General features: G+C 49.7%; 2 protein-coding genes across 4 annotated transcripts; one reads left to right on the top strand and one right to left on the bottom strand.

Moving 5' to 3' along the window:
• Positions 1–9,029: 9,029 nt before the first annotated feature.
• On the top strand, positions 9,030–17,820 carry FSCN1 (fascin actin-bundling protein 1). Its single transcript, XM_037057885.1, has 5 exons — positions 9,030–9,972; positions 15,264–15,420; positions 15,513–15,634; positions 15,891–16,058; positions 16,443–17,820. Exons 1-5 carry the CDS (start codon positions 9,141–9,143, stop codon positions 16,643–16,645), a joined length of 1,482 nt encoding a protein of 493 aa, XP_036913780.1. The 5' UTR covers positions 9,030–9,140; the 3' UTR covers positions 16,646–17,820.
• Positions 17,821–21,889: 4,069 nt separating this feature from the next.
• Positions 21,890–140,333, bottom strand: RNF216 (ring finger protein 216). 3 transcript variants are annotated; one of them, XM_037057882.1, is made up of 17 exons: positions 140,198–140,333; positions 132,042–132,177; positions 125,214–125,347; positions 118,640–119,506; positions 117,608–117,684; positions 114,769–114,871; positions 113,302–113,466; positions 108,095–108,209; positions 103,257–103,396; positions 101,535–101,585; positions 100,344–100,481; positions 98,720–98,868; positions 98,127–98,205; positions 51,511–51,608; positions 39,179–39,401; positions 24,915–24,984; positions 21,890–24,235 (listed from the first exon to the last, which is right to left on the bottom strand). In XM_037057882.1, the coding sequence occupies exons 2-17, from the start codon at positions 132,106–132,108 to the stop codon at positions 23,916–23,918; spliced, it is 2,796 nt and encodes a 931-aa protein (XP_036913777.1). In that variant the 5' UTR covers positions 132,109–132,177; positions 140,198–140,333; the 3' UTR covers positions 21,890–23,915. The 3 variants fall into 3 exon arrangements, with proteins under 3 accessions (XP_036913777.1, XP_036913779.1, XP_036913778.1); XM_037057884.1 differs by having other exon boundaries at positions 118,640–119,335; XM_037057883.1 differs by lacking the exon at positions 140,198–140,333 and adding an exon at positions 134,429–134,447.
• Between the last annotated feature and the right edge of the window lie 2,562 nt (positions 140,334–142,895).

The raw sequence follows: 142,895 nt of genomic DNA, 5'->3' as shown, positions 1-142,895 counted from the left end.
CTGGGCTCCTGGGGCTTGGGCAATGAAAGGGGAACCTGCAGGCCAGCATCAGAACGGGTGCTTTCAGAGCCTGGAGCGCGGATGGGGGCGGGGTGGGGGGAAGCAGCTTTAAGGGGCCCCTCTGTTACGATTTTGCTCTGTTGGGTTTACCAGAGAATCCCATAACTGGGCCACAGAGCAGGCTGGGACCCTGCCAACCACTGGCCCCTACGTGCCCCTGCCCTGCCCTGCTGGGGCTGGCCCAGTTGCTGGGGGGAAGTGGCCTCTGGGGACATTATGGGCTTTGCACCCCCATCCTCCCATCAGCTGCCTTCCTTTCATCACAACCTCGTGAGGTGGGTGTGAGGGGGAGTGGCAGTCAGGGTCAGTGGGAGGAAGAGGACAGTGGGGTCCAGCCCCGTGTGGCCTTGATATCCGCAGGTGGTGGTTCCCAAGGGCTATCTTGGCCCGGCTCCCGCTCTGGGCCCTCATATGGTGCCAAAGTTCTTCACCCCAGACAGAAACTGCTTTCCAGGCACATCCTCTGGGCCCCACTCTGCCCTTGTGACCTTCAGAATCTGGGGCTCCCCGCCACCATGCTGACTCACCCTCCTGCGCTTCACTGGTCTGCTCCTCCTCCATCTCAGCTCAGGCCGCCTCCTCTTCTTCTCGAACCATCAGGGGCTCCCCGTGCCCTCCGACCTGCAGGGTCTGGCCTCTCGGACACTCGCTGCCCTTCCCTGCACCCAGCTCAATGCCAGCTGGCCCAGATCCTCCTCCCCTGCTCGCTCCAGTGGACGCATCAGGGTTTTCAGAACATTTACCCACAGCCCCGTGAGGGAGGCTGTGTTGTACCCATTTCACAGATGACAAAATTGAGGTCAGGAAGAAAAGTTGGCGAGTGGGCTAGGGCCTGAGCCCCGAGCCATGCCCCACCTCACTGCCCTTCCAGGCGACTGTTTTCCCAACCCCATGTGGACCTGCGTTTCTCTGGCACCATTGTCCAAACTGACTGGACCTGTGAGTCCGAGTTCCCCGTCCCCAAGATCTGGCTGTGGGTCCTGTTCCGGGCTCGTGCTGTCTCCACCGCTGCGGTGGCGGTTCTGTGAGTCACCGAGTCCGGCCACACCAGTTCGCCCACCTTTCTACTTTCTCCATGAACACCACTCCCGCAGGGGCCGCATATAAATGGGACTGTGGTGCAGTCTTTGTCCTGGTGTGACTGGCTTATCTCACTCACAGAATGTCCTCAAAGGCCCTCCATGCCGCGGCCTGCGTGAGAGACCCTGTCTTGCTCCTAAAGGTGATACCACTCCACCATCAGCCTCCACCGCATTTTGCTTCTTTGTTCCTCCCTCCGAGAGCAACTGGGTTGCCTCCACCTTTGGGCACCAGCAGCCACGCTGCTGCACACCCAGGTGTGCACACACCTCCCCGAGACCCCGCTGTCAGCTTCTTTGGGTGGAAATCCAGCTGTGGAATACTGGGCCTTCTGGTCATGCTAGGGGGCGTGGTTTTGGCGGGGGGGGGGGCTGAGAAGGGAGGGAAGGTGGGCCGGGTGGCTTGAGGACCGACTCCTTTGATTTACAAAACCAGTCCTCCACCAGGAGCCAAGGGACTCCGGGAGTCTGGAGTCTGTGAACTTTAAGGAAGAAGCCCTCACGCCCTGTTACTTGCGGAAGTCAGCATTTCTCTCCTTCAGGAACGTGAGCGACAAACCCGAGCAGGGCCTGTGGCTTTGTCGCCAACAGACTGTCTTACATTATTGCAGCATTTAGATCAAATCACAGTGGCTCTTACACCCGCCACTGGAGGCTGTCATTCAATGTGTTCATCAGAAGCGCATCTATCAGCACGCGCCACAGTCAAACGGGATGTCGACAGTGTCAGTGGAACTGACTTCCTCTGCAGTCGAATGTGTTTTGTCTTACACCCTGAAAAACGTGATACAGAGAAGGGGTTCATGAGTTGTCAAAAGCCTAGGTTAGAAAATGTTGGGAGGATGTGATGTCCGGAGCCCTGGCAGCCACCTTGTGACTCGGAGGGGCTCAGCCTGAGGGCAAAGCCCCCTCCATAAGGACAATAAGGAGGGCAGAGTGAGCAGTGGGGGGAGTTCCAGGGTCCTTTCCCAGCTAATGTCGGGGTTATCCAGCCCGGGAAATTCCCCTCCTCAGGACTTCTTGTTTCTCGTCACAACGGACGGCCTTGTTGAAGCAGCTGGGTCATTGTTCTCTGTGTTTTGCATTGAGGCATCTTGACTGAGAGGGGGTTTCCTCAAAGGGTCCCTGAACAGCCTGGGGTGAGGATGGAATCCTGCCGGCCAACTCTGGGCGCATAAAAGGTGCCCTGGCTGGGGCTCTGTGACTTTTGCCAAAAATAAAAGCCTGTTTTCCTCCAGCCTGCCACAGTCCCAAACTAGGGTACAGGGTCTTAAGGGGCAGGACCAGGTTTGCCCCTGAGGAAGCTGCCTGGCTGCCACGGGGCTGGATTGGAGGCCATGAGGGTGCAGGTTGAGGCGATGCGTCGCCCGTGAGAGCTGCTGCTTGTTACGCCCGCCCCCCGAGCACCTGCAGGTGGTCAGAACAGCTCGGAACAACGCTGACCTGGGGACAGCAGGTGTTTGTCCTCACAGTGGACCCAGGGCCCCCGGACCCACGGCTCGTGCTGTAGAGAGGGATCTGTGCGGGCTCTCGGAGGAATGGGGGACCCCGCCATTCGACAGATGGAGCTGAGGCCAGAGACGGCCTATCCCGCTGGGGTCTTCCGGTCACTGGTGAAGGGGTGGGGGGACCCCGAGGGCAGCTGCAGGCGTCCAGAGCAGGAGTGGGGCGGCAGCCAGGTGCGAGTGGGGGCGGGTGCTGGGGCCTGGCACGAGCCAGTGGCCTCTCCTCGGCTGAAGGACCCGGCCTGCTCCTGGCAAGGACATCTTGGCAGGAGTGGAGCTCTGCCCAGGGCGCTAATGTCCTCTTCATTAGCCAGGCACTCACTTGCCAGGCACCTGCCCCCGCGGCTTCACTTCCCGAACCGCACTTGGGCCTCGGGGCGGGGCCGACCGGCATCTGCCGCTTTGGGGGTGAGGCGGACGGCCAGGTGGGGCCTCTTAGCTGCCCACGGAGGCCATTGCAGGCTTCCCCTCAGGACATCACCATCCAGCAGGGAGACGGGGAGACGATTTGGGGGGACACGTGTTCAATAGCAGACACAGGGCGGGCCAGGCCGACTCCACTCTGCTGACCTCTCTACTCACAGGGGCAGCGCAGCCTCCTGGAGCTCGGGGCCAACGCAAGGGCCCCCTGCCCTCAACAGCAGCTCATCCATCACATGGGCGACCCCCTGGGCACTCACCGGTTTGGTTCACATCTTTGAGGGGTCACAGTTTTGAGGGGCCACAAATATCTTTGCAAATCTGACTACAGCCATGAGCCCAGGGCCCCCCAAAACTGCGCATTGCTCTTTAAAGCTTGGCCAGAGCCTCTGTTCCATCCATGCCTCGGTTTCCCTATTTGTGATCTGACGGCACCGAGATTGGCAGGGGTGTTTGCGGAGATGGGGGTGATGGGATGTTGGCCTTGTCCTGCCTTCCTTGACTCTGAGCTGACAGTGCTGGGGCATGGCTGGTGGCCCTGGGTGGCACACAGGTCCCAGTGGTAAGCAGGGAGGCCAGGCCTGCTGGAAGTCTGGCCCTGGAATCGCTTCTTCCCACAGGGGAGGCACTGCAGGGGGCGCAGGCTGCACCGGGCTGCACTGAGGGGACTGCAGAGGCAGCAGGACCATGCACAGGCTTTGGACTGTGGCGGGCTCTTGGGCAAACCGGGGCCACAGTATCCTTTTGAGAAAAGGGAAACTGAGGCTAGGAGAGGACAAGGACCAGCTCCCCTTCATTACCCAGCTTTTTTTTTTTTAATATTTTATTTATTTATCTTTTAGAGGGGAAGGGAAGGAGAGAGGATGGAAACATCAATGTATGGTTGCTTCTGGTGCATCCCCTGCAGGGAACTGACCCCTGCCGGAAACTGGCCTGCAACCCAAGCATGTGCCCTGACTGGGAATCGAACCGCGATTGTCTGGTTCGCAGGCCCGCGCTCAATCCACTGAGCTACACCAGCCAGGGGCTCATTACCCAGCTTTAAGTGATGCTGCCAGGAAGCTCCCGGGAGCTGCTGACAGGGGTTGTGAGTCGCCCGTGGCCACCCAACCCTGGCGTCTGGATGACCCACCATGAAATTGGACAGAGATCGGGTGGGGCGAGGTGAGGTTTCCACCATCTCACTGGTGCTGACAGGCGGGGCTGGGGTGGGGGGAGGCGCAGGTGAGACGCACAGCAGGTGGGAGGGGGAGCCCCAGAAGGAGCAGGTGTGGGGCCGCTCCAGCAGGAAGACTCAGAACACACCGTCAGGGAGGGGGTGCGCGGCCAGAGGCGCCACCTCATGCTCACTGTGTCTGGCTGGGTTGGGAGCGCAGGGCTGACAGTGGGAGGCCTGGGTTCGAGTCCCACTTCTGTTGACTCCCTACTGTGCGATGTAGTTGTGTCCCTTTTGTTTGTCCATAAGATTGATGGAGTTTTTTACTGTGGTAAAATTCACACAACAGCCCTAGCTGGTGTGGCTCAGTTGGTCAGAGCGTCGTCCACACACCAAAAAGTTGGAAGTTCAGTCCCCGGTCAGGGATCACATGGAAGGTAATTGACCGGTGTTTCTCCCTCTCCCTCTCTAAAATCAATAAACGTATTTTAAGAAATTAAAAAATTCACACAACATAAATTTAACTATTTTTTTGAAAGATTTTATTTATTTAGAGAGAGGGGAAGGGAGGGAGAGAAACATCAAGGTGTGGTTGCCTCTCGAGTGAGTGCCCCCTACTGGGGACCTGGCCCCGCAACCCAGGCATGTGCCCTGACTGGGAATCGAACTGGCGACCTTCTGGTTTACAGGCCGGCACTCAGTCCACTGGAGTGTACGGTTCTGTAGCATTTGGGACATCCACAGTGTTGTGTGATCTCATCTACCCAGGTCTACAACATTTTCATCCCCCCCAAAGGAACCCATTCCATTAGGCAGTTGCACCAAGCCCCGCCCCCAGCCCCAGGGGTCAGCAATCCGCTCTCTGCTGGGTCCAGTTTCTTCAGCTCCCAGTCTCCTTATCTGTGTAAAGACGAGACAAAAGTTTGTTGGAAGTTTAAGCAGATACGGCCCTTGGCACAATGCCTGGAGACCTCACAGTCTTAGTGAAGTCAGAGCTGCCTCCCCCACAGCCAGACTCTGCCCCCTGAGGGTAGAGTCCAGTGGGAGGGGTCCCAGAGGCTGGTGGGACCCTGGGCTCAGTTCTTGGGACACTAAACTTCCCTGCAGCTGGGAGAGCGGGTCCTGAGGAGATTCCTGCAGGGAGGTGCCCACGGTGTCGGAGGCCCGGCACAGGCCTGCGCAGTCCTGGCCCAGGTGAGAGGGCCTGGCTCTGGGGCAGGTGGAGGCAAAGGCCCAGGGGTCCAGGCCGGCTCGCCCCGGGGTCCAGCTGGAAGCACAGCGGAAATCTGAGGACATCCACAGGCCCCGAGAAAGGGCTGGGAGTCGACGTGGAGTCAGGGAACTCGCTGGGACCAGTCACTGAGGCCTGGAAGCAAGGCACAGAGCAAAAAAAAACCCAAGCCAAAAACAAACAAAACCAAAACCCTCAGAAAGACAACTCTGCATCTCCACACCAAAATATCAACATTGCCCTGGTGGCCGTCTACCAATCAAAAAACACCTCATCCCTGCACCATGCTGGGTTCTCTTTTCTGGCCTTCCCCGAGTCTCTGTTACACTGGGCACCGCTGTGTCCAGTGAGGTCACATGGTCCTCTTTGCAGGCCCTGCCTTGGGTCCCTCTGGGGAAGGATGGGAACATGGACATGATGTCCCTGGGCCCCACGGGAACCCAGGCGCCATCTGAGCTGCCCCAGAACGAGGGCATGCCTGGGGCCAGGCCTGACCCACTCCCAGGCTGGCCACCGGGCTCCCTGCTGCCTGATCCGGGGACAGAAATGAGGCCATTGGGAAGGGCTGCTCAGCCGGTTCTGAATCCAGTTTCCTGAGCCTTGGGGACTGCGAGACTTTCTCCCCAGCCAAGCAGCCTTGGAGATTTTTCTCGCACTCACCATGGATGAGCAGGGGCCGTCTGAAATGAAATCTTGGGGTGCACCCGGCATAAAAGTCAAGGATCATACACCAGAGTCAGGTGGCCTTGACCTATACTTGCCATGGACAAAGAGTAGTGAGCTCCCCATCACCAAAGGCATTCAAGCCTTCCTTTTTCACGTGGTGCATGGGCTATTGCCAGGCAAAGAGAAGCAGAAAAAAAAGTGCAGGTCTGAACTTGAGGGCTTCACTGTCCGGACGGGCTTCTGGCCAAAGCAGGGCATCAATAGCAGCAACCCAGGGGTCTGACCCCATAGTACCAGTTAAATAAACCTGGTGTGGAGAGCCCACGGAATATTATGCAGCTGTTAAAAAGAAACAAGGATGCCACTGATGTGCTGAGGCAGAAACTGTGCTAAGATACATCAGGTAACAAAAGCAGGGCTGCAAATATTGTTTAAAAATGGAGGAAAGAAGCCCTGGCTGGTGTAGCTCAGTGGATCAAGCACGGGCCTGTGAACCAGAGGATCGCGGTTCGATTCCCAGTCAGGGCACATGCCTGGGTTGCAGGCCGGTTCCCTGCAGGCCAACTCCCAGCAGGGGACGCATGAAAGGCAACCATACATTGATGTTTCTCTCCTTCTCTCCTTCCCCTCTAAAGATAAGTAAATAAATAAAAGAAAAGAAAATGGAGAAAAGAGTAAGCAACCCACCCATGCTTTCCAGTCTGGGTAGAGAAAGGTGAACACAAGAAACTACTCTAACAGCGGGGATGGGGAGTGGAGGCCTTCCGACATTCTTGGATTTTTTAAAAATTTTACTTATTTATCTTTAGAGGGGAAGGGTTAGGGAGAGAAATATCAATGTATGGTTGCCCCTCATGCATCCCCTGCTGGGAACTGGCCTGCAACCCGGGCATGTGCCCTGACTGGGAATTGAACTGCGATTCTTTGGTTTGCAGGCCCGCACTCAATCCACTGAGCTACACCAGCCAGGGCCATTCTTGGATTTTTGAACTATGGGAAGGCATTGTCCATTTGGAAAAAAATCCGGCTCTCAGCATCCTCCAGCCACACCGCCAACACCCAGCCTGGCGCCCTACGGCCATCCCCCAAAGCCGGCTGTTACTCCACCCCCTTCACTTGGAGTCTAGGTGGTGGGCCAGAGGCTTGGGGGTCTTCCTAACTGGACACAGGCCTCCCTGGGCCCAGAGGGTATTCAGAAACAGCGTCTGGGAGTGCCCCCCAGGGACTCTTTGGCCATCCTGAGTGGGGGATTTGTATCTCTTCTACAAAAGGGGAAACTGAGGCTCAGAGACGTTAAGTAACTTGCCTAAGTCACAGAGCCAGGGAGACTCTTGAGTTCCAAGCCCAGAGATGACCTCAAATGGAGAGACTCGATCTCCTGACTCTGCAGCCGGTGTGCTTTGTGGGAGGAGACTCGACCCGCGTGCCAGCCCCGGGCTCGAGGTCCTGCTGACAAATCCCCAGGTGCCACAGAGATGAGAGGGTCACACCGTGTCCCCCTGGAAAACAAAACTCCCTGTAGGGGGTTTCCTGGGGGGCAGCGCGGGCTCTGACCCACCAGCTGGGGGCCAGCGCGGTGCCCGCCGCCTCTGCTCAGAGACCTCGTGGGCAGCCTGTGGTCTTGCTGGCATTCCAGGGGCCTGCCCGGCATGTGGGGAATGTCCCAGCCGAAGCCTTGGCCTTCGGAGAGGCTCAGAAAAGGGAAGTTTTCCTGGACGGGGTGAGGCGGTGCCTGTAGGAATGTCTCCCCCCACCTTATTTTTAATTTACTGATTCAGAGAGAGAGGGGAAGGGAGAGAGGCAGACAGAAACACGGATGGTGGCCCTGTGTGCTCATGCCTTCACTGGTCGAATCTTGTCTGGGCCCTGACTGGGGATCAGACCCACAACCTCGCACTTTTGGGAAGGTGCTCTAACCACCTGCACACCCAGCCAGAGTGGAAGTGTCCCCTTTGATGCAGGGTGAAGAGTTGGGGTTCCAAAGGATGAGGGTGTCCCTGGCGCCCCGCAGGCCCTGTGCTAGCGCAGCCTCCTGGGAAGTTGGGCTCTGGGGTGTAGGGTGGGAGGCACCCAGGCCTTAGAGGAGGGATTTGGGCTGGGACCCCAGGGCTGCACTGACCAGGGCTGTGGCACCTCTCTGAGCTACCCAGCAAAAACATGCCCCGCTCATCCCGGTGCCCCGTAGGCCACAATCCTGCGGCTTCTGCGTCCCCGCCACGGGAACCCTGGTCACTTGTTGAGGCCCATGCCAAGGAGATCTATTTGGCTCAGCCAGGCTGGGCGCCCGGGCCGCTGGGAGGGGTCCGGATGGTCTTCAGGGCCGCGACCTGGGAGCGAGGCCTCCGGGAACCACAGCGCCCCGCGGGAGGGGCTTACTGCAAGGCCTGGGTTGGGCGAGCTGGGCCTGCAGACCCCTCTCCAGCTCCTGTCCCGCCCGCCCCCCACCCGACCCCACCCCATGACCCACAGGCCCTCGCAGGGGCTCTTCTCGGCTCCTTCAAGGCTCTGCTCTAAGATCACCTCCTCCGAGCTGTCTCCGGACAACCTCCACCCCGTTACAATGTCTGGGTCACAACCTCAAACCCAGCTAGTCTCTCCTCGGTGCCAGGCTTGGGGTGGGGGGCCTCCTAGGAGTTTGCCCCGGGCTCCGGGTGCGTCGTCGGGCAGCGGCGCTGCGGGAATGGCGGCCGAGGTGGGAGGCTACAGAGGTCCGCCGGGCAGAAAGCGAGGACACTGGGAACCGAGCCGCCCCCCGCGCCCCTCCGGGCCCCAGCGCCGCGGAGAGCGCTCCCTCTAGCTCCGAGCCCCCTCCCACGCCGAGCCGCGCGGCGAGGCGGGGGCGGGGCCTAGCGGCGCTGACGTCACCCGGCGTATAAAGAGGCCGGGGCGCCCCAGCCGGCTTTGTGGATCGCTGCGGAGGGTGCGCGCCGGCCCGCGGTAGCGGAACAAAGAAATCGCGAGCTGCCGCGGGGACCCGCCACCTACCTCCCGGGCCGCGCCGGGGCCCGCCGCCCGCCTCCACCATGACTGCCAACGGCACGACCGAGGCGGTGCAGATCCAGTTTGGCCTCATCAACTGCGGCAACAAGTACCTGACGGCCGAGGCGTTCGGGTTCAAGGTGAACGCATCGGCCAGCAGCCTGAAGAAGAAGCAGATCTGGACGCTGGAGCAGCCGCCCGACGAAGCGGGCAGCGCGGCCGTGTGCCTGCGTAGCCACCTGGGCCGCTACCTGGCGGCAGACAAGGATGGCAACGTGACCTGCGAGCGCGAGGTGCCCGGCGCCGACTGCCGCTTCCTAATCGTGGCGCACGACGACGGCCGCTGGTCGCTGCAGTCCGAGGCGCACCGGCGCTACTTCGGCGGCACGGAGGACCGCCTGTCGTGCTTCGCGCAGACCGTGTCGCCAGCCGAGAAGTGGAGCGTGCACATCGCCATGCACCCGCAGGTCAACATCTACAGTCTGACCCGCAAGCGCTACGCACACCTGAGCGCCAGGCCGGCGGACGAGATCGCGGTGGACCGCGACGTGCCCTGGGGCGTCGACTCGCTCATCACGCTGGCCTTCCAGGACCAGCGCTACAGCGTGCAGACCTCCGACCACCGCTTCCTGCGCCACGACGGGCGCCTGGTGGCGCGCCCCGAGCCCGCCACTGGCTACACGCTCGAATTCCGCTCGGGCAAGGTGGCCTTCCGCGACTGCGAAGGCCGCTACCTGGCGCCGTCCGGGCCCAGCGGCACGCTCAAGGCGGGCAAGGCCACCAAGGTGGGCAAGGACGAGCTCTTCGCCCTGGAGCAGAGCTGCGCCCAGGTCGTGCTGCAGGCCGCCAACGAGAGGAACGTGTCCACGCGCCAGGGTAAGTGGGGACGTCGCCCCCGCCTCCCGGGTCCGTGCACAAAGCGCACCCCACCCCCAGCCTTCCAGCCTCCCGCCCTTTCTCGCCGCCGCTGCAGTTCCCCGCGGCGCCCCCGCCAGACACGAAGGCCGCCCCGTCCCGCCGCGGGACGTGCGCTCAGGCCTGGAGGAGGGGGCGAGGGGTGGGGCTTTGCTCACTTTCGAGCGCCGCTGCAGAATCCCCACCCCGTTGGTCTTGGGGATCCTAGGCCCCGCGTATGCGCCGCCCTAGGTGCCATTACGACCCCCCTGCCCACTCTGGTTTCTCCCCACGCTAGCTGGTCCCTCGAATCGGCTGTTTTCTCGAGCCCCTCCCCTGTCTGCAGGCCTTTTGCTCCAGGGCGGAGGCGAGGGTCGCAACAAGTCCCCGACGCGCCCCCAAACCCCAGGGGCCGCCTTTCGAGGGCGGGAGGGAAGGCTTTGATCTCTGCGGGGTGCGCTCCACCTCCCCGCTCCCCAGGCCTTTCTCTACCTCTTGCTGTCAGGAGTGGCTGGCCTCTGCTGGGGAGGGGGCCCTGAGTGTCTGCCCTTCCCCCCAGCCCCTCCTCCCTCCTCTGCCCTCGCTGGAGGCCGCGGCCTTTGTGAACAGGGGGGCGGGTTCCTCCACTGGGCCCTCCCTCGCCCCCTTTGTCCTGCTTGGTCTCTGCAGATGGGAAAACCAGATGCGGCGGGGCGGGTGGGGAGAGGAATCATATTTCTGCGGGTCCCCCCTGCTGAGGACCCCCATTCACGCCGTCCGGAACCTAGCGATTGGGTCCCGAGCCTCCCTCCTCGCGCCCCGGACCGGATGACCGCCTGCCAGGCACCCCGCCCTGCGCCGGCCCAGCGTCCCCGGGCGGGTGCGCACTGCCCCGCGGGCGTCCGAGGGCGGCCTCAGCGGGAGCCCGGATCCCTCGGGAAGCCCCCTGCCCTCGAGTGAACCCGCCCCAGGCTCGGGCCTAGAACAATTGGCTGCAGCTCGTCGTGTCCTCTTCCGGGCCTCCCGCTGGTCTAGCCATTTCCTAGCAGAAGTGAGCCCCCGTCTTTTCCTCCTCAGATTCTCCCCTGGCGGCTTCTCTTCCTTTTGGCGGCCCCGCCCCTCCTTTGGAGGCGAAGGCAGTTGGCAGCCAGAGGCCCTACTGCGGGGACCTGTTGGGGTCTTGCTCCCCAAGATGGGAAAGCGGACCCCCGCCCCTGGAGATGGGTGAATGGGAGCCCAGAGTGCCCCCCTCCTGATGGCCACTCTCTCGACGGGGCTCCGGTCGCAGGGGCCGTGATTTTGTGCTGGAGTGTGCTGATGGGCGTGGGCAGAGGGCTTCCTTCCCACAGATGGGTGGGTTCCACCCCGAGAGGTGAAGCCATGTGCCCGAGGTCACACAGCTGGGAAGCAGCATGCAGAATTGGGCCTTTTGAACTCTAGGGTGGGCTCTTATCTGGGCCCCCCGGTGCCTCCCCACCTCTGGGGCCCACACGGGCCTCCCCTTCTCACACAGTACTGGGGTAGGGCTCCCCACCTGTTCTGTGGACATTGAGGCCCTGTCACGTGAGACATGCTGAGGCCTGGGTGGTGAACAAGTAGGCCTGTCCCAGGCCCTTCCCTGGTGGGGCTGGGATTCTCCCTGGAACATGATGGATATCCTGGAGGGGTCCAGGTAGGACATCCAGGTTCCAGATGAGATGGAGGGAGGTCACTTCCTGAGGCAGACTCTTGGGCTGACCTGAAGGATGACTAGAAGGTAGCATGAATCAGTGTGTGGACCCGCTGCGGCTTGTGCAAAGGCCCCGAGGCGGGAAGGAGCAGGAGGCCCGGAGTAAGCTCAAGGGTGTTTTTGGCAGCCACTCCCGAGCCTGGACGCATGCCCGCTCCTCTCTAGTAAAGCTTGCTAGGGGGTTTCGTGATGTGATTCAGGCCGACGGGGCACGAATAGCAGAAATTGAGCCAAGAGAGGGGTGTTGGCTCCTCTGTGAGTTTAGGGGGGTGTGGAACTGGGGGAGGGGCTTTGGGAGCTGGTATTGGGGCTCGGTAGGCTTCAGCTATTGGGGTCTTCACCTCATTCTCATGGTAGCTGGCCTGGGCCTTCCTGGTGGGATGAAGAATGACCAGAGGATCCCAAGTTGGCACCAGGTGGGTGTGCATCTGCCGAGGCCATTTTGGACAGGCCTGCGTGGCAAAGGAGGCGGCTTCTGACACATGCAGGGGAGCCGCTGGGAAACTCCAGCCAGGAAGGAGGAGCATCCTGGTCTGGGGGGATGTGACTCATCCCCGCAGGCCTGCATCCTGCATCTACTGGCCCTGTGGGGGTGGCGCGTTCCCTGCCGAAGCTGCAGCCCGCTCTCCTGCCTCAGTTTCCCCATCTGTGCAGGGCTGGCGGCAGGGCGTGTTTCCAGCCAGGCTGTTGTCTCCAGGAGGAGGCCGTCAGAGCCGCCTCTCAGAGCCTGGGCTGGCCACCTGGGAGTGGGGAGTGGGGTCCCAGGGCCCACAAGCAGGCGTGAGAAGCATAGGGCATGTGTCTATCCCAGGTCCTGGGAAAGGGTGTGGCTGTGACCACACTGAGGACACGGCTTGGGCAGGGGTAGGGGGTGGCAGGGGCACTGAGGGGCAGCGCTTCCCCTTCCTCGGTTGGGACCCTCACCTGCCCCAGGCTCCATCCAGACCCCAGGCAGCCCTGCACCCCGTGTCCCAGTGGCCCTCACAGCCTCCTTGCACCTGGCCAGCTGTGCCTGGGGGGGTCCCAGCCGGGCAGAGGCCAGGCTGGCAGGATGAGGAAAGGCTGGTCCAACTGGGCTTTGCAGGATGTGGGAGAGTTCTTCCCACGAGGTGGGGCATTTGGGGCCTGGGGAAGGGCTTCTGTGAGGATGGAGGAGGGGCTTGAAGGGGTCAGGGAATGGGAAGGTGACTGGCCACAGGCTTCAGACCCCCCCTAAACTGAATGGGGGTGGGGGGAGTTCGGGAACTGCTGGGACTGAGGGGGACGGGCACTACTGGGGTGTTAGGCAAGCAGTGGGTGGATGGGGACTGAGCAAACCATGATGGGGGGGTAGGCAGGGGTCCCAGGTGCCTCTCTGGGGGCGGGGATGGGCCCGTGAGCTCCACTGAGCCCCAACACCTCCTGCCTCCCCGGGGCTCCTGTGGGCCCGTGACTCAGGCTTTCTGTGCTGCTGTTGAAAAGAAAAATCCCAAAGAAAACGCTGTTTCCATAGTAACCCGGCTCTAATTAGAGACTCCAAGGCCAAGAGGGGCCTTTCCTGTCTGGGCCTGGCCTTGGAACCAGGAGGGGCCTTGCTGGGGGGTAGGGGGCGACTCCCCTTGCCCCAGCGGCACCAGGTGCCCAAAACCCACGGCCTCTTGGCAGGGTGGAGAGACTGGGCCCTTTTGGTGGGCTGAGAGAGACACGGAGACCGAGCAACAGGAAGGGGCCGGCCCAAGGGTGCCGCCTGGCCTCCACTCTGGGGCCCTGCCTGGCCGGGGACCTTCTGCCACACCCGTCCCAGTTCTGGCCACAGCCAGGCTCATGGGGTTTGAGCAAGGGAGCTGATGGCGGCTGTTTTGCCCCCGGGCACTGCGGCGCCTCCCTTTGTTCCTCTGAGGAAGCAGCTGCTAGTGATGCCCCTTGGCTCCAGCCCAGTGTGCCCGCCCCCTGAGCTCCTTGTGGGCTGGTGAGGCTGTCCAGAGATTCCACCTGTTCCAGGTCTCTTCCCCGCCCCCTTTGTTCTCTTTCTGAGGAGTCCCCTCTGGCTTTTCTGCTGCTGGGGTGCACCCAGAGGGGCTTTCTCTCTTGTCTGCCTCTGTTGCCCTGGGCCAGACCACCACACGTGCGCAGGGCAGGCTGTGCCACTGGCCGGGCTGTGCACCACAGGGCGGGTTTGGGCGGAGCAGGGGTGTGGCCTCTCTGCAGCCGTGGGGGAGGGGCAGGTTGGCCAGTGTGCTGGGGGAGTTCTGAGTAGGGAGGGGACCCCAGCCCCCAGCTCTGCTCTCCGGTGTGGCTTCAGGAACGTCCTTTGGTGGTGGTGGCTTGGTGGTCACCGGACCCTGCCCCTGCTGACACTGTCCTGACTCAGTGCTGCCCTGGGCTGGGATGGTCCATCCAGCTCACTGCCCCTGACATTGGGGGTGGGCCCTGGTCCAGGGCCCTGGGAGACCCACAGAGGTCATGGCGTGGCCACTAGTCCAGAGAGAGGAGGGAGGGCTGGAGGGGGAGCCTGAGGGTGTCCACCGCCCTCTTGAGAACCACCAGTGCCCTTGCTTTCTCTTCGTGACCTTGGGGAAGGACAGTACCTTCCTGCCTCAGTCCCTTTGCCCAGTAGGGATAAAGGTCCCCACCCCTTGGTACTGAGGTGGGGACATGTCACTGGGTTAAGAAGGGGCTGGCACCTTTCAGGCCCTCAGAGCTGTGGCCAAGAAGTAGGAGGGGTCCTAGGGCGCGTGGGCTCCTCGTCTGAAGGGACATTGGACACCACCATCATGGTCTCAACTTCCTAAAGACATCAAGGCCCAAATAGTGACCCACGGGCAGGCCCCTGCCCATCAGCCAGCGCTCTGCGCAGCCGTCCTATGGCTGTGGGCTGAGAACCCAGAGTGCTGGAGGGTGTGAATTAATCGGTTCTGTTGGATCAAAGATGCCAAGTAGGTCCAGGTTTTTGCTGGAGGCTCCACCCTCTGCTACGCAAAACAGTGTAAGTCATATGCAAATCCAGACATGCAGTGAGGCTAAATGTCCGAAGAAGCAGCAGCCCCTAGGTCCCAGTGCTGGCCAGGGTGTGGCCGCTTGGGCAGATGTGTGGCTTCGTGTCTGTACATCTGCGAGCTCCCTAAATTCCCTGGGCGAACCTGTGCTCTCAGGTCTCGATCTGCAAGCCTGACACCCGTGCGGGAGCCACGCTCTGCCGGGGTCCCCATCCCTCCGTGTGGCCCTGGGCTTGGTTGAAGTTGAAGCAACTCCCCGACACCAGGGCATCTCCTCTGGAAGTGCTTCCGTCTGTATCTCCAAAGGCCATTTTCTTACACAACCACAACACGATTAACAACAGTTAATCGTTCATATCTCACCCGGGGCCACGGGACGATTTTCCCTACCGGCTGGCTCTGCGGTGTCTTCCTGCAGCTGGTGTGTTGGAAGGTGTCAGTTCTCACCAGAGAAAGTGCCTCGGACCCAGAGGGGCAGCTTTGCTCCTGGGGTGGCCCTGCCTGTCCCCGGCTCTGGCCTCTGCGCTGCAGGCCCGAGCTCGTTGGTTGAGGTGACAGGGTGCGATACCAGCTGCAGGCTCTCCCCCCAGGCATGGACCTGTCGGCCAATCAAGATGAAGAGACCGACCAGGAGACGTTCCAGCTGGAGATCGACCGCGACACCAAAAAGTGCGCCTTCCGCACCCACACGGGCAAGTACTGGACGCTGACGACCACCGGGGGCGTGCAGTCCACCGCCTCCACCAAGTAAGTGCCCCGTGCCCGCCGGTCACTCCCCTCCCCCTGGGGCTGGGGCTGGGGCCTGGGGCCTCCTGCTGACTCTGTCCCGCCACGCCCAGGAATGCCAGCTGCTACTTTGACATCGAGTGGCGTGATCGGCGGATCACACTGCGTGCGTCCAATGGCAAGTTTGTGACGGCCAAGAAGAACGGGCAGCTGGCCGCCTCGGTGGAGACAGCAGGTAGCCGCTTGTGGGCGCCCCCCTCAACAAGACCTGCTTTTCCATACCGGTCTGACTAGGCTGGGGCCACTCACCAAGGCCTCCTGCGGCCCGCCCTGAGCTGGGCAGCCCCACACTGTCCCCACCCAGTCTCAGTCCAGGGCTGGCACTCTGTGTGGCCCCAGGCCCCTGCTCTCCCTCTCTCCCTCCCTCTCTCTCTCTCTGAGCCAGTCTGGGTGTCCCAGCTCACAGCTGTCCCTTCCCCTTTCTGGGACAGGGGACACGGAGCTGTTCCTCATGAAGCTGATCAACCGCCCCATCATCGTGTTCCGTGGGGAGCATGGCTTCATCGGCTGCCGCAAGGTCACAGGCACCCTGGACGCCAACCGCTCCAGCTACGACGTATTCCAGCTGGAGTTCAATGACGGTGCCTACAACATCAAAGGCAGGTTCTCCTGCGCACGCGGTTGCTGGGAGGGCCCCCTGCCCTGCATGGCCCTGACTGTGGGGCTCAGCCTGGCCTGCCTTCTGACCTGGCTTCTGCCATTCCAAGCCCCAGGGGGGACAGATGTCCTGAGGCTGCCAGAGACTCTGGACTGGGAGCAGCCCCTTCTCCTCTTGTCTGTATAGGAGGGAGACCTCCCAGCCCACCCCAGACCCAGCCAGAGCAGATGGGGAGTTAGGGATCTGGAAGGGGGGACAGGAGAGGGCCCCCATCCTGGGTGGGTGGGCGGGAAGTTTGGGTGGGCCTGACTACCCTCGCCCCCATTCCGGAAGCCATGATTGCAGGGTGGGGAACAGGGCCTGACGGGATTGCCCTTCCCCCCAGACTCCACCGGCAAGTACTGGACGGTGGGCAGTGACTCCTTGGTCACCAGCAGCAGCGACACCCCCGTTGATTTCTTCTTTGAGTTCTGCGACTACAACAAGGTGGCCATCAAGGTGGGCGGGCGCTACCTGAAGGGGGACCACGCGGGGGTCCTGAAGGCCTGCGCTGAGACCGTCGACCCCGCCACGCTGTGGGAGTACTAGACCCCGCCACCCTGCCACGTCCCGGCCCCCAACCCGCCCTGACCCCTCCTGCTAATCCTCTTCCAGGTGGGCGCTGCCGAGGGTGGCGCGCCCCTTGCCTTTCAAACTGGAAACCCAGAGAAAATGGTGCCCCTACCTGTCGCCTGTGTGGCCTCTCCCCGGTGGGTCAGCGGCTGCGGCCTGGTCCTCAAGTGGACCTTGGCCCTCCGCCCTCTCCTCTGCGGTGGGTGAGGCTGGCACGTCTTTCTTCTGACCTCAGATGACTCTGAGCCTTATTTCCCCAAAGCGGCCAATGGGCAGTGGGGGCTGGGGGCCTGGGTGTGGAGGCTTTAACTGGAATCTCCTGCTCCCCCTCCCCGGCCAAGGTCCCCCCAGCTTCCCAGGAGCTGGGCCCCTGCCCCCAAGCCCTTCGGTGGCCCCCATCCCGGCGCACCAGCTCTGTATCCAGAGGAAAGCCGTACAGGCAGGGGGCTGGAACCAGAGCGCCCAGCACCTGTCCCCTCTGCCCGGAGCAGGCCTGCCTACTGCACGTGCCCTGTGGTCTGGGGCTCCCACTCCTGTCTCTTTCGTCCACCCTGGCCTGACTGGAAGCAGAAAATGACCAAATCAGTATTTTTTTTAAAGAAACGTTAGGAACGTTTTGTCGGAGGCAGCTGGAGCAAGCCTGAGTCTGGCTGTGCGTGGCCCTCAGGGGGTCTCGGGGGAGGGTGTTGGGACAGGCCTGGGTGCCCTCTGCTCACTAGTGGTGGGGCAGGCAGGGTGCCGCCCGGAATCTAGAATCTGCCCCCCCCAGGGGCTCCCCCAGGCCCCTCCTGCCCACCCCCCTTTCTGGCCTGCGTCCCTATCTGGTGGTGCTGAGCCCCTCACTGCCTCAGCCAGAGCCTCTGGCCCACGTGGTCGGTGCTCCTTGTCGGACTGGACTCTGGGTTCCGGGGTGGGATGAGGCTGGGGGCCACCTTCAGCTGGGAGCCTGCAAGGAGCCACCCTGCCCCTGACCCCTGGCTCCCAAGGCCCCCCTGCCAGCCCCTCCCCCCACCTTGGTTTGCCTCATCATGCATCTCACTCTGGGTGTCTTGGCCTTTTATTTTTTTGTAAGTGTCATTTGTATAACTCCAAATACCCATGATAGTAGCTTCAGACTGGAAAGAGCTAAATAAAATAACACAAATCCAGCACTGAGGCCAGCCCGTGTGTGTCTTTGGGGTGAAAGTGGCAGGGAGGGCCTGGCCCAGGGCTCTGAGGGCCAGTCTGAGCAGCCCAGGCGCCTCCAGGAACGGGGGTGGGGAGGACCTTGCAAAGGTGTGGGGTCCTAAGTGGTTGGGGCACTGCAGCTGGTGGGGGGAGGGGGCCAGCCTCCAATGTTCAGGCCTGAGCATGAGGCACTCGGGTGGGCGTGCGCCTGCGTGTTTACGGGGTTGAGCGAGATTGACCTGAGCGGACTAGGAGAACATGCCTTCCTGCTGCCCAGGCAGGAACAGTGCAGGGAGCCTGTTTGAAGGGGGCTCGGGGGACTCTGTCCCACTCCAGTTGGGTGTCCAGGGGGCACAGGGCCTGGGAGGAGTGGGCAGAGTGGCCAAGCTTGCAGTTCAGGGTGGGTCTTTACATCAAAGCAGGACCCCTAGTCCAGCTCTGGGTGGGAGGGTGGGAAGCATCCCCGCAGTTGCGCAGGGAACCTGGGTCCAGCAGCAGGGACTGCAGACAGGTTTGGGGGAGGGGTGCTCTGGGCTGGCCTTTTGGCTTCAGTGGTCCCTCATTTGACCCTTGGCACCCTTGGGTGAGGGAGCTGGGTTCCCATTTTACAGAGGGAGGTTATGACACACTGGGAGGTTATGGTTGGGTACAGGGCAGTGGGGGCTCCGCCAGGACCCCCCAGGACCCAGGGTGCCCCCGCCAGGACCCAGGGGTGCCTCTGCTAGGAGCCGTCAGCAGAAGCACTGATTGGCTGCTGATGACGAAACTGAGATGCCTGTGTTGTGATTGGTAGTCCCAGGGGATAGGCTCAAGATTGACAAGGGCAGATGGGGGGCCACAAAGGGATGGTGGGCATCTGGCGGTGTCCTGGCGGCCAAACCAGGCTGGAAGTCAGAAGGCTCAGTGATGTGGAAAGAACAGCTGAACGTCCTGGATGGAGTCCGGCTCCTCCAGACCTGGGGGTGGAGGATGCGCTGGGAAGGGTTTGTCCGGGGAAGGGGTCCCCAGTCAGGCAGTTGTACAGCCTGTGGTGAGAAGCTGGAGCGAAGGAGATAATCTGCTCACCTGGGTGCCCAGTTTCGTGAAACACTGTATAATCATAGGAGCAAGCACTGGAAGAAAATGTATAAGTACATTACCGGCACTGCCCTGGCCCAGGAGCTCAGTGGTTAGAGTGTCGCCCTGATAAGCCAAAGTTGTGGGTTTGATCAGGGCACCGGGCAAGAACCAGCCAGTGAATGCACAGATAAGTGAAACAGCAAGTGGATGTTTCAAATCGATAGGGAAAAACCCCCCAAACATTGTCATTAGTTACCTTGGTGTCACGAAGCACTTTTTTTCTTTATGCTTTAGTGTTCTGAAGTTTTTCCTATTTTAAAACATTTGTAACTGGCAAATGTGTATCCGTAAAAACAGATACCTTACCCTGGCTGGTGTAGCTCAGTGGATTGAACACGGGCTTGTGAACCAAAGGATTGCGGTTCGATTCCCAGTCAGGGCACATGCCTGGGTTGTCGGCCAGGTCCCAGCAGGGGATGCGTGAGAGGCAACCATACATTGATATTTCTCTCTCTCCTTCCCTTCCCCTCTAAAGATAAATTTAATAAATCTAAAAAAAATACTTCTAAGGATGGAAAACAGAACGTGTGGACAGCACGACCACAAACGCCCCTGACCTGGAAGCAGCTCTCTCGAAAGAAAGGGGTGTCAGTAAAGGGGTGTCAGTGCGACGCCTCCCCGAGGTCAGATTCCAGAGGAAGAGCCCTCGGCCAGCAGACAGACCTTGGGTGGCACGGCCAGCAGACAGACCTTGGGTGGCACGGCGTGCCCGCGAGGGGTGGAGCGCAGCTCAGGATTCCCCCCTGCCACCAGGAGAGGAATCTGGCTGAAGTCCCGGTTAGCCCCGCCCCGTCCTTGACTCTTAGCCCTCCCACCCCTGGAGACTGGTGCTGAAACGCAGGGGGCGTGCACGGAGGTGTGCGTGGCGGCAGCCCTTCGGGGGCATCTGGATCTCCCTTAACAGGGAATGTCTGAATGACTTGTGACAAATCTAACAAAGACATCTCACAGCTTAAAAAGGTCGGGTCGGAGCAGTGATAGAGCCACAGACCTGGAGGGCACGCCAGATGGGAAAGGAAGAGGGAGCGCGAGTTGCAGGGGAAGGTACCGCATCCCTTTTGCGACAAGTAGCAAAGGCGCCCCCGGTGCGGGTCTTCGTGTTGCGAGGTGCCGGCACCTCTGTGTGACTCCGGGTACCTGGAGGGAAATACAGAGGGTGGCAGATTAGGAAAATAGCCATTACTTATCTACCTCTTGTTAACCTAAAAGTAAAAAGGCCTTCCAGAGCCAGAGGCAACAAGCCTTTATCCGACTCTGATGAGAGGAGCTGTTCAAGAATTATTAGTGCAGGCAGAAGCCCAGAGAGTGTCCCCATGGGGAGACAAAAGCAAGGGTGCTCGCGAGAAGGGGAGGGACAACACGCACGTCTAGAGAACGGCTTTCCCACGGCTGCTGCGGGTAATGCAACATCGCGATGCTAACCGAGACTATTGCAAATTTTCGGTCGTCGGTCAAGCAGTCGTATTTGCTCTCCGGTTGTCTTTGCAGACAGTTCTTTGGGATGGACACCGCGTTTTGCCCTAGGCCCCGCCCAGGGGTTATTTTGCGCTTTTCAAAATTCCAAAGATTGGAGGCCGAGGCTGAGCAGCTGCTCCTTGGGGCCCCAGCTCCAGCTCCTGGTCGCGGTGGCTCTGAGTTATTGTTCCCATTACGGAAACTGCAGAGTCTACGGTATCGCTGCAAATACGCGAAACACACCCCGTGTACAGAGCAGCGACTGGACGACGTGGGCAATTTTTAAAAGAGCGGCCTGTTCAGAAGGTGGGAACGCAGGGCACTTTTATCTTGGACGGACTGCGGGATATGGCGACGGTCGCACAGCTGCTGGGAGCCCTGCGGCTCCAGCTACACGCGGACAGTTTCCCATTGACCCTCTCAGCTCGAAACTGCGTGGTTCTGGGGTAAACGGGCGGCTGGGAAGCCGAGTACGCCAGGGATGACTGGGGTTACTTGTGCGCTTTTGGCAGCTGGTGCCCCCTTATCGCATTGTTCACTTTGAAAAAAAAAAGGTTTTGGTTTTAGAGAGACATGGAAGGAGGGAGGAAGAGAGGGAGAGAAACCTTGATGTGTGAGAGAAACATCCATCGGCTGCCGCTCGTGCGCCCCCAACTGGGAACCTGGCTCATGACCCAGGCATGAGCCCAGACTGGGAATCCAACCTGCGACCCTTTGGCTTGGCTTGCCAATCCAGACTCACACCAGCCACGGCAGCTGTACTTTTTTCAGACATATCTTGTTGCCCCCGCCCCCAATTCACTCAAGAAAAACGTGGAAATAGCAGGAGAGGGACAGCCTTGTGTTTCATTAAAATTTTTAGCTTGGGTTGAGCCCAGGTACTGTGGCCCACCAGGATGCCCTCCAGGGCATCCAACTCCTGGATGCCCTCCAACTCCTGTGGGTGGACCCTGGCATCCAGTAGGAGGTGCCCTGATGGGGTTGCTGGCTGGGGGCAGTAGGCAGGGAAGAGGGTGGGCCTGAGGAAGAAGGCCCTCGAGTGGCAGGGCAGGGTGCTCGGCTCAGTTCTTGTCTCCTGGTCTCAGAGGGGGAGGTTTCTTAAAACTGGCCCTCCAGGGAGGTGGGGGGCTGAGCTGCAAGCCGCTCTCCAGGGTGAATCTGCTACAGAGGCCTGGAATTGGGACTGGCCACAATTTCCCAAAGGGGATTCTGTGCCAAAAAGCCATTTGTGCCCAACCTGGACCCTGGTCGGCATCACAAGCGGGGCTGGCATACTGGATGACCGGGCTCACACCGGCGCAGGGCGGCGGGAACACCTTCCTTCCCAAGCTGCTGCACTGGGCTGGAATCCTGCCTTGCTGTCTCCATCGAGTGATGTTCAGGTCCCATTGCCCTGGGAATCGGGCCAGTCTGTGCAGCCCGCGACTTCATGGGGGTGGCAACGCCTGCCTGCCAGGTGGAGAAATGAAACCAGGGGAAGCAGAGCGCACAAACATTTATTTACAAAAAAGTCCAAGGTACATATGATACAGGCTTTTTACACACAGTAGTTATTAAAACAAGTATTTTATGTACTTTTACTACCAGAAAGAAAAGAACTTAATCATTTTTGCTATTTTTATACAAAGTAACAGGTCATGCACTTAAAAAAAAGTTTTACAATTGTTGGCTAAGTGCAAATACTAGATTCCTCTGTCCAGTTTTAAGGCAAGTGGAACGGGACTGTTGCTGGCCAGTGCCCTGCTCTGGGGAGCAAGTGCTTGCCCCGAGAGGGGACGGTGCCAGACACCTCTGGGACTCCTGCTTTTCCCCAGGCGGGCTGACCTCTGTGGGATCGCCGTCATTGGCAACTCGCGGCTCAGTGCTGGCTGTTCCAGTGATTACGGTGGTTCCGTCTCGCTCCCAGACCCCATCGCTAGATCGGCTGCTTCTGGAGGAGCCGTCTCGGTCCTGCCTCTGCAACACTGAGAACCCAGTGGGTCGTGTGGGGTTGGAACTCACGGCAGGGACTGTCCTGCATCTGGTAAGCAGAATGTTAGGGACCAGGTACCGGCAGAAATGCCTCCTGAGCAGCCCTGTGACCTAGAAACAGCCAGAAATCCCCACAAAGGACAAGTCCTCGGACTGGCCTTAGGGGAAACCATTATTCCGGTTCTTCACATGCCAGGTCCTAGGGGACTTCCTGGATGGCAGTGACAGGGGCATGCCACCTGCCGGAAACCCTCCATGGAGCCACATTACCTGGGCTGTGGGGCAGGACATGCCTGCAGTCACTCTCCCCATCTCGTGGGATGTCTGTTGGCAGCTGATGGCTCTCAGAGACACTCCCTTGGGGAAACATAGGGAATGTGCTTCCGAGGTACCTGTCACTGCCATCGAGGCTGGCGGTGAGTAGCAGGTGGCCCCCAAGGAGACGCTGCAGGCAGTGAAAACTCAAAGCAGGCCCGTCTGCACGCCACCCAGGTGACCGTCTGCCTGCAAAGGGCCCCACCACGGGAAAGGCAGGGAAGCACAACTCAGCAGGCCTATCACATTTTAATTCTTGAAATACATCTAAGAAGTGGACAGTAGTAGGTGACCAGACAGGGAGCCAAAGCAGGGAGCAGGCTGGGGGGTGCAGGCCTCTGGTGGTGGAGCATAAGCCATGTCGGGGACAGGCCTGGACTCTGTCCTCCTCTGGGAGGTCGTGGCTGTGCTGAGCTCCTGGGAGCCCCGTGGACCTCAGAGCCACAGCAACAGAAACAGGCCAACCTGGGGAGACAGAGGTGCAGTCCTGGCAGAGGCCTCTGCTCTGCAGCCTGGGGGCTGACATTCCACAGTGGGGGACCAGGGGTGGGGCAAAGCCTCAGACGTGGCCCAAACCCCAGGCTGAGGCTAGATAGGAAAAGGCATTGAGAATATGGCAGAGACCCCACGCAGACCCCGAACAACTTAACCTCGAGAAAGGCCACTGCCGGGCCTGCAGAGCACCTAGGGGGGCAGCTCCTTGGGTGGGGGGGCATCCACTGCCCCCACCAACCTTAGGGGAGCTGCTCCTTGCCAGGCTGGTGACAGAGCCACGTGACTTGGAGCACACTGGCCTTCCCAGAGACAGAGCGGCACCCCGTGGGCCGTGGAGGGCTGGCGAACCCCGAGTGAGGAAACAGTGAACATCTTAGACAAATCAGAACAGAACCCACAGCACGAGATGGTTTCATCTGAACAGGCCAGGAGGGCAGAGGACCCTGAGTTGCCACCAAGGTGGCATCCCACACATGGGGGACATGGCCTGCAGCCTTCCTGCCCTGAGTGGTGCTCTTAGGCCTGTGGCCACCGCTCTGCCCTTTCCGCTGGGACCAGCGGCTGGGCTTGGAGCAGCACGTGCCACCCGGGAGGCCCTCAGGCACAGGAGCAGCTGCAGGCCCGGCCTCGGCGGCACTCCTGCCTCACCGCTCTCTCCAAACGGCACCATTTGTCACTTCAGCTTTATTACGGATCGGACAGTGCTGTGGGCACAGCTCAGGTGTCAGAAGCGATGGCGCGGCTGGGGACCAAAGTGCATGGGCAGGTTGTGCTCTAGGGGCAGGTGGACAGGGGCAAACTCGTAGTTGACCCGGATGTTGGGCAGAGGAGGCACATAGGGTGCTGGGATGGGGCCCATGTTGAGGGGGAAATTGTTGAACATGGGCCGCACCGGCGGCAGGGGGAAGGGCGGGTGCACAAAGGCGTAGGGGGGGATCTGCGGCTGGTGCAAGTTCTGTGGGACAGGTCTTGGCAGGGTTTCGATCCTCTGGACTTTCTCTGGAGGCTTCTCCAAGGGGGGCCCGATGCGCTTGAAAGTGTTCTCTGGGAAGGAGAGAGGGTTTATTAGAGAACAGTGAAAGCCGACCATGCCCAGGTCTGGTTCTGCCCCTGGGGGCACACCCTGACATGGGTCCCACCTGCCTGTGGGCTGGAGCCAGGAGCCAGGAGCCAGGAGGAGGAGGCAGTGGCGAGGAACCGTGACTGTGCACACACAGGAGGGCTGGTTGGGCCACAGTGAGGCCCCTTAAAGTACAAACACCCCCACCTCCAGCTGTCACTAAGGATAAGATCAACCTTCCATCTGCGTCTGACACCCCACTGTGACCACCTTGGAAGGTGGGGGACTGATGCAGTTTAGAACAGGCTGAGCTTCTGAGACTCCCCTGCAGAGCCAGGGCCTGAATGGCCACCTGCAGAAATGCCACTTGGTTCATTGGTAGCGCAGGGTGGGCCTTATGTCTTTTTGGCTGCTACTTGCTTCCTAAGCTGAAACCTACCCCTTGGGACCTTCCTGCCATCAAGGAGACACTAAAACCACACCTAAGCTTTTATGGCTTCCCCCCGGGGAAGCAGGATGTGCTGTGTATCTACAGCCACCCGAGTGCTGCACTCCCTGGGTGGCCCCTGGCTGGGTGAGCACCAGGGTCCCCGGGGAGAGCCAGCAGCGGGGAACGCGCCGGGTGCCGGCCCTGTGAGAGGTGGGGTGGCGCGGAGCACTTGCCTCCATTCTTCCTTTTCTGTTCCTCTTCCGCTTCCTTCTGGATTTCCTCAATTAGCTTCTCATCATCTTCCTGGAAGAACAAGATGATAAATACACTGGCTCTCAGCTGGCTGCATGCAGTGGGGAGGCCCCACTGGGATATTGGGGACACCGGTTTGCCACTGGCCAGCACTGGGGAGAAGACAAAAACCTGCTGCTGACCAGCGGGGGCTCGGGCCTGCACGCCACTCATTCCCAGTTCCTGAAAACCTCCTTCCTTCCTCACTGGAGGAGTTCCAGGAGGAAGCCCCTCTGAAAAGCTGGGACGAAGGCACAGGGTCTGTGCATGGCAGGTGGGCTTCTGGGCACTGAGCCGAGAGCCTGCTTTGCTCACTCAGCTGTAGGGTGAGCAAAAGGAGAACCTCTCTTGTAGCTCCGAGGGTTTGGGAAGTGGGTGAGTCTGGGGCAGGCAGGGCCTGGCGAATCCTGAGCTTACAGACTCTGAGTGCAAAGCTTGTGTGGAACCCAGCGGTCTTGCCGACTCACTGGACAAATGGCCACTGAGGCCCACTGAGCCCCTCAGCTGGCCTTTAATGCCTCAATGATGGTGGGTCGTAGAAGCAGCGGCACCCTGCCAGCAGCGCGGTGGCCGGGGCCAGGCTAGCGTACAGGGCGAGGCAGAACTGATAAGCAGAGACCCTGGCAATTCTACCTTCCAAACCCAACACCTGGTGGGCCTGCTAACTGGCACCTCAAATGTGGATTATTCCAGCCTGGGGACAGGAGCAAGGAGGGGCTCTGGGCACTGGCAGATGCATGGACTTCCCTGGGGAGGCTCTGGGGGCCACACTGGGCAAGCAGGTAGTTCCCACATCTCCACCTACCCTGGGCACTGTGGGGAGAGCACTGAGCTGTTGACCGGGATGACCACTCCAACTGCGCCTGCCTTACGCTATGTGCTAAGTTCAGTCATGGCTCAATGGCCTAGCAAAGCGGATTCTCAGTGATCTGGAGTCTTGAACCCCCCCCAAGATGCACGTCTCTGCCGGCTGATGGCAGGGCTGCTGCAGCACCAGCGTGGACATGGATGTGGAGGCTTTGGGAAGAGGCCTTGCCTTTCGGGGGCGGGGCTCGGTGAGGAGGAGAGGGCTCTGCAGCCAAACTTGCATGTATCCACGGCACCAATGCAAATGAGTGACAGGCAGGCCTGGTCTGTTCTGGGGGGTCTTCCAGCTACTTCTCCAGGAGTTAAAAGCAGCCAAGCCAGAGTATGGGGAGGGGCAGTAGTGCCCACCATGAGGGCGGCAGGGCACAAGCAAGTTTCAGCACTTCGAGAGCCTGCTCATGGTCAGGTGTGCTCTGGGCAGAATAGCGTCAGCGCCAGGTCTGGACTCCTGCCGACCTGAGGCTCAGACAGTGTGCTGACACCCACGGAACTTCTCAGATGGGACGGAGGACCACAGAGGGGCGCACAGGAGCCAGGAAGGACCCCTGGAAATCCGAGAAGGGGCCCCCTTGGACCAGAAAGACTGTGGCAGTCCCGTTGTGGAGCTAAGCAGGGACAGTCTGCCTGTTTACTTGGCGTGCCATCAGCGTCACAGCCCAGCCAGCAACCCAGGATTCCACCACACGTTCTCGAGCCCTCAGGGCTTCCGGAGACACCACCCCTCCGTCAGCGTGTGCCAGACACGCGCTGTGCTGGGCACTGCCCTGAGCCTGCCAGTGAAGCCTCTGACCAACAGTGAAGCTGATGGGCGAGCGAGCAGCCACCGCGCAGAGGAACCGTGTTACGTGTACGAGCTACACTGCCAGCGGCAGTGGGGACCCTGGCAACTTCACTTCTGTCCTCCAGGCCTCGGACACCACATGATGGTCTGGACTCAATGGGCTCAAGGTTTCAAGGGTTCTTTCCAACTCTGACATTGGGAAATTCTTATTATACATCTAAGTCTCCTCAGCCTCACCTGGCCAGGTGTCATGAGCAAGGCAAGGGGAAGAGGAGAGGTGACAAAGGCTAAGATCCCATCATGCATTTGAGAAGCTGCCAAGTGCCTGCGCACACCAGAGGATCACATGTCCAGGAGGGATCCCGATAGGTGTCCTGTCCAGCCCCAGGTGATACATAAAAATGCTAAAAAAAAAAAAATCCAAGACATGGTCACCCAGCCTCTTTGCAAACACTCCGTGTGAGGGACTCACTGCTCATGACACATTCACATGCCCACGGACACGAGAAGCTGCAGGGGCTTAGAGTGTGGTGGGTAGCCTGAGGGCTCCCTGTGTGTGTCAAGATAAATTCTACCCACTGTCTAAATTAGGAGCTGGCAAACCTCTAGTTTGGTGCCAGTGGCAGGCCTAGAAAAAGGGTAACCAGAGCAAAAACAACAAGGACATTGGTCGGGATGAAAAGTGGGAGCGCAGTGGCCTCTGCCTCTCGACCAGTAACCTGGGGCGGGCTCCGGAGCCCAACCTCAGCCCCTCGTCTGCGCAGACTGTGCTAGGGGCTGGCGGAGAGCGAGCGTGCGGAGGATGCGGCAGGAAGCAGGCACTCACTATTCGGGAAGGAAAGTCGAGCGAACGGCAGCACAGAGTTTAGACAAAGAAGTTTCAAGAAAAAGCAGCACATCACTTCTCGGCCTTTTGGCTAAGTTCTAGCGAAGAAAAAGTGGTACAGGTTGGAAGATGACCCCAACGTTTCTCAGTGGCTTTTTCTAACTCCTCACCTAACGACATACTTGTCAATTTTAGAGAGAGAGGAAGGGAAGGGGAGAGGGGGGGAGAAACACGTTGATGGGACAGAGGAAGATCGAATGGCTGCCTCTAACACGCGGGGTCCAAGGACCAAACCTGGAACCCAGGGATGTGCCCTGACCTACAACTGAACCTGCGACCTTTGGTTTATGGGACGATGTTCCACTGAGCCCCACCGGTCAGAACTCAGTGCCTTTTTTATGGCACAAATGACAGGTTTCCTGACTCTGGTTATTTTTAAGTTATCATTATTAGTGCATTACCTTCATCACCTGCACCAACACCTTGTCCCTATTTCTACCATATCACCTAGGTGTGCTCACGCCCAGCAGTCCCCAGAGGGAGGCTCAAGGCCTCTGTTGGCACACAAGGTACCCTGGAAATTGCCCATTCCAACTTCCTTTACAGCACGGAAAACAGGTCCCAGAGACAGTGAGCTATTCAGCGAGCTACGTAATGGCTCGCTCGTGGGGGCGGCGGCAGGCGCTCCAGACCACTCTACGGCCCCACTCCAACGGCTCTCTCGGGGAACCCACAGACAAACCCGTGAGGCTCCCCTGCCCGCGCTTGGTCGGACTGGGAAGTGAGGGCGCACGCACCCTTCCTGCAGGAGGCAGCACTGGCCCTGGCCGGTGTGGCTCAGTGGGTTGGGCGCTGTCCTGTGAACTGAAAGGTCACATGTTCAATTCCTGGTCTGGGCACATGCCTGCATTGTGGGCCAGGTCCCCTGTTGGGGGTGTTCAAGAGGCAACTGATCCATGTTTCTCTTGCACATCGATGTTTCCCTTTCTTTTCCCCTCCCTTCCCCTCTCTAAATAAACACACAAATAAAGAAAGAAAGAAAGAAAGTCTTAAGAAAAAGAAAAAAGCCCTGGTTGGTGTGGCTCAGTGGATTGAGCACAGGCCTGTGAACCACACCATCGAGGTTCGATTCCCAGTCAGGGCACATGCCTGGGTTGCAGGCTGGTTCCCTGCAGGCCAACTCCCAGCAGGGGACGCAGGAAAGGCATCCATACATTGATGTTTCTCTCCCTCTCTCTTTCCCCTCTAAAGATAAATAAAATTAAAAAAAAGAAAAAGAAAAAGAAAAAGGAGCGCTGAGCGTCTGGCATGCATCAGGCCCTGCCAGGCTGGCTGCACCGCGAACAGCAAGGCAGACTGACCCCTCCCCTTCTGGAGCTTCTGGGTTTGTGCTGGGATCAGTGCCAGTGGCCAGCCCACACAGTTCTGACAGGATGGAGGAAGAATGAGGGCTGAGAGAGACTTCCCTTTGGGGACAAGACTCCAGGTCCTCTATCACACTGTGGAGAGGGTGGGTGGGCAGGGCACCTGCCTGTCATCAACGTTAAGTTTCCTGTAATAAATCCAAATGCTGTGGCAGAAGCTCGGCCCCGAGTGAGCACCGTGTTAGCAACCCTGTGGGTGGGTCTGAGTCCCGACAGGGGTCCACTGGCTTCTGGAGAACAGGGCGGTGGGCACACGTGCTGGCAGGGACTCTTCCTGGAGTCCCGGGCCTTCACCTTGTGAAGAGTAGGCTGGAGCCTGTTCCTTCCTTCCTTGGCTCTGATCACTCCTGATCTGGCCAGTGGACTCGAGGCCTCTTGTCCTTAAGCCCCGCCCTTCCCCTGCAGGCAGTGCCCTTAGAGTCTGAATTCGGTCTGTATTTCAGCAGAAAATGTCAGCGCTCAGCTGTTTTGAGCAGTGATTGTGAACATCAATAAGGAGTAAATTGTCAGGTACACCGGGAATATGGGTCAGGAGTTTCAGTTTTCAACTTTCTCTAGCTGGTTGGAGCCACAGGACACTCATTGTGTTTGGAAACTAAGTTCTAAAACACTGCACAATATATACGTATTTATGGTTACATTCTAGCCAAATACATTAGATTCTAAAGGGAAGATCTCTTACTTCCTCTGGGGTGGGGTCTAAGTTCCTTTCACAAGCAGTTTCCCTTAAGCATTTTAAATTCCTCAAATAAAGAGTGAAAGCAGGTTGAACTGTACATTTCAAAAATGGTAAATTTCATATATTTTTCACCACAATTAAAAAAATTAATGTTAAAAAAAAGAGTGAGGCCCTGGCTGGTGTGGCTCAGTGGATTGAGCACTGGCCGGTGAACCAAGGGGTCACTGGCATGTGAGAGGCAACCAACTGATGTTTCTCGCCCTCTCTCTAAAGACTGAAGGCAAGTGTATGGTTATTTTGAAATAAAATATGGACACTGGCCCCTCATCAAAACACTTCCTGGGTTTGGGGCTGAGGGACAGAGGGGGCTGCAGAAGCCCTCCTGGAGGTGAGCTCCCTCAGGACGCGTGCCAGGCAACCGGACTGTCACCATTCACAGTGAATAAGGACACCTGCGGGAAAAGGCTCGCCCTCCTGCTGTGGATCTAGGACCCAGGCCTAGGACCCAGGCCAGGCCGCTGGAAGTGGGGAACAACGGGAGGAAAGAGGACGGCGGAGGGCCCTCCTGCAGGGCTGCGCCCCTCACCGGAAAGCCAGGTGTGCTGGGGGCTCCGAGCCAGCAGCTCCTCTGAGCTCCTCACACAGCAGTCACGTCCATAACGACCCTGTGAGTTAGGTGCTATTAACCAATCCCCACGGCACAGACGAGGAGGAAACTGAGGTCCTGGGAGGCTCAAATCCAGGACGCCCGGCCTCAGAGCCCGAGCTCCCTCCTCACACAGACAGATGACAGGCTCCCAAGCCGAGGCTTCTGGCGGGGCCAGGAACCCTGCCGGCCCCACCCCACCCTCATCTCAGTCAGAGGTGACTATTTTTAGGTCCTGCTTTGTTCTAGAAAGAGTGCATCTTACCCTTCTTGAAATACAAGAGGGTTCTTTCTCTCTGGAATGAGCAGAACTCTGAAATCTTTCTCCACTACATGCAGAATAGGGCAAAACAAAACAGCTGCACTCAAGGAGACAAATAGCCAACACAGCAGAGAAGGGGGAAACCCCTGGAGAGTTTGCGGGAATTCTTATTCTCTGGGGTCGGCTCACCTAGAAGCACGTGTGCCATCCCCAAGATGACCCAGGCGAAGCTCTTGGATGGGCCTCCCTGGCGCTTGGCCTCAGAGATGAAGCCAGCAGGCTCCTCTGGCCCAGTGGGAGCCAGGAGCTCGGGAGCCCAGAAACCTCAGGGGCAGGCTGGGTGCCATCCCCTCACAGCCCCAGTGAAAGGCTGCCGAGGTCCACCCCCCACCCCGACCCAGCAAAACTCTCCCTGGCCTTTAAGACACCTAGTAGGTCTCAATGAGTTCCCTTCTCTGTCCTCTTCCTGGCCCCTCCTAACCTCAAGGAAAACTCCCCAGCAGATCTGCAGAACGTGCACATAAGCAGCACTAGGTTGAGATGGGAGGGGGTGGTCACTGGTAAGTGATCAAGATGTCTCAAGAGGGGTGGGTCTCAAAAGACTGCGTGTAACAAAACACCAGATGCAGTGGAAGTGAGCCACCCGTGTCACTCTGGGAAGGCCAGGGGAACCACGACGGGGACATGCACAGGCGAGGAGCATCCACGAGGAGCCCGGGCACAGGACAAAGGGCCATAGCAAACGGGGCACGCAGTCTCACGGCCTGGCAGACTAGATGACACTTTAAATGAAGAACGGAGTGGGGTGCATCTGAACAGGGGAAGGCTTTGCTTCCTTCCTTTCCCTGAATTCCTGAGCTCAGCAGGATGCAGAAAGTGCTGGCCTGACTCTGGCATGCCTGCTTCACGCTTCCTGGGGAGGTGGGTGGGGAAATACGGTGGGGGGGCGGGAGCAGTGGATGGCAGGGCCCGGCCTTGCCAAACACGGACTCAGCATGCAGCCGCTGGCAGGAAGTGAGGTAGAATTCACCAGAGGTTCTAAAAAAATTTTTTAAAAACAAACCAAAAAAAACCCTGCCCCCCCGCCCCCCGCCCCCTCCCCCGCCGTCTCGCTGCAACAAGGAAGCCTGCAGCTCTACCAGGGCAGCAAGGTCTAGACTGGGGAGCAAAAGGGCAGAGAAAATAAGCCCTGGCTGCTGTGGTTCAGTGGATTGAGGGCCAGCCAAGCCAAGCCAAGCCAAGCCAAGCCAAGCAAAGGGTGGCAGGTTCGATTCCCAGTCAGGGCACATGCCTAGGTTGCCAGCCAGGTCCCCAGGAGGGGGCGCATGAGAGACAACCAAACAGTGACGCTTCTTTCCCTCCCTCCTTTCCCCTCTAAAAATGAAGTAAAACTTAAAAACAAAATAAAACCCCAAAACAAAAACTGCAAGTGTTCTACAGCAAGAAAGCACGTTTCCCCAGGCAAGTATTAACGACAACTGCCAGGCACTCGCTGAAAGGTGCCTGAGACGGACGGACGTTTAGCCCTTGGCACAGGGCAGTATTGCAGTAGATTCCGCCAGTCCTTCTGAGCCTGTTTTTCTCAACATTTCTGTCACCAGGGCTGGCTGCTTGCCTGCCGTCCAGCCTCCTGTGACCAAGGAGAAAGGTTGGGTGACTTTTCTTCTTCATTTAACTTCTTCTCCCCTTACAAAGGTGACTGGGAATTGCAAGTCAACTGTGGCTTCCCTCCTGCAGTGCTGGGGGTGGGGTGGGGGTGGGAGCCAGGTCATGTGTGGCCACAGCTGTTGTTAATAAACTCGCAACGATTTCATAAAAGGCTTCCAAGGAGCTGAGGATTTAGTTTCAAATTATTCCCAGATCAGCTGCAGATCTCAGAGCCACACCAGACCCTAACCCCGGCTCCAGCTGTCCCCCTGCAACAGGAAATTGCAGGGGGAGGGTGAAGCACAGCCTCGAGGGGCACATGCTGAGCAGCTGGGGTCTGGACCCTGTGCTGGGAGCCGGGGAGGAGCAAAGGCCCGGAGGCCCTGGGCTACTCCTGCAGCTATCTCCCCGGAGGCCCAGCACCCAAACACCTCTGCATTTAGAACTCGCCCACAGGGACCTGGAGGCAGCCTGGAGTGTGGTCGTGTTTTGACTCCTTTCAGGGTCCAGTGCTCAGTCGGGCCTGCTGGCATTTGCTGAAGACAACAGTCAGGCGCCATGTGTACCAGGCTGAGCCACGCTGCTGTCCTCCTTGGTCAAATCCTCCATCGGGAACATGTAAGTTTGAAGCTGCCAGACCCCTTTGTTCCATCTGCAACTTGCTCAGTAGGGAAGAGTCCAGGGAGGGTCCCACCCCTGAGGAGGCTGCTTGGTTCACTGGGCTCAGGGCCCCGGGGGCACCTGTGGGAGGGCACCTGTGCCTGGAGCCTCCCACTCTGGGGCATGGGGGTTTCGGAGTGGAAGGAGTCAACTTCTGGTCCAAGCCCCGGGCTCGCATCCAGGTTTTGCCGAGACCTGAATGTCATCTTCCCCATCTGCACAACAGGAAAGTGGTCCCACCCCCACGTTGTAAAGGAAACAATGGTATTTAAACAGTGACCAGAAATAAAATGTTGTGGCCAACTGTGGAGGAGGGGCAACACAGAGGCTTACTGTACTGTTATTTTTTCTTTTGCAGAAAGTAAATTCAAAAAGTTGAGGAAAAAAGTGCTGAAGCCCCAAATTAGTTACCCACCCGACGTCCGGGCTCTCTCTCCCCGGGGTGGGTTTCCAGCTTTTCCTCACCAGTCTTCCCTGAAACACCCCGAAGCTTGCCTACCGTCAGGGAGACCTGCACATGAGCTGGCCTAGTGGGAGCTGGAGCCATCGACGGGAGGAGGCAGGTGAGCGTCTTGTTCAAGACGCTGGGAACAAATGACCTGAGCTGGAAACCCACGCTCCTGCTTACCAACTGCCATCTCCAGCAAGCTTCCTCACCTCTAAACCGGGGTGACACACCCACTCCAGAGCATGGTCACTGAACGAAGTACATGAACACAGGTAGCTGGCTGTCCACCCCAATCCACTGCAGGCTTGGGAAAAATAACCAGGTCTCCTCACCAAGAGCCAGGACATAATGGGACCAAATTGTAAACTGGCTGCAAAAGCCCTGGGTTTTATTTAAAATGAGTATGCTTCAAACTCATATTAAAAAAACAAAGCTGTGGAAAAAAGCTCTGTGCAGTCTCTGGTAGCCAAAACCCAGGATCCACAGCGACTCTGTCTGTATGTAAGGAATCTGGCCCCACCTTTAGAGCCCAGGCTGCCAGGTGAGCGCTCTGACCACAGCGTCTGACAGCTGGGGAAGAAGTGGGAGCCCCGCCGCGCCCGCGGACACGTGGACGAGAGAGGAGCCAGCATCCCTGGCTCCAGTCAAGTCCCAGGAGAGCCGGACCCTCACTGCGAAATAACATTTGTTCGTTTGTGTGTCGAGATTTGGCTTTGCCTTCTGACCTCTAAACCAGTAAACTGCGGTTTGCTGTGACTATGTTTGCTGCTCTGTTTTTTTCTTTCTAAAACAACATCTTGTTTTTATAAGACACTTGGTTGAATGTTTTGGTTTATAGTGTTGATAACTAACAGGGACAGAAGTTACTGGTTACCAGTTTAGCTCTCTCCCAGAGTTAGTTTGGGCCCCCAAGCAGTCTCTGGGCGCCAAAGACGAAACCTCAACTTCTCTCCAAACCACGGAGGGACGCCCCCGCCCCCCAACCCGTGAGAGATTCTTCCCAGCCCCGCTGGTTCATGGAGCGGAAAACAGGCACTGTCCACAGGGCGTGCTTTGTCTCCCTGAACTTCTGAATGGCCGTGTGTTCTCAGGGGCCCCGCAGATGCTGGGCTGGAATTCAATCAGCCTCCTGGTGAGAATCAAGGAAACGGGGCTGATCCCAGTTCTGATGGGAACAGGACACATGGAACAAAACCTCTGGCTGTGGGCGCCAGAGGGAATCGAAGGGGTCTCTACTTGCCTGATCTTCCTTTCCAGCTTTATTCTGAGCAAAGCCAGAACCTTTCTCAGGGTAGAAGATAATTTCACCAGAAAACAAGGGGACAATCTCATGCTGTGGCACCCAAACCAGGTAACAGAACACGAGAATCCTTTATAATCCACTCCACGCATGGGAAGGAAAGGAGGTGGCAGGAGAGGGAACAAGAACAGGGAGAAGGGAGAAGAAAACAGTGCGGAGAACAGGCCAGACCCGAGGCGGCCTCCCTCACGTGGTAACTCCCACTCTGCTCTCGGTTTCCAGGGACCAAATGGGCGGTGGGAGGAATCCTTCTCAGAAGCTGAAGCTGAAGGAGCAGAATCGTATGGCCTCAAGAAGTTCCTAGAGATGCGCAGCCCCCTCTGTTGGGTGGGTGGGTCAGAGGGGCGAGTCCTGTCACAAACGGCCACGTGGATCACTTTGCCCAGCACTCCCACCTCAACTGACAACGTGACCCCTCTGTGCTAAGCCTGCCCTCCCTTTCACCGTTCCCCTTGGCGATGTGGGGGTGGGGGGAGTGGCGAGGGGGAGGCTTAGTAAGGGCCTTACGTAATCACAGAGCCGTGGAAGGAAAGCAGTTCCCTGGCCTCAGCCCAATCTTTCTAACCAGTAAGGAGGCTGTCCCTGACAGGCAGACACCTGGTTCCAGAGGATTTGCTGCTTTCCAAACCCAGTGGCTCTGAGGGTTGGGATTCGGCCACCAGGCTGGACTGCTGTCCTTTCCCAGGCACTACCTGCAACCCCGACACCCTCTGGTCAGGCCTGCCTGATCTATCTGCCTACTTTTATATTAGTCTACATGGTTTTGATTGGTGTAGCTTCAGAGTAAAAATCAGTTTCATCTTCAAAACTACAGGTAATTTTTCCAGAAAAAAAAATCCTTTCAATGTAAAAGGGAATTGCAGTCAACTTCTGAGACGTCCTGCACCAGACGAAGACGGGTGGCCACCAAGAAGTTTCTTTGGCTTATAAAGTACTGGCTTAAACTGTGTTTTAAAGATAGTTCGATAGTTTTATTCAGGACTAATAAAAATTGGGAGATTTCACATTAAAATAGATTTCCAGCCTCTCTGGACAATCTGAAGCCACAGGAACTGGGCACAATCGCATCTGGCAACAACTGGAGTTGTGGGGGCGGTGCTGAGTACCAGCCTGAGATGGGCCCACAGCTGCTCCTGCTGCTGCAGTCCCCACCACGCCCTGTCTCCCAGACCTGGCCTACTTCTCCTGGGGTAACTTAGGTCTGTGACCCTGCTGCATGCTGTTTGTATTTCATGTGTAAATCTTTCCGTGTCCCCCCCCGTCTCCATGTGTGTAAACACAGACTCGGAGCACTGCTCTTCAGAACTGCATGCTACACTAGTGCAAACGGCTCGCCCCTGGACTGTCCGCCGCCGCACTTACCCACGAGGAAGAAATAAGCCTCTGTCGTGCAGGAGCTGTTTTGGGGCTTTCTGATATTCCCAGACAAAACGATCCTTATTAACGCAGGAATGTGTACTGATTTCCTACTGAGTCACAACACTCATCTGTATGTTACAACAACTTTCATTGGTTTCTTAACCCACACGGCAGCGGCGGCCCTGAAAACTCACCACAGGCCCAGCGGCTCTCCCGCGTGAGCCCAGCCACAGCGCCCATTGCGCCCGGTGGGCTCACAGCCTGGCTCCGGCGGCCTCTTACTCTCCTCCCTCCGTGAACCGCCTGCAAGCCACATTGGCCCCCTTCTGGTCCCCAAACAGGCTGAGTTCGTTTCACTCCCTTGGTCTGCCTTGCCACTGAGACCACTCCCCCCCACCAACGCTGCCTCCAGATCTCTAGTTTGGCCTCCTCCTTGCAGCTCCTGTCCCCTCCCTGTCCCACTCCCTGTCTCGTCACTCGACATTCCCACAAGGCACCCACTGCACGGCGATTTGGGCTTCAGACTATGAACCTCACAAGGGCGGGGTTTTCTGTCGGATCAGCCCTGGCAGCACTAAATGGTTAATTGAAGAACGAGAGATCAAATCTATCACTTCTTTAGTGAATTGCAATGGTAGTTTTTTCACACATTAAGTTCTTATGGGTCTGTTTCTGGTCTCTATTTTGTTCCTTTGATCTATCTGCCTATTTTTATATTAGTCTACATGGTTTTGATTGGTGTAGCTTCAGAGTAAAAATCAGTTTCATCTTCAAAACTACAGGTAATTTTTCCAGAAAAAAAAATCCTTTCAATGTAAAAGGGAATTGCAGTCAACTTCTAGGTCCCTCTGGAGAGAGCCGACCACTCCGATACCAAGTCTCCTGTGAGGGAGAGACACTTCCCCGCTATCCAGGCCACTCCCTCATCTCGGGTGGAGGCTGAGCGTTGCTGGGTCCTGGGGGGCTTCGCCGCACTTCTTCAAGGCCTATCACTTGCTCCCAGTTACAGGTGCTCACCATTAGGCTGAACCACCTTTCGGTAGAACAAGTCGTTTCACAGGCCACATTGCTATCCTCACAGATCAACTGGCAGGTGGCGGTGGGAGTTGCAAATTTAAAACTATTTTTAAGAATTGATACATTTTAAATAAAAAACTACTTAGGAACAAAGCACATTTCTCCACATGTTTAAGTCTCTTCATGTCCTTCGATACAGTTTTATAGCTTTCTCCGTATTTCCTGCTCAAGTTCATCTCTAGGGTATCTGGGATTCACATCACTATGAGAACGGCATTCTGGGTGCTTCTGTGTTCAGCCACCTACTTCTAATCGCCTCCTAACTGGTTACTGTCTCAGGTCTAACACGGTGGATTCGCTCTTCCTCCCCACACACCCAAGTGCTCGGAACAGCATCTGACACATGCAGGCGCCCCACAGACACAGCAGTTACATTCTCCAGGGTCTGCGCCTTTCACCCCATTCTCTCAGCTAACGGTACCGACTAGCAGCTCCGAACAAAACAGTGGTGATAATCTTACACTCGACTTCTTGGGAATGCTACCTTGTATTTCATTATTTTTTTAAAAGGTCAGTATTTAAGATTTTATTTACTTGTGTATTCTAAAAGATTTTTAATTTACTTTAGAGAGAGGGGAAGGAGAAAGAGGGGAGAGAAACATCAATGTGTGGTTGCTTCTTGTGCGCCCCCTGCTGGGGACCTGGCTGGCAACCCAGGCATGTGCCCTAGACTGGGAATTGAACCAGCGACCCTTTGGTTTGTAGGCCACACCAGCACAGAGCCACTCAACCACACCAGCCAGGGCCATATTTCACTATTAAATACATTTTAACAATGCCGTGACTGGCGTGACTCAGTTGGGCATTGTTCTGCAAATGAAAGGTTGCTGGTTTGACTTCTGGTCAGGGCACATAACCTGGGTTGTGGGCCTGATTCCCAGCTGGGGTGTGCGCAAGAGGCAACCAACTGATTTCTTTTTCTCACACACTGATGTTTCTCTCCATCTCTTTCTCCTTCCCTTCCCTCTAAAAAGAAATAAAATCGCCTGGCTGGTGTAGCTCAATGGATTGAGCGCAGGCCTGAGAACCAGAGGATAGCAGTTCGATTCCTAGTCAGGGCACATGCCTGGGTTGCAGGCCAGTTCCCAGCAGGGGACGCACAAGAGGCAACCATACATTGATATCTCTCTCCCTCTCTCCTTCCCTTCCCCTCTGGAGATAAATAAATAAAATAAAATTTTAAAAAAAGAAATAAAATCTTAAAAAACATGCTAATAAAGAGTTTTGAAATATAGGTTTTAAAAATGTAATATTAAGTAAAACACCCTTATTATTTTTAAAAGCTCAAATTAAGAATGGATATGATTTTTATTCAGTATCTTTTTAAAAAAGATTTTATTTATTTTTAGAGAGAGGGGAAAGGAGGGAGAAAAACACTTATCAGTTGCCTCTTGCACGCCCCCAACCGGGGACCTAACCCACAACCCAGGCATATGTCCTGAGCAGGAATCAAACCAGTGACCTTTTGGTTTACAGGACAATGCCCAGCCCACTGAGTACACGAGCCAGGGCTATCCTATGTCCTTTTACCACTTAAAGCTATTACAAGCTGAATTACATTGAGAGGTCTTAATAGCGAACCATCCTTGCATTTCTGGATGCATCCAGAAATAATCTCACTTGGCCATGGTTTCTATTTGCTGGTATTTTATTCAGAGAATTTAAAACCTAAAGTAATAAGTAGGGTAAGTTTATAGTTTTCTTTTGGGGGGTTATCTCTCACATTTTGGTATCAGAACTATGCAGGTTTTATGCAAATATATGTAAAACTTTCCTTACTTGTCTATGTTCAGAAATATTTCAGATGGCATAAACAATTTTTATTCCCTAAAGCAAGGGATGCAACCCTCACACGGGCCCAAGGCCTGTTGGGGACCCGGCCGCACAGCAGGAGTGAGCGGCGGGCGAGCGAGAGCTTCACCAGCATCGCCGCCTGAGCCCCTCCCCAGCCGGACCCCACGGACTGTCTCCCATGGAACTGGCCCCTGGTTCCCAGAGGCCGGGGACTGCCGCCCTGAGACCGAAAGACTCTGTTCATGAACCGGGCGTGCCTCTGCTGAGGAGTGGCTTTCTGATTGCTTTCAGAGTATTTTCCCTGTGGTTAATGGTGTATGTATTTCCTATCTTTTCACAGGTCGCTATGTGTTTCATATGCATAATACCTCACTTCATTACATCACCTTACTGACAGTCCCCCCACAAAGCCACAGGCAGCCAAGCACTCACTCACCGTGGGGTCGGTCCAGAGAGAACACCGCGCACACTCCTGGCAGGGGGCCCCCGGTGAGCGAGGGTGCTGGCAGAAGTGGTCATAGCCGGTGATGGACACCCGACAGAGGTAGCACATCTGGGCCCCGCAGCGGCAGGACATGCGGTTACAGCCCTCGGATTTGATGAGGCCGGTCCCACACTTGTGGCATTTTCTAATACGAGCAGCAGTCATTTTCTCTTCACTGGAAGAAGAATATGTGATTGGAGAGAGCAGGGAAGCATGGCCACTGAGTACTTATTTCTTCCCACATCTGACTGTCTAGCCCTCCTGGCGACATTCAAGAAGGAAGGGTACCCATGTCCCAGAGTCTGAGAACTGGGTTCAACTTACCAGTTGTTAACTTTGGGTAAATTCCTCAATTGAGTGGGGACTCAGACTCCTCATTTTTAAACTGGGAAACCCCAATTTTTGAGGATTACAGGTAAGATAAGAAGTACGCTGGCATAGTACATGGCACGTAGCACTTAGAAAACGACTATTCTCTTTGTTAGAGGTTCTCTGTAGGCTCCAGATGGAGAAATAACCAAGGGCCTTCCAAAATAACGTGTTTATGTATAAAAATCAGGACAATGGAGAGCCGTAAGCCTCAATCTTAGTTATATTAGCACCTTGAATTTTTAAAGACTCAGCATGGGGGTGGGACACAGTTGGGGACGATCCCACAGACTCCTTGCAGTGACGGGGTGGATACACACGACTCGATGGGAAGCCTGTAGGGAAGCCCTGTTCCCAGAAGCGCTTTAACTGATGCGGAAGGACAGGTGACTAGGGTCAAAATGGCAGGTCTTGGCTCCACATCAAGAGCCGGCATTGGCAAACCAGGTTACGTCCGTGGTACAGTCTTCCTAACACTTGTGCCTTGGCCTGTGACTGTTAACGTGCCTTCAGCTCCTTACACTCGAGCTCCTCGGGGGCAGAGAGCACAGGCTGTGCTGGTGCACCCAGCCGGCATGAAGAAGTGTGGTCTTGACAGGAAGGTGTCAAAGGTGTGCCTACGGAGGCCAGGGATGAGCACAAAGGACCGAAAGGGAAGACAGCCCTGAAGATGGGGCTCGTCCCATGGCTCCGAGCAGTCTTGACCATAACAGCGTGGGGATGAGGTCGGACCTGCAGGCGCTCTCCTGAGGCTGAGAAAATTCGGCGTTGACCCGCTGCTGCGAGTTTTTCTGCTAAGTGAGAGCAGCCACGCGAGCCAGGGCAGGAAGGTGTTTTGATTACTCGTATTTAGAAGGCTGCTGTGGTAGTGTGCTCCTCAGAAGCCAGGTCATTCTTTAAAAATAGAGAAATACATTAGGAATTGGCTGCTGTTCATTTAGGTCTAATTTGTGATAGACCCAAAATGAAGGCAGGCAGAACTCTGGCTTAAAAAGAATTTAAACCCAGAGGACTTCCGCCAAGATGGAGGCATAGGTGGAAACACTGTGCCTTCTCCCACGGCTAAGTTTGAATACAAAAAAGGTTTGGAGAACAAAGACACACCCAAAGACCAGAAAATTGAATTATACGGAAATCCGACAACTACGAACTGTTCAACGGGACGGTAAGAGGGACGGAGCCAGCAGGGGAGCAGGGGAGCAGGGTCGGGCAGGACAGATCCCCCGACCTAGGCGAGCAGGCAGCCCGGAACCAGTTGGGGTGCGGGGCAGACTGACCGAGGTCGCACAGTGAGACAGACCACCCAGGCCCCAGGGGGCGAACCCAGTGGTGGAGGGCTGACGGCGGTGGCACACTCGAGTGCAGTGGAACGAAATGCGTGGGCCCGGTGACGGTGGTGGCTGCGGTGCCAGTGGGGGATGAAGCGGCAGGCGGCAGACGGGACACCATAGTTCCTCTTTGACCCCGCCCCCACATACAAAGTCACAACCCAGTGACTGAGTTGCCCTGCTCTAGTGAACACCTTAGGGCTCCGATTCTGCTACGGAACAGGCACGAACAGCCCAAAAGATGGCGCAAGAAGAACTCAAAGTCCCAGAGCCGATAACTCTCAGCGACCGAGAAATTGCCAGCCTCTCAGAAGCACAATTCAAGACACTATTTATCAGGATGCTCACAGAACTGGTGGATTATAGTCACAAATTAGAGGAATACATGAAGGCTAAACTAATTGAAATGAAGGGAAATGCACAGGAAACCAATAGCGATGGAAAGGAAACTGGGACTCAAATCAATGGAATGGACCAGAAGGAAGAACAAAACATCCCACCAGAAAGGAATGAAGAAATGAGAATTCAAAAAAATGAGGGAGGCTTAGGAACCTCCAGGACATCTTTAAACGTTCCAACATCCGGATTATAGGGGTACCAGAAGGGGGAAAGAAACAGCCACGAGTGGAACACTTATTTGAACAAATAATGAAGGAGAACTTCCCCAGTCTCGCAAAGGAAATAGACTTCTAGGAAATCCAGGAAGCTCAGAGAGTGCCAAAGAAGTTGGACCCAAGAAGGAACACACCAAGGCACATCATAATTACATTACCCAAGACTAAAATGAAGGAGAGAATCCTAGAAGCAGCAAGAGATAAGGGGACAGTCACCTACAAAGGAGTTCCCATCAGACTGTCAGCTGATTTCTCAAAAGAGACCTTACAGGCAAGAAGGGGCTGGAAAGAAGTATTCCAAGTCATGAAATCCAAAGACCTACAGCCAAGATTGCTTTATCCAGCAAAACTTTCATTTAGAATGGAAGGACAGATAAAGTGCTTCTCAGACAAGGTCAAGTTCAAGGAGTTCATCATCACCAAGCCCTTATTATATGAAATGCTAAAGGGACTTATATAAGAAAAAGAAGATGAAAAATATGAACAGTGAAAGGACAGCAAACACACAGTTATTAACAACCACACCTAAAACAAAAGCAAACCAAGGGGACAGCTAGATCAGGAGTGGAACCACAGAAATGAAGAACACATGGAGGGTTAGTAACAGGGGGGTGGGAGGAAGAGAAGCGGGGAGAAGGCACAGAAAATAGCATAGACGGTAGGTAGAAAATAGATAGGGAGAGGGCGAGAATAGTGCGGGAAATACAGAATCTAAAGAACTTGAGACATGTGGTTATAAACTAAGGGGGGGAGAATGGTGGGGGAGGGAGTGTGCGGGTGGAGGGGAATGAAGGGGGGGGAATGGAACAACTGTAATGGTATAATCAATAAAATATATTAAAAAAAATTTAAATCCAGTGCAAGTTACAGAAGAACAAATGAGTTCTGAGTGTTGCTGAATAGGAAACACTGTCAAGCAGACGAAGTTTAAATAAAGTGAATTCATTATTGTCAATTAAGTAATAGAATACACATGGTTCAGGATTTCAGTCACTCAGCAACTGTGAAGACACCTGTCAAGGCTCCATGTTAAGGCTCCCATGGTTCTAATGAAAAAGTTTCCAATTTTCTTAATTTTTTTTTTATTTGAGAGAGGAAGAGACAAAGTGCAAGTGCGAGAGAGAGAGAGAGAGAGAGACACACACACACAGAGACATGTGAGCACACTGATTTGCTGTCCCACTCATTTATGCATTCACTGACTGACTGCTGTATTTGCCCTGACTGGGGACTGAACCCACAACCTCGGCAATGCTCTAATCAACAGAGCAACCTGGCCAGGGCACAACTGCAATTTCCTACAGCACAGACTTTCTGTATAAGAGTGCCCTCGAGACTGCGGTGTGGCTTTTGGCCAGAGCACTTTGGTTGCCCGGGGCTGGCGGACTTACTCCCTGGGCAGCTTGTAGGCTGTAGTGTGGGAGAGAAGAGGCTGAAAAGAACCAAGGTTCCACAGTCCTTCCTGAGGTTTGGGAAGAGGGTGCGTTTGCTTGCACTGCTCCACCACACGGTCAGTTGCCAATGTAAAATAATAATGGGTGTGGCAAAGGAGGAAGGGCACTCCCAAACAGATGAGGACTGTACAAAGATCGAATGCAACTCAACGTTGCTATAATGTTCAAAAGCTATTCAATACTGCACGAATATCCATTCAAGTCCTCTGCTTCTGCAAAACCACAGTACCAGGTAAGGCCGGAATGGCCTTGTACCCAAAAGGACTGCTCTTATAGGATGTATTGACCGCCTGCCTACCCAGTAACATAACAAAGCCAACTGAACTGGGGAGAAATCGGTCGGTTCTTTAGGGAGGAGGGTGATTTGGCAACTAGATGCTAAGTTAGGCAGGAAGGAGCCCCACAGGATGTGTTCCTGTTTGAAACAGGAAGAGAGGACTGAGCTGCAGCTGTGTCTGCTGACCTTGTGTTCAAACAGGACATGTAACCGAGAGAGAGCCTGCAATTTTGTGATTATTCATCACACTACTATTCAAGCATCCTGGGCGCTGTTTTCGTTTGTTGTGGCATATACTACTCAAAATTTTAAATGCCTTTCCTTTGAGAGTTTGTACATGTGTGTGTGTGTGTGTGTGTGTATATATATATATATTTAAGGATTCTATTTATTTATCTTTAGAGGAGAAGAGAAGGAGAGAGGGAGAGAAATACCAAAGTATGGTCACCTCTCGTGCGTCCCCTGCCGGGAAGTGGCCTGCAACCCAGGAATGTGCCCTGACTGGGAATCAAACCGCGATCCTCTAGTTCGCAGGCCCCCACTCAATCCACTGAGCTACACCAGCCAGGGCCACATATATTTTTTATTGTGGTAAAACGCACATAACATTTACTGTTTTAACTATTTTAAAGTACACAATTCAGGAGCCTTTGGTATACTGGAAAAGCGGTGCAACTATCACCACTACGTTCCAGAACATTTCCATCGTCTGAAAAGGAAACTGTATCTACTGAGCAGCAACTCCCCAGCCTCCCCTTTCCTGCAATAGTGAATCCACTTTCTGTTTCTAGTGGGTCTGTCTATTCTGTACACAGGCAAATACCCATATGCCTGTGGACATTTCATATAAATGGAATCGTTTAAGATGTGGCCTTTTGTGACGGGCTTCTTTCACTTGATGTGTTTTCAATTTCATCCGCGCTGCAGCACGTATCATTCCCCTTTTACAGCCAACGTTACACTCACGGACACACGGCCCTCTGTTAACAATCCTCCAGTTGACAGACACTGGGGTTGTCTCTACCTTTTGACTATCTGACTATTAGAAGTAGTGCTGCTGGGAACATCTTGGACAAGGTTTTGTTGGAACACCTGACTCACCTCACACCACTTATTATGCTGTGTTTTATGATTCAGCAATGATAAACTGCTTATAACTTCCTGTGTGTACCCTGCTGTTTCTTACTTTTGACACTTGGCAACTGGCAGGACTCCTTGGCTCTCTGATCTGTGGAGTAGTGCTGTGTGTCAGGGAGAGGACGTGGAAGCCTAAAGAGCACCCCTGCCCTACAAATAGTAATACCAGGCCCCTGTATTACTGAGATTGATGCCACCACCAAGACTTCGAGGATGCAGGGCTGTTGATGGCCATCGCATCTCCTTTTACTTCTCTGGCCTGTACAGAGAATGGGTCCTGGACCTGGTGTGTCACTGGAAGCCTAATTAGGTGCTGACTGTAATTGCAGCTGCTGTTCCAGATGTCATTTCTCACCACAGCAAGTAAACAGAGCCTCTGGCAAGTGGGCGGCAGCTACCGAACTGAGAAATGCTTTTATTCTCTGTCCAATAAGCAGAGAACACCAGAAGCAGTTGGCAAGGACCTTGAGCATCTGCTGTCCAACGGCACAGCACACTAGTCACCACTGAGAGGACACCCAGGCAGAACCTGGTGAACAGGTAGGAGCAGGTACTCCAGGACACACTAACGATGTGTGCATGGCAGGCACAGATCTGTTTCCTGAAAACAGATCTGTAATCTCTACAATGTTCTGGTGACCTGGAGGTCAGGTGTGCATTATTAGGCTATTGCTTCCAAAGCTAAGCACACGATGCTGTATCCTGTATCCCTTACCACGAAGAAAGCAGTCAGCACTGCCTTGGGAGGCCTTTCTGGATTTTGGAATCAACACATACTGTATTTGGATGTGCTGCTCTGAACCATTTACTGCTGATATAAAAGGCTGCCAGGTTCAACCCTGGCCGGTGTAGCTCAGTGGATTGAGCGTGAGCCTACCAACCAGAGGATTGTGGTTTGATTCCCAGTCAGGGCACATGCCTGGGTTGCAGGCTGGTTTCCTGCAGGCCAGTTCTCAGCAGGGGACGCACAAAAGGTAACCATACATTGATGTTTCTCTCCCTCTCTCCTTCCCCTCTAAAGATAAATAAATAAAATCTTTAATTAAAAAAAAAAAAAGGCTGCCAAGTTCCAGTAGGGCCCAGGCCAAGAGCGACCTTCTGGCAGCTACTGGACCCAGGGGTGCTTCAAGGGCTACGGCAGACCAAGACACTGAATGCAGCCAGTGGCAGGAACCAACAGGGAACCAGAATGGGAGCTCTGCTTCAAAAGCAATGGGCTCTTCTCCTAAGAAACACCTCCTGGCCCGTGACTGGGCCCTGAGGCAGCCGAAGGGCACGACCCCAGGGCACAGAGAATCAGCACAGGGTTGGGCATCAGTCCATCACCAGCCCCAAGGGGAATACGCGCGACCAGGCCCAAGCAGGCTGGAGCACAAGAACTTATCTGCTCACGTGCTGGCATCACGTTGGTAAATCAGGGCCTTCTACTGATGGAAGCCTTGTGGGCCTTCGGTTTATGTCGTGGGGATCCATTCCGTGTGCCAAAAACCATTCTGGGCCCTGTAATCGTCACGATAACCCTACAAGTTGGGATGACTATGCACTGCACTTTACAGATGAGGAAACTGAGGCACGGAAAAATTAGGAAATTTGCTCAAGGTTCTTAATCACAGCGATCTATAGCAAGCACTTAGTAAACGTGTCCTGACTACATGAATAAGACATCCTTCTTAGGGGCAAAACAAAGGCCCCAGAACAGCAACGGCAGAAATTCTCCCCATCTCCAACTCCAACCAGAGATGACGGGTCCACAGCAGTGAGAACAGCTTTCTGAGAGCCGACTCGTAAGTTGGCGGAAAGACAAGTCTGAATGAAGGAGACCCTGGGAGCGTTTCCGGCAACAGCACAACTGCCAAGGTCAGCGAGCTGCCTGACCCGGTGAACACCTTGGAGAAAGAACCACCTCTGACGTCATGTCGAGGCCACACCGCCGGCCAGGCTGGTGGCCACTTTGTCTTGTGAAGGTTGACAGACGGGGAAGCAGTGCTGGATGTTTTTAGTTGGAGTAGCACATGACTACGTACCTTGTTGTGTTGGTTTTCTATTGTTGTCGTAACCTTAATTTCACCTGCCAAGTCCCTTTGCCACATAAGGTGAAAAAGTCATAGGCGGTAGGGCTAGGGCAGGGACACCTCTGGAGGTCTCTCTTCTGCCCACTACAGTCTGTCCTCTGTCTTTCAAAGAGTCACATCCATCCCCCGCCACACCACAGTCGCCTCGTCCCAAAGACCTTATCCATTATAGCACCAAGTTCAAGTCCCAAATCTCGTCTCAATCCCCTCAGCTCAACAGTTCCAAATCTCATCATCTAAACAGGGTATGGGTATGACTCTGCACACAACCCTCTCGGACACACTTCTCCATTTGTGGGCCTGAGAAACTAAAGAAACGCGTCACCTGCTCCTAAAATACAGAGAGGGGACAAGCATAGGATGACGGTCATAGATATTCTGGTTCCAAACCGGACAAGATGGAAGGAAAAAAGGAGTCATCACTCCCAGTCAATTTGGAGATCCAGCCAGGAAAACCCCCTTGTATTTCAGACCCGAGAACAACCCTCTATGGTTCTGAGGCTCTGCCCTCCGGGCTCATGGCTCTGAGCAGTTTTTCATCAGCCTGTTTCCTGCTTGTAGGGTTTGGGGGTCTGACAGTTTTCTTTCATTTCATCCTCCCTGGCTCCTCTAGTCCAAGCTGGCAGTGTTTCTGCTGCTAGAAGTTCTCGTGAACCCTGCGGAAGACTTCCATGTACGTCACAGGGGTTCATGAGACATGAAGCCCATTCACGATCCTTCCTCGATAACTACACCTCCATTTCCACTTCTGCTGAGACGGCTGTGTAATCGCACCCGTAATCGTGCCCGAGTGTCCTGGAGGCTCCCGGGTGAGACCTCGAGGACCCGTGCCGGTGAGTCACTCCCTTCAACTCTTCCAAGAGCCTTTTAGGTGACAGAATGCTCCCGATGTTCTGAACATATTCCTTGCTTTTTGCCTAGACCATGCTTCTCATGACAGTGAACCCATCAATTTTAGGGTCTTTTACCACCTGGAAGGACGACAGTTTCAGAAACAATCACATCCCACTCCTTCCTGTCAACAGCTCTTTCCTCAACTCTCCTCTTTCCCCTGGTATGTCCCGCTCTGCCGGACCTCGCAGGACACAGCTTAGCTCAGCTTTCTGCCACTGTGTAGCAAGGGTTCTCTTCCCTCCAGTTTTCATTCCTATCTCCTTCGGAGCCCTCACCAGCAGCACCTTTGATGTCCACATCTCTAACAACTGTCTGCTGATGGTTACTGACGTATTCTCTAACAGAATCCAGGTTTTGCCCAGGAAGTTCCTCACTTACTTCTGGGCCCTCAATTGTGGAGCTTCTAACACCTGTATTTCTACTAACGGTCTGTTCCAGGCAATCTAGGTTTTTCCCCATCCTGCTTCTTTTTTAAAAAATATGTATTTTATTGATTATGCCATTACAGCTGTCCCATTCCACCCTGCACCCCCCATTCCCCCCTTCTGTTCATGTCCATGTGTCACAAGTTCTTTAGATTCTGTATTTCCCATAGTATTCCTGCCCTCCCCCTGTCTATTTTCAACCCACCGTCTATGCTACTTTTTCTCTGTACCTTCTCCCCCCTCCTCCTCCTACCACTCCCCTGTTGCTAACCCTCCATGTCATCTCCATTTCTATGGTTCTGCTCCCGATCTAGCTGTCCTCTTGGTTTGCTTTTGTTTTAGGTGTGGTTGTTAATAACTGTGTGTTTGCTGTCCTTTCACTGTTCATATTTTTCATCTTCTTTTTCTTAGATAAGTCCCTTTAACATTTCATATAATAAGGGCTTGGTGATGATGAACTCTTGAATCTGACCTTATCTGAGAAGCACTTTATCTGCCCTTCCGTTCTAAATGAAAGCTTTGCTGGATAGAGCAATCTTGGATGTAGGTCTTTGGATTTCATGACTTGGAATACTTCTTTCCAGCCCCTTCTTGCCTGTAAGGTCTCTTTTGAGAAATCAGCTGACAGTCTGATGGGAACTCCTTTGTAGGTGACTGTCCCCTTATCTCTTGCTGCTTCTAGGATTCTCTCCTTCAGTTTAATCTTGGGTAATGTACTTATGATGTGGCTTGGTGTGTTCCTTCTTGGGTCCAACTTCTTTGGGACTCTCTGAGCTTCCTGGATTTCCTGGAAGTCTATTTCCTTTGCCAGACTGCGGAAATTCTCCTTTGTTATTTGTTCAAATAAGTTTTCTATAAGTAGCTGTTCCTCTTCCCCTTCTTGTAGCCCTGTAATTCGGATGTTGGAACGTTTAAAGATGTCCTGAAGGTTCCTAAGCCTCTCCCCATTTTTTGAATTCTCATTTCTTCATTCTTTTCTGGTTGGATGTTTCGTTCTTCCTTCTTGTCCACTCCCTTGATTTGAGTCCCAGTTTCCTTTCCAGCACTATTGGTTTCCTGTGCATTTCCCTTCATTTCAATCAGTTTAGCCTTCATATGTTCCTCTAATTTGTGGCTAAAATCCACCAGTTCTGTGAGCATCCTGATCACCAGTATTTTGAACTGTGCATCTGAAAGTGTGGCTATTTCTTGGTCACTTAGAATTATAGGCTCTGGGGCTTTGAGCTCTTCTTGAGTCATAATGTTTGGTCTGTTCGCACCTGTTATGTATGAGGGGCGGAGCCTTAGGTGTTCTCCAAGGCCGGGTGACCCAGTTGCCGGGTTGTGACGTTGTATGTGGGGACGAGGTCAGAGAGGGAAAAAAATGGCGCTTTGCTCCACTCTGCTCTCTCAGATTTCTGTCCCCTCTGCGGCTTCCCACAAGCAAATTGGGCCCCTCTGGTGCTGGTTCCCAGGTGTGTGGGCCTGTGTACTTTCCAGGACCCTGTGGGTCTCTCCAACGAACTCTCTCTGAGCCTGGGAGCCTCTCCCAGCCCCTCGACCCTGAGAAAGTCTTTCCAGTTGGTGCTTTCAGCTCTAATTCCTGTTGCTGGGGCCCTAGCCCGTAGGGTCTGTCTCACCGTTTGCTCTTTCGCTTGTTTATCTGTGCGCGAATATGTGACCATAGTCAGCCAGCTGCCCTGCGCTCTCAATGGGTCCACCCACTGCCACCCCACGCCTGGGATCCACCAACCGCCTCTGCCTCTGCTCCTGGGTCGGTCGGTGGGACCCAAGGGTCTTTCCAGCCCGACCTGCTCTGCCGCTGACTCTGCCCCTCTTACTGGTCTGGCTGATTGGTTCATTGTTGTCAGACTTCCATACAGTTCAGTTTTCACTGTTTTGGCTGCGTTTTTGTTTCTAAAACTTCGCTGTCTTTAAATTTAGTTGTGGGAGGGGGCACAGTGTTTCCACCTACGCCTCCATCTTGGCCGGAAGTCCTCATCATGCTTCTTGAAATTCTCCCAGGTTGGTTATAAACTAAGGGGGGGAGAATGGTGGGGGAGGGAGTGTGCGGGTGGAGGGGAATGAAGGGGGGGAATAGAACAACTGTAATGGTATAATCAATAAAATATATTTAAAAAAAAAAGAAATTCTCCCATGTTCGGCCCCTCGTCCAACCCACCCCCACCCCCACATTTTTAGGTGTCTGTTACAGCAGGGTTCCGCTTCTAGTACCAAGATCCGTGTTAGTTTCCTACTGCTTCTGTAACAAGTCAGCCGAAGCCAATTTATTAGCTCCATGTGACATAGTTTCTCATCTCATAGCTCTGCAGGCCAGAAGTGCAGCGCGGGTTCACCGGCCCCAAATCAAGGTGCTGGCGGCCGTGTGCCCTCCTGGAGGTTCTGGGAGAGGGTCTGTTTGCTGCTCATTTGTCAGCAGAATTCGGTTCTTTGAAGCTGTCGGGCCAACATCCGGTTTCTAGAAACCGAAGGTGCTCCCCGCTCCCAGAGGCTGCCGCACCCCTTGGCCCGTGGCCTCCTTCCTCTGTCTCTGAAGCCAGCAATGGGCGGGAGCGCCCCTCGTGCCCTTCTGACACGGCCCGTCACGCCCGCCCCACCCGACCGGAGAAAGGCCCCTCTCCCCGCTTTTACGGAGCCGTGTGACTGGACTGTGTCAGCCTGACGATCCAGAATAATCTCCCCATGTCAAAACCCACCACCTCAATCACATCTGGGGAGTCCCTTTCACCACGTAAAGGTAGCACACTCACAGTCCCCAGGCTCTGGAGACCAGGGAGGGCACGGACATCTTGGAGGGTCGTTACTCTGCCTACCAAGCCTGCGGTACAGAGCAGGCAGGAAGCCATGCGATAGGCCACTCACTCACTGTGTGTCTCAGCTGTGTCATTTGTAGAGTGAAGATAGCAGTGCCTACCTGTAGTGCTCATCTGGAGACTGTTAACTACCCCCAAAAGGCATTTCCCTCTTCATTTTTTTCTAGTAACAAAACCTGCTCCTTAACCTCCAAATTTAAGCTGGTCGTAAAATTACCCGGCTCGAGACTACATGATGTCTACCTTGGAGCAGGCTGTGGCCACAGGACTCAGTCTAGACCAACAGGGCATAAGCAGAAGTGACACATACACTTTCTGCATCACTTACAAACGAAAGAGAACTGCCTGTCTGGCAACTCGTCTCCCTCCTTCTCCTTCCCTGGGCTAGAGCGGAAACGTGGCCGCGACCCAGTCCAATCAGAGTCGAGAACACCACCTGGGGTAGCGGTGAAGCGATGAGATAAAGGAACCTGTGTCTCCGAATGGCCTCATGGGACAGATCTGCGCCAACCACCTGGCAAGGCGGGACACTTACATGAGAAATAGACTCTTGTGTTGTTCAACTCAATGTATTTAATAAACTAATACTTGCAAAGCGTTCAGCAATACAGGGAGTGCTACACAGTAATGGCTCTGATTACTGACTGCATTAATTTGCATGCTGGAGTCTGTGATTCTACTCAACGCCGCCAGTATCCTACAGCTAAGGCACATAAAGCAACGTGAGTGCCGCCTAGCCTAATTACAGTGTGCTCCTTTGAAGTCACTCTGGACTGAGGAGCTTGAGAACCTGTTTTCTGCGCACGGCTCACCGCCTCTCTCTCGGCCAGTGAGGCAGGCTAACGTGCGTGTGTGGCTATGCTGTGAGTTAGTGGACAGCCCCCCGAGTCACGTTACTCACATGGACGTTCGGTACTTGATGTCATCTTTTTCAGCCAGCTCTTCGCAGGTGAGGCCGTTGTGCTCTTTCCAGAGTCCTTGACACTTTCTGCAGGTCTCCTGGGGACAAAGCAGACACACAGCTCCTGGTGAGCACACCCCACTCGCATTTCTGCCCAACAGCGGGGACTGTGAAATAAGCCCCATACCACCTGAGATCTTTCGGAGGCTGCCTCCCTCTCAGCGGGCGCACTGCCACCGACATCCCAACAGAACGGGAAGGGAGCGTCATCCCGTATCCTGCAGGGCTGCAGGTTCGATCCCGGCCAGGGCATGTACGGAAGGCTGCCAAGTGATGATGTTCCTCTCTCATACCGACACCCTCCCTGTCCCCGCACTCTCTCTCTAAAGCAGTGGAAAAAGGCCTCAGGTGAGGATAAAGGAAAGAAACAGAGAAAGGATTCATTGTTTCCAACACCCAATTTGTATAAGACTTTCTAAAACGCCAGGACCCACCCCCCCATCAAAAGACAGATTTATGGGATTTGGGATTTTTTTCTTTAAGATTTTATTCCTTTTTAGACAGAGGTGAAGGGAGGGAGAAAGAGAGGGAGAGAAGCATCAATGTACAGTTGCTTCTCACGCGACCCCACTGGAGACCTGGCCCAACCCAGGCGCAGCCTAGATCAGGGTGCGGGCGGCCCTTCAGCAGGCACTCCCTCAGGCGCCCCTACCTCATAAACAGGAACCCTTTTCCATGGCTTAGCTTCGTTTATAAATAGGAATGTAAAAAATGACTACTTTTTATTCTGGTGTTGCTTCTAGTTTATAAACTATTTCACACTACTAATAGGAATTAAAAACACACATACACACACACATCACTCCAATCTAATTTAATTTCCACAGGTGGAAATTACAACTCTAGTAACTGTAGTAAAGGAGAAGATACTGTCAGCTTTAACTGGGGACCTGATCTGGCATGGGGGACAGTGACAGCTTGAGGAAGTGGAGCCTAGAATCTGAAAGAGGAGGCAAAGAGGGCCAGGGAGAAGAACGCTCCAGGCCAAGGAGCACAGGTGAGGCCGGCAGGTCCGGCTCCTGAGGCCGGACTACGGACAGTGAACACAGGTCCGGTGAGGCCCACGGGGCCTTGTGGGGTGTGATGATCAGTCTGACTTTTACCCTAAGGGCACCAAGAAGGCGTCCAAAGGTGTCGAGCATGGGAGTAACATGATCAGCTTTGTGATGTTACGAGATCATTATTCACGGAGAACAACAGACTGGCAGGAGGAAAGAGTGGAAGCGCAGGAGATAGGAAACTATGAGAGTCGTCCCGGAGTGGGATCAGGAGGCCTGGACCTAGGGCTGCAGGGAGGGCGTGACAGAGAGCGGGCTGATTTGAGAGGGACGGAGGAAGCCAGACTGGCTGGCAGGCAACAGCCGGCTCTGGGAGTGGGGGAGGGAGGTGTCAAGGGTATCACCCTGGTTTCTGGTTTGTGCAGCACAAGGTAACAGCGACACGGATGGAGCTTGAGGACAGCGGGGAAAGCCCAGCTTGGGTAGAGGGAGGGCTGGCTTTAAGATCTGGGATTTGATATGGGTGGTGATGGCAGGGGAGGACCTGTGGGACACTCAGCAGAGATGTCAGACAGGCAGGTGGGCATAACTGTTTAGCATCTGGGAGCGGCTGGGTTCGAGATGGCCACAAGACTTACCAGATTACATTTTCACATCAGTTCTAACAACATCTATTGCCGTGCCTCCACATTATTGAACATTTTCTAACATATACTGACTGGTAGGATAAATCTAACAGGGCACAGAATGGTATGTATAGCATAGATGCTACCATTTCTGTGGTGGTGGGAGGCGGAGAGTGACATACAAAACCAACCTGAAAAGGACACCCCAGCAATTGTTAGTACTGACTGTCCTGAGTAGCTGGGAGGCAGGGGGGAGACTTCTTACTGTAGGCCTTTTGAATCTTTTGCCATATAAATGTACTATCTAATTAAAAGATAAAATTTAAAGCAAGAGAAAAACGGAATGGACCGCTTGGGGAGATGAGGACCCGAACAACCCTTTGGTGGGTGTTGTAAAAAGGCTTCAAACAACAGAATGAGGTGGTGGGGGTGGAAATGAGCTGATTGAAGATTCTGTATTAAATGCTTTTGTTTCCAAGGCAAACAATGTTCTCTAGTCCACTAATTACATCCCTGTCAGCAAACAGAGCCTAAATCAGCAGTGAGTTAATTATTACAGACCAAAATTTAAAGCAGTATAAACCCCATTTCTGAAAGACCGTTCCCTGACTATTCCACGAAACTGAAGGATAAACAACAGCTGGAGAACACAGATGAGCTGGCAGCTAGCTCCCAAACAGCACTAACCCAGCCACCCGCCGGGAACAGCAGCTTGAGAGCACTGCACAGCATTTAGATAATGCGTCCTGGCATTCCCGGAGACCCAGTTACTACCGCACGGGCCCTTGTCCGTAAGGGAAGAACCCGTTTTCCAGGCGAGGCACAGGTCCACCACAGCACGATGGCCAGGCCAGGCTGTGGCAGTTGTGAGGGGTCACTGGGAAGCTGCCACTCACTTCCCAAATCACAGCGGTTCTCCTGTAGGTCCACAGGTGGGTTTGCAGCCATGGTACTTCTCCCTGAGGGAAGGGCCCAGGGGTCCCAGAGAATAAAACCAAAATGTCTTCTGAAAAGTCTAGCCAGCTAGACAGCGAAATCCACAATTAAAACAAGGCAAGTGAACAGCAGGCTGGGTAAATTTAACATTTGGAGCTTTTTCTTAAAAAACGTACCCCTCTTCTGAACCCGGTATGTACTTTACTAAATTGTAATCCTCTCCTCTCAAGCACAGCTAAGCTCTGTCCCTGGACTCAACAAACGCTTAACAGCATCAGGCAGGTTTCTAACAGGAAGAAACCCCATTGTTCAAAGTGAGGTTAAGGAGAAAGCCCCAAGGACCACGCTGGACGCAGAGCGCACTTCAGCAAACACCTTCAGGACACACACGCCAGCACATCCTGGCTTTCAAACCTCACTCGAGCCCGTGCTCCCCAACACCTGTGTGCACTTCTGGGTCAGGAGGAAACAGTTGCTTTCGCCAACATTCCCAATACAATCCGCACACATCCGGGAGGGCCGGCAAAGAAGGGGGAGGGCTGAGTCAGAGAACCCTTTGAGGAGGTGTTATCTTCAGCGGACTGACTAAATCAAGCATCCCGAGTGGTGAGAACACCTCTTCCAGCTACGACAGCCATTAAAGCAGAGTATCTAAAATGTAGAACCAGGCTGTCAAACGTGAGCAATGAAATACACTCAGTATTGTAATGAGCATGAAAGGTTCCCATGTCATTCAATAAAATTGTTTAAAAGTATGACTTAACGTCACCTTTAAGTTTTTTTTGTATTTTTGTTATGTTTTGCAGTGTATGTTACAACAGCAGTCCATACACACAACTCACAAACGCACACGCACTCTGGGAGGCGTCCCGCTGTGCATCTCTTCCCACACCGTGGGCAACCGCAACCACAGAGCCGAGCGCCCGCTGCCCAGGACGGGGAGAGGCACGGCAGGGCGGCAGGCTGCCCGCCTGGCTTGCAAGTGCTTTGCTGGACTGAAGGGGCTGACGTCTGGGCAGGAAGACAGTTGAGCATAACCGGAGGAGTTCTGAAGTGATGAGGGAGAAGTCTCCAGTAACTTCTGAGTTTCTCACTTGGGACACCAAAGCTGGTGGAAAGGTGAACTTAGATCAGCTGCTGCGGGAGGAGCAACAGATGGAGTGAGGGTGAGAGTTCTCACGGCTCCGGTGAGAACACAGTCTAATTCTAGACTGGCATCTCCATCCGTCCCCAGTACCTGTGGAACGTCTATCATTCGTTGAGTGCTGAATGAGATGCTGGGGACACGGCAATAACCAAATCAGACTCAGTTTCTACCTTCCTGGAGCTTGCGGTCTAGTGAAGAAAACGGGTACCACACGAACAATACATATGACTACGACCCTGAGGGAAACATTGTGGAGGGAAAGCGTCGGGTGCTGGGAGTGGGAAACAGCGCAGCTGTATTAGTTCAAGAACAGAAAAACCTTTCTGAGAATGTGACATGGAAGCGGAGGCCTGAAGGGTGAGCGGGACCAGCAGGCGTCTGGGCAGAGGGCCTGTGTGCCAGGCCTGTCTCATTCCAGGAGCGCAGAGGAAGGTGGTAGGGACAGAGTCCAAGGAGCGGAGGGGCAGGGGAGTGGGGTGGGGGGAGTTTAGGATGGACAGTGGTCAGTGCAGATACTGAGGCTAGAGGGACGGATTTGGGAAGCAGACTGAGTGGGTGAAGTCGTCCTTCTGTTTGCACAAGATCGATCGCTCTGGTTGCTGATGGTGCAGGGCCATCTGGCAAGCTGCAGGGCCTTGCAGTGACCCCTCACTAAACTAGGGCCAAGTAGCTGACTTCTGGGGAAACAAGCCCCAGAGTCGGGACTCTATTCTTGGCCAGACTTCCTCCACAGCGCTCCACCAACTCCTTCCGGAGCCCAGCTGTGCCAGCACTGAGGCTGGCGTGGCTGAGACTGACCTGGGGCTAGGGAAGTAGCGGCGTGCCCATCTTTTCTTGTTAGGAATAAAAGCTTTTCCCATATGGTTGCAGAAAGGGACTTTACTATTATTTTAAAAAGACTCTTTCAATTTTGGCTCTTTAGATGAACTGCCCACTAAACCGTAATCTACAAGGTAGTGCACACCTTTAACAAGCACCTTGAACTCTCACATCCCACCCACTGACACTCAGTACTGGCTCCTGGTTCCACACCCAAACATCTTCCGGTACAGGGTGCTTCGCAGACATCTCTCATTCAATCTTCAGAACAACTCCACAAGGAAAGTACTGGAACATTAGCCTCACTTTTTAAAAAAATATTTATTTATTTTTAGAGAGAGGGGACAGGAAGGAGAAAGAGAGGGAGAGAAACATCAATGTGTGGTTGCCTCTCATGTGTCCCCTACTGGGGACCTGGCCTGAAACCCAGGCATGTGCCCTGACTGGGAATTGAACCGGCAGCCTCATTTTTTCTTTTTAATAAATGAGAAAAGGAAGGCTCAGACAGGCATATTAACTTGTTTAAGGTCACAGAGCTATGGGCTCAAGTTCGCACGATTCCAGAGCCACTTGCTCTCTCTCCTTCATTCTCATGCTTGCCAGCAGAGCGACGGTTAGCAAGAACAGGTCATTGTTTACTGGAAAACCCGAGGCACAAGAGTATGAGACAAGCCCTGAGGTTACAATGGCCACCTTGTGTACAGAGACCACAGATGAAAGGTCAGCAAGGCTGTGGAGCAGCGAGTGTCAGGGTACTGAAGGCGCAGACGCAGCTGTGCAGGAGGCCTGCTTCCCTGTGCTTCCTGGAGAGCTGGGGGATTTTTAACGATAACGATGGGAGCCTTCCAATCACTGAGCAACCTTAGACTGGACCTGTGGGGAAGCAGCTGTTCCCGCCACCTTCACCAGCTGCATGTCTGGCGGGGCACAGAAGGAAGCGTGTTTTTAGATTCCCATTAGATGTGCAGACAGGCTCCATGTGACTGTTCCACACCAGAACCAAGGATCAGTTACTTGGTTCTCCCCTTCACCAGCCCCTGGGCCTTTACTTGTAAATACCTGCCACTCACGTCTCAAAGGCAGCCAGGACTATGATGCGTGCAGACATGCTAATGACAATGCCTGAGATCACCACCATCACCAGCACTGCCCGGTCTAAGTCCCATTCCCAGTGACCCTGGGGATGGACGATTCCCACCCCGAAAGGAGCGAGTGCACTCTCACCTTTCTTCTCCCTCTCGCCCCTCTTCTGGAAGGCAGGCCCTTTGAGGGCTGTCCATGGTGCCTGGGCTGTGCTCAGCGAAGGGTCAGCGAGCAAATCAAGCCTGCCCTCCTAGAGTCTACATTCTGGGAGGGCTGGCTGGGTGGGACGACAGACAGATGAGCACGTGCTCTGGAGACGTGGCATGGTGTGGGAGTGTGGGCAGGGAGGCCGTATCTTCCACGGTGCGAAGCACACCTCATGCGGAAGTGGCGTTTCGGCTCAAGCCTGAAGGGTCAGTGGCAGAGCAGTGGAAGCAGGATGGGAAGTGGAAGAGGAGCCGGGAGAGGCGGGCGGTGCCCCCGGCGGGCCTCCTGCCCGTGTACGTGCGCCCAACACCCTCCACTGTACAATGTCTCCTAGATGTCCTTTCTCTCTGGCAGCACGTACTCGTTAGTTCTCATTTCAAATACCAGGGCTCTGGGGAAAGCCAAACGACCGGGGCAAAAGTTGGCACTCTTCCCTTGGACTCCGAGAACACATGGCTCCCAATCCTTTACAGTACTTTTAATAGCATCTTGTAATTATCTGATNGGTGCCCCCGGCGGGCCTCCTGCCCGTGTACGTGCCCAACACCCTCCACTGTACAACGTCTCCTAGATGTCCTTTCTCTCTGGCAGCACGTACTCGTTAGTTCTCATTTCAAATACCAGGGCTCTGGGGAAAGCCAAACGACCGGGGCAAAAGTTGGCACTCTTCCCTTGGACTCCGAGAACACATGGCTCCCAATCCTTTACAGTACTTTTAATAGCATCTTGTAATTATCTGATTACATCACACATCCAAGGAGCCAAGCACTCCTTGCATGCAAAAACTATGCCCTGCTGATCACTGCAGACAGGCTCGGAATGGAGGGTTCAATTCATCCAGGCCAAGAGAAAAGTTACCTTTGAATGCCTATTCGGTGCCACATGGTAATGCATTGGTGAATAAGCTGTAAATCCCTCACAGCCAGGAGCTGACTCACGGCCCCCCACACTATGCCTGTTATCTCTGAATTTAAGGGCCTCACACTAGGTCTGACCCCCGCAAGGGACTGAATGTATGGAAAACTACAGAGATGAAGGCGGGGAGACAAAGCGCACTCCGCTCCGTGCAGAGGCCGCTGCTCCAAGGACTCTGCCCTCTCACACGGGGTGGGGGGGGTGGGGTGGGGGGGTGGAGAGACAGGCACATGGGGCTTCTCGGTGAACTGGCCCTGCCCCGAAGAGTATTATTTCCTCCCCATGAGGTCTTCATATTTATAATTACACGAAGTATGATGACAATTTTATGAGAAAACCTAAATACAAGACATTCTCAGGTTAATTCATTAGGATTTTTGTCTTAAGGATATGGGTTATGTATGAGGGGGAACCCCCCAAAGACCCCTGGAATTCATTCATAAAAAATTGTGTATTTATTCTTACAAGTTTAAACTTCAGCCACCTTCAAAGTACTCTCCATATGATATAACACACCTATTGAGATTTTTTTTCCACTGCTCAAAACAATTTTTGGACTCGTCAATGTTGATGCCTAATTTTAGTGCTTCTGCCATTTTTTACTTCACCTCTTCCACATGGGCAAATCATTTCCCTTTGAGGACTTTTTTTTATCGAGGAAAACAAAAAAAGTCGTTGGGGTGAGATTGTGTAAATAGGAAGGGTATGGTACAGGGGTCACGCTGGTTTTGGTCAAAACCTGCTGAACACTCAGTGTGGTGCGGGCAGGTGTGTTCATAAATCACCCATCAGGAAATGGGCAAACCCAATGAACGAGTCTTCAAAAAATCTCCCGGAAGCCGAAAGCAGCCTTTCACAACAGCAGCAGCTAGTACACCCAGACAGATGGGCTCCTAGGACACTGGGCTCGTGGGGGAAGCCTGCACTACAAGGGGCCTGCCTTCCAGAAGATGATTCCAGGTGTTTTGGGTATTTGTATTTTTCACTGTGGTTCCTTTCTTTGCTCCCTAACTTTCTCCCCCAATCTAATGCAAAACTGGAAAGATGAGTTATTACCACGAATCTCATGACCAAACGCTTGCAGATGGTGCTTGAGAAAGTACTGAATATACTTCAGTTAAGATGTCCTTTGTTGATTTTCTCCTATAGCTTCAGTATGTGGAAACTGATTTCTCCATTTCCATGAAAGGAGCTTCACAAATGGCAGCACAGACAAACCTGTGCCTGGAACCTCGAGTTTAGTGGTGTCACGACGGAAAGATCAGTCAGCCTGCCCCCCTCCCCCTGCCCACCCAGGGGCTGTAGAGTTTGGTTACTCCCCAAGGTCAGATCACAGGCCCCTCCCACCCCATACAACCCAAGTGAGACATCCAGCTTCCTGGACCCACTGAATTTCTCACAAGACAAACACAATTCAAATGTCCACTGTCTCACACCATCTTGTAATGATCTGACTGCATCACACCTCTCCAAGAAGCCGAGCTCTCCTTGTGGGAGATTTTTTTCTTTTCTTTTCTTTTTTTTAAATTTATTTACCTTAGAGGGGAAGGGAAGGAGAGAGAGAGAGAGAGAGAGAGAGAGAGAGAAATATCAATGTACGGTTGCCTCTCATGGGTCCCCTGCTGGGAACTGGCCTGCAACCCAGGCATGTGACCTGACTGGGAATCGAACCGTGATCGTGTGGTTTGCAGGCCCGCGCTCAATCCACTGAGCTACACCAACCAGCCAGGGCGATTTTTTTCTTTTCTTAAAGTAAATAATCTCTCAGAAGCAAGAGCACCTAGATTTCTAACTGCAGAAACTCAGATCTGGGCAGGGCCAGGTGACACCTCTGGGCAGCATTCCTGAGGGAAGGACTTCTCAGGGAAGACTTCATACTATTGGTTTTAACAGTCACAGACTAAACTAAGGGGATTTCAAAACACGTGTATACTGAACGTGCACCCTACCATTTCTCTGTACAGAAGGAGAGCTTGAAAAGGCAATCAAGTCGCCCTGGCTGGTGTGGCTCAATGGACTGAGCACGGGTTTGCGAAGCAAAGGGTCACCGGTTGGATTTCCAGTCAGGGCACATGCCTGGGTTGTGGGCCAGGTCCCCAGTGGGGGACACCTGAAAGGCAACCACACACTGATGTTTCTTTCCCTCTCTCTCTGTCTTCCTTTCCAGAAAGAAAGAAAAAAGTCTTACAAAAAAGAAAGAAATCGGCAAGTCTTACTCTTGCTGATTAGAAAGAAACCAAACACTCCCTCCCTCTGGATCCGTCAGCAGTAGGTGACAAAAACAGGTGGCCTCAACCTTGGTTTCTGTGCTAATGCTGCCCCCTAGGGACAGACAGTTATAAAGACACCCAGGCCTACGGACATTGCCTGGGAGAAGGGACGCTTGAGAAATACTGACTGGGAAAGCCACAGTTGCCGCTTTTTGCTACCAGGGGTAGCAAGATAAAGGACTTTCAAGACAAAGTGGGAGGTCAGTGCTTCCTGGAATACATACAAGTTCTATTTTACCATCATCGGAATAACACAAAATATGAATTCCTTTATAGCAATTATTCAAACAGTGATGACTCTCCCTCAAATGTCCGTTTATATTGGTGACTCCCAGAGCACTGCCAGGAGGCGGGCATTTGTGTGCTAGGGAGAAACACGGGAAGAGAGAAGAACATCAGTGCTGGAGCGCAGAGGTGGAAATGGTCCACGGGTCACTAAGTCGGTGGCTGGGGAAGGCTTCTCCGAGAAAGTCTGTGTAAGCAAAGACTTAGGAAAGGCGAGGAAGTGAGCCTCATGGTGTCCGGGAAAAGAGCTCCAGGCTGAGGGAGAGCGAGGAGTGAGGCGGAAGGCCAGTAAGAGATGAATGGAAGGCAGGCATCTGGAGCCTGGGAGGTGATGATAAGGACTTTGGCATGAACCCAGAGTAAACAGAGATTAAGAGGATTCTCTCTACAAGGATGTGAGTGACGCTAGTCTAGTCCCTGCTAGCACCCCTTTTCCGGGACAGCTCTCATGCCCCTGTGTTTCACTCAGGCACGAAGGGGCAGGAGGACAGGGGCTATGCCAATCTGCACCCCAAGGGTTCGCTGGCAGCAGACACTCAACACCAATACAGGTTTGGGGAAGCAAAGTTACTAACAGCTGTGAGTTTTAAACTATGAATTGCAACCCATTGGTGGGTTGTGAAATCATTTTAGTAGGCAATGACCAGTGTTTTGTTCTTGTTTTTGTTTTTAAACTAGAACAGAAAAGAAGATACTACAGAATGCATTTCACATATCAGATATTTGTTTTGTAAAACCACTGTTTTGGTTATACTTATGTATATATTTATATACATTTATGTATGTACTAGGTTTATAATAAAATACATTCTTACTACAGTTCAGAGTCAAACAGTATGAAAGCCAGTAATTTATGGTTCATTCATTCAAAAACCTAGTTTCTTTACAGGATCAGAGAAGTTCTTTCTCATAGTAGGACCCCCAGGGACCACTGTTTCAGAACTGAACAATGGCCCCATCCCCGGTTTTCTCTGGAGGGAACGAACACTCTTAGAGAGCAACAATGCATGAGAACCAGGTGGAACAGTGGCCTTCAAGAGGGCTCAGTAGCAAAGCAACGTGGTAGAAGTCGTGGCAGCTCTAATAACAGACTGATTTAACTGTCAAAAAGAAACACTGCTAGAACCTGCGCAGACACAAGCCGGAGCAGACCTGTTTGCTCACACACTCCTGGCCTTTCCGGAATCTGCGCCTGGCAGAAGCAGCCAGTAATGGCAGCTCTTTGACTCCACAGTTACCACTCCCTGGAAGAGAGGCTCAGATTTCAGGACACCCGAAAGCTGCACCTGCATCCTTGCAGTGTTCACTACGGGGGCAGGGGGCCGGGGGGAGGCAGACAGTAAGGGCCCCTCACAGTGCAGAACTTGGAGAACAGGAGGAATGCCACATAGTTCTTGGGGGAGACAGACAAGTGGTGGAAGAGGTGATACAAATCACACAAGAGAGCATTATGGCCACTGCAAGTTCCAACAGATCTGAGAAACAGAGAGCTGTTATCCCAGCTAGCTGAGGTTGGGAAAAGGAGAAGTCAAGAACTCTCAGCTTGAGTCCACACACTTGAAGGAAGAGGAGCTGCACCGGCCAGCTCAGTATTTCTGGCTTTGTCACAGACAGCTACCATCCTACAGTGCGGACATCTGGCCAGGAGATGACTGGACCTCTCCCCCTGCCTTGGGTTCCCCCTCAGGTGTGCCTTTGGGGACAGAGAGCAGGTGCTGGAAGGCCGACCTACGTATCTGTGATATCAGCTGTATCTATTAGCCTTGGTTGGGTAGCTTAGCTGGTAACAGCATTATCCTGGGGGAACCCACCAATGTTTGTGGGTTCAATCCCCAGTCAGGATACATACAAGAATCAACCAAAGAATGCATAAGTCAGTGGAACAATGAGTTGATGTCTCTTTAATCAATAAATTAATAAACTACTGTCACTCAAGTATAAAACCTTAGGATTCCACTATCTCAAACACTATCAAAAATGCTTGATCACAAAGAACTCAATCAAGGTAGTACACTACTACACAGTGCACTAAGGTGCTGTAAATGGGTCTCCTCGCACAGAATGTCTCAAGTGTTACCTTCTCCTCATCTCTGTCAAGCTGTCCTTCACCCACAGTCCACAGCTTCGATTCTCAGTTCCAGTTACATGGCCTACGCCACAAGGAACGTGCAGTGTTGGTCACACCAGGAGCCCATCTATAGCTTTTCCCGAGGGCGAGTCCAGCCCAGGAAGGTGGAGCTGCCCCCTTTCCACGCCCCCTCCCCTACAAGGCCTGCAGAGCTCCAGGAATACTGGGCCTTTCAGAGAGCTGCCAGAGTGGTAGCCTGCTCTGGGATGTTGCTAGTTTCTTTGTTTTTATTCTTAATTATTTCTTTACAGCAACTGCTCAAAATAACAGCAGATGGACAACAGGCTAAAACTTCACAAGAGGCTATTTGCCTTTGCCAGGCTCCCCAGCCCTGCTCTGCTCAGGCTCTGTGTGCCAGGACCAAGGCTGCGCCACCTGGAAATGTGCAGGGGACACAGCTGCTGACACTCTAGTAGTTTTGTCATCGGCTCAACTGTAAGTCCCACTACTGCCTTTTCCGCCTCACACTGTTCTCCCAACTGCCGGACGGGCTAAAACAGACACACCCCAACTCGGCACCGTCTGCACTCCACGGGAGGTTCCTGAGTCCCGCTGACTTTGGGCATTGCGCAAGGAGAAGGGCGACGCCAGAGAATCGTATCTTCACAGGCGTCACGGATCCTTATTTTTCTTTGTATTGCTGGTTTGGTTCGAGTTGCTGGTTTGATAAAAAAGCCAAATGAGAGAAAAAAGTGCCTTTGCTCTGCTAGTTAGAGCTTCATCCCGATACGCCAAGGCTGCAGGTTCGATCCCAGATCAGGGCACATACAAGAATCAACCAATGAATGCATAAATAAGTGAAACAATAAATCAATGTTTCTCTCTCTTTCAAACCAATAAAAAAGGTGCCTTACCACAAGAAGAAAACCTTTTCATTTAGGTGACTAAAATGACTGTGTAGAAAGCACACCACTAACAGCAAAGGGCTCCGGCAGAGGCAGCAGGGACCCGCACTGGACAGCAGCCCAGGGGTCTACAAGGTTCGTTTCAATATACGCCTCTCCTCTCACTGGACGCCAGGCACAGGTCCCAGCAAGGCGCGTACTGTATCACGTTGGATGCTCACAACCACTTCGTTAAGCAGGTGATATTTATCGCTGGCCCAACTTCACACACAAGGGCCAAAGCAGCTGAGCTACTTGCCGAAGGTGACAGTCTGTAGATCTGCGAGCCGTCATCTGAACGGAGGCAGTCTGATTCCAGAGTCCCAGCTCTGAAACACCTATTTCGGTGTTTTCTCAACTTTATAAGAATCTATGAATCTTTTCAAAAAAGATTTTATTTATTTATGTTTAGAGAGGCAGAGGGAGGAAGAGAGGGAGAGAAACACCAATCAGTTGCCTCTCGAATGCTCCCGAATGGAGACCTGAACAGCAACCCAGGCGTGTGCCATGACCAGGAATCAAACCAGCGACCTTTTGGTTCACAGGATGGTGCTCAATCTACTGAGCCACACCAGCCAGGGCTTCCTGGATCTTTGATTAAAAAAAAAAAAAAAAAAAAAAAACACAAAACTTCACTTGCCTGGTTTTTTTTTTTTGCAATCATAACATGATATAGTTTAGATAAACAGGGTCAGGCACAAATAACATCCCCTCACACCATATGACATTTTAGATGAAATGTTCAAACTGCTGTCCATCTCATGCGAGACATTCACGTACTCTTATCAACCACACTCAAGCAAACCTTACTTCTGCGGGACTTTGTGTATGGATAACTAAAACAATTTTTGCCCTAGCTGGTGTGGCTCAGTGGATTGAATGCTGGCCTGCGAATCAAAGGGTCACCGGTTTGATTCCCAGTCTAGGGCACATGCCTGGGTTTTAGTAGGGGGTGTGCTAGAGGCAACCACACACTGATGTTGCTCTCTCTCTCTCTCTCTCTCTCTCTTTCCCCTTCCCTTCCCCTTTCTAAAACAAATAAACAAAATCTTTAAGAAAAAAGTTTTTTTGAAATGCATAATCTGAAGAAAGAAAAAGTAAAATATTTCACATGAATGGAGAGCCTAAGAAATGACTGGAGATACAAATGACGTCCAAAAACACTTAAAAATAAATATTTATTCTAACATCCTCCATCATCCTGAGGTAGGGTGGGGTGGGGGAGACACATCATTTATCTGTGGCTGTTATGGACTAAAGTCCTAACCCCCATGCCTGAATCTCAGAATGTGATTATATTTGAAGAGAGGTCCTTTAAAGAGATGAGCAGTTTGAAACGAGGCTCCTAGGGTAGACCCCAATTTAGTCTCACTGGTGTCCTTGAAGAAGAGGAGACTTGGACACAAGGGCGTCCACAGTGGAAAAGTCATGTGACGATACAGTGAGAAAGCAGCCATGTACAAGCCAAGGAGACAGGTCCCAGAAAAAAAATCAAACTTGGTGATACACTGTTCTTGGACTTCCAGCCTCCAGAACTGTAAAAAAAAAAAGTTGTTTAAAACCCCCATCTGTGGGATTTTGTTATGGCGACCCTAGCGAACGAAGCATCGCACACTGGGTGGTGGGGACCCAGAGAGGCCTTGACCCCTGTGTGCACACACTGCTGCCCCCTGACCTCCACAAGGCTGGAGACTCTGCCTCACGGTTCTTGGAAGGAGAAACGGGAAGCAGGCTGTAGAGACAGCGACGAGGTCCTAGAAAAGCGAGAGCGCCGCCAATGTGCCTCTGCCCAGACGAACACACGGTTTCCAGAATCCACGAAAATACGTGGACTGGCACGGGCACCTGTCTCTCTGCACCTCTCACTGGTGCCCAGCAACAAGCAGTTATGATGTGTAGCTATGAGTCTACTTCAACAAACACTTACGAGCAAGCCACACACTGTTAGGAGGTGAAACCAAACTATGATGAACAAGACTGTGTGCCTGACTTTTGGGAGATTACTGAGGACTGGAACTGCAGACTCAAAGTGCCCGTGTGGCGGCAGGTAACACAAGCTGTGTGAAATATAACCACTGAGTGTGGTGACTGACGGTTGCTAGGCAAAGTGAGAATTCAGTCTGCCCAAGGTTTTAAATGGAAAAGCAGCCAGAAATCTGGAATTCTACACAAAAATCTGACTTTATATACTGGTAGCGCAGGAGGCCACGGCTACAATCCAGGGTGAGAGAGTGAACCAGGTGAAACAGCAGGATGGCACATTCTGAAAAAATTCTTCCCCTTGGCTCCATTCTGGAAAAAAACAAATAAAACACTCCCAAAACCCCCAGACAACTCTAATCATCACAGCCTATTACAAAAACCTGGTAGCCGAATCCCTGGGAAGCCTGTTCAAAGAGGTGCTGATGCTCGCTCTCACTTGCAGGAGCACAGACGGGGAGCCTTTAAAGCAACATGGATGCAAAGCAGTTCATGTATGAAAAAGCCAGCTCCTTCCCTGGCTGGGTACCAGTTGGCTAGAGCGCCATCTGGATCAGCCCGCACTCTCTCAAATAAAAAAAAATTTTTTTAAAAAAGCATCAGCAAGCTTTCTATGTAACACAGCAGAACCCCCACAGTTGAACTAAAAGATTAATTTTTGGTTTTAAACTGATGACAAAGATAGAAGTGGCCCTGGACACTTTAACAAGGGGCCACTGATCAAGCATGCATTTCGTGCTCACTGCTGTACTGGGCGCCGCACACCCGGCCTCCCGCACAGACACCAGGCCAGTTAGACAAGAATCTGAGGCTCTGGATTCAGAGGCTGAGGGCTTATGATTAGTCAGTTGAGGCGGGAGTTGAAGGGGACTTTCTTGGGCCTGCATCTCAGTGGATGGGGGAGAGAGGCAAACCCACACAGATCACAGAACCACTTCTATGCAAGGTCTTCTCATCCCAAATAAATTCCCTTCTCCCCAGTTCCACAGCCTAGAAACGTATGCAAACTTAAACATGAAACAAAGCTGATGGTAAAAGCACAACAGCAGGCGAAGGAAGCAGGAGCTGCTCTGCAATGGGGTCAGCGGCACGTGCAGCAGAGCCAGCGAGTGTCTTCCCGCAGCCCCTGCACACGAACGCGTCTGTGCAGAGCGCACAACGCAGTCCGCTGCAGACCCGCTGCCTCGGTCCCGTCTGCCCGGTGGTACTTCTGGAACACAAACGGCACCCTGGACACCCTGAAAGGCACAGGAGGTGAACACGTACGTGTACAACTGGGAGGAGCAGCTTTGAGCCAGAAAAAGCTGGTCTAATCTATGTCCTTACCGTTTTAGAAGAATGGTGCTCCAGGCCTCACAACCGGGAAAGAAAGAAAGGACTCACAAACACAGTGTACTCTAGTGTGAGAACGTGACACACAAAAAAGCCACTGGCCTTCCTTAGGCCTCAGGTTCAAAGTGCTTCCCCTCCAGCTATTGTCCCATGCTATTATTTCAAGGCTGACCTTGGGCCTATGATCAGGTGTGTGTCCAGCTGGGGTGCTCCAAAACAGGACCAGTCGATGCCAGATAGAATCTCAACCAAGGCCCACATTACCAGATTGGTAAGGATTATTGTTTCTCAGAAACAAAACCAGGGAGGCGGGAGGGATGGGGGCATAAATGGTAATGGAAAAAAGTACAACAAAAAGTGTAAAAAGAAAGCCAAAACAAACTGAATCACATTAAATGACCTTCTTAAGAAATCTAACTGGTGGCCTAATTTAAGTAAAATACCACTACAGAAAACACACACGCGTGTGTGTGCGTGGACTTCCCACCCATTTGGGGCCCTCTGACACAGCTTATGTCGTGTGGAAATGATTTCGTTTTGGGCCAGCATCACTTCTCAATTGTCGAGGTGTGCATTTTAGAAGAAACACGTGTCACCTAGAGACTGCCAAACACACACTGCCACTGCGTCGGTCAAGGGGGGGCCGCCTATCATTCTGTTTTCCTTTCCTCTGAACACGAGAGCACAAGCAATGCATCCTACACTCAGTAACGGTGAGCATGCAGCAATTCCACCCATCGTAGAATGTGATTACTAATGATACATCTGCATTCCTTTGTGTCCTTGAGAGTCCTCCAAGGTTTCTACTACATAGGAGAAAAAAAGCTCAGTGATTGAGCACCAGCCCGTGAACCAAAGGGTCATGGGTTCAATTCCCAGCCTTGGACACGTGCCTGGGTTGCTGGCTGGGTCCCTGGTGGGGGGCACCAAGAGGCAACCATACACTGATATTTTCCACCCTTCTCCTCTCTAAAAATGAATACACAAAATCTTAAAAAAGAGAGAGAACAAAAGGGAAATCTCTGCCTATATTAAAAAAGGCAGTGAAATATAAGATCCAGCCCACGATTTGAAGTCCAGCTTTTGGTAGATTGTAATAAGAGCAAGCACGTATAAAGGCACTGTTCTAAGCTATCCATTCATCATTCATACCTACCTTAAGATTAGAAAGAAAGGACTAAGAACCAGCCTGGAATCTAGCCTCTCAATTGCTAACACTGGGAGTTAAATGCCAAACAGCTTAATCCTGCTCTGGCATTTACTGCCCCGGGTCCTGGGTGTGTTGCTCAGGATCTCCAGGCAACAGCGTGCCGGGGGGAGGGTCACACAGGCAGAGACCATTAGGGTTACTGAATCAGAACCCAGCGAAAATCAGGGTAAGGGGAGACAGAATGTGACGGAGTTGGGTAAATAGTTTCATATTCCTTTCCTGGTTCCCGTAGAGGCCTGTGGGTTCCTCTTTTACATACACTGGCACACAGTCCCATGCCCCACCCTCAACGCAAGACCACGCGTGACCAGATTCCGCAACTGTTCTGTAAAGAACTGTAATTTCTACCTGATGCCTCATATTTATCTCAGAGGTGCTGGAGTTTCCTCTTCATTCAGAGATGAGCACTCTGGTGCGGGCTTGCTGGCAAACGGGCAGCCTTCCCAGAGAAGCCAGATTCGAGGCTTATTGGTGAGGCTCTGGGGCCCTCTGCTGGCTCCCTCGTGGTAGCGTCTCACAAGACCAACAAGAAAACTGCACTTGTCGCCGTAAATTCTGGACTGTACCTGAGTTGGGTGCTGTTACTCAGAGGGACTGAAAAGCCAGCTCAGCATTACCAGCAATCAAACGTTTCTTGTTACCATGCCTAACGGAGAAACCTGTCTTCCCTGTCAGGACATCTATTATTATTACCTGGGGCCAGAATCTAAATTCTCATCCTGTTTTTGTCTTCCCTCATCTATCCGAGGTGTTTTAAGGGGGAACAGCCACCCCTGGTTTCAAGCAAGTGTCATGTTGCACAGCTACAGGAACACGACTTCGGACCCCCACGTCTTCCACAGCTTCGTAGCTTCGGGGGGTAAATCACCAGCCCGTCCCAGCAGACACCTCACTCTAGTTTATTCCAAGGTTTTCTCAAAGCTTCAAGAGTCCGGTGTCTTCCTTCCCCCTAAGCCTACTGACAAAACATGTCAAGAACCTTTCTCTGCTCTTCTCACTTAGAAGCCCAATCTTCACTGGTCACAACTTACCTATGACACAGACAAAATACTGGTCAGCTCTAATACTTAACAGACCCAGAACAGGAAGGGAAAAAACCAAGCTCAAAAGCAAGTTCAGAGCCCTGGCTGGGTAGCTTAGTTGGTTAGAGCATGGTCCCAATATGCCCAGGTTGCAGGTTAAATCCAGGTCAGGGCACAAACCAATGAATGCATTAATGAGGAAAACAACAAATTGATGTTCCCCCCTCTCTCAAATCAGTAAATTATAAAATTAAGAAAAAACAAGTTCAGAGCTGAGATGGGATTTCTGTAGCCTCAAAGGGTGGTGGCCCCATAGATATTCTAAGGAATGTTACAAAAGTGACCAAAGGCGACAAACCCCGGCCAACAGCAATCCTGATGGAGCACGGCCATGCTTGCGAAGGCGGCCTCACGAGCACAGCTGTGGTCCTTCTCACACTGTCTCTTCACCCCAGCAGCTGCTCTCCGCACAGCAGGCATAATCCGGAAATGCCTGCACTTGAGATGCCAGCACAACTGTCCACTGAGAGAAGGACAGCTGGGACCACAGTGCGCACCACGCTGCCAGGACAAACTGTGTGCTTTCCACTTTTCTAAATTGCAAAGCTGTTAGATTCTGTACCTATGTGCTGGCTCACATTTGTTTGTGCTCAAATCTGAATGTAAAACCCCTGCTTCGATTCCTTTGGAATCATCACACATGAGCCCTTTGTGGGTGCCAGTATCCCTCTGGAAGTACAGCCGGCCACACGGCATGTGTTACCCGTCAGCTTTTATTTAGACTTTATTTAATTTTAGGGAGAGGGGAAGGGAGGGAGAAAGAGAGGGAGTGGAACACCAATGTGAGAGAAACATCAATCAGTTGCCTCTCTCATGTCCCCCAGGGAGTCAACCGGCCCAACAACCCAGGCACGTGCCCTGACCAGGAACGGAACCAGCGACCCTTTGGTTTGCGGGACCACACCTGTCAGGGCACGTATTACCATTCAGTTTGGGGCTAAAAAACAGACAACATTTTTCCTTTTAAAATGACCCGCATGTACTGGAGAAAAGACTGCCACACACAATCCTATGGAAAGGAATTTGGAACTGTTACCCTGGAGTCCTACTCTAGGGATCTATCCTCAGGGATAATTCTACAAAAGACAAGGCTTTACGTGCAAAGCCGTGCACTACATTATCTGCAGCAGCAAAAACGGAAAACATCCTACATTTCCAACTCAGGGGTGCGTGTCAGTCAGTCAAAGCACAACAGTCTGATGCAATGACAGCCACACAACACAGATTTACAAACGGTTTAAGAATGCAGAAGGCACTTACGTCATGCTAAGCAAAAAACAAGCAAAACAAAACAAGGCCCGGCAATGTCCATATGGAATGAGTAGTCACACGGCGAAAACCAAACGCCAGACCACAAGCTAACTCGGCCGCACCACAGGGTAAGAGGAGCAGGGGACAGGGGATGAGAGGAATCTGTGTGACCCCGAGCGAGCCCTGCCCTCCACTTCCTCACCAATAAAAACGGGGAGAACAAGTGCCTGGCAGGACTTCTGTGAAGATGAACAAGAAAAATGTGTGTGCTGGACAAACAACAGCAGTGACAGAGACACAGCCAGAGGCACACGGCACCTTACCCACTTCACTAGAACTTTCCAGATGCGCTGGCCTCACTTCTGGCCCTGCAATCCACAGGCGTGTGAACCCCGAGTCCCCAGCAGCCCATCTGATAAAACAGGGAGAATGCTGCTGACGCTTTCAGGGCTGCCCTGAGGGTGGGGAGTAGCTTGTCAAGGGCTCGGCCCAGCACAAGATGGTCAGTGAGTCCTAAGGTTCCTACTGTGGGGAGTGGGGTGGGTGGCAGTTAGATCAGTGTCTTGGGGTGAAATTGTAAAAATCTCCTGATAGTTGGGCCAAGTTTACAGTCTGGTTATTCTGACCATTATCAGAGACAGAAAGAGACAAGATAGTCCAGCTTCATTTGGGAGGAAGATGGGGATAGCTTTGGTTGAAAGAAATACGGTAACGTTGCGACGTGACAAAGTACATATGGGAGAAGGCTGGCCGGGGGCTTGGGTAAAAGTGGGTGGCGATGTGAGAAGGACAAGGTGCAGAAAAGCAATTGCACCTGGTCAGCAGCTGGCACTGATCAGGTTCACTGCTGCTATCTCTGACCTGCTCCTGGAAACACCAGCCACCACTCTCACTGCACGGCACCCCCTGACATTTCTGGAACTGCGAACCTGGCTATGTCGATAGCAGTCCAGATTACCTCGAGTGTGTCCCCAGTTCCACTTGGGCTCAAGTGCCTGGGCCCCAGCTGCTGAGCCGCAGGGCAAGGAGGGGACTCATATAGCAACAGCTCTTCCAGTGGGCACCTCACCAAAGAAAAGAAAACCTTCCCTTTTGCAGGGTGCTCTCTTCCAGCAAGTCAGGTAACATGCCTTACTTTATTTTGAGGTGGCTAAAGGGATATAAGTCAGCAAAACACCCGATTTACCTCCACACGAAGGAGAAGCGAGACCTGCAGGGGCGATCTGCCAGTGACTGCTGGCGCCGAGTGGCAAACACCGCATGAAGCCAGCTTCTGCTGGCCACACACCTCTGCTTCCCCTCCACCCTGCCACCTTGGACACTAGCTGGGCATGCCACTCGGACTCCTGTAAGGAGCCTGCAGAAAGAGGGTGAGCAGTGAGGCACTGGGCTCGGGCTATAGGAGTCGGGGAAGCTCCCTGACCGTCCTACACTGCAGAGGAGTGAGCACAGGGGCGGCTCTGTTGCTGGTGGTAGCCCAGATGGAAGGGAACACAGTGAACTTGAATGTTCACTTCCTCCTCTTTGCCCCACTTCCCTGACCTCCACCTGCAGAACTAGATGGATAAATGCGACTAATGTTAGGTGAGGTGGACTCCCACTGCCCCTGTCTGAGGTCTGAGCTCGTCTGTGGGCCTGTGCCTTTTCCCCCACTCCATGCAGGGCACCAGGGTGGAATGACTGAAGGCACAGGACAGGATTTTTGAGTCTCTGGAGAGCAGGCCCATGGGAACTGTAGTCACTGTATTTTTCTGGGGGCCAAGGGGGGCGCACTAACTGCTACTATTCTGACAACACAGCAAGCCACACCAGGAACTCCCACGTTCCACAGGACGAATTCTATCACCTTTCCTCTTTTCCTCCCCAAAGGAAAAGGACACAAGCACGAGCGGTAAATAGGAGGGGAGGGGGTGGGGTGGGGAGTAACAAGCCACAGGCGGCTGAACCTGACGGAAGTCATGGTTTAGTTCTTCTTCCCTCACAGACACATCCAAGTGGCAAGTCACCAAGGCTGCAAACAGCAACCTCAGGAGTGATTAAATCAGAGTAATCTTGGGAAAAGAGCTTTAAATATTCAAAGACCCATTAATCCTCATGTCTCGTAATTAAATATGTATGTTGAGTAGGCTTGGACAAAAGGAAAACATTTTCACAATGTGAATTCTTTACATTCATAGCAGTCCTATGTATTTTAAGTACTGATCTTGTAGAAAACTATGTAAAAAATTCACTAAGGCACATGCTATAAAAACACGGCACAAAGAATGCAGATACAATCTCAGTCCACACCAAGCTTCAGAAAAATGGGCCTTGGTAAACATCCTCACTTTCGGGCTCCACATTCTTTACCCAATGATGAGTCTCCCTGGGTTTGAACTCTCTCTGGTCCTCACCCTTCCGGTCCCTGCGGGCATCCTGTAAAGTCCTTTGTTCCCACTGTCCTGGGAAAGCTGTGTGTCATCTTCTGGGGATGACCTCTCTTCAATACCAACCATCCGAGACTGGCCACGCCCGCACAGTGTGTCTGGGAGGGAAGGGCCCTGACCAGCTATTTCTAACATAGGTGCACTGCCAGGTGCTCACCAGCCAAGTCGAAGAGAAGAACCCTGAGAGAGAGAGAGGAGACAGGAATTGGCACATCCCCCTTTCTGAGAAGGAACTCAGAGAAAATGACCTGCTGAAGGTCACGGAGCAAGGGGATTAGAGTCTGAACGTCCTCTAATCAGAGTCCTCTGACTAAGTGCCATCAATTCCACCCACCAGGACCTTCAGGAAGGGCTGTCAACGCTGCAGGCTGAACGCCTACAAGGGGCTCTCAGGACTTGATTAAATTCTGGGCTCTGTTAGAACCGTAGTCACCAACTATTTATTTTCTTTTTTTAAAACATTTAAAAATTTATTTATTTATTTATATTTAGGGAGGAAGGGAAGGAGAGAAGGAGAGAAGGAGAGAAATATCAGTGTATGGTTGCCTCTTGTGAGTCCTCTGCTGGGAACTGGCCTGCAACCCAGGCATGTGCCCTGACTGGGAATCGAACCTCGATCGTGTGGTTCGCAGGCCCACCCATTTATTTTCTTTACTTTCTTTTTTCTTTTCATTTTTTAAAGATTTATTTTTAGAGAGAGGGGAAGGGAGGGAGAGAGGGAGAGAAACATCGATGTGTGGTTGCCTCTCTCACTCCCCCAACTGGGGACCTGGCCTACAACCCAGGCATGTGCTCTGACTGGGAACTGAACCCATGACCCTTTGGTTTGTAGACCTGCACTCAACCCACTGAGCCACGCCAGCCAGGGCCTATTTCTTAAAATATTTATGAATCAGCCCTGGCTGGTGTGGCCAGTGGGCTGTAGGGTTGTCCCATAAACAGAAAGTTCATGGATTTGGCTCCTGGTCAGGGCATGTGTCTAGACTGCAGGTTCAATCCCTGGTCAAGGTGTGTAAGGCAGGCAACTGACTGATGTTTCTCACCTCAGTGTTTTCATCTCTCTCTCTCAAATCAATAAACATGTTCTCGGGTGAGGATTAAAAAAATGCTGACAGTGGTGAAAGAAAAAAGATTCTTGTACATACTAAAAAATACAAAAAGGTATAAAGAATGAAAGCTCCCTTCTCATTTCAAGCTTTCCTTTTGCAGTTTGTTTCATTCCAGAAGAATATACATATTTAACAGAGAAATCTTTTTTAGAGAGAGAAAAAAAGAAACAATGATGTGAGAGAGAAGCATTGATGGGCTGTCTCCTTTATGCACCCACGGACTAAGAACCCAACCTGCAATCTAAGCATGTGCCCTGACTGGGAATCAAACCCACAACCCCTTGGTTACAGGACAGTGCTCCAGAAAACAGCCACACCGGCCAGAGCTAAGAGAGAAATTTTTTACATTTACATCCAAGGAGCCAAGAGCTCACACTGTGTGCACTGTGCCTTGCTCTCACTAGACAGTACGGTGTCTTGGGTACAGCTCCTGATCAGCACCTATAGGTCTATCTTATTTTTTTTGGAATGGGCTCTGTGAAATTTTGTTGGTGACTTTTTCTAGCACTGGGCAACTCTCAATTTATGTATTTTACTGTCTTATCAATAGAAGCAATGCTTTCCATAAAATATGATAAAGCTCTTAAATGATGGTATCAGCTAACATTATGTAGATCACTGAGCTTTTTAAAGTAAAATTTAAGAGACTCTGAACGCAACTATTAAAAAGAGTGACGGAACAGAAAAAAAAGTTCATAGAAATGAATCAAGGAAATAACCATTTTTTCCTCAAGTGGATCCAAGGACCGTGGGGTAACAAGATTCTGCTGTGGAAGAACAGGAAGTGCGGACTGCAAGACAGCGAATTCCCAGTACCTCCCAGTACCTCCCAGCACGCAGCTCCCTGCCAGTACGCATGCGCACACTGGGAGAGCCCACAGCTTGGTGAGGAAGGGGCCCCTCACAGACTGCCTGCCCTGCTCACACAGCGGCCTTCAGCGTCTTGCTGGTGTCTGAGACCAGGGAAAACTGACGGGATTTACTTTCAGTTTTGAGAGCCATGACTCACCCCGACACTCTCTCTACTACGGCCACATCTGTAGTATTAAAAAAGAAAGCAAGAGAAAAGAGAAAGCAGAACATGTCAAGACAGGGGACCTAGAAACCCACATCCTCTGGATTCTGCTGTCCAGTGAACAATAACTCATCACTTTCACAAAGCCTTTTTCAAGAAACATCTAAGCTTTGTTTGCTCTCAAAATGGTCTTTCCTACTTTTCAACAATTAAAAAAAAGACTGTTTCAAAGTCCTTTTCCTCTTCTCCAGGACTTTCCACAAGTAAAGGTGCACTGTATAGTTCCAAAGTATATGAAAAGTAAAGTTCCAAAGTATATGAAATCTGGTTTCCGACCTGTAATTCCAGGACAGTAAACACGAATGCGATAACTTAGATATTCAGAGTTCAAGGCAAAGGTATGTTAAGGTGGCAGGTAACCCACGTGCGCAAAGTTCAGCTGTATTTTATTTTACTCAAATCTTTGAGGTCCCTCTCTCCTGCCTGTCCTCTAGAAGATGTAGTCAGTGTTGCTCAGAAGCTGGGTGGGTCTCTGCTAAGGTTCCCCAAGTAACACTAAAGGCCTGAGATTTAGCAATGGCCATGGCAGAATGAAATTCCCTCCCTGAAGCACACACTACTTAGGCCGGGAAAGGAAGTCCTGCCCATACTTCCCACAGGTTTAAACCACCATACCAGCTCACAGCGGCATGTCAGTCCATGTCCTGCACATACATACGCACTTGCCAGAAGTTGGGACTTGAGGAGACTTAACTGACAGACTCAGCCCTGGAGGTGAGGGGCAGATCCCAGCACACAGCCGGGTGCAGCCCCTGGCATTCACCCTGCCGGCTCCTTTCAGACCACGTGACCAGTGGGGAAAACGTGTTTTCAATGGGCTTGTTCTGCCAGAATAGGAGTTCTGGATGTTTGTAACTTCCGACAGAAATGAATTCCCTCTCTAACCCTGTGCACAGACTTGAACGTGGGGTAGCCAATGGGAAGGAGAACTCCCCTCCTGCCAGCTGGGGCTCTGCTGGGTGGGTTTCTAGTGAAGGCCCACCTCCACACCGAACAAAAGAACACAGACACCACGCAATTTGCCCAACAGCAGTATTTCATTGTTGTGACACTGTCTCACGACCCACTTTACTCCCTGCTCCTTACTTTTCAGTTATAAGCAGTAATTAGTAACGTCAGTGTTCTGGCTGGGTCGCTCCAGGCCCATTAATAATTCAAGAGCGGGGACAGGATGAATGCCTAAGTGTACAACAGAGGTTTCGAGGTTAAAAGCAGTAATGGAGAGAGCTATGGAGGGGGTATGTATGTGTGAGGGGAAGGGAGAGAGAAAGCAAGAGATAGCAATAGCCTTAATCTACCTTTTAAAGCACTCAGCTTCCCTTAGGGGCAATACGTGTATGGTAAACCACAGCTTCGTACTGTCCTAAATCAAGCCGGGCAGCTACCTCTCTTCTGGAGTGGACATATGTCTTGGGTGTGTCAGTGCTAAGTCTCCAGCTCTGGAGAGTTGCTAGTGTAGGAAACTGAGGTCAGAGGAAACTATACCAGTGTCTTTCAAACATATTTTCAATGTTTTATTATTATTATTATTTTTACTTTTGATTTGAGAGAGAGGGGAAGGGAGGGGAAAAAGAAAAACATCAATGTGTGAGAGAAACATCAATGGGTCGCTTTGGGATCAAACCTGCAACCTAGGAGTGTGCCCTGCCTGGGAATCGCACTTGTGACCTTTTGATTTTCAGGACAACGCCCAACCAACCGAGCTGTACTGGCCAGGCTGTATTTTCAATGTTTTAAAAGACCTGACTTACAAAAAGTAATGCCTGTTTGTACAGCACAAGTGGTACCTTCCCACTTAACTCCTTTACGAGGAGGTCAAGATAAGTGATGCAGAACAGGCCCTGGGGTTGCAACCAGGCAACCCCTTAGTGGGAAAGACACGCGCCTCTGCAACCCCCACACCAGTGTCTTTCCGAGGGGGGATTCTGAAAGGTACACTACCCGACTTTCCTGCCCAGGGCTTTGTGCCGTGACAGCAAATACGCCTGCAAGCTATGCCTAGAAGAGGAGCAGTATGGCTGCTTGAAAAATATTTGCTTGGGAGATGGGGAGTGGGCTTTGCAGCAAGGCCGACGGCCATCCGTGACTCCCAAGCTATTCCTATTCCTATCTCCTCACACTGCCATCTGAGCAGACAGAAGGCTTTGCTACTCAGCCTTTCACTTGTCCTTCACATACCAAACGTGAACTGTTTAACATAGTAGGAACAACTTTATCTGCTGGTTTCACAACCCAGAGCAGACATTTTTAAAACCAGTCATCGCAACGCTTGGGTGAATCAGAACCCATCCTTACTGGTTAGTCAGAAATAGTCTCTGTGGGAAAAGGAAGCAGTTGGAAGCAGTCCTGAATCACAATTACTGAAAGCTGTGTTTATTCCCATGGGTCCCTGACTTCTGGGCCAAGGTTTTCTCCCTGGCTGCACACCACACAGCTCTGGAGTGTGCACTGTGGGCGGGGCTCCTGCCAAAAGGCCGGGGAGAGGAAAGGCAGGGCGGGGAGTTCCAGCTCTCTCTACTGCCGCCAAATTCCATCGCCTCCCCTCCCGCCTCCCCTCCCACCTGAGACGCGCTTTCCTCTGGAGGGCGGTACAGTCAGGCCCCACAGGGATCCAGGAGAAATGGCTGCGGGCTGCAAACGATGCAAGCATATTTTAAAAATCACACGTTTTTCTTTTCGAGTTCTCTTAAACAACAAAATAAAATCCCTTTGCTTTAAAAGTCAGATGACTGGGCTGATGAAAATGGGTATAAATTTTTTTTTAATTAAAAAAGTAACATGCCTCCCAAAGTAAGCCTCCCCCGCAGCAACTCCCTGGGGCCCCTTTCTTATCTCCCTTCCACACAGATTTTATGCACAAGTCAGCACACGGCCCCTCTTCCTCCCCCTCCCATTTGAGACCCAAATAGCAGCACACTGTACCCACTGTTCTGCAGCTTGCTTTCTCTCACTCGATACATTTTGGAAACAGCTCCATGCTGGCACAACTGGGTGCATGTCACTCTTTTTAACGCTGTGGTGTGTGCCAGGGGTTGGCACACTGCCGCTTGCTGCCCAAACCTGGCCCGTTGCCAATTTCTGTAAATATCATCTTAATGGATCCCAGCCATGTTCATTTGTTCTCCATTGTCCACAGTTACTCGAGAGCGGCAAAGACAGCTGGGCAGCTGCGGCAGAGACTACACAGTCTGGAAAGCCGGAAACACCTACCGTACCCATTACAGAAAGGGTTTGCTGGCCCTGGGTGCATGCCTTTGTATGGATGCACCAAAATGTATTTAATCTGCCCCCGGTTGATGAACATACACTCCTTAAAATTCCTGAAGAATAAACTCTACGTGTTGAGAGCACTAAGAAGGATGGGAAAGGTAAGAGCAGGAACTAGCTGGGAAGAGGCTGGTAGGAAGCAGCAGGCCCAAAGAGGGAACACAGGGTGATTGAGTGCTAACCCCCCAAAGTGCCACTTCCTCTTTTTAGAGGAAGTAAGAGGCGAACTGTAGGCCTTTTGATAACAGGAAATTCCCTTTTGCTGTACCAAAGTTACTCCCTGTGTTTGTGTTTTCTAAGTTAGGCTAGGCTGCCTGAAGTACACTGTGACCAAATTAGGAAGTAAGCAGGCTGATGTCTCTAAGCTGGTCACCACATGGCCACAACGCCCAGGCATGCGCAGACAGTGATGGATGAGGAAGGAGAGATTCGGTCCAAGAAGGAAATGCTATTTGCTTGAGAAATTGGCCTTATAAAAATTACACTGAACAGTAATTAATAATTGTTCTATAAGACAAAATTTACTTGCTGCTGCTGACAAAAAACACTATCCAAGGTTTTCACAAGGAAAGAATGTGTGGAGTGCGCAGCGGAGACAACATCTTTTGGGCATTGTTCTGTTTATTCCAGGGGCAGCAAAGGCCCTAAACAGCACCAGGGAAAAATATACCAATGAGCTCTTTGATAGATCAGTAAAAGTTATTCAGTTTTACTCCACTGAGGAAAAAAAAAAAGAACTTAGAAACATTATGCTAAAACAGAACTGTGTACACTTTCCATCTGATGACCGCCTACTCACTGCTTCATTTGCTGGAAGGTAAGGTTTTAAACCAGTCTTACAGTTCCAACAAGGTCTTGGACTGCAATACTGAATCATTCCTACTGAGCTGGTTTCCACCACTGCTACTCAAGTGATATTCTCTTTCAGGAATGACTTCTGAGTTAACTTCTGATTCTGAGCCAGTGAGCTCAGAATCTACACCAGCACCATCTGGGTAATAAAATTTAACCTTAAAAATCCTTGCTTTCCTCCCAAAGTTCCAAATCAGCAAGATTCTTGGACACAGTTTTTACTCCCTCAGGTATGTGCTTGGTTGAGTTCCAGCATCCACTCTAAGATCAGACGTGCAGTTAGAATCAAGGTAAGTTTAAACAGCAAATCTCGGTTCTGCTGCACAGGAAAAGCTTCAAAAGAGCCAGGCAAAGAGAGGGGGGCGCTACTGTTGGCTGGGTCTGCACTGCTGCTCTGTCCACGTGCAGCGGGTCCCTTGGAGAAGGCGGGAGCCCGGAGCAGAGGCCCGCCTTGGGGTCATGGAGCTCCGGCGGAAACGCCATTCTCTGCCCCATCTGCGCTGAGTGGGGACACCAGTTCCTTGGTCAGGTTGCATGGGCCAGGAGTTTTGCAGCCACTGTCTCCAAAGTGCTCTAAGTATTGTCAAAAGAGCTAAATGTTTGCTTTCTACTTGCTCCTATATTGATTTTAAACATTTATTTATAAGCACCTGAAGCAGCAGTCCCCAACTGTTTTGGCACCAGGGACTGGTTTCGTGGAAGACGGGGGTGGGGTGACAAAGGCGGAGCTCAGGGGAGATTTGCTCACCCCAGTTCCTAACACACAAACTGGGACCCAGACTGGGACGGGCAATGGGCCACAGCCAGGGGGTTGGGGACCCCTAAATTCTACATGTATCACTATAAAGAATACAGGAGTGGGCAAAAGGAGGCTTACAGTTAACGGTATTCTTGTATTATTTTTTAATTACTGTATTATTATTATTATTAACCTACTTTAGCCCACCCTTTGAGATATTTTCTGAAAAACCCTGGTTGACTGACAACAAACCCACCAAACCCACCAATTAAAAACTGTATTTCCACTGTCAAAGTTTCTGTGACTCACCATTAACTGAGTCAAACTCCACGACTGAGGAAACCGGTTAGACAGCTACACCTGAACCCAAAGTCCACACGGAACTGGAGGACGGAAGTCTGCCTGAACCTGGCACTGAACCTTTCTTCATCTGGTCAGTGAAGGTCTCCAGGACCCCTCCAAGTCCACACCTGCCATTCCAAATGGAGAGAACCAAACGCCCACAATCTAGAACTACGGAGCAGTTCCGGCAGTTACTCCTAACAGGATACGGACGACACACTCAAGTGCCACAGCGCAGTGTGCGAGCTGCCGCAGCCTGGCCCTGCGGCGCCGTGAGAGCGCTGCTGTGCCCGCGGCGCGCCCCTCGGCCCTCTCGCCCGCGCTCTCTCTGCAGTGGAGGCATGGCAGCTCTGCACGAGCTCCGTTGCCCTTTTATGGTAGAAAAATGAATTGCAAGCCCAGCAGTGGAGCCGAGAGAGATGACAGAACGGAAAGTTGTCATTTGTTGTGGTTTTGGCAGCCGGAGAGCAGTGTTCTCCCGGCAGCCACCCCTGGATGGACAGTGCATGCCAGGCCCTCAGCGAGGGGAAGAAAACCCCACCAAACGGCCCCCAGATGCGGCCTCTCTGGCCCTGCCTGTGATGGGATCTGTCTGTTTATGAGCAATGTCACTCCTTGCTTTTGTGGAAGTGCACATTTCACAAAACAAGGTACGAAAGGCCATCTGGGTCTGCTGAGAGAGTGAAGCAGAGGAGCCGGGGGAAACGAGGTTCTGTCGGACTGCACCCGAGGGAACAGAATCCACTTCCCTGCACGACGAGGCCACAGGACTGAGGCTGGGCGGGGAGGAGAGCGCACTCCGAGAGGGGCTGTGGCTTTTGCTGTGGCCCAGCCCAGCCCCGATCCCTGTCTCCTGTCCCGCTCACAGGGATAGGAAGTGGCCCAAACTCAGGCTAAATGCATTCCTTAGGAACACACACCAACATCAAGCCCCTGTGTAACAAACAGCAGTTGATACCATGGTGCCTTAAACTGTTTGCATTTCTGTCAGGAGGCCCACAGAAAAAAAGCAGGCCTCACAGCAGCTGGGAAAACATGTTGCAAAAGGAGGATTAGGCAATTATCTGTATGCACATCAGAGTTAGAGAAATTAAGCTTATCTGAGTGAGAGAAATTAAGCTTATCCAGCATGCTTTCGGCTGGAAAACAAGTCTTTTTAAATGGGCTGGGGGAAAACTTGGGATGGCTGCATGATTTCTTCCATATTTAAGGCATCCAAGGACTAAAAACACAGGCCAGCCACGGAGCTGTAGCGAAGCAGCGGCTACAGAAAGAGGGGCCGAGCCTCCCGTTTTTCTGCAGCAGCAATGTGCTCCCTCCAACACGCCAGTCACTTCCCACAGGCTGTGCCCCAGGGGCAGCCACCACAGAAAGGAGGCCCAATGTGGGGCGGCCCCTGGACCCACGCCTGCACTGCACCTACTGTCCCCGCAGGCAGGCCACCTCTCCCTGGCAGCCCCTCATCAGCCCTCAGCAGCCCCCACGTCTCTTCAGGCCAATCCAGCCCCACTGAGGCCTTCTGGGGAAGGAGAAAGAACCGCAGCAAAGACCTGCACCACCATGCCGACTGGGGGTGTTGTTAATCAGAGACTACAGGGGGTGCCTGGGTTCCCAGGTCCAGGGGCACTTGGCTACTAGTCATGACCCCTTATAACTAAACTGATGGGAGGTGCCAGCTTCCTGATGTCCTGTGTCTCATCTCTCCCCCAACCCTACTCCCTCCTTCACGGCTCTGTAAGCACCCCCAATACTCTGACCACGTCGTCCCTGTGTCAAACCCACCACCCTCTTGCTGCAAAGCCTTCTCCCACTTGGGGTCTGTTATCTTGAGTCCTCCTTCCGCTGGCCCTGCCGTCCTTGTCCACTGACTGACTCTTGCCACAACCTTGCTTGAGTCACTCCTTGGCCCAGGAGTGCTCTGTCCCTGTCCCCACCCATTGTGGGTGCTGTCAGGGCCTGGTCAGGCCAAGACCAGTCCTCTCACAAAGTGTTTCCCAGCTGTCCCTTCTGACCACCTACAGCTGTCATCATCACAGTGGCGTTACTTTGTCATCCGTGCCTGAGCTGGCCTCCCCTGCCCAGACCTTAGGCTAGGACTGGGGCTACTCCTGCAGTTCTCAGTGAACAGCTGCTGAGTGAGTGACCCAATTCCAACCAAAGCAGCAGTGCCCTGCCTGTCTCAGCACAAGCCTATGCGGAGGGAGCAGCTAGTGAATGCGCTCAAAGAGGGAGGAAATGTGAAGGAGGCTGAGGGGCAAGACCTTCACCAGCTTCTTCCACATGAAGGCCACACAAAGGTTTTTAGGAAAAAGTGAGCCCAGGGAGAAGCAGAGGGGGAGAGTGGGAAGGACCTGCAAGGCAGGCAGAGCCAGGGCCATGGCGGTAGTGGCCGGCCTGTCTGGAGAAAAGGTCCGAGCTGGGAGAGAAGAGCTGAGTGCTCAGTGGGCACGGGCCCTGGGGGAGAAAGGAAGGTTTGAAGGGAAGTGAAAGGGCCTTGGAGCTAAGACGATTGGGGGTGACACAAGCAGCAGCCACAGGAGGTGTTTAAGCTAAAAAATCTGGCAGAAGAGGAGCGAGGAAGGCAAAAGGACAAGCTATAGTTAAAGGCAAGAGAAGAAAAAATTGTAATCTCACTCTTTTTGGACTAGAATCTGGATCAGCTTCTTAGATGCAAGCAGCTTTTGAAACTTAAATGCTTTTCATATGAACTTCTGATGGGAAATAAAACTGAAAAGTGCTTTTATGAGGCTACAGGGATTTGATCTGAGAAATTCCCTTAGCTTATTTCTCTTTGAAAACCAAATGCCAGTGCTGGTTTGAAACCCCTCAGCCTTCTAGGAGTCACAGGTTCTGGACTGGAAGGACATGGAAAGGTCACCTGGTCTCTCTCTGGGGCCGTGGGCTGGGAGTGTGCTAGGGCAGGGAGCCTGCAGATTTGGAGAATGCCCCCAGCAGGACCCCAGGCTGCCGGAGCCCAGTTCACCAGTTATACCATGGTCTAGGAGCCATCTTGGATTCCGTACGGGGAGCCGAGGTCCGCTTTCTCAGAGAAGCTGAAGGACGCCAGGTCAGCCCACCTCTGTGGAAGAACTCGTACAGACAGAGAAACTGCCCACGAAGCCTCCCGCCTGCAGGATGACTGGCCCTCTAATCTTCCCACAGAAAGCTGTTAGCATTTTCCTGTTATATTACGACTTTCCCTCATAAAAGGGACTGTGCCACAAAATACACGAAACGTTTGAGTAAGGATCGTCTAGTTCCTGACCGAAAGGTGCCTCAAAGCAGCAAAGCCACGCAGGCGACAGCACAGGTAAGGGATGTTGGACAGACCTCGATTTCTTTCGTTGGTGTTTTTTAAAATTAAACTTTTATTATGAAAAATTTAAATATATACAAAAGTGGATAATATCATAAGTCCCATGTACCCACCACTTATGTTTAATAATTATCAACTTACGGCCCATGTTAGCTTATCCAGACCCCATCTATCCCATCCTCTTTCCTCCAGTCTAGTTTTGAAGTGAAACCTAGATCACACACCCACCAAACCAAAACCACACCTGAAAACACAAAAACAACAGTAAGTAAAGCAGCCAGAGATGTGACCCCTGATGTCACCTGCTAGCCGCGTGACTTTGAGCAGATCAGGAGCAGAAAGCCCCTACGGCCTGTTAAGAGTTCTAGCGGCAGGTGCCCTGACTTCCCTCCGCGTTAATTACAAAGTGAAGTCCTGCCTCCAGGAACCCTGCCCAGGTCAACTCCGACTTCCTGGGAGAGCAGCACACTAGCTTTGGGCTGTGCTCCTCACCGCAGCCCCAGGGGACTGGACTTCAGTTCCGCAGCGCTGCCCTTCTACCACGGCAATGCCCAGTCTGTCTTCTCAAGGACATTAGCACATGGTGCAGACAGAGCGCACACACTGCCATTTAGTTTCAAAAGAATTGGCAGGGCTGGCTCCATGGCCAGTTACACGAGGGACAGTGGGTCTGGGTGGTTGATCCCACTCAGAATGGTACACTGGCCACAGACAGACACACTCTTTTCTAACCGCGGTCTGGGAGGAGGTTATGTGACTTTCGGGGACTAGAAAGGTGACAGGATCCCTTCTCATTCTTTGTACACTTGTGGGGGGGGGCACTGAGGAGTAAAAGGCTATTTACATTTCTCAGCCAACACTGCAATCAGAAGATGACCTTGAATTCAACAGTAAACACAAGAAATCCCCCACAGCGGCAGCATGAGCGCAGGCTTCACTCTGATTCTGCGCGATGTTCTCTGAACACTCCTCTTTGCTACGCTTCCCTCGCCCACATTCCTCCTCCTTGACACAGACACCCCGGGGATACAGGGTGTTTTTGTGCTTGTGTCATCACCATAGCAACAATCTCTTCTACCTGGAAGGCTGGAGCCCTGCAGTGCTGTGTGCCGAGAATGCAAACAGGGGACGCGACTGCTCTGCACTCCCACACACGTGCGCGCACACACTCCTTCCTCAAGGACACTGCAATGAGAACCACTAAAACAATTAAGATGCTGACACCTGGTAACACACTATTAGTTTAAAGACAAAAAGGAAGCAGATGACTCTATAAAAAGATATTCCATAGATATCAATTCTTAAGGGATTTTTAACTCGAGATTCCTAAAGACCTTGAATCAAAATGCACTTCTCCTTTGATGAGGCCACAGGCACAGAAATGTGCCATTAAGTGATTTTAGCAAAACATATGAAGGCACTAAACGGGTAATGTGTGGTTTCCAGCAGCAGAGGCACTCAGAGCTCATGATTCTTCATGGTCTGTGAATGGGGCACAACTGTGATGAGGCTGATAAACAGCGGCCACAAAAACCATGGAACGGGGTCAGACTCGGCTCTAGTAAAGTGCCCATACAAACCTATTTTCTTTGGTAGAGACCAAAACCACGAGAGAGAGAGACAAGAAGGCATGTCTTTTCACAAGGCCAGTGAAAGTTGAAAGCCCCCACCTCCAGGCCTGCCTGCTGCACGGGAGGTGGGTGGGGTGGTCAGGACTCAAAGGTCAGTGCCCTCCCAGGAAGACAAAACACCACCAATGAGTCACTGAGACAAACCATGGGTTTTTAAAACTTCATTTTGCAGCTAATTCTGAGTTCTCCAGCAAGATGTACTATCAATTCTAATTCTAGGCCCTTCCTACGTTCATCTCTTTGCATGTCATTCCTTGAGTTACAAATCCTTTTGGATAGGGCTAAGAAAAATCAGTAAGAACCCCAAAAGGAGGGGACTCAGAAGTGTCCTAGACCAGGCAACTGAGACTTCGGAGGGCAAACCCACCAGCAGCCGTCTTTAGAACACAGCTCTCCGCAGGGCAGCACGGGATCTGTCTCCTAACCCAAACAATGTGGGCGAAAGTGAGAGCAATGCCCTAACCACTTTGGCTCAGTTGGCTGGGCATCATCTCACAAAGTGCAAGGTCGCTGGTTCCATTCCCAGTCAGGGCACATGCCTGGGTTGCGGGTTTGGTCCTCAGTTGGGGCACATACAAGGGGCAACTGGTTGGTATTTCTCTCCCTCTCTACCTCCCTCCCTTTCCCTCTCTCTAAAAATAAATAAATTATTTTAAAAAGAGAGAACATGCAAATATTTCTTATAGAACACACTGGTTAGCAAAAAATTTAGCTTCAAAAATCTATCCCCTTTACATTGTAGCATGCTGGTAAGAAATGAGATATTCTGAGCCTAGTCATGCACAACATAACAACATTTTGATTCCGAACCAAATATACGACAGTGTACCTTAAGACTGCAACGGAGCTGAAAAACTCCTATTGTCTAGTGATGTCATAGCCACTGTAATGTTACAGGGCAATGCACTACTTACACATCTGTGGTTTTGCTGGTGTAAGCTAACCCAGGGCGCTGCCAGTCATATGAAAGAAAGGTCAGCACACAGTTATGCACAGTACATACTCAGCAACAAGTGACTGTGTTACTGGTTTCTGTATTTACTATACTTTTCATCGGTGTTTTAGAGTGCACTTTCCACACACACACAGTTTGCTGTAAAACTGTATGCCACGGGACGCCAGCAGCAGCCCTCATACATCTTGTGCTTGTGGTGTCTCTTGACGGCATCTGCTCTCTTGCCCTTGGTTTAACGTCAGGTCGATCTGATGCCCAGGGGTGTGTAAATGCACACTGTGATGTCTGCATGACGATACCGCCCGAAGACACTTTTCTCAGAGTGCATCCCTGTCCCTAAGCGGTGCAGGACTGCACAGGAATTGAAAAGCTGAAGTGACTAAGGACTCACCTCTTGGTCCCCCATCTGCCCACTTCAGGGGCAGCACACTCTAAAGGCAGCGGGTTTGACGAACCTGGGAGAAGTCTCTCCCTTCTGCAAATTCCATTCCTTAGCCGGGCCGGCATGCAACTGCACGTACCAGTCTCTGCCTTCCTTGTTCCAGACTGAGCGAGTGCCGGCTACTGGAGCAGGCGCTTCACCTACCTCATGCCCTCAACTTCCCTCTACCCCAGCTTTCCTGGGATACAACCAACATGCCACCGACTTTCCACCAAAGCTCTACGATGGAAATACAACTGTTCTCATTTTACAGATAGAAAAGGAACTGTGGCTCAGGGGCTCAAGGAGATAACATATTTACCCTAGCTCATGAAGCCAAGAAGTGGAAGAGCTGGAATTAAAGCCTGAGCAGGGATAATGTCAAAACCCCTATCTTAACGCCACTGGACAAGACGGTCTTCTAAGCTGCAAAGTAAGTGAGAGCCGTGAATCCTCCAATATTCCAGCTCAGCACTGGACCCCGAGTAGCGCATCAATGAACACTTCTCCCATACTGTCTTCCAAAGAAGTTGCAAAAACAGAGACCTTGCTAGTCAAGGCCAGCAAAAGGACTTTTCCCAAGCAACACTGACAGAGGAGAAACTCGAAGCCTCTTCATTCTAACTCAATAGGAAATTCTGTGACTTGTCTCTAGGAAGGTGAAAATATTCTAACCATCTTTTCTTCACTGGGCGAGAAAAGAAGCACTGGAATGTTCTCTGGGGACAAGGCAGAACTACACCTACTTCCTGGGGGTCAGGGAAGTCGAGCTCACACTGACAGCTTAGCCTGCTGGAAAGTCAGCAGTCAACCTCTGGAAGTTTCAAGGGTAGGAATCTGAGGGCTGTGCCAGCCCTCAGGAGGGGCTAGCATGCAGTGCCACTGTGCCCACGCACCAGTCCCCTAGCCTCTTCGAAGGCAGGCCAGGAGGGAGAGGGAGTTGTTTTCACCATTCAATGCCCGAATCAAGCGATAAAGAGGAATAAAAACCATTTCTGTGGGGACTGAATGGAAACAAAAATAAATGTTTTATCCGGATTGGCATTCTAGTTTAACAGGTGTACATTTTACCTTCCCTACTTTGGGTACATATTTATTTCTTTTTTATTTTTTTAATTCTTTAAAGATGTTATTTATTTTTAGAGAGAGGGGAGAGGAGGGAGAGAAACATCCGTGTGAGGGAGAAACACTGATTAGTAGCCTCTCGCACGCCCCCACCTGGGGACTTGGCCTGCAACCCAGGCGTGTGTGCTGACTGGGAATCAAACTGGCGACCTTTCACTCTGTAGGCGGGCACCCAATCCATAGAGCCACACCAGCCAGGGCTGTCTCTTTTTAAAATAAGCACTGTGAACAGCAGCGTTCAGGGTATCTAGCTGACTTTTACTGGGAAGGCAGGATGGACCAGAGGTAAGCAGCACTTGTCTTGGTTGCTTTTACTCTTCATGGAAACACACAAACGTACACTCTCAAAGAACCAGGTTCTCTAAGCATAGCGCTTGAGGTGTGAAGATACCAAGCAAGGAAGTGGAATTATCAGCCCAAATTTCTCAAAAACCTAGAAGGCCTAGTAAATTATGCTGTTTAGTATAAGGAATACATTAGTGTGAGGAATTTTAAAGAGTGGAAACTAACAAAAATAGAGTTAAATCCTGAAACCTCACTGCTACGATGCCAGCTGTGCTCAGTGCTTGATGGGAGAGTGGCGTGTCACTGGGCGGCATTGAGACGCCCTCTGGAACTGTGCTGGGGCAGAGAGGGCTCCCTTCGGCCTCTCTGCTCCGCAGTTTACCATCGCCCGACCCCACACTTCAGTGTCCACTTCATAGGGCGGCCGCTCGGGCCGACAGGAATGGGGCTCTGCAAGGCACTCTTGCGTATCACTGCAGCCTGAGGTCTTAAGGTATCCAGCCTGAACCTCAGACTCCGCGGGAAGCCCCTCAGCTGGAGAGGGGGGCTGCATCTCTGGAAGGACCGCCTCTCCCCTCTCTGTGGACTTGCATTATTACACAGCACGGACTTAGCCGTCAGTAAATGGGCCCTCATCTGGGGACTTAAAACTCCTTTTGTTACTCAGACATTTGCTGCTTGTCCACGTTACTTCCTGAATAAAGGTCCTCCCTGATAGCGGGAACAAGGATCAAGCTTCACTTACGTCTAGATAAATGCAAAGGCCTGTGCTCAGCACAGGAGTCAGCTGACTGGCTGGGCCTCAAATTATAGTGCTGCTAATAAGTGCCAACCATCCACTGTCACAGCTGGAGCCACCCTGGCACTGACAGCTGGTCCAGACTCATTTACATTCTCTTCATGCAGCCATTCAGCTACTGTAGGCGGCTGCAGATGCCTGTTTTTTTTTAAAGCAACAAAACTGGCCCATTGCAGATGTGAATTTCACTTACATTTCACTTCTGCAGACTCAGTAACACTGAGTGCTAAAATGGCTAGAAAGGGTGGGAAAAGGTGAGCAGGGAAGAGAGCTGCCGGTGGGAAAGACACACTGAAAACAGAGAGGCACTGGGAAGAGAAGAGCAGTTCTCATGCACGTTTTCAGGCTCCCCCAGAAGACCGCAAGCTGGGTTCTTGGGTCAGTCGCACTGAGGCCTCCCCACCTGATGGCCCTCTTCTTTCACACTTGCTTCCTGAGTGCTCCAACTTCCACACTGTGGCCCTGGCTGCCTTTCCAGAAAGGTCTGCTTTATGGAGCAAAATCATGGTTCTGGAAAGACAGAAGACTCGGAAGGATAATTTCTGACCCTAAGAATAAATATTCCAAAAGCACTGCTTTCAAATCTCCTTTTCTCCAACACTGCAGTTCCACACCCAACACACCCAATTCCAGGCAAGCAACCCAATTCCAGGGAACAAGCTGCTGACTCTGAGACCACAGGGCCCCGTGGCCCCGAGGGCCTTGACGCAGCCTTCCCAAACACCAAGGAACAGAGACCTCTCCCCTTTTCATCAGATAGGGTCTCATTCCTCAGGGATTTCAGGGGAATGACTGCAGGCACTGGCGACCTCCTCCAGATAATGCGGGAATGTAAACACCCCATACCACAGTGACAAGTAACTGGAAATTAAACTGGAGTTTAGATTACCAGCAAAGCCAATACAATGAGGAGGCTGGTGCCCTTAGTCTCACAGGGGCCGTAATTAGCTCATGGCTCATTTCTTAAACTTTAGGAACCCTGCAGGATTAACAGCTGGCTTGCCACCTAGAGAAGAGAGCGGATGCCTTAAGGAGCTTCCCTACAAAGGAGAGGGGTAAGAGCACATGCCCGGAGCCACACTGGCATCTTCGACACTGCAACCTGAATGTACGGAGTGGTTTGCTTTGGTACTGAGCCGAAGAGAATTCTGTCAGTTCTGCTTACAAGACAATGTTTTGCTGACACAAACTTCAAAAAATGCCCAAGAGAAACACCTTTCCTCACAGAGCTTCAGCACCACCTAGTGGCAACTCTTTCCATGGCTCACAGTAAGGCTTTCATCATGAGCTCTCCCCCTTCAAAGGCCAGGGTGGGGACCTCTCTGTAGCCTGCTGTCATCGTCTCAGGTTCCCATGAGGCACAGTTTTCACTCTATTTTCCATAGTAGGGCAAAACAAGGAAGACCTTTCCCTAACAGTCGAGAACGTCACAGTATTATATCATCTGCAGGCGAGGGTCGAGTTCTGAAGCACACTGCAATAGACAACGCATCGTGACACAGAACATGACTGAGGAATGTGACAAGACTTGAGTAAGTGGAAAGACATACTTTAAACGTAGATAGCAGGACTCAACATTTTTTAAGAAAGTAATTCCCCTAAAGTCATCTATAAATTTGATAAGACTCTAATCAAAATCCCACCAGCTGTTCTCTAACTCCTGGCTGGCCCCAGCTCCAGCCCCTCCGCCTTCCCTGGCTGCTAGTTGCCGCCCTGTCCTCTGCCTGCCCCTGGGCTCAGCGCCTCTCGCTCAGAACTGAGAAGCCCTCATCCAGCCCTGACCGCTCCTCCTGTGTCCCTGACACTAGTCACTTGCTGACTAGTTAATTCCTGATCACTGCTATCTGCCAGGCATTGGAAAACATATGCATACCAAATAGTACCACACTCAAATAAAACATGTCCAAAATGGAATTGATCTTCTCTCCCGGAATCTTTATTTCTATTCTATTTCCAATTTTGAGTGAATAGCACCACCATCCACTTAGTGGCCCAAACCAGGGCAGGGAGACTTCCCAACCGCCAGTCCTAGTCGGAGTATTTCCTTCTAACCCTGTCTCCCTCACCCCCACAGTCAGCCTTGGTTCTTGTGACCTCCATCGCTCAGGATGTGCCAGGTGATACTGTGGGAACCAACCCAAACTTCAGGACCTCGGAACAAAGCCCATCTTGGCAGAAGGAAAAGAAACCATGAATCATACGCTGTTTTATAAATTGTGGTAAAAAACACGTAACATGAAATCCACCTTAAAAACATATTTTTAAGAGCACAGAGAAGTACTGTTAACTCTATGTGCATAATTATATAGGAGCTCTTCAGAATGTCTGCATCTCGCGTGACTAAAATTCCGTACCTACTGCATGACAACTCCCCACTTCTCCCACCCCTGGCTACTTTCTGCTTCCATGCTTGACTACTTGGGATACATCCTGTAAGTGAAATCATACAGTATGTGTCTTTCAGTGACTGGCTTATGTCAACAATAACGTGCTCAACGTTTATTCATGTTGTTGCTTGTGTCAGAATTCCCTTCCTTTTTGAAAGCTGTGTGGTATTTGACTGTGTGGACAGACCACATCTTCTTCACCCATTCATCCACCGTTGGACACTCGGACTGTTTCCATATGCTGGTTGTCATGAATAATGCTGCAATAAACATGCCAGTGCAGGTATCTCTTCAAGATCTGTCTTTAATTCTTTTGGACAAATACCCTAAAGTAGGACTGCTGCATCTGGTAATTTTATTTTTTATTTTTGGGGACACTCCACACTACTTTCCATAGCAGCTGTATCATTTTACATTCACACCAAAAATGAACAGGGGTCTCAACTTCTCCACATTCTTGCTGATACTTGTTGTTTGGTTTTTAAAGATTTTATTTATTTATTTTTAGAGAGGGGGAGGGAGGGAGAAAGAGAGGGAGAGACACATCGATGTGTGGTTGCCTCTCACACTCCCTCCACCGAGGACCTACCTGGCCCACAACCTGGGCACGTGCCCTGACTGGGAATCGAACCAGCGATCCCTTGGGTCGAATGCTGGCACTCAATCCACAAGCCACACCAGCCAGCCGTCTTTTTTTTTTTCTGTCTGTGTTTTTAGTGTCATATCCAGAAAAATCACCAAACTTTCCCCTATGTCTTCTAAGTTTTATAGTTTCGGGTCATATGTTTAATTCTTTAATTCATTTTGAGTTGCTTTCTAACAAGATAATGGGCAATTCATTCTTTTGCTCACACTACACAGTTTCCCCAGCGCTAGCTGAAGAGACCACCCCTTCCTCATTGACCATGTGTGCATGAGTTTATTTCTGGGCTCTCTATTCTGTTCCATTGGTCTTTATGTTTGTCTTTACGTTAGGACCACACTGCTCCAATGACTGAAAGCTTTGCAATACGCTTTGAAGTGAGGAAGTGTCAGGTCTCCAGCTTTGTTCTTTCTCAAGACTGTTTTGGCTATTTCGGCCCTTTGTGGTCCACATGAATTGCAGGCTTACTGCTTCTGTTTTTGCAAAGAATGCTATCGGGATTTTATAGGAACTGTGCACTGAACCTCAGATGGCTTTGGGCAGTATGACGTTTTAACAGTACCGTCTTCCAGCCCATGAACATGAATGTCTTTCCACCTACCTGTGTATTTCAACAACGTTTTGTGGTTTTCGGTGTACAAATGTTTCACCTCCTTGGTTAAGACTTATTCCTAAGCATTTTATTCTTTTGGATACTACTATAAATGGGACTGTTTTCTTCATTTCATTTTTGAATTTTTGTTAATGTAAAGGAAACAGAACTGAGTCCTGCCTGTTGATTTGGTATCTTGCACCTCTGCTGAATGTGCTGGTCCTAACAGTTTTTTAAAAAGTGGAATTTTACAGGGTTGTTTTTTTTTTTTTTTACATAAACAATCATGTCATCTGCCAGCAGAGGTAATTTTACCTCTTCCTTTCTAAACCGGATGCCGTTTACTTATTTTTTATGGCTTATTGCTCTAGCAGAACTTCCAGTAATACGTCAAATAGAAGTGGCAAGTGGACATCCTTGCCTTTCTACTAATCTTAGCAGAGAAGTTATTAGTTTTCCACCACCGAGTATGATATTATCTTTTTCCATCCTTTCACTTTTAGTTTGTGTGTCATTAAATACGAGTCTTTTGTAGACAGTGCATAATTGGATCTTGTTGTTTCCTTTAAAAAAAAAATCCATTCAGTCACTCTATGTCTTTTAAATGGGGAAATCAATCCATTCATAGTTAAAGTTAGTACCGAAGAACTTACTATTGCCATTTTGTTTTGTCCTGTAGTTTTTCTGTCCCTTGCTGTCTCACTGATTTTTTAAAAAGATTTTATTTATTTATCTTTTAGAGGGGAAGGGAAGGAGAGAGGGAGAGAAATATCAATGTATGGTTGCCACTGGTGTGTCCCCTGCCGGGAACTGGCCTGCAACCCAGGCATGTGCCCTGACTGGGAATCAAACCGCGATCGTGTGGTTGGCAGGCCCGCTCTCAATCCACTGAGCTACACCAGCCAGGGCTACACTGATTTTTTTTATAGTGATATGCTTTGATTCCTTTCTCACCTTCTCTTGCACATATTTATAACATCATATGTTAAGCTGATCAGTTCTATCATATACAAAAACTACTCTTTTATCCTCTTTATGTTATTAACATTACAAATTACATCTTTTATATCATGTACCCATTAACTATAAAAATTATTTTATAGTTAAATACTCTTGACTTTTAAAATTCTATACCAGAGTTAAAAGTGATACCATATACACACATTACAGTCTTCTGTTTGCCTATATACTTACCTATACCTATGAGCTTTATACCTTTAGGAACTTGTATTGCTATCCATCATCCTCTCATTTCAACTTGAAGGAGTCCCTTGAAATGCTAGAGAGCTAGCATTTCTTGTTAAGGCAAATCTAATGGTGATAAACTCCCTCAACTTCTGTTTATCTGAGAAGAAAACTCATGCTAGACACACTATTCTTGATTAGCAGTTTTTTTCTTTTATTCTTTCAACACTTTGAGTACAGTATTACTCTCTTTTGTCCTGCAAGGTTTCTGCTGAAAAATTTACTGAGAAGCTTTTGGGAGCTCCAGTGTATATGACAATTTGCTTTTCTCTTGCTGTTTTAAAAATTCTCACCCCGGCTGGTGTAGCTCAGTGGATTGAGTATGGGCTGCAAACTAAAAGGTAACTAGTTCGATTCCCAGTCATGGCACGTGCCTGGGTTGCAGGCCAGGTCCCCAGTGGGGGTCAAAGGAGAAGCAACCACACATTGATGTTTCTTCTCCTTCCCTCTTTCCCCTCCCTCTAAAAATAAATAAACAAAATCTTTAAAAAAATTCTCTCTCTGACTTCTGACAATTCGGTTGTAAAATGTCTCATTTCGTCCTAATTGAGGTGCATTTGGCTTCTTAAATCTGGATGTCTACTTCCTTCACCAGATTTTGGAATTGTGACCATTATTTTTTCAAACGTACTTTCTGCCCCTCTCTCCCCTCCTCTCCTTCTGGGATATTCAACATACATACAGTGGTCTGCTTGACGGTGTCCCGTATGCCCCTTAAGCTTTCTTTACTCTTCATTCTTTTTTCTTTTTGGTTCACTCATTTATTTCAAATGACCTGTGTTTGCTGATTCTTTCTTAGGTTTAAGTTAGTTGTTAAACCCTTCTAGTGAAATTTTCAATCATTGATTATATTCTTCAGCTCCAAATTTTGTTTGGTTCTTTTAAATGTTTTCTCGTCCTGGCTGGTGTGGCTCAGTTGGTTGGAGCATGGTCCTGTGAACTGAACGGCTGCAGGTTCAGTCCCAAGTCGGGGGCATGTGAGAGGCAACCGACTGCTGTTTCTCTCTCACATGGATGCTTCTCTCCCTCTCCTTCCCTTCCCTTCCCTTCTAAAATCAATATACATGTCCTCGGGTGAGGTAAAAATAAATGAGTAAATAAGTAAAATATTTCCCTTTGTTGATATTTTTACATTCTCATTCTCATCACCTCACACACCATTTTCCTGAGCTCACTGCGCACCTGCATGACGGTTCTGAAATTTCTGCCAGGTAATCACATATCTCCATTACCTTCAGGGTAAGTTTCTAAAGATTTTTGTTGTTGTTGGACCACATTTCTTCTTGTGCCTGGTTACTTTGCGCTGGAATCCACACATTTGTAAAAAGTCACCTTTCCTACTCCCTACAGACTTTGTTCAGGGAAAGGTCTTCACCAACCAGCCTGGCTCCGATGTGGAGAAGCCTTTTCAGTGAACGAGTCTTCTCCAGACTCCGAAAATTCCCACTTAGCGAGGTGCTGCTACTTTCTTTTCCAGCAGCTTGAAACCTCTCGCTCCCTCTGGTGTCTGTCTACAGTAGTGCAGGTTCTCTGGAGCTGCTGTAAGACGTCCAGCTCTTCTTTGTTCTCGGAGGCGGCCCGTCAGTCTTTGGGGCCAGGTAAGACGGAGACCAGGCCATTGCACATTCCTCCAATAGCTGGAATGTCGGACACGCACTCCAACACCTTCCCTGCTTAGGGAGAAGCCCGGACTTGGGAGTCTTCTCCCACACTAAGCAGAGGAGAAGCAATGCTGAGTGAGTGTATGCCAGTTCGAACTACTGCCTTTCTTCTCAGGGGCCAACTTGGGCCCTTCCCTGTCAGTGCTTAGTCAGGGAAGAGAGAAGCCAGCCCCTGGGGTGGCCCTCTGAGCCATCTGAAAGTGAGGGGTACGTTCCCCTCTTCTCACTCCCTTCCCAGGGAGAAGCTGGGGGTTAGGAGTTTCCTCCCAAATGAGCTTGCAGGAGGGCTGTGGTGTGAGTTCCAAGGTTTTCCTACAGGCTTCACTGCAGCTAGCTTTCCACTGTTTGGAGTACAAGGGCCTCTTAACTGGTTTCTAGATTTCTCACCAAGGGAACCGGTCTGCGCGTTGACGAACAAGGGTTACTTCGGGGGAAGAAGGGTCTGAGGCTGCCTATCCCACCATCTTGCTGACATTACTCTAAAGCATCTGCTTTTACCACTTTTTTACGTAAGCGACCTACTTCACCCTCCCTCCCATTTCATTAGCCAAAAGAAGCTACACGGTCACCTCCAAGTTCAACATGGCATCCGTATTTCTCCCACAGAGATGGAGCAGAGTATGTGGTGTTTCTGTCTAGGATCTTAGGAACCTCTGGGAGGCCCTCACAGGCATCCCAGGGTGGATGTTCTTGACACTCGTGGTGCTGTTCCAGACTCACTGCGTGCCCTTGTGACTACTTGCAATGGCCTTTGGAGAATAATGGCCTCTCCTTCTCGTTGGCTTTCTAAGTTGTAAATGAGCACTTTTATTAGAGAGTCTAATTTGGAATCACACCTGGAAATGTACTTCCCAGTACCATCTTGCCAATTTGGGGAGACTCCCGACGGGACCGTGCTGATACGCGTCTCTCACCTGGAGTACGAAATGGCCAGACAGATCTCCCCGGTATTTAACCCCCCCGCCCCTCTGCCTCAGAATATGGTTCCAAGGCCACCCGACCCTGGCCCCGCCGAGCTCAGGAACCTTCCCCTTCACGCTCCCAGTACAGTGCCCAGGATACTACTGCTCCTCGGACCCAGAACCTTCCAACATCTTCACTTTCACTTCACTCCGACCCTTCCTTCCCTTGGCTCCTGTCTCCTTGCTCTCTGTATCTTAGGCCTGTCTGTCACTCCATGTGCTTAGTTCCAAGACGCCAGAGACTCTTGGAACTACTGTTATAGCAACAGCCTGAGGTGGGGACAAATTAAACGAACACATCAGTTATAAGAATACACTCATATTTCACACAGAAATGTTAATGTTGAAAGCAAAAAAGTCCATAAGTTTAGTTTCTTTCTTCCTTTTCCAATATCTACTTTCATTTCAAGGAAGAGATATAATTTTCAATTTTGATCATGCTATTGTATTTTAGAAAAAGTGCTTAGAAGATAGTTATCTAACCCTGGCTGGTGTAGCTCAGTGGACTGAGTGCTCGCTTGTGAACCCCAAGGTCGCCAGTTTGGTTCTCAGGTCAGGGAACGTGCCTGGGGTTGCAGGCAGGGTCCCCAGTTGGGGGTGTGCAAGAGGCAACCAATCGATCTATCTTGCACATCACTGATGTATATCTCTTGCACATAGATGTTTCTCTCCCTCTCTTTCTCCTTTCCTTGCCTTCTCTCTAAAAATAAATAAAATCTTTTATTTTTACTTATTCAAGATTTTATTTAACTTTACAGAAGGGAAGGAGAGAAGGAGAGAAACACCAATGTATGGTTGTCTCTGGTGCGTCCCCACTGGGAACCAGCCTGCAACCCAGGCATGCACACCCTGACTGGGAATCGAACTGCGACCCCCTGGTTCACAGGCCCATGCTCAATCCACTGAGCTACACCAGCCAAGGCAAAATAAATAAAATCTTTTAAAAAATAGGTATTTGTTTAAGTGGATGCCAATATTCACTAAAAACTCTAAGTGGCTTATAAATAGCTGACAAATTTCAGACATTCTTAATTCACAGAATAGTCATCTACAGAGAAAGAAGACTTTGAACAGTGAGGCAAATGGATGGCTTCAGTCTCATCAAACACAGCCACATCTCATGAGAACAGTTAAGTGAATGATCTACCAGATGTGACAGATGTCACCATGATGCCCAGTCCCTTAATCAAAGCAATGAGGTTAGGACTTTGAAAATGGCAGGCTACAAAACTGTTTGAGCACAACAGGGTGGCAAAAAGAGAAGCCAAGAATAATGCGGGTACTGTGAAAGAAACAAAACTCATCACACTTCACACGACAACGCCCTTATGGGAAGCCAACGTGAGATGCAGAGCTTTGTGGCTGCAATTCCACAACCGGCCCAATCTCTGTTACCATGTCAACCACTGTTCACCAAATACTGATCTTCATTTGCTTTCCTGAAAAGGGGAGCAGCACTCAAACCCTTCTCATTGGTCAGTACGCAGATAACCAGGAGATGTCTGCATCATTATGGTAGCTCATAATACCATAATTCAAATATAAATGCAGAAAAAAGTTTGCCTCCCTACCTTACGGCAGCGAGGGTTGGGACAACTGAACCTCTTCACATCGCTGTCCAGCAGAGCAGGAAAGCTACAGGAGGGGCACCTACCGTCAAAAGAGCAGAAGGAATGTTACTCCAAACAGGAAAGCCGGGTGTGCTTCCACATAACTAACGTTCACGCTCCGATGGAGTTCCTACCTGGGTGGCCACACGTGCCACACCCCCTTTTACTCCTGTCTGTTCATGAAAACGCCACTGAGGTTCTCCTTTGTGCTGGCTCTTTCCAAGAAATGCAGGTGCCATCTGGGTCCCGTCTCAGTGCAAACCATGCAATAAGCACACCTTTCTGAGAACCCCTCCCACGTGTCACCTTTCCTCTGACCCAATGTACAGTGCTTGTACCTATAAAGCCAGATGGTTAAGATGCCAAGAAATGTAGGCAAAAATCTGAACTGCAGATTTTTCCATGATCAGTTCTTTCCCTGCTCAGCAAGAAATGCCAAAAGATCGGGAAGCTACAGCTTCGCTACAGAATTCCCATCCCCTGATCCAAGGGCCCAGGCAGCCTCCCTGCTGGAGAACGAGTAGACAGGTGACGCTCTCTGACTCCAGACTCACCTGACAAGCTCATCCGCGTAGGCTGCAGCGACCTCTTCCTCGGCTTTCCGCTCGTAGTACTTACACAGGACGGTCTGCGGAAGCACCTTCTCCAGCTCACTGGTGGGGAACGAGCACGTGCAGCTGCCTTCCATGCAGCTGAGCTCTGACTAGAATGACCAGGTCAGGAGGCAAAAAGGAAAATGAGAAATTTCAACCAAGGTTTCAGAAAATGAAAGGCCTCAGTGGTTAAATGCATCTAAAGCAAATGAATTGTGGTGAAGAACACGTGCTGAAATGATAAAGACCTGTCCACCCTCTCTCCTCTGAGAACACTCAGAACAGCAAGGGAATTAGGAAACAAAACACCAAGTCCTGCTCTGATGTCCCCAGACCACAGTGCACGAGGGTGGACGGCGCGCCAATGAGGAAGGGTGAAGGGCACAGAGGAGTGGAGGGGGAAGGCCACGGCCAGCACCTGAAAAGGAGACCTCAAGAGCAGCATGCTGGTTCCCTCTCAAACCCCTAGAAAGGCGGAGCCTAGACTCCCTGGGAGGCAGAGGGGAGGGACAGGAGAGGAGGGGAGGGACAGGAGAGGAGGGGAGGGACAGGAGAGGAGGGGAGGGGACTGACAGGACCACAAACTGCAAACTCCCAGGACTCTGTGAAAAGCCTCCAGTTCCTACCCCCTCCAGATGGAGTCAGGTGACCCAAACTCTCCCATGAGAAAGGAGGCTGGGCTCCAACTAGCGTGACCAGAGGGTTCTGCACTTCACTTTTAAAGCCGCTTACAGCAGGCTGAGGCCTCACACTGCAGCCCTCTGACCTCTTCTGCTGCTCTTGTCCATTTTTAAGGATGCTTGTGAAGATACTGCACTCACCTGGATATTCCAGGACAACCTCCCTATTTTAAGGTGACATGAAAAGCAACCTTAATTCCCCTTTGCCAGGTAAGGTACTATGAGCACAGGTTCTGGGGATAAGGAGGTAGATGCCGGGGGAGGGCAGGGGTGTGTGGCATTATTCTGCCAATCACAACCCCCTGCTAACTGTTCCTCAGTTCTTGACTAAACTACAACTACCTTTACATTAACTGATGGTGAGTGATTTGATTATTGGTGGGTATTTATGAAAAGCAAGTTTGGTTTTTAAATGTTCACTAAGATAAAACAAAACTCCTTTCGGTACTGTTATGCAATTGTCGAGAGAAACTGACTTTGAAAGGAGAAATATGATCACATATAAAATAATTACTGATTTTATTACAACTATAAAATCCTTTAAAAGTATGTTAAAAAACCTGTTAAAAATACTAATTTACACCCCCACACATTCGAACAGGCTGTGAGATTCTCCCTTTTTGAGAGTGCCCTTCATTCTCCCTCTGAACCGGAAGCTGAGGGCAGCAGCAGAGGCTCCTGTGGCACAGAGGGCACCGCTCCCCGGAGAGAACTCTGCCTGCTTGGAGCCAGCACGGCCACACAGGTCGGGGCTGCAGAGGAACCACACATACTACTGTGCTTCAGCAGGGTTCCACCTCGCTCCAGAACAGGCGCTTGCGCGAGACAGTCACACTCACCCACACGCACGGTCTCCCCAGACTCTTGAGTGCTTCCCACCTGTGGGCGCAGTCCACGGTGCTTACCTTTCCAGACCCGAAGACAGCCTCCTGGGCATATCTGATGAGACACTCCTTGCAGAACAGGTGAGCATCGGCGCACTGCGTCAGCTCCTCGAACGGGAACTCCCCGTAGCAGCAGCGGCACTCAATCAGCTGGCCGTCCTGCAGGCCACCACAAACACACGAGAAATGCCCCCACGTAAGCAGGGGGACATCAAGGCTCACCCCCCCACCCCACCTGCACCCCGAGGAGAAGAGCCACCCCTGGAAGCCGTAAAACAATGAGCTGCTGTCTGCTGTAAAAATGCAGCTCAAGACGCCAGGACGAACATTGACACGTAGTTAACGATAGCGAGATCTTCACTTTTGGGGGGTGTTTTTGTTGTCCTGGTTTGTTTAACATTATCACATTCATGAATTCCACGGTGCCAGCAGAACTACACAACCTGCAATCAGGTTATATCACTAACATGACTTTAAGAGTCAGGGACAAGTGGCACAAAAAATGTTATCTCGCCCTGGCTGGTGTAGCTCAGTGGATTGAGCGCAGGCCTGCGAACCACACAATCGCGGTTCGATTCCCAGTCAGGGCACATGCCTGGGCTGCAGGCCAGTCCCCAGCAGGGGACTCACAAGAGGCAACCACACATTGATATTTCTCTCCTTTCCTTCCCCTCTAAAGATAAATAAATAAAATCTTTTAAAAAAATGTTATCTCGAAAGCCGACTGTCTCTTGCTGTGGGAGAGCAGTGTGAGAAACCCACGTCCCAGCCCAGGCTTTATCTCAGGCAACCACGCAAGCCCACTGAATCAGTGACCGCAAGTCCATTCCCACCTAGTCAGCAAAGGCCGCACGTGAGGGACAGCGGGAGGACCAGACCCACTGGCCCTGAGGTCAGAGAGACCCCTGCTGTCAACTCTAAGTGATGTCTGAGTTCTAAACTGTCCTCCGAGAGCTCACTCAGCGGACTGCAGGCAGTGCTCCTTAACAGGAACACTTCCCTCACCACCGTCCCTCCAACCCCCGCCCAGTCTGGCAGGAAGGGCGACAGTGAAGTCGCCAGTATCCAACTGCACTGTGCTTACAAGCTCAGCGGAACCAAAGGCGCTTATCTGGGAACCAATGTGCCATCAAAATCCTGAGGAAACGTGATAAGAGAAAACAGCCTATGAAAAATACCAGAATAAATGAATTAGGGGCGTTTTCAAAATACCTTTTGATACTGTTCTTCATTCATCTGCAGAGCAAGCAAAAAGTCTTCATGCTGAGGAACAAACAAACCAGACACGGAGGGAGAAATTCAGCAAAGATGTCACAACCCATTACAATTTATTTCCACAGACATAAAAAAAACTATTATTAATAGTCTTCTCTTCAGTCACACAGCTTAGCAGTTTAAAGTTTATTTTATCCAATTTTGACCCTCAGAAACATCTTTTCAGTACTCTGACCAAACTGGAAAAATGTGCAAGTACTCCCGCTGCACCCCGGCCACGATGGCCGTCTCAGGGAGAAGCCCTGGTGCCAGTGAGTTGTGAGCTGCTGAAGTAGGCACTTTTTTCTTTGTAAAAAGAGTACCGTTTTACATAAAAAAAAAAAAAAAAAAAGAAAGACTGACAAAAATTTAGCTATTTGGCAGACATTTCCTCGAAACTGGATGACTGCTTGTGGCAGTGATAAAATTCTAGATCTCCAACAGAAACCAGAATTTTGGAGCTCTGACTAGGGAGGCCCAGCTGGCTGGGCGTAATTCCACAAAGTGAGAGGTCATCGGTTCAATTCCTGGTCAGGGCACATGCCTGGGTTGGGGGTTCGGTTCTCGGTCGGGGCGTGTGTGTGAGGGGCAACTGATGTCTCTCTCTCACATCAATGCTTGAGAAATCAGAACTGTAGAGCAGCCGTCGTGATCCGTCTGTCACAGAGGTACCAGGCCACCCATCATCTGCTACATTAGGCGACACTGCTGTTTTGAAAACGCACGAGTGCGTGGCGGTGAAGAAAATGATGACTGTGGGTACAAATTCGGTGCTGCTGGCTTGACTCACTGAAAGGCACCACTGCTCTTGATCTGTCTGTGCAAATTCTCCCCAGTGAGCAAGTAAGTGATGCCTTATGATCACAAGAGAGCTGACCTTGCAGGACCCCTAAAGGGCCTGGAAGGAGGCTAGGGGTCCATGGGTTGTACTTTCAGAGCTGCTGGTCTAGAACATACATATTAATAACCAATACATATTCTGTTTGGCATTTGATGGTATGTTTGGGAAAATTACAGAGCATAATGGACTCCCTCTCTGGTTTTTCTCCACCATTACAAGCTGAGAAAAGTCCAACAGAAATGAGTGCTAAGCTCCAATTAAAATTCTCTACCATAGGCCCTGGCTGGTGTAGCTCAGTGGACTGAGCCCTGGCCTGCGAACCAGACGATCGCGGTTCGATTCCCAGTCAGGGCACATGCCTCTGGGTTGCAGGCCAGTTCCCAGCAGAGGACTCATGAGAGGCAACCATACATTGATATCCCTCTCCTTCTCTCCTTCCCTTCCCCTCTAAAGATAAATAAAAAATCTTTTAAAAAATAAAAAAATAAAATTCTCTACCATAAATATGATTTATGAAACTGTGAACTTTAGTCAGTATCATTATAAAACCCAGTTTTCTTTTCATTTTAAAAACTTAATAGTTTAGCCCTGGCTGGTGTGGCTCAGTGGACTGAGGACCGGCCTGTGAACCAAAGGGTTGCTGGTTCAATTCCCAGTCAGGACACACGCCTGGGTTGCAGGCCAGGTCCCCAGCAGGGGGTGCGTGAGAGGCAACCACACACTGATGTTTCCTTCTCTTTCTCCCTCCTTTCCCCTCTGCCTAAAAATAAAATAAAGTCTTTTAAAAAATAAATAAAGCCTGAATAGTTTACTAAACACGTCCATGCACGTCTTCCTACCTCCGCCAGCTCTTTGATTTTCTGCTCATAGAACTCTTGCTCCCGCTGCACAGCCGGAAGGAGAGCGCGCCGGTCGTAGGACCTGCAGTGTCGCCGCTTGTTTTCCAGAAAGAACATCCTCTTTTCTATTTTTATGTCACCTAGAAGACACGACAGTGCAAAATCATGCAGATAAGCGTTTGCTAGGAGCCAGGCCAGCCATTCAGCCTTCCAGGGCGCGGGCCCCACCTCCCTCCTCTCCTGCGCACTCGGCCCCCGTCGGGGGAAACCGGGCTCTGCCCTGTTCCCTCACCTACGTGCCCTTTGTGACTCTCATGTCTTTCTTCCCTCTGCACTCCAATTAGAGCATCTCTCTGATCCCATCAGTGGGATGGGAATATGTACTGTGTGAATATACCAGTTTACTGTCCATCCTACTACAAAGAGGCGGGTTTACAGTTTGGGGTCAGTATGAATTGGGCTACTGAGCACATGTCTACAACTCAGTCAAGCACACAGAATGCAATGAAGTTGCTGGACCAGCTTTAGAAAACAGTGCCGGTTTTCCAACGAGGTTCTTCCGATTCACACTCTTCCTCTGCTGGCAACATTGTGAGTCCAAGTCACCCCACACCCGCAGCAGCGCCTGGGATCACCGGTTTTCCATTTTAGCCACGCTGGTAGGCGCAAATCAAATGGAACATCAAATAGAAAAGCTGAAAGAATAATACCTAGGTCCACACTAAATAACACTTAGAAGACAAACATCACATCATGTAAAATTGGTCTCTTCAGGTTTTCTATTTCTGCTGTTGATTTGGTAATTCACACTTTCTAAAAAATTTTCTGCTTCATCCAGATTTTCTATTTCCTCACAAAAGCCTGTTTCTTGTATATTTTCTGACTTTATCAATCTTACTACATCTGTGCCCCCTTTGGCGGCACATACAATATTTACTGTATCAGGTTCCTGAAACATTTTTTTGTTCATTCTCACTAGTTTTTAGAAATTAAAAATAAAATTTAAGTTAGAAACCAGTTTTCCTTTGCTCTCTATTCTCTCCCACCCATCTGCACGTCTGTTGTCCTGTCAACCTGCTCTCAGTCGCTGTAGCTACGCACGCAGCAAGTCTCAAAATCAGGTGGCCTGATCTCCCCCACTCTACTGTTTAAAAATCACCTCATCTGGCCTAGTACCTTGCCTTTCCGAGTCAGGATAAGCTCACCTGCACCCACCAAAAAAGTCTTGTTGGAATTTTGACAGGGGCCGCATTGAGCCTGCGCACGCCCCATTTGAAGACAGCGCTGGTGTCGCTCCAGACACCGTGACAACAGGAATACCACAAAAGACCACAGGAACCTTTCGGTTTCCCAGGGCACACAAAAATTCTGTCTACACTATAGACTACGCTGTAGTTACAGTTAGCAGCATGCTATCTTAAAAAAAAGTACACACCTTACTTAAAAAAAAATACTTCTACTGCTAAACTATGGTAGCTATCACCTGAGGTCTCAGCAAGCTGTTCTCTTTTGCTGGGGGAGGGTCTTACCTCCACAGTGATGAAAAGGCAGAATGCAATACAGTGAAGGGAAATAAAACGAGGTCTGCTTGTACGGTTTGTATCTTTCCATCCACGAACATAGTGTCTCCATTTGTTTTTAACTTCGACTGCCTTCAGGGTTATAGTTTTTACCATAAAAGACCCATTGACGCTGTTAGCTTTACACCTAAGTATTTAATTTTGGGAGGAGCAACTATAAGTGGTGTATTTTAAATTCTGATTCCACATGCTCACTGCTAGTAGAGAGAAATACAACTGATTTTTGTTGGCTGTTCTTACATCCTGCAACCGTACTGAATTCATTTAATAGTTCTAGGAGTTTGAGGTAGATTCTTTAAAGTTTTCTAGGCACACTTATCATGTCATCTGCTTGAAGAGACAGTTTTATTTCCCCCTTTCTGACCTGTACCTTTTATTTCCTTTTCTTTACTGCATGGGCTAGAACTCGCAGGCCTACGGTGGACAGCAGTGAAGACAGAACATCCTTTCCTTGCTCCCATCTTGGGCGGTGGGAGGGAAAGACTTACCATTAAGTATGATGCCAGGAATAGATTTTATTGTAGACATCAAGCTGAGGAAGCCCCTCTCAATTCCTAACTTTCTGAGAGTTTTAACCATGAACAGATGCTAAGTATTATTAGATACCTTTTCTGCACCAATTGGTATGACACGGTAACCTCTCTCCTTTCGCCTACTAACACAGTGGATGCACCGATTCACTTCTGAATACTGGACCAGTCTTGCATCCCTGGAATACACCCTACTTGGTCTTGGTGCATGTTAAAATATATTTTTATATATTTATATAAACATACTTCATACATTTATTATGTAAGTTCTATTTACTAATATTGTTAAACATCCCTGCATCTATGTTTATGAGGAATAAATGGTCTGTAGTTTTTTGTTTTGTTTTTTTAACTGTCTTCCTCTGGTTTTGTTATCAGAGTAATACTAGCATTGTAAAATGAATCAGGAAATGTTTCCTACTCTTCTACTTTCTCAAAGGAACTGTGTAGAACTGGTGTTCGTTTTTTCAAAAATGTTTGGGAGCCTTTTCCAGTGACACCAACTGGGGCTGGAGATCTCTTTTTTGGGAGATTTAAAATTATGAATTCAGTTTCCTTCATAGCTATAGGGCTCTTTAAATTATCTTCTCATATGGGTAAATTCTGGTAGTCTGTGTTTCTGAGTAACTGGTCCATTTCATCAAGGCTGTCAATACTATGAAAGTTCTCCCCAGTATTTCTCTCTGGACATCCGAAGGGTCTGTCCCGATATCCCTACAGACAGCAACCACTCCCAGTACTTGTAATTTGTGGATCCGATTTCTTCTTGGTCAGCTTTTCTAGAAGTAATGGGGTGTGTTTGTATCCACCTTCCTCCAAATTCTCCCCAGACTCTTCATGGGAGCCTGTGCAGTGGTTAGCTCATCGGCACCACAAAAAGCAGAGCTGAGGGAGAGCCCTGTCTCTGTCTTTGAGCTAAGCAACCTGCAGCCCAGACAGTGACTGGACAGAATACTAGCCAAGAAGGTCAATTATGAGATCCCTGGATCAGATTAAGGATTCTTAGCCTATGTGCTTTTTTATAAACTGTTGTCAAAAAAGGTTACGTGTATCTGTAAGTCATAAACACTAAACTGATAGAAACCAAGTATATTTTCTACTTCTAACTTCCAGTTCCCTTATTAAGAGGGATACACCTAAAACAGTGGACTAACGCTAACAAGATGAAGTTAACGGAAAGATGTCACATGCGTCAAAGCAGAGAGAGGTTAGTGACTCAAAAGCAAGGGGGTGAACAGGCCAGGGCTCAATGTAAGCCAAAGGTGGGACACGCTCTGCTCTTACAGAGCTACAACCCCTTTAGCTGTAGAGACGCAAGTGGAGAACGGAAATCGCAGCTGCTGTCTTTACACAGCAGACCTCACGGGGAGCACTTCATCCAGCCAGGCACATCCAGACTTTCAAAGATACCGAGAAGCTAGCCAAGGGCACCCAGAGAGGGAAAACCAGGAAGATGAAGTGGCAACAGACAGCTTCCAAGTCTTCTCAGACGCCAGAGCTGCAACCATGGCAGGAAATTTCAGAAAGACACCCTCTGGCTTGATTTAAAAAAGAATTTTCTAACCCTGGCTGGTGTAGCTCAGTGGATTGAGTGCTGGCCTGTGAAGCAAAGGATCGCAGTTCGATTCCCAGTCAGGGCACATGCCTGGGTTGCAGGCCAGGTCCCAGCGGGGGATCCACGAGAGGCAACCACACATTGATGTTTCTCTCCCACTCTTTCTCCTTCCCATCCCCTCTCTCTAAAAATAAATAAATAAATAAAAATGTATGCATGCATAAACACATAAAATTTCATGACTTAAAAAAAAAAGAATTTTCTAAAGCGCAGAGCAGACTAACAAGGGAGCGGATCATCTCACGACGCGGCGTTCTCCTCTCTCTACCACTGTCAGTCAGGCACAAACGCGAAACGACCGAGCATGAGGGAGGCCTAGTCTAAAGAGTGAACACATTCAGCTGAACGAAAACCGCTTACACACTGTCCCCACTCTCATTCTGCCACAGCCCTGTGAGAGGGACATGTCAGGAGGGCACTGCTCCACAGACCAGCTTGGGGACCTTAGGATTTTTTTAGGTTCTGAAGAGTTCAGAAATTCAAATACTTTCCAACTCTACAGCTAACTCGCGGATTCTCCATGTAGTCATACCTAAAATCAAGTTATGTAATTAGGTGCAGAGTAACAGAAAGATGCAGAAAAGGGAAATGTTTCCTTTGATGACGCCATCTATAGGAAAAGCTTGGACACAAGCAACTCAGATGAAGTTTGCTGTAAAGTTCAAAATGATTACCTTTTGGAGGGATTAGACTTGACCTAACTAACCTGTCTGGAAGAGCTTCGGGTAGTTATTTTGTCAACAAGGATAACAGAATTCTAAATAAACAAGTGGCTACTTCAGACCTGTTTGTTCTGCTCCCCGGGAAGCCACTCTTGGGCGTGTAAGTGACCCCCCCCAAACCCCACCCCCCAGCAGTCGTTCTCCTCTGCTCTAGACGGTTTCTACTGGGGGAAAGCTAACTCCAGGCCCACAGCCACGCCCAGTTCCTCCCCAACACTTCCCTGTACTACATTTTCCTGTCATGGTGCCTCCTCAGCAGGAAGAAAGAAGGTGGCGACTGTAGCCACTTTTTACTTTAAAACACTTATGTGCTGTCCAAGCAGTCTACGTCAGGGTCACTGCCGGGACAGAGGACACGACCTAAGCAGCCCCCCACACAGTTGGCCATTACCTTGTTCAAACTTGAAATCTATGTAAGAATACTGATTCATTTCTTTTCTCTTTTTCCTTTTCCCACTGGTTTCTGGAGATAGCTCCTGCCATTTTTTAATGGCATCAGAAAAGGCCTAAAAATGGAGAAAGGGAAAGGTTACCACTGTAGACGGGACTCAAGAGTACGTGAAACACAGGCAATCCCCACCCTCACACTGACTCAGGTGTTAATTACCTCCCCTGCATGGCTTACAAGCAGAGGTAGTGTCAAAGCAAACGGCAGCATCTCATTATCTTTGTTTTTTCTGACTTTCATAAACTGCTACAATGGCAGAACCAAAATCCCCGCTGACAAATTAAAGGGCAATTTAACAGAAAGTGCTCACACTGACCTTGAGTAGCACAAGTTAAATCACCAACAAATGGTTAGCAAGTCCCGCTGCCCGGGCACACCCTACACGGTGCTTCCCTGCTCAACATCCCTGACCTACTCCCCACCCTCCCAGCCCAGTGGCCTTCCTTTTTGTCCCAGAGCACCAAGCTCTTAGGCCAGTGACAATCCCCTTTGTTTCACAGCTTTCACTCCTCCCTTTTCTAGATCTTTCCAACAGGCATTTGAATGTGCTAAAGTCTGTGTCATCTTAAAAAAAAAACAAACCCCTCCCCTCTTCCTCCTTTTTGTAGGCAAACTTACCAACGTAGTTCGCACACGTTCCAATACCTCACTTCCCATGAACTTTTCAACTTCTAAACTAGGATCGAACCCCACCTTTCCACTTGCTAATCCACCACGCAACACGGGGCTAACTGGAACACCCAGCTTTCAGTCCCACTTGACCTTTCAGCAGTGTTCACAATGTTGCCAGCTTCCTCCCCGCCTGCTCCTCCTCCACCAGCCTCCACTTCTGGGCTTTACCTGTGGCAGTCCGCAAGGCAGCCTTTGTCTCTCTAGGCACCTCATCCAGGTGGGGGTGTGGGGCGCAACCTTCCATATGCTGATGACTCTCAAAATCCCACCCCTAATCCTACGCCCCACCTTTCATGTCCATTCAACCACACAATGAATTGCTTTTACTTGCTGGCTAATGTTCCCCAGACTGGGCTCTGGATCCTCTCTCTCCAGAGCAGCTCTCCCACAGTCTTCCTCATCCCAGGAAAAACACCATCACTGGGAGGCCCTCCTGCAGCCGCTTAGTCCTCCCTTAGGTCCTCACACTCTTGTATTCTTTCAAAATGCTTATCACAGGTGTAATGATACACTTATTTGTGTGATGCTGTTTCATGCTACCTCCTCCACTGGACTCTGAGCCTTGATACCGTAGGTCAGGGCATATCCTCAGCCACTTGCACAGTTTTTAACAGGGCTGTGTATGTGTTATGGGGATGCTGGTAATGAAGCTCATTCTGACCTGTTTATTTTAGAGACAGCTGTGTATCCGTGTAGGACAAGAAAAAAAGTACTTTAGCTACAGAAGAGGGGAGCAGCACCTTTCATCCTAATTTGCCTCCTACCCTTTCCTTTTCGAGCTCCCAGGGTTGGTCATCAGCAGGGAATTACCATTTGCTACGCATACCTCCTGGGAGCTCAGTACTACCTGGGCAGCTCAGTACTACCTGGGCATCTTCCGACTCCTCCTCTCAGTCAGTTCTCACGATGACCCCGAGGGAGGTGCTACTTGTTTTATAGCAGAGGGAGTAGGACTTAGAGAGGAGAATGAACAAACTTGCCCCCAGTCAAACCTTCATTAAAGCTAGGACTTGAACTCGGGCCAGCTCAGATCTAAAGCTCCCCTCTTTGACATCCCTATGGGCTCCCAGACTCAGTGGAACCCTTACCAAGAACTGGCCAGAGGCAACACTCGTCTTGCTGCTTTTCTACCCCCATCAACATCCTCCAGGGCGGCGGCACCTCCTTCCTTGCTTTCTGTTTCTTCTTCCCGGGTTCCCACTATCCCAGGGGTTCCCTACAAACCCTCAGGCACTAATCTTAAAGTCACATGTTTGTACTCAGCTGTGAGACTAGTAACTTCTAGCAAGTTTCACCTACAGGGCTATTTGTGAATAAAACTCAGAAGGGATGCAGGACAGGTTATTAGAACTTGCATTTTATAAACGAGGTAGATGTCCTTTATCACTAACTAATCAAACTGGAATGTGAGCTCGGAGCTCGTAACCGGTAGTCCCCAGGTCTGCAACCACACTACCAAAGCAAAGGCTCCTCACGGGAGGTAAACTGTGGTCCTTACCTTGGTCCCATTTAAATGTTTCTACTTAGCAGAGAGAAATCCATACACATAAGCACCAACTGGCACTTGTCAGGAAACTATCTAAAACAAAATGCTGTCTACAACTTAAAGGAGGCTCTGAAATCTAACTTTCATAGCTGTATTAACCATCATCCCCTACCTCAATCTCAATAGTGACTGAAGACCTAGGTACGGGCCCCCGATAAGATCGCACTGCCAGAGCCCAGGCCGGCAGCTGCGACTCACACTACCGACCCCAAAGCACCACAGCTCCTTTTCCACGCCTTGCAGCCTTTGCTGTTCCTCTACGGAAAACATCCATTCTTCTGAGACTCTATTCAAATACCACCTTCTTCTTTCCTCTACTTTCATGTACCTCTCTTTTGTGATCCTAAGTATCACACCATTTTAATCTTCTCATACAGACTGAAAGCTCTCTGGAAGGAAGCTAATTTGTGTTCTATGATGCCAGTGTCCTCAGGGGATGGCTGGTAACACACACTCAGGGCTCTAAATCCCACCTCGAGGAACACAGATGTGGAAGCTAAGTTTTCCTATCACTGGCATTTCTCCCTCTAGCTTGCTCATGTTCACAAATCAAACACCCACTCTCGGTGTCAGATCTGAGAACCAGGGACACAATCTACTAAGATTTTCAGGATATCTGTGCAATGGCTGAAATCCCTTTAGAGGATGACCCACAAACACTGTAACAGGCATCTGATGACACAAAAGCTGAGAAATAAACAGAGACTCAAGCCTGGAGGAGGGAAGAGTAGAAATTTATAGATTAAAAGAATTTAAGTAACATATCAACCAACTAAAACAGATTTTACTTGGAAACCAGTATGATCAAACAGGCTGTCTTGACACATTCAGAGAAATATGGATATTGACTGGCTACCTACTAATGATAATTTTTAATATAATAATGGTATTCTGATTATGGTTCTCAAAAAAATTATTTGTATTTTAAAGGTAAACACTGAGACAGTTTTCGATGAAAAGAAAATGGCCACGGCTGGTGTGGCTCAGTGAATCCAGTGCCATCCTGCAAACCAAAGGGTCACTGGTTCAATTCCCAGTCAGGGCACATGACTGGGTTGCGGCCAAGGCCCCCAGTAGGGGGCGCATAGAGGCAACCACACATTGATGTTTCCCTTCCTCTTTCTCCCTCCCTTCCCCTCTCTAAACATAAATAAATGAAATCTTAAAAAGAAAAAAGGAAACGGATTAATTCTTGGAATCTGCTTCAGAACAGTCTGAGAGGGTGGAGATGAAACAAGACTGGGCAGTAGCTGATAATTACTGAAGCTGAGCAATGAGTAAATGTGGGCTTATTATAACACAACCTTTTTTCTAGCTACTTGATTGTTTATAATAAAAAGTGAAAAAAACCAATCCAGGGAAACGTGACTGTCTTCACAGCGAACACACTTCCCCCAAGCAATCACCAGGTCTGAGGGCAGCCTGTGCGGGAAGACGTGTCGTTGCCATCACTCATCACTCAGTGTCTCTGGCGTGCCTGCTGCACCCCTGTCCACGTGAGCGTCACTCTCGAGGGCAGAACCCTTGCGCACCATCTCCACACCGCAGGGAGAAGTTCTAATTTGCAATTGAGTGCACCAGATTTTAGCTTCTGCCACACAGTGCTTTCCCTTAAACACCTCACTTTCATTCAAATAGCCTGTAAAATTTCAAAATAAGCAGACAAGCAGACACCATAAAAACTGTAAAGGGCCAGGAAGATAAAGGGATAAGAAAGGTATAAATGAGGGAAACTGAGCCACAAAACTCTACAACCTCCCACCCAAACAACGAGTGGGCCGTGGGATGATCAAACCTCCAGCAGGGACATGACTGAAGAGGACCACCCACCCCAAGACCATAGGAGCTATCTCCTGCTGCGGCCCCCTGGGAGCTCAGACAAGCGTAAGACACCACCTCAGCAGCACAGCGCCAGCAGGGCCTCGAGATGAGAGAACTGCTTCTTGCAGTTATTTCTGGAGGAAGCTCATTCACTTTTCAATGACAGTTCAGGCATCTCCTACTCAGATAATTTAGGGAATGAGATTCAGAAATAGAAAGCACTAACTTTGTACTCTCGTCGGAGTAATTCTATCTAAAATTAACCCACAATCAGGAGTTTGTTGAGAGTTGCCTGGATCTTCCTGGCAACTCAAAGGCGAAAGGTTTCTAGACCCAGCACGAAGCCACATTCACCTGTGGTTCCCCTTTCAGGTTAAGACATGGTGGGTGCTTTAACCATTAAAATAACTCCACATTGGTTTGTTCTTTCACAAAAGGAATACTGTTTGCTGGAAACCACCACAATTTCAGCAGAACTCATAGATTTCATGGCAGCAGAAGAGAGGAAGAGAAGCCAAAGACCTGCCTGTGCTCTCTGACCTGTCTGACCACCAGGAAGAGACACTGTGCCACGGACTTCACTGATGAGGCACGCCTGCGTCACCCACTAGTGACCGGCACTCTTCAGAGCCTGGGAACAGAGGCCCTCAGTGGAATCTTATTTAGGGCCCTGGAAATAAAACTGGGAGCTCTCACTCCCTTCTGAGGCAAACCACCACCCACTGGGCAGACCCTGCCTGGTGTGCCCCACCCGAGCCACCTGGGACACACAGGATGTGCGGCCTGCCCTAAGCCAGAAGGCACGGGAGGGAGGGGCAGCACAGGAACCCATCTCTCGTCTTCTAGCCGTCCTGCACTCCACGGTGAAATGCATTGCCCTGCATGTCTTCATGGTCAGGCCAGAACTTCCCTGCTTCTAAATACATCACTTCTTTTCATTCAGTTCTTCCTGATCAACAAATATCTTTGTCTGTTTATCTTCACCCTGACAAACTCTTCAGCCCTTTGCCATGAAAACCACCCCAATTTCCTCAAGCTCAATTCTTCGTTCTGTTATCACAGGAAGAAGTAGTCAAGAGGGGTGACCCCACCAGAGGACGGAGTAGAGCACCTTTCGGGTGATTGCATAGTGTCCTTTGAGCTCATGCAGGGCCCACTTGATGTCCTGGCTGCTGAGCATTTTGAAGTCGGCCATCAGGAGGTCGGCAGCTTGGATGAAGCAGGGCTGGTCAAGAGGAGCCAGTTTGGAATAGTCAAAAAAATCTATCTCAGGCAACTGAAACGAGAGAGAGAGACAGAGCATTAGAGGCCAGACGGTGCACTTCCGTGAGAGAAATCATCTGAAGGCCGGCTTACTAAAGAACAGAAAGCCTCACTCACAACTGCTCACAAGGCGGTCACCAGCCCCCGGGAGAGATGAGGGAATGGCGACCAAGAGGGTAAGTGGCCGTCTGAAGTCTGGAGACGAGTTTCACTACTTAGAGCCACTAAAAAAGCATAGCTGGGGGTTTGAACCCCGTCTTTTAGCTATCTTCTTCCCACAAAATGTTTTAAAAATTAATTCTTCCTGCTACAAAATACGTAAAAGAGGTAAGTGAAAAGAATTTGTGGGAGACAGAAGGTAGGAGCAACAGACCCCAAGGAAGCCGTTCTACACTCTATTTCCCTTCACCACGTACACTCAACACATGAAGACAAAGATTAAGATTTAAAAAGTCAAACTGTTTATATCCTGATACAGGACTTGGTTACACAGGTGTGCGCACTGTATACAAACCTCACGTCAGAACTATAAGGAGGCACAGGGGCAGTTCATCGATGCTTTTGCAATTTTTTAAAATTTTACTTTTTTAATTCTTCACCTGAGTACTTTTTTTTTTTACCTGATTTTAGAGAGAAAGAAGGGGCGAGAGTAGAGAGAAACACTGACTGGCTGCCTCCCATACACGCACCCCGAGCAGGGCTTGAACCTGTAACCCTGACTGGGGATTGAGCCCACAGCCTTCTGGTGTATGGGACGACATTCCATTTGAGCCACCTGGTCAGGGCATGGTTTACTTTTAAATGCATTATAATAAAAATACAAGAAGTGAAATATAAGAGAGAGGTGCTGATGGACAGAGGCCTAGATGTGTGATGAAGTGGATACAGTAGAATGTTAACTTTTAACAGTACTGCTGCTGGGTATATAGGTAATGAATGTACAATCTTTTGACATGCCTATGTATTTCAAGTTTCTCATGTTTTCAATTTTCAATGCTAAAAAATACTGAGATGACACAAAGAATTCTGGCAAATTCTTGTTTCATTTTAGTAACTTACTTTTGTAGGATTAAAGATATGGAGGCTTTAATTGTTCGTGAAAAAGGGAAGAGAGAGTCACAATGAAAGAAGTGAAATACAGAATTCAAAGGGGCTCAGATTCGGAAACCCCACTAAAATTCAAGTGCATTCTGAAATCCCATTTGGCTAGCTAGTCTTTAAAAACGTGCCCTGACACAGCATCCCATAAAGATGATGGCGGGGGGAAGCAGAGCACTTCCCGGTAAGGACCGCAGGACAAGAGCACAGCACTCGCCTCCGTCTCGTCTTGGCTGGCAAGCAGGCTGCTACTGGGGTTGATAATCACTCGGTCTTCTCTCTTTGGATAATCTGGATTTTCCAGAAGAAAATTACAAATTCTGCAAAAATAAATGACATTACTTTCATACGGCTTCCAAATCCCACACCTGCCTACTGATTCAAAAGCAATGTTTGAAAAATGAAATTCCTGGTTACACATTATAAGTTATAAGTGACCTATCAAGGAATTAAAATGTTTGCAGATCAGAAAAACAAAGCACATAGACCAAAGACAGTTACACTGAATTACTATTTTTGCTTGACAGTTTAAAAAGCAAAGCCCTCTAAAGTTTTCCTATTAGTTGGGTGTCAATGTAATAAAGTCACTGAAATTCTTATTGGTTGAACTGTACAGAACTGGAGAATTTAGATGAAAGTATTTATTTGTCAAAAAAACATGTAACCAACAAGGGGTGGGAAAAAGTGTATTCACATTCACAATAAATTAGTTTGCTAAGAGAGTTAAGGTAATGCCCTCCTATCAATCGTTCATACTTCTGTGACCCTGCGGTCACATCCATCCCTACGAGCAGTCTTAGTGACACTCGTTTGTTCTCCCACCTGCAAGGCCAAAGGAACAGACCGTGTCCGCTTTTCTCAGCAAACCCAGAGCCTGTCTCTTTAGCACCACTACAAAACACCGCACTAGTGAGGGTACAGAGAGTAAGGTAACACACACAGATGCATCCTCACCCAGACTGAACAAATGCTAATTAGCAAGGCTGACCTGCAACACCCAAATCAGGCAACCAAGTGTGCTCCTGGGAGGATTCTAAAGTTCAAGATCAGCTGGTCAGCTTGGGTGGTGCGTAGCCCCATGCTCACAGGGCAAGTGAGGCTTCACCTACCCAATCCTTGCTTCCCGGATCCTGCAGATTCTTAGGATGACTCCACCTGCTCACAGGTTCCCCACCCATGGTTCTCACTTGACTCCCTTTTCCCCAGGTCCCTCCTAACCAGTGTCAGCAGTAGAGCCTTTAATAGTAAGACAGTACAAGCGGCAAAGAGGAAACATGCTCACCTCCAGCTCTTCTCCTCACCAAGGGTTTGGGGACCAAAGAACAGGGAAGCGAACTTCCTCTGCAACCCCTCAAGGATGCTCAGTGCTGGCCTGGCTGCAGAGCCCCGACCTCATCCTGCTCCCAGACTGGTCAGCACACCTCCGCACCTTTTTCTTCACCATCACTTCCGGGAGTCCCAAATGCCTCTTCTCTCTGAGCTTTCCTCTTCCCTACCACCAGCCCTGATGACTGAAACACACCCTCATTGATGCTAATCCTTTGTTCCATGACAGAATCGNGAAGTGAACTTCCTCTGCAACCCCCCAAGGATGCTCAGTGCTGGCCTGGCTGCAGAGCCCCGACCTCATCCTGCTCCCAGACTGGTCAGCACACCTCCGCACCTTTTTCTTCACCATCACTTCCGGGAGTCCCAAATGCCTCTTCTCTCTGAGCTTTCCTCTTCCCTACCACCAGCCCTGATGACTGAAACACACCCTCATTGATGCTAATCCTTTGTTCCATGACAGAATCGTGACCAATGTAGGTTATATAGACCTTCGAAGGCTGCCTTGAGAACCAGCCCCCATTAAGAATGCACTGTCACCCTGGCCGGTGTGGCTCAGTGCACTGAGCTCGGGCCTGTGAACCACACAATCTCGGTTTGATTCCCAGTCAGGGCACATGCCTGGGTTGCAGGCCAGTTCCCGGCAGGGGACCCATGAGAGGCAACCATACATTGATGTTTCTCTCCCTCTCTCCTTCCCTTCCCCTCTAAAGATAAATAAATAAAATATTAAAAAAAAAAAGAATGCACTGTCTGCGGGGACAGGCCTGGACACCCAAGTAACTCCTTACACGTGCACCCTGCACGCACGACAGACCACATGCGGAGCAGCTCCTCCACTTTAACTGCCCGTCGACACTTCTGGTAAGCGTGGCTCCTGAAGGCCAAAAACGGCCAGGTACCAGAGTCTGGCCAACCAATAGAGACATCTTTGTTAGATGGCCCACCCGTGAATGAAGCCAGGGGTTTCCACGTGGTGTGTGTGGAAAACGATCTGCTGGGGTATTGGAAGTATACACTACCTCTTTTGTTTAATTAAAATAACCTGTATTAATTAGTTGAAAATTGATTAATTTCAATATTCTACTGTTCTTTTTGAATTTACAACTGTTCCATCTCTACAGACTAAAAGGAGGAGAAAGAGTGGAAGAGGGAAAAGGCTTATTTTTCATTCTGAATTCAAACACTTCCATTAAACAGGTGAACTGGCTGCAAGGCACTTTCAGTACAAATATAGAGAAAAAAAATCTCTTAACACCGTGGCCCAAACACATGTACTATCAATGCTCAGAGTTAAGCAAACATGCAGGATTCCTTAAGACTGAAAAATAAAACAAATCTGTGTCTGACTAAAATTACAAGTCTTCTAACAGGACCATGTAAAAAGACACACTGCTAAGTGAGACAGGCCAGTCACGATGGGACAAGCACCGTGCAATCCCACTTCCACGAGGTCCCCAGAGTAGTCACAGTCACAGAGACACAGAGCAGAATGGGGAGGCGGGGTGCCGGGGCTGGGGAGAAGGCATGGGGAACAAAGAGTTAGTGTTTCATGGGGACAGAGTTTCAACTTGGGAAGAAAGTTTTGGAGATGCACGGTGGTGATGGATGCGTAAAACTGAACTAGCTTAATGCAACTATACACTTGAAAATGGTTAAATTATAAATTTGTATGTTTTGTATATTTCATTACAATAAAAAAATTACAAAAGGCATGGTGGTGTACTTACACATTCAAATCATAGTAATTCTTCAAATGAATTATTTCCTCAATGTATCCAGTTGCTACATCTGGAAATCTTATTTCCTGGAGAAGAACAAAAATATTACTTATATTTCATCCACTAGAATGGTTTCAAACTGCAATAAAAACCAGATGTCAAAAAGTATATAAATGAGTACAAACGAGAAAAGGGCTATAACGCAAGTTTGTGTCTGGCTCCAAACCCCACATGAGATACCCAGATTGATTTGTCTACATGGGGTACGGAATGTAGAAGGGTCCCTCGAGAGCACCTGGTCCTCTGCCTCCACTTTGTACACCCTTCATTCTTTTAACAAACATTAAACACCCCTGCCCAGCGCAGGGAGGCCAAAGATGAATGAAGCACGTTCTAGTGCTCACCCTCAAGAAGCACAGGACCTCATGGGCCAATGAGAAAACCTGGGGAAGAAGGATTAGGACACAGTTCAAAGGCAAGGGCAGCAGGGCCAGGACAGAAAGTCCTGCACCACTATTTAGGCAGGTGCTACCCGACAACTGTGTACAGCAACGGAAACACCCTACTCTGTGCTTTCCAACGTGGCTGCTGTTCAGCCCCAAGTGGCTACAGAGCACTTAAAATGTGACTGCTGCCACTGAAAACAAAACTATAAATTTTATGAATCGTTAAGACATTTTAACTTCAACCACTGCATGAAGCTACCATCTTGGACAGTGCAGTTCTAGATGACTCGGCAAACCTGCTGGAAAGGTTTGACTTTGGAGTTGACTCGATGCCATTTTAAAAATGGGGGGTGCTCAACTGCTCAATCTGGGAATCCACAATCCGCAGCTAGAACCCCAAAGGGCTTGCCGGGGCATTAAAAACAATAAGAAATCTTGATTTAATTTTCACATTTTCAGAGTTTCTCTTCCATTCTGTAAATGCAGCTTTGTACCCCTTAGGAAAATGAAGTGCACATACACAATGCTTTTGCAATAAAAGAAAACTCAGTATGTGTAGCACCTATAACTACTTATTTAATAGAAGAAAACTTACTGTTTCTTTCACTAATAGTGCAACGGCTTCTTGGTCTCCCTCAGTAGCTTCCTGCCCCCAAAGGTTTTCCAAATGGGGCTCCTGAGATCCCTGCAGTGGAAAGGCTGGGCCTGGCTCGTCGCCATCTATTGCTAACTGTTGGTCTTCCAGCTCTCCTAGAGGGTGGGCAGGCTGAGGAGAAGAGGGGCCTGGAATCCCATCCTGCTGGGGTGCTGGTCTTGGAAAAGCAGGCCTTGGAAAAGCCAGCCCTAGGGGCTCATGCTGAAAGAACAGTGGGCCCAGTTCCGGCCCAAGCTGCCGCTCCCGAGGAACACCCTGGTTTGTGGCCTCCCGGGGCTGCTGGTTTGGAGGCTGTAAGTACGGGTGGCCTAACCAGCAGTCTTCCTCGATGGCCTGCTCATCTAGGATAGCAGCCGACTCCCCGAGGTTTGACAGCAGGTCCGACTCTGAGTCTTCCGATGACTCGGACGACTGGTTCTGGGTGTCCAAAGGGTCACTCTCTGGAATAAGGAGGCCACCTTTTCTCCAGATAAAGACTTTTGGCCTTGATCCGGGATTGACAATGTCACTTGCTGCTTGGTTATGACTTGGTCCAGGCTTGGGTTCTCTTTCTGTTTGGCCACCAGGCTTCATGAATTCAGAAACTCCAGGAGGCCCAAGAGTCAGAAATTCACCGTAGTCATCCTCAGAATCACCCTGTGTCCCAGAATTAAACAACGAGCTGTTATACATTGAAAAATAGTTGTTCTTATTTGATTCAAAAGCTGCTCTAGACTTTTTAGGCCTTTCTTCTCCCAGACTTTTGAGATCTTGCCACTGGGCAGCTGGTTTGATGAGATTGGGTCGTGATATCTGAGGTTTACTTGTCTAAGAAAAAAATAAAATTTTAATAATAACAATTCAATTTCTTTCCTATGTCTCTGCCTCCGTATGTACTTATATGCTTCTGAGACGAGAGGAAAGAAACAAAAACACCCTCGTCCACAAAACCTATTCTTCATACTTATCAGAACGATGAAATTTGATCATACTATACTTACTATAAGAATAAAAGTAGCCATTCATATATTAAAGTCTGAGTTACAGTTTGAATTACAATCTCACCCAAGGTCACTAAAACAAAAACTGTAGAAAAATAATGAAAAATTAACAACACAGTAAATGCATGAGAAATGTTCAATAAACAGAAAAAAATGTAAACCTCAATAATCAGAAAAGTGCAAATGAAAACAAGATTTTTTTCTCCCCATAAGACTAGAAAATTTTAGCTAGGTAATATAAAACTGCTGGTGTAATTAGAAGAGCAATTTGGCATTATTTATTAAAATAAAAAACATACATCCCTACATTTTATCAATATCACCTTTTCCTACCTATGACCCCTGCTGAATCTAAAGGGGATGCATACGAGGAAATTAACTGCCACAATGCTTATAGTATAAAATGCACTGGACGTGGTCTAAAGTTTGTCCCTAAGAAAACAGTTAAGTGAACTGTCTGCTCCACAGAACACTCTCCAAACGCCCTCTCCCAGACTGAGGTAGCCTATGTGTACTGAAACGGGAAGTTCAGCAAAGAAATGGCATTAATGAAGAAAAGTTGCGGAACAATATGCAAAGTAATTCCGTATTTAAAAAAATCAAAACACAGACACAACATAGCCATTTCTAAAGGTATATATATGTACACACACACCCACCCACACCTACACACACACACAAATTCAAAGGAAAAGATCTGGAAGGCTACGTGCCAAACCAGAAACAACAGCCTCTCCGGGAAACCCCCGGGGAAGGAGGGTTGGTGAAGAGACTTTAGTTTTATCTGTATTGTTTCCATTTCTGTAGAGAATGCAATCAGGTGCTACTTGTAAATTTAAAAAACAATGTCCAATTTGGAAACGGATGTCCAATTTGAAGAGTGAATAGAGCCGTCTCTGGCCCTTCTCTTCTCTGACACAAACGTTTGCGGGAGGCAGAGTGGAGAGAACTTTGCACTGGGCTGCTCTGATCTGGCCATCTCTGCCAGGAGGCCTAAGAAGCGAAGGTTAAATAAACGTAACTGCGTGTGCGCAAATGCCCTCCCCCACGTGCCCTCTGTCATAAGGAGAATTCCTGCTAGCCTAAGCCCTTTTCCAACATAACTGCCTACAAAAAACTTGTCCAAGAAAATTTATGCTTTCGAATTTGAGTAACAATAACATACAATCCAGAAACTATATGAAGATGCCTAACTATTAAAAAAAGAATGGTAGATGAGTAACATGTACTAGAAAATTGGCACTACGTAGCAGGTGAAATAATGACAAAATACAAAAACAAGGGCAAAAAGAAGTAATAGAACAGTTATCTCTTTAATATAAATGGTTTAAGCCATGATTTGTAGAAATAAGATAACCATCAAAAGTTAGAAAGGGAAATAGAGGAATTGGGGTCAAATTATACACTTAGAGCAGATAAATCAAATAGTAAATGTAAAGAAAACATTCAAAAGTATAAAAATAACTATGTGAAGAACTAAAAAGAATAAAACTACGGATAAAAAACTTTCAGCACAGGCCTGCGAACCAGATGACCGCAGTTCGATTCCCAGTCAGGGCACATGCCTGGGTTGCAGGTCAGTTCCCTGCAGGCCAACTCCCAGCAGGTGACGCATGAAAGGCAGCCATACATTGATGTTTCTCTCCCTCTCTCCTTCCCCTCTAAAGATAAATAAATAAATAAAATGTAAAAAAAAAACCTTTCAAATTGCCCTGACTGGTGTGGCTCAGTGGCTTGAGCACCAGCCTATGAACCAAAAGGTCACCAGTTCCATTCCCAGTCAGGGCACAAGCCTGGGTTGTGGGCCGGGTTCCTAATAGGGGGGCTCGAAAGGCAACCACACACTGATGCCTCCCTCCTCCCTCCCCCTCTGCCTAAAATAAATAAATAAATAAATAAATAAATAAATAAATAAACTTTTTACAAAACCTTCCAAATCAATCAAGAACTCATGCTTCCAAAAGAAATAAAAATAAAACCTCAAAGACACAAGGAATACAGTGAAAAATTATTTTTATAAACAATACAAAATGAAGCATATTAAATACTATGACAGAACTAAAAACAAACTATGTAACAACTATGTGGCCAATTCACCTATTAAATTGAAGTCTCTTTAAATACAGCCACTATGGGGAGGGATGGCGGGTGGGGTGGGGTGGGGTGGGATGGGAGTAAAAGACAGAAAACTGTACTTGAACAACAATTAAAATAAAATTTTTTAAAAAGAGAGGGGAAAAAAACCCCAGTGAGCAAAACAAACAAACAAACAAACAAACAAAAAAGAAATAGAGCCACTAAATAAAACCCAACTTATAACTAAGAGTTCCTGGAACACTGTGACTTAGAACGCACAGAGGTAAAAAACACACAAGTGGGCTTTTCAGTCCAACGAGTGGAGTGGCAGATCATTCAGATTAACCTGACAATAGAGTAAATGCAGAAAAATTAGTCAGAATGTCAAAGCAAAAGCAAAAGCAAAACCAAAACATCTACTTGAAGGCCTCAGATACAGGAGACAGGAACCAGCAGAAAGAAATACGGCAAAATGAGCCCCACATTGGGGTACTTCCCTACACGTGCACCTGCCAATTCCAGGCCTGACTAAAGAATGAGATGAACACGGCCCTGGCTGGTGTGGCTCAGTGGATTGAGTACCAGCCTGTGAACCAAAGGGTCACCAGTTCGATTTCCAGTCAGGGCATATGTCTGGGATGCATGCAGGCCAGGGCTCCAATATGAGGTACACCAGAGGCAATCACACATCGATGTTTTTCTCCCTCCCTTTCTCCTTCCCTTCCCCTTAAAAATAAGTAAACAAAATCTTAAAAAAAATAAAGAATGAGATAAACAAAACTTTTGATATCCTCGTTGAGAAGCTAAGGGTACAAAAACTGAAATTCAGAATTCAACAGGGGGAAGGGTTCTGATAAATTTCAAGCTCTAGTGTAAGTCCTCCAAGAGCCACACCACTGAATAAGGGTAAACTGTAAACATGTTGGACCTCCTGGGAACTGAATCCTAGTTTGGACAGGTTCAATTCCTGAACCTGAGCCCTGCCTGGTGTGGCTCAGTGGATTGAGAAATGACCTGTGAACCAAGGGGCGCTGGTTTGATTCCCAGTCAAGGCACATCCCTGGGTTGTGGGCCAGGTCTCCAGTGGGTGGTGCTGAAAAGGCAACCACATACTGATGTTTCTTTCCCTCTCTTTCTCCTTCCCTTCCCCTTCTAAAAATAAATAAATAAAATCTTTTTTTAAAGATGTTTTAGTTTTGTTTTTTTTTTAAAAGATTTTATTTGTTTATCTTTAGAGGAGAAGGGAAGGAAAGAAGGAGAGAAATATCAATGTACGGTTGCCTCTTGTGAGTCCCCTGCTGGGAATTGGCCTGCTACTCAGGCATGTGGCCTAACTGGGAATTGAACCGAGATCGTGTGGTTCCCAGGCCCGTGCTCAATCCACTGAGCTACACCAGCCAGGCCAAATAAATAAAATCTTAAAAAAAAAAATCCTGAACCTGAGATTGCTGGTCCCCTAACCGTTTTTTTAAAAACATATTTTACTTTATTTATTTTTTTTAGAGAGGAAGAGAGGAAGAGAAGGAGAGAAGGAGAGAAATATCAGTGTATGGTTGCCTCTCATGAGTCCCCTGCTGGGAACTGGCCTGCAACCCAGGCATGTGTCCTGACTGGGAATCGAACCCCGATCATGTGGTTCACAGGCCCGCGCTCAATCCACTGAGCTACACCAGCCAGGGCCCCTAACCGTTTTTGAGACAAAAAGCAGGCCCTCTCTGAAAAAAGATGATATCATCTAGAACCTGAAATTTTTCATACACAGTGATGACTATCATTCAATAAAAAATAACTAGGCATTTAAGAAATGGATGCAACATTATAGAAAACCAAACCAAGAGAAGTAACATACAACAGAAACAAACCTACAGAGGTTTCAGACAGTGAAGTTATCAGACATGGATTCTAAAATAACATGCTTAGCATGGTTAAGGAAATAAAAGACTAGATTGAGAATTTCAGCAGAAAAGTAGAAAAAGAAGGAAGGAAGGAAAGAAAGAAAAGAGAAAGCAAACCCTGGCTGGGTTGCTCAGTAGGTTGAAGTGCTGCCCTATATACCAAAGGTTGTGGGTTCAATCCCTAAGTACGGATCACATATAGGAGGCACCCAATCAATGTGTTTCTCCCATATCAATGTCTGTCTGTTTTTCTACCTGTCTCTCTTTCTCTCTCTCTCCTCTTCCCCCTCTCTAAAATTAATAAACATGTAAATCCTCAGGCGAGAAAGAAAAATTAGAGAAAGCAAAGTGAGTATCGACTGTATAAAACAAAAAACAGCGTAGTGTTATTAAATATATACACAGAATTAAGCCCTGGCTGTTGTGGCTCAGTGGACTGAACAATGGCCTGTGAACTGAAAGGTCACCAGTTTGATTCCCAGTCAGGGCACACGCCTGGGTCGCAGGCCAGGTCCCCAGTAGGGGGTGTGGAAAAGGCAACCAATCCACGCTTTTCTTGAATACTGATGCTTCTCTCCCTTTCTTCTCCCTTTCCCTCTCTCTAAAAATAAATAAATAAATATTAAAAATAAATAAAAATGTATACAGAATTAAAATGTATTAAAAACAGTATTTAAATTTGGAGATGAATATATAGAATTTAATAGAATTTACATCGACTAATAAAAACCTGAAACAAAGTAGATGGCTACTTTCTTAGCATAACTTGAAAAAAGTTTTCTCATGCAAAAAAAGCCACCACCACATTAAAGTATTCTCATTTATGTTGGTGGTTATTTTTCCTATGTCATTACTACTACTACTTAAAAATTTTGAGGAGGTATCATTTAATATAATCAGATAAGGAACAAACTGTAAGCATTATTTGCAGATAAATAAGGTGCCATCCCTTGAGAAATTATAAAAGTCAAATGAAAAAATGACTACAGACAATAAAAATAAGGTGACTGAGTATGAACTTAATATAAGAATCAACAGATATTTAAATTGACAAAACTTGATCTTAGTTAGAAAGGGTCAATACTATAATAATTGTTTGGTAAGTATTAACAATAGGATTTGTTGTCTATCTGCCTACCTGTATTAGAAAAGCTGTTCTGCAGAGTTTATATAAAAATATAAGCAGAAAAACATCCAGGATTCTGAAATAGATGGGCGTACTAGGGGAGATGAATGCTACCTGACAGTAAGATAGGTTACAAGCCTGTAGGAAGCACTACGCGTGGCCCAGCACACGAACAGTCGGATGGGGCAACAGCGCAGAGAAGCCCAGGAACACAGAAGCGTGGGGCTTCTGAAGGGAAGGGGACTAGGCAGGGTGGGAGGGGCCTGCTCTCGGAAACATAGGACTCGTGCGAACCGAGTGCCGCTAAGTGTGCGGCGCAAGCAGGGCTCTCAGCCGTCCCACAAGGCCCAGCGCCCACCACCGATGACTGAGGAATCGGATCACTAAAACTCGCAGTAATGCCCCATGCACGGTGGTAACTCTAAGAACAAACTCACTTCTGTCAGGATGACATCATCATCCAGGTCCTCTTCGTCGTGTTGCTGAGGAGCCGGTGTGATCATCATTGGAACTCCCTCCTCGTCAGAGTCATCAGATATGGTGATGGGTCCGTCCCTGAGACTGATCCAGTCTGAAAGTAGGCAGGGAACACTGTTACCAGGGGGCGGCACAATCCCATTCAGTCCTTCAGTTCAGCTTTCCCATGGAAAGGGTCAAGTCTAAAGCCAAGTTCATGGCTACTAGTATTACAAGCGGCACACGGACCTAAGCACTATGAGCCATGTTTTCATGTTGATCTTACCAATAATACATTTTGGGAATTACTTAAGAAAGCATAACAATTACTATGCTCAAGATGATCAACTTTTTCTGAGGCTGGAGAAATCTGTTGATAAAATCTGTCAATTTCTTAAAAGTGAAATCATGGGCTTCAATTTCACCTTTAATCCTCCCAGGGAATAAAACACTGTCATTCAAGCGGATAGGTCTGAAGAAATCTTTCACTCAAAAAGAGTAAAATTCCTGTTTAATATTTAAAATGCTAAAATTTGCTCACCTAAGACCCAAACCTTAAGTATAATTTATACAAACATACTTTAGTGTTCTGGCCTCATATAGCATCTACGACAGCAAGTGATTTAACTTTTCCAGTTTCTTTTTAAATATAATTAGAACTAAACTAACATCTGGATATAGTAATTTTGTTTGAGGTCTCTAATTCCTTTAATTTGTTTGAAAATAGATCTTGTTGGATGTGAATTACTGAACAAAACAGTTATTTTTTTCCTGTCCACAAAGCTCTTAAAGCTTTTAGCTTTAACTGTCCTGGAAAAAAAGGTTTAAAAACAAAAAAGGAACAAACAAGAGGTTTCACATCACAAATTTTGAAATTCCTCCATTAAATGTCTAATTTCTTTCTCAAGGTTAAGGCCTCACATAGAGTATAGCAAAAGTAGGCTTACAGTTGTGAGTACACAAAACAGAGTTTATTCTTGTACATTTTCCATACGTTATAGTTACAGAGTAACTGTAAACCTACTGTTGCCCCACCTCATATTTTTATGGCACCAAACCATCTGAAAAGCAATAAAAAAGCAACTATCTCATTTCGGTCCTGCAACAGAGCTGTGGTAATGCCCAGGATGGCAATTTAAAACTGCTAAATCTATGTGCTCTAAGAACGGACTGCCCGGGTTCAAATCTCGGCTCTACCATATGCCAGCTACACGTGGCTGTTATCTAACTTTCAAACATCTGTTTCCTCAACATTTCAAACAGGTTAATAATGGTGCCCACCTCAAGTAACTGTATTAGTTAACAAAGGTCACATACAATGCCTGTTTATTATAGTACTTGACAGGCAGTAAGGTTGCCTGATTTCGAGTCCACTGCCACCACCTCAGCAGAATGACAAATCTAACAACTACTTGAACCGAGGGTCTAGGGAGTGCATGACACAGGACTTCTGGTTAAATCTGGGAGAGTGAATTCAAGTGATCATCATCACCACCTCCTGAAACCCCACTAAAACGGCATCAAAAGAACTTAGAAGTATAACCCTGAGGAACACAAAGAGGAACGAAGAGCTGGCAAGAGATTTAGACAGATGGCCAGAGCTCTAGCTGAGCAGAGAAGGCTCAAACCCAGCCTGCAAGAGAGGGCAGCCAGCCAGAAGTGAGTGGCCTAATTCATGCCGCAGAATACTAGACTTCTCAAAAAAAATTATTTATTTTTAGAGAGAGGAGAAGGGAAGGAGAAGGGAGCGAAACATCAATGTGTGGCTGCCTCTTGCATGCCCCGCACTGGGGACCCAGGCACGTGACCTAACTGGGAATCGAACCAGCAACGCTTCAGTTCGCAGGCCAGCACTCAATCCACTGAGCCACACCATATAAGTTTTCTTCAAAACATGACATTAGATGCATCGCATAAGCTTCAACAGATCGTATTTTTATTATCATGAAGTTCAAATTTTTTTTCCTAATTTTCTTTTTTTTTCCTCCTGGAAAGCCTTTTTTTTAAAAATATATTTTATTGATTATACCACTACAGTTGTTTTATCTCCCCCCTTCATTCCCCTCCACCCTGCACACCCCCCCACCACTGCCCCCTTTTAGTTTATGATCATGTGTCTCAAATTCTTTAGATTCTGTATTTCCCCTACTATTCTTGCCCTCCCCCCTAACCATTTTCTACCTACCATCTATGCTATTTTCTGTACCTTCTCCTCCTCCCACTCCCCTGTTGCTAACCCTCCATGTGTTCTTCATTTCTGTGGTTCCACTCCCGATCTAGCTGTCCTCTTGGTTTGCTATTGTTTTAGTGGTTGTTAATAACTGTGACTTTGCTATCCTTTCACTGTTCATATTTTTCATCTTCTTTTTCTTATATAAATCCCTTTAACATTTCATATAATAAGGGCTTGGTGATGATGAATTCCTTGAATTTGATCTTATCTGAGAAGCACTTTATCTGCCCTTCCATTCTAAGTGAAAGCTTTGCTGGATAAAGCAATCTTGGCTGTAGGTCTTTGGATTTCATGGGCCTCACAGTCAAATGCGGGACCAACGCTTTGCGCACTCACTGGGTTTGCCCGCTGGGGCCTGCTTGGTCCATCTCACTGCTCACTCCTCTGCTGGTTTATCTGTCTGCGAATGTGTGACCGAGGTCAGTCTGCCCCGCACCCTCACTGGGTCCGTGCTGCTACCCTGGCTGCCTGCGTGCCTGGGTCGGGGGATCTTTCCTGCCCGATCCCGCTCCACTGCTGCTGGCTCCGCCCCTCTTACCGGTCCGTTTGAAAGGTTCCATTGTTGTCGGACTTCCGTATAGTTCAATTTTCTGTTCTTTGGCTGCGTCTCTCTTTACTAAACCTTTGTTGTAATCAAACTTGGTTGTGGGAGAAGGCACAGTGTTTCCACCTATGTCTCCATCTTGGCAGAAGTCAATTTTTCCTAATTTTCATTGTGATTTTTTAAAATTCTCAACCATCAACCAAGGACATTTTTTGTATTACTTTTAGAGAGAGAGGAAGAGGGGAGAGGGGAGAGAAAGAGCATGTGTGTGCACCAGACAGACAGACATTAACTGATTTCCTTCTCATATGTCCCCAACTGTGATAGAAGGTGCTACCTGGGTATGGGCCCTGACCAGGAACTGAACTCATGGCCATGAGTCCTCTTTCTCCAACCAGCTGAGCCACAGCGGCCAGGGCTCATTGTGATTCTTTGAACTATGGATTATTCTGAAGGGCATTCCTATTTTCCACACATATAGGGATTTTTCTAATTATATTCCTATAATTGATTTATGGCTTAATTCCAATGTGGTTAGAGAACATAATCTATGTAATTTCAAGCCTCTGAAACTTGAAACTTGTTTTGTGGTTCAAAATATGGTCAATTTTAACAATACATTGGGTATAATATATCATATATGTCTATTATGCTGTTTGTTGACCATGCTCCCCCAATATTCTATATTCATACAAATGTTTGTGTGTGATTGCTCTCTCTGTTATCGAGAGAAACATGTTAAAATCTTCCATTATGATTGTGAATTTGTTCACTTCTTCTTTTAGTTCTGCCAATTTTTGCTTTGTATGTTTTGATACCATGTTACTAAGTGTGCAGGGATTAAAATTACTTTAACTTTCCAGTGCATTAATCCTTTTAGCATTATGAAATCTTTATTAATACTTCTGGCTAGAGTGTCTATTTTATCTGATAATATACATACATACAGACTCTTTTTTTAGCTACTATTTGCATAGTATACCTTTTTCATTCCTACTCTTTTAACCTTTATCTTATCTTCATTTTTAAGGCTATTTTCCCTGGGTATAGAATTCTAGGTGAATGTTATCCAGCAATAAAAAGGGCTGAATTACTTATATTAAATACATGCAACAACATGGATGAATTTCAAAATGATGCTGAGCAGGAGAATTCAGACACAAAGAGGGTGCACTGCATGCTTCCATTTATGGGAAAGTATACAGTGACAAAAGGCAGATCAGTGACCTCCTTAGGAAAGGATCAGGGTGAGGACTGACTGCAAAGAGGCACAAAGGAATCTTTCTGGGCTGATAGAGATGTTCCACATCATAATGAAAGTGGTGGTTATAAGGGTGTATTATTTTTCAAAACTCACTGAAATACACACTTAAAATATATAAATTAATTGTATATAAATTACAGAAAACCTACAGGGGATGGCATCATAAAATTAGTATAGCTAATAAAAACAAAACAACTCTGTGTGCCTAAAAACAAATCCTCATCACAGGTGTAGGATATATAAAACTTGTGTAACAGGAACAAACTTGTGTCCCTCCAAGGGGCACCCATCTAGTTGCTAGACAAGAAGCTGCCCAATTCATGAATTATTTAATAAAATCAATTCGATCTTTAAAATAACTACGTTAATTTTTACATGTTCAGATAATTTGGAAATGATCATATATACAAATTATAGCTAAAATTAAAAACTTTCTTAATCACAATAAATTATAGCTACAATCACCACCGAGTTAGAGAACAATAATGAAATCCTTAAAAAATCAGTATTTCTTTGTAGTACTCTTAATTTGCATAGCTTAAGCAATTTTACTTTTTAAAAAAATTTTACTTATTTTCCTCAATTTATCTGCTTAGTAAAATTTGCTCCATTCTAAATGCTCTAAAAGCCAAATGTATATAATTTACCCTCTGCTGGAAAAAATCACCTTCATAAGCTCAAAATATTATCAATCAAAAAACACACACAAAAAAAACTTAGTACAATCTCTTCCATATACTTGCAAGAAATTTATCTTTTCCTACTCGTTAGCATACATTTTTTTCACTTAGTTATGTATAAACAAGAATTAGGATTTGGTAGGAAATTTCATATACATTTAAGAATGAAGTCATAGAAATGCAAGCTCCCTTTATGAATCAATGAATTTCCCCAAATTTAAAAAACTGTAAGACAGAATAATACATGTCCTAAAATTCCCTATAAGGCTAAACCAGAATCTTCTGGCAAAAAAGAAATTAAGCATCGTATGAGGGGGCAAAAGTGGTTTAGCAGCAGCCTTAGCACTTTCGGACCACACAAGTGTGGAGGACCACTTCCTCACAGTCACCACTCCTCCAAAACAGAGAACTGCCACTTGAAGTTTCCAAGACTAGAAATCTAAAACTGAGCTTGGAAAACTAGACTTGGAAGACGTGCACAGTTTTTCAAGTCCAGTTTGCCAAGCACAGATCCACCTAATAGGGAGCACTTCTCGCCTGGGTGTTAAAAAAGAAGTTGTTGGGCTTGCGGGGAAGGTGTTTGTGAAATTGGTTTCAGGTTTTGCGATGGTAAATATGCAACTCCGGTGCTGTTTAAGTTCTCCAACCTAAGAACTAGACACCTCAAAAGGAGGTGCACCTCAAAAGGAGCCTTTCTAGCCTCGGGGTTCAGTAAAAACTAGACAGCCTTGGGAGAAGGTGTTTGTGGAATGGGTTGCAGGTTTTGGGAATGGTAACTAGGCTTCTCCAGTGCCATGGTAATATTTCCAAGACTAGAAAACTGTTTCAGTTTTCCAAGTCTAGTTTTCCAAGCCCAGTTCCCTCTCTGGAGGCGAATTTCTCACTTGGTAGTTAGAAAATTACCATTCTTGACGAGTTGGTGTTTCTGGCAAAAGTGGAAGGTTCTTCGGATGATAAATCAGCATCTCCAGTGCTGTGTTAAGTTTCCAGGCTGAAATCAACCTCAAAAGTAGATTTTCTAGCCTGGGAGTTAAGTAAAAACTAGAGCGCCTGGTGAGAAGTGGTCTGTGGAATGTGTTGCTGGATTTTGGGATGGTAATTAGGCTTCTCCAGTGCCGTGTTAAAATTTCCCAGACTGGAAAAGCAAAACCGGGCTTGGAAAAGTAGGCTTTGTAAACTGGAACACTTTTCCAAGTCTGGTTTTCCAAGCCCAGATCCACCGCACAAGAGAATTTTTCGCTTGGTAGTTAAGAGAAAACTAGCCAGCCTTGATGAGTTGGTGTTTGAGAGTACGTGGCAGGTTCTTCTGAAAATAAATAGGCTTTTCAGTGCTGTTTTAAGTTTTATAGGCCGAAATCTTCCTCAGAAGTCACCTTGCTAGCCTGGGACTTAGGTAAGAACTAGAGAGCCTTGGGAGTATTTTTTGGTGCAATGGGATGCAGGTCTTTTGGCTGGTAAGTAGGCTTCTCCAGTGTTGTGTGGAAGTTTCCAAGACTAGAAATCCAAAACTGAGCTTGGAAAACTAGACTCTGGAGGAGAATTTCTCACTTGGTAGTTAAGAGAAAATTACCATTCTTGACAAGTTGGTGTTTGTGGCATAAGTGGCAGGACCCAAGGACTGCATGACACAGCTCTTTTCACCCTGCTAAGCCAATAGCTTGTTAATCTACTTATGATGAAAGATTCTTAAACTCCCGTCATGCCACCATTTGACACAAAATTCTAGTCTGATGAGTCCCTTTACACCTGATATTCTAAGGCCTACAAGTCAAACAACTCTGGTTTCTGCATGGTGCAAAACAGATTCATTTTAAAGAAGATATAACTGGCCCTGGATGGTGTGGCTCAGCGAACTGAGCACAGGCCTGAGAACCAAAGGACTGCAGGTTCGATTCCCAGGCAGGGCACATGCCTGGGCTGCCAGCCAGATCCCCAATTGGGGGGTGCTCAAGAGGCAACCACACATTGATGTTTCTCTCCCTTTCTTCCCCCTAAAGATAAATAAGTAAGTTCTTTAAAAAATAAAAAAGAAGATATAACTGGATTACTAAGGGAAAAAGCAAGATACAAAGGAGAACCAACACCTACCTCGTCCCTGGTGGCAGTGAAAGTTGTTCAAGTGAATCACCTCTTCGTTGCCGTTTCCCTCTGCCATTTTCAGACGTGAGCACACACGCGTGTGCTTGCTAAGATCTAAACATGGTGACTGTCTGTTCCAAAAGCTCTGAAAAGAATAACAAAAGGAACATTAAGAATGAAAAAAATATCAGCAGCCTAAAACTTAGTATTTTTATAAAGTATTATAATGCGGTTTTGTGGATAATTGAAATAAAAATTCTCAGTGAATGTAAAAAAAAAAAAAAGAAAAATATCAAAACTCTTCCCACATATCTGGTCAGGGTAGCAGCATTCTAAGCTTATGGTGAAAATACCACTTAAAAACCAAACACCTAAATGACTGCATTACTAAAAAGCTAGTAAAAGAAGAAAAAATGGAATAATAAAAAACTAGTTACTGCAAAAGAACATATAAAAGAGAAATAAGAGATCAAATAACAGATAGGACATAAGAAACAGAAAGTACACTTAAAAACTCAATTATGGTAACCTGCAGAACGGGAGGGAATATTTGCAAATCATCGGATAAAGAGTTACTCCAAAACACACAAAGAACTCATATAACTATCAAAAAAAACCAAATAATTTGCAATTCCTGGAAATGCAAATCAAAAGCAAATTATCACCTCATACCTGTCAGAATGGCTACTATCAAAAAGGCAAGATGTAAGTGTTGGTGAGGACATGGAGAAAAAGCGCAACCTCGTGCACTGTTGGTGGGAATGTAAACTGGTAACACAACCGCGCCAAAAAGTTTGATGCTTGATCAGAGTGGAAGACACATCCCACAGACACACAAGAATCCACTGCCAGAGAGCTGTGGTACAGAAAGGCACGCTTATATGAACCGGGTCTATGCACAGGGTGCTCACAGGAACGTTAATTCTACGAGCCAAAAATGGAAAGGGCCACACGTCAATGACAGAGTGGACAAATATACTATGGTATGTTCACACAATTAAAACCGACAGGACAGAAAAAGGCCATCAGTCACATAGAGCTTGGATATATATTAAAACATAAAGACTGAGTAAAGGAATCCAGATATAAAAGTACTTATGTTGAATGGCTCCGTTTAGGCGTATGTCTAAACTTTATTGTTTGGGGTGAAACTTCTTTGTGTATATTGTATTTCACAATGGGAACGTTAGGGGAAACGAGTTGGGGGAGAGAAAGTGGTTGGTTGCCTGTGTGAAACAGTTGCTGAGAATCAGATGATTATTGCTTTTAATTCTTTCTGTAGTTTGATTTTGAACCATTTTCCTGCTTTAATTTGATAAAAATTATATGAAAATCAATAAATAAGAACTAAAGATACCCTTATACTTGCTACGGGTCCTCTCCAGTTCTAAGGTTCTATCTTTAAGTTACCCACTCAACATTCTTCTTCATCTCTAAGAAAATCTAAGAAAAGCAAAGTTTTCTTTGCTTTCCTGGGAGAAATCATGTGCTTTGGAGGAGGTAAACTCCAGACCCTGGTTTCCCATTAATAGTCAATAATATCAGCATTTTCCGAACTTACAGAATACAAAGTTGTGCATCGAGATTGTTTTACAACAGAATGTTCTGGTATTTATAAATGGGCAACGATATTGCAAATGCAAAAAATTCCAAAATCCAAGAATAAGTTTAGGTCTCTCACTTGATGTAACAGTAAGGTGACTTATAAACTGTGACTTCAAGTTCTTTACTACGTTTCTTTCAAATATTTTTTAAAGCATTTTGAACTACAACAGCCAAGTGTCTTATTCTTCTTTTATCACAACTAGGTTCCTTCATTTTCACATTGGCAATCAAAAGAAAATGTGATTTATTTTATACCTAATTTAGTTAGAATGTCAATCTTGTAGTTAAGCCAATTAGTAGTGGTGCTTTAAAAGCAAGATTTCTCATGCACACACAGTGGCTGGAAGCTGCAGTGAGCGAACCTGATAATAGGGTTTCCACCTCTGACCAGTTTCTCTGCAGTCACTCAGCCCTCTCGTCTGGGCTTCGTAACAGGCCGCTTAGGCACGAACCTGGCTTCCCCATTTAGTGAATCAGTAACCTTGTAAACTGCTTAATCTCCTGGGCCTCAGAATTCCTCCATTTGTAAAATGAGAACACAGTCGCTGTAAAATTTAATCATGTTAAGTGTGTATAAAGTTTTTAGCACAGTGTCTGGTGTACAGCAAGTGTCATAGTGCGGCCATCATTATTATCTGAGAGGCAAAAAGAGCTATTCTTACAAGGCGGTGTTGGCAATTAAATAAAGAGCTTTACCACAAGTACACAGTAGATGATGTAGCGTTTACTAATAATAAGTTGATAACACATGAAAACAAGAGGGAGGACTGTATTTCTCCCTTACAACCTACTTGTCACTAGTATTGTAACTTCACAGTAGCGCTCCCTTCCTTCTATAAAAGAAACTTCATCTTCCCTTGGAAGTAGCAAGACGCTATTCACTTCTTGGCCATTCACTTCTTGACCTGACAACTGAAGAGAATAGCTTAAAAAGCAAAGTTCAGAAATTGTGATGCCACTCAAGAAAGATTAAGTCAGTTCTTACCTCTTCTCTTTATCGTAACAGTTATAGGTATGTTAATGACTACAGTTTATAGTCAAATATCAGTTAATGTTTCCAAATAAAACTAAAAATTAGCACATATTTTTTTCACTCCGTAACTCTGGAGAATCTTCAGTAGAAGTACTATGTTGTAAAAATTTAAGAAAATTAGATGACAGTTCTGCTATGTTCTCTTCCACTCCCACAACTGTCCTTCTTTCCATGGATGAACCGACACATGAGAAGGACTTCACATGGGAGTCGTCTTTTCCCTGTGCCCTTGACCGTGCCCCACTCACAGCTGCGTTTCCAGCGTCTCGGAGTTGATACGCAAAGTGGCTCCAAACGCATCCCTCACTGACAGAGACTGGGGTGTAAATCACAACCGTATGTAACCTGAGTCAGGTAAAATGGCTTGAGTGACAACAGTCAGTATCATCAGGGTTCTCCTCAGGTATAAAGTATGGCCTGCCCTGGCTGGTGTAGCTCAGTGGATTGAGCTTGGGCCTTGAACCACACGTTTGTGGTTCGATGTGACCTGACTCAACCCAGTCAGGGCACATGCCTGGGTTGCAGGCCAGTTCCCAGCAGGGGACTCACGAGAGGCAACCATACACTGATATTTCTCTCCTTCTCTCCTTCCCTTCCTCTCTAAAAGACAAATAAATAAAATCTTTAAAAAAAATAAAGTATGGCCTGTCAGAGAAAATTTGGAAAACAACAAACAAAAAGTAAAGAATCATCCATGGTTCCCTCATGCAATTTTCTGCCTTTCAGAACTGCACCTTTGCTTCCTACGACCAGAGACTGATGGGTCCAACAGTCACTTTCTTCTCATCCTCCTATTCATATTTCTCCTCCATTTTTACTTCCGCACGCTCCTAGTAGCATCCTGCACGGTCCAGGGGTTCTGCAGTGCTCTTGCTGTCCAAAGCAAGCTCCATAAATATGCCTGTCACTTCTGCAAACAGAGTCTGAGGCAATAAAAGATGTTTCAGATTTAATGAGTTAATGAACACCACAGGGAAAGGTGGGCAAAGGAGAGTCAAGCACAGGCTGGGAGAAGCTGACATGCCCATCATGGCAGCCCCCACAAGGCTTCTTCCTAGCAGATTTTTCAAGTGTCTACACATAATTTTTGCTTCTCATTCAAATTCTAGTTTCTCATCTTAACCAGTATTTGGATATCCATTAGTGTATTTAAATATACTAATATTTAATCAGTATTAAATTAACACAACAAAAGTGAATAATGGCTATTTCGAAACAGTTAAGTTTAAGGTCATTCATTTTTGCTTCCTGATATTTTTCTAATTTTTTATACTGGTATTGGTGTAAATTGGTATTAGTTATATTAGCACTTAAAAATTAAAATATATTAGCCCTGGCTGGTGTGGCTCAGTGGACTGAGTACCCGCCTGGGAACCAAAGGGTTGCTGGTTCAATTCCCAGTCAGGGCACATGCCTGGGTTGCAAGCCAGGTCCCCAGTAGGGGGCATGCGAGAGGCGACCACACATTGATGTTCCTCTCCCTTTCTCCTTCCCTTCCCTTCCCCTCTTTCTAAAAATAATAAATAAAATCTTTAAAAAAATTAAAATACATGAAAAGAATTCAACAAATATTCACTGTGGATTTGTGGTGGGTGTAAACAATGTGTTTTACATCATGGTGAATAATACAAAGAAAATCCAACTTGGATCTTGCTTCAAAAAACATGGAGTCCCATCAATGGAGAAAATACGCATACAATTAAGTACATTAAGAAGCAGAAGACCGTCAGTGCAGCAGAAAGACTATTCCAGTAGGGGAAAAACAGGCAGCCGGGACACACCCGGCAGAGGCGGCAGTGTTTCAGCTGAACTGAAGGCAGTGCCAGCTCCAGGCTCAGCCTCTAGGAGAGGCAGCAGCTTCAACCTCAGGCTCTCGAAGCCCAGAGCTACCACGTAAGAAGTCCACACACACTGTGGGAGAGATCACATGGAAAGCCCCGACCCAGTACTCAGTACCCGGACAGGGCAAGGCCAGCTGAGCCCCGCCTCCCAGCAGCCTGACAAGGCTTGGAAGCCAAGAAGCCATTTTGTAAGTGGGACCTCCAGCCCTGGTCACCCTGTGGGAGCGCATGAGAATCAGAAAAAAAGTGCCAAGGGGAGTCCTTCCCAATCTCCTGACTCACAAAATTGTCCACAACTAAAACTGCTGTGTTGCACTAAGTGTGGGGGTGGTTTGCTATTATCAATAGCTAGCTGATGCAGAGCTCCGATTTTATTTTCCATTCAATAGGAAGCAATGCAGAGTTGTGCTTTAGGAAAATCAACCTAGCTGCAATACATAAGACAGACTGTAGAAGACATCTAGTGGCAGGACCCCCAGAGATAAGGGCTAGCGAAGTCTGCACTAGAGCTAACAGTAAGCAGGGGAGGAAAAAGATACACAATACTGACTACAAAATTAGGTTCAATGGGATTTTTGTATGTAATCAGTCATCAGGGCAACAGAAAGAAGGGAGTCAAAGGTGACCTAGATGTTGAAATCAGGTGACTGAGGATGATGATACTATTAAGAACAAGGCAGGTGAGGAACTCAGAATAAGAAAGTGCAGTGAGTATCAAACACATTGACAAAAATGAAAGAACTAAGGTAAAACACCATTCATAATTAAGGCAAAAGATTTACAAGACCTGAAGAGAAACCAGAGTATACCACCATGCATAATTAGATATAATTATGCAAACAATTAGTGTGGAGTGTAAAAGAGCTCTAAAAATCCTGTAATTAGTTTTTTTTTTTATAATAGAAGAGGTTTTAATCCAAAAATTAAACTCAGAATCTTCTCTGGGTAGGCTAAAGAGTTTAACGTATAACATTAAGATTTCCCTTAACTGTCAACTGAACACTGGTTCAGAAAGCAGGACAACTCAGTAAAACACATTCTGGACTACAAGGTGGTGGTGGGGGATGGGAATCAATGTTTTCAAGGTCCTTTGATTAGAGTTGAATACTAGGTGAGTCCATGACACCCTGTCCCTCCCACCTGAAAAACTGCCTACAGTGTTCTACCCCACCATGTTTTTTTGTTTTTTGTTTTTTAAGATTTTATTCATTTATTGGGCCCTGGCTGGTGTAGCTCAGTGGATTGAGCGCTGGCCTGTGAACCAGAGGATCACAGTTCAATTCCCAGTCAGGGCACATGCCTGGGTTGCAGGCTGGTTCCCTGCAGGAAACTCCCAGCAGGGGATGCACGAAAGGCAACCATACAATTGATGTTTCTCTCCCTCTCCTTCCCCTCTAAAGATAAATAAATAAATAATTTTTTTTAAAAAAAGGATTTTATTCATTTATCTTCAGAGGGGAAGAAAAGGAGAGAGGGAGAGAAATATCAATGTATGGTTACCTCTTGTGTGCCCCCTGCTGGGACCTGGCCTGCAACCCAGGCATGTGCCCTGACTGGGAATTGAAATTTGATCCTCTGGTTCACAGGCCCGCACTCAGTGCACTGAGCTACACCAGCCAGGGCTGCCCTGCCATGTTTTAACACAGCCCCAGAGTCTGTTTCTCTGAACTACAAATCTCACCCCAGTGGAAATGAGCCTGTGACACCAGGACCCCTGCTGGCACAGCCAGCCTCACCTCCTGCCTCTGGCCAGTTCACCATTCCCACCCACAACGGCTGTTTCTGGAACACGGCATGCTCCTTCCTTCCACTTCTGGCTCTTTTCTCTGGCTGGGTTATCCTTCACTGCCTGACCAGGACCAAATGAACTCAATCATCCTTCGCTCCGTCTTGAATGTCACTTCCTCAGACAGAGGCCTTTCCTGACCACCTCCAGTGTTTAGTCACACGTCTCTCACTCCTTCCACGGACTTGGCAAAACAGTCTGTACAATTACTCGGGCAGCTGTGTTTAATGTCCCCCTCCTCCGTAGAACAAGTTCCATGAAGATGGGGCCCCACGTCTTATTCATTTCCCCTGAGCCAAGGACATGCACGTGGCCCAGCACAAAGTTAATGCTCTCTACGGGGTTTTTTGCATAAATATTCACAGTACTAGAGCAGGGTGATTAGGAACATGAAATCTGGAAGCAAACTGAGTTCATGTTCTAGCTCAGGCCCTTGTTATCTTTGTGATTAGGTATGCTATTTTGTAGTACATTTTCTTCCTTTTATTTTTTTTAAAAGATTTTATTTATTTATTTTTAAAGGGGAAAGGAAGGAGAGAGGGAGAAACATCAATGTATGGTTGCTTCTGGTGTGTCCCCTGCCGGGAACTGGCCTGGAACCCAGGCATGTGCCCTGACTGGGAATCGCATCGCGATAGTCTGGTTCGCAGGCTCGCACTCAATCCACTGAGCTACACCAGCCAGGGCCCATTTTCTTCCTTTTAAAAAATACCAAAACCTACGTCACCGAGGATTAAGAGTTAGCCTGTGGAAAACGCCTAGAACAGTGTCTGGCACACAGCGTCACGTTCTGTGCTATCACTGTCTTATCAGCAATAAAGACAAAACAGCTCGGGGAGGTAGGTGTGCGATCAGTTAGGAAGTCTGCGAAAATCTGCACAGCCTAGAACAGAGCACACACTCATTAATTAAAGAGTAGCCAGCGGCGGTAACGGACACAGATTCTTTCGGCCATCCCAGTTCAGAAACTTTGTCTTCTCGACTCCCATCCCCACTTCGCCGACTCCGGGCTGCAGGGCTCCCTCCCCGGCTGCTGCCAGCCCTCGAGGGAAAAATCGAAAGCCTGAGTCTGCAGCTACTTCCTCAAGTCCAACCCCTCCCCACCCCCGGCCTCGAGCACTCGCTCAGACGCAAACAGAGCCGTGCGGGGTCCGCCCTTTAGTCTCCCCCGCCCTCCCCGCGCGGGGAACGGTCTCCATCCGACAGCAGCGTACCTGGGGCGCTCCCTCTGGGGAACCTGTCCCCGCGCACTGCGGTGGTCCGCCGGTGCGCGCAAGGAGCGGCCCTACAAACTGAACCGGGCCCCGCGGGCACTCCGGGCGGCACGTCCCTGCCCTGAAGCGGCCCTAAGTTTGGGACCCACGTGGCGCAGCGCTCGGGCCCCAGGCGCGGGGGAGGGTCGCAGTCTTTCGCTGCCCGGCACCGCGGAACGTGCGTGGGGACCGCCGCGTCGGCGCCGCAGGGGCTCGCGCGCACCTGCACTGGCCCCGGAGTGGAGTCGGCGGCCGCAGGGCTGCGGCCCGTCAGCCCCCGGGCCGGGGCCGCCGGAGTTCAAAGTCACAGCGCATCGCCCCCTGAGCTGACGCCGCCTCCCAGGAGGCGTCGTCCAGCAAACTCGGACTTTCGGCGCTTTCGCCCTCGCGCTGCAGGCGGCCGGACCGGCCCGCGAAACTTCCCGAAGTGCGGGCAGCGGGGGAGGGTCGGCCGGCCGCGCGCGCCTTTGTCGCGCCCGCCTCCCGGCCGGCCCTGCTGCTCCGGCCGGCCGGCCGGCAGGCGCCCCGCGCCCCCGCCGCCCCTCACGGCCGAGGCCCCCGCCCCGACCCCGGACTGAGGGAGGCGCCGGGCGGAGACGCCACTCGCCTCCCGGAGGAGCGGGGCGCGCCCCGCGGCCGACACTTACTCGCCACTCAACTCTCCAGCTCGCGAGCCGGGCTTAGAGGCTTCTGTCGCCTTCTGCCGCCGGGGCTTTTAGTCTCCAGAAGCCGTGGCCAACAGCTCGGTCGCCGCCGCTGAGGCCCCAGCTGCGCTCCTTCCGGCCCTGCCGCGGCGTCACCTCGCGCCTGCGCACAGCGCCCCCTCCCGACTAATGACAGGAAGAACCATAGAGGCTCGCCGGGGGCCCGGGAGGAGGGGCTTGGGGACTGAGACCATAGAGAGGAACGCCCGGCCGCGGCTCCATCCTGCTCCCGGCACGCTGAGCCTTGACTCCCCCCCTGGGCGGGAGGACGACAGGAGCTGAGACCCCCTCAGCCCCGAGGGGTGTCCCTGGCGCCCTGGAGTTGAAAAGGGCGTGGGGGCAGGTGGCCGTGGGAAGTCACTGGGTAGGCACCTATTTGCACCCGTTGCCCTCGGCCAAGTCACTCATTCATTCAGCGCATATTTTCTAAGGGTTTCCTGTGTGCAGGCCCAGTTCTAGGCATTGGGGATGCGAAGGTAAAGAGGTCCCTGGTCTAATGATGCTTCTGTTTTAGCTGGCAAGTCAATAACTAGCGAATTAAGTAATTAAAATACTGGCTCGGGCAGAGTGTGTTTAGGGGGGAAAACACGGTAAAAATAAAGCAGGGAAAAGGATAGAGAGTGACGGTGACCTTAGAAGGTCTTAATAAGGAATTTGGATTTTATTCTAAGTGTGATGGAAGCTGCTAGAGAATTGGGAGCAGGGATGTGAGTCTATCTGCTTATGTTGTGCAGAAACACTCTGGTGGCTGTTTAGAGAGTAGACTATGAAGCGGTAAGATCAGACAGAAGCAGGAAAGTCCGTTAGGAAGCTATTGCAAGCGTCTAAACAAGAAGTAGTGGCGATTTGGGCTAGTATGGTCAGGGAAGGGGTAGTGAGAAATAATCAGAGTAGGATTTTTTTTAAGGTAGAAGAGAGAGATTCACAATTGGACTGGGTGTGGGGTGAGAGAGAAAGGAAGGAGTCAAGGGTAACTACAAGGTTTTTGGCTGGTGCAACTGGGTCCATAGTGGCTCCATTCACAAATGTGGGGAGAAATTGGGGGAGCTGTGAACACATTTGGACATATTAAATTGCCAACAAGCCTTATGTGACTCTAATTGCCTATGACTCTAGCATGACTCTAATTGCCTATGACATCAATAGGCAATTAGAGTCATGCCTCACTTAAGGGAGGGGGTATGCTCTGAGAAATGCATCTTTAGGCGATTTCATCGTTGTGTGAGCTTCACAGGGTGCACTCACACAAACCGGGATGGTACAGCCTGCTACACATACATTAGGCTGTGTGGCAGATAGCCTGTTGCTCCTAGGCTATAAGCCTGTACAGCATGTCACTGCACTGAATGCTGTAGGCAACTGCGACACAATGGTAAGTATTTACGGGTCTAAACATATCTACACCTAGAAAAGGTTCAGTAAAGATAGGTATGAAAGATTAAAAAATGGGCCCTGGCTGGGGTAGCTCAGTGGATTGAGCATAGGCCTGTGAAGCAAAGGGTCGCCGGTTCGATTCCCAGTCTGGGCACATGCCTGGGTTGTAGGCCAGGTCCCCAGTAGGGGGCATGTGAGAGGCAACCGCACATTGATGTTTCTCTCTCACTCTTTCTCCTTTCCTTCCCCTAAAAAAAAAAAAGATTAAAAATGGCTCACATGTATAGGGCACTGCTGACCCTGCTCTATCCTATGAAGATACCCCAGGTGAGCCCACCCCCACCCTCTCAATGAACAACAGAACAGGGGAGCTGAAAAGGGAACAGCCTTTCCAGAATTCAGACGTTTGAGCAATCCTGCCACAACATTTGTCTGACCTGCTTATTGCCCACCAGTTATATTTTTCCTTAGCCTGATACATTTTTTGTTAAAACATTTATTTTAAAAGAAAATGCCATGTCACACTACATAAAGAGAATACAACTCTCACTTTCCAAAAGCAGAAAGTAACCATCAAAACAGATTCCATGAAATAGCCCTGGCTCGTGTAGCTCAGTGGATTGAGCGTGGGCTGTGAATCAAGGGGTCACAGGTTCGATTCCCAGCCTTGGTTGTGGGCCAGGTTCCCAGTAGGGGGCATGTGAGAAGCAACCACATAATGATGTTTCTCTCCCTCTCTTTCTCTCTCTCTTCTCTCCTCTCTAAAAATAAATAAATAAAATCAAAAAACCTCCAACAGATTCCATGAAATATTCCTGAATTGTCATTAAACAAACTGATGAGTTGCAATAAAAATTAAACTGAGGAAATGACATCTCAAGTGAAGGTGTGTGATGTGATGTGTATAACTGAAAACAAGCCCCATTAAGAGCAGGATGGGATCATTCTTAATCAATCAGAAGTAAAGGGGTATTTGGTTCCTGGTTTTAGTTTCAAGTGAAAATGAGCCCTGGCTGGTGTAGCTCAGTGGATTGAGCACGGGCCTGCGAACCAAAGGATCGTGGTTCGATTCCCAGTCAGGGCACATGCCTGGGTTGCAGGCCAGTTCCCAGCAGGGGACACACAAGAGGCAACCATACATTGACATTTCTCTCCCTCTCTCCTTCCCTTCCCCTCTAAAAATAAATGAATAAAATCTTTTAAAAAATGAACTGCTGCGTCAATAGGAGCAGCCGCTTTTTTTTGTTGTTGTTTGCTTTTCAGCATC

This window comes from Sturnira hondurensis, unplaced genomic scaffold (genome assembly GCF_014824575.4).
Source record: "Sturnira hondurensis isolate 20B ecotype Veracruz unplaced genomic scaffold, ASM1482457v3 Scaffold0009733, whole genome shotgun sequence".
Classification (NCBI taxonomy): domain Eukaryota; kingdom Metazoa; phylum Chordata; class Mammalia; order Chiroptera; family Phyllostomidae; genus Sturnira; species Sturnira hondurensis.
The sequence above is the reverse complement of the archived record's forward strand: the minus strand, read 5'-3'. Positions and strand labels throughout refer to the sequence as shown.

Coding starts and splice junctions, on each gene's coding strand:
- FSCN1 (XM_037057885.1), top strand. CDS start 9,141: ATGACTGCCAACGGCACGACCGAGGCGGTGCAGATCCAGTTTGGCCTC. Junction 9,973..15,263: donor GAACGTGTCCACGCGCCAGG/GTAAGTGGGGAC, acceptor CTCTCCCCCCAG/GCATGGACCTGTCGGCCAAT. Junction 15,635..15,890: donor CGCCTCGGTGGAGACAGCAG/GTAGCCGCTTGT, acceptor TTTCTGGGACAG/GGGACACGGAGCTGTTCCTC.
- RNF216 (XM_037057882.1), bottom strand. CDS start 132,108: ATGGCAGAGGGAAACGGCAACGAAGAGGTGATTCACTTGAACAACTTT. Junction 39,402..51,510: donor ATCAAGTACCGAACGTCCAT/GTGAGTAACGTG, acceptor TTCTTCTTCCAG/TGAAGAGAAAATGACTGCTG. Junction 24,985..39,178: donor CTCTCTGGACCGACCCCACG/GTGAGTGAGTGC, acceptor TTGTTCTTCCAG/GAAGATGATGAGAAGCTAAT.